Below are 134,188 nucleotides of genomic sequence, written 5' to 3' on the forward strand. Positions count from 1 at the left end.
CTGAATACCTAAAAAATTGCCTGTTTTTATACCTTTTAACAGGTTATTATAATTTTAATCAGAATCTTTTAACAGCATCAACAAACGCAGTATGCAGATTTGTTAGCGCTGTTAAAACTGACACAGAACGGATTTCCGATTTGAAATAAATGCATTTCTGGCTTAATTATGGTGTTTGCAAAACTTTGATTATTCGAAAAAATTGCCAGTTTTTATACCTTTTTGCAGGGTATAATTATTAATCAGAAGCTTATAACACAATGAAGGAATCATTTCCGACCCTATAAATCATATATATTCTAGATCAGAATGAGCAGCTGAATCGATCTAGCCATGTCTAGTGGAAAAATCAATTTTTGCATTTTGTTTCAAAATATCAAAAAACGATAAGGGGTTACATCATTAAAATTGTCAAAATTCGACCAAAAATGTGAGCTTTTTAAATTTAAAAACGCGGTATGCAGATTTGTTAGCGCTATAAAAGTAAGCACAGAACAGCTTTCCGAATTGAAATTAACTAATTTTTGGCTTAAATATGATGTTTGAAAAACACTGATTACTTAAAAAAATTGCCTGTTTTTATACCTTTTAACAGGTTATTATAATTTTAATCAGAATCTTTTAACATCATCAACAAACGCAGTATGCAGATTTGTTAGCGCTGTTAAAATTGACACAGAACAGCTTTCCGATTTGGAATTAATGCATTTCTGGCTTAATTATTAGGTTTGCAAAACTTTGATTATTCGAAAAAATTGCCAGTTTTTATACCTTTTTGCAGGGTATAAGTATTAATCAGAAGCTTATAACACAATGAAGGAATCATTTCCGACCCTATAAATCATATATATTCTAGATCAGAATGAGCAGCTGAATCGATCTAGCCACGTCTAGTGGAAAAATCAATTTTTGCATTTTGTTTCAAAATATCAAAAAACGATAAGGGGTTACATCATTAAAATTGTCAAAATTCGACCAAAAATGGAATTTTTTAAATTAAAAAACGCGGTATGCAGATTTGATAGCGCTATAAAAGTAAGCACAGAACAGCTTTCCGAATTGAAATTAACTCATTTTTGGCTTAAATATGATGTTTGAAAAACACTGATTACTTAAAAAAAATGCCTGTTTTTATACCTTTTAACAGGTTATTATAATTTTAATCAGAATCTTTTAACAGCATCAACAAACGCAGTATGCAGATTTGTTAGCGCTGTTAAAACTGACACAGAACAGCTTTCCGATTTGGAATTAATGCATTTCTGGCTTAATTATTAGGTTTGCAAAGCTTTTATTATTCGAAAAAATTGCCAGTTTTTATACCTTTTTGCAGGGTATAAGTATTAATCAGAAGCTTATACCACAATGAAGGAATAATTTCCGACTCTATAAATCATATATATTCTAGATCAGAATGAGCAGCTGAATCGATCTAGCCACGTCTAGTGGAAAAATCAATTTTTGCATTTTGTTTCAAAATATCAAAAAACGATAAGGGGTTACATCATTAAAATTGTCAAAATTTAACCAAAAATTGAATTTTTTAAATTTAAAAACGCGGTATGCAGATTTGTTAGCGTAATAAAAGTAACATAGAACAGCTTTCCGAATTGAAATTTAATCATTTTTGGCTTTATTACGATGTTTGAAAAACACTGAATACCTAAAAAATTGCGTGTTTTTATACCTTTTAAAGCGTTATTATAATTTTAATCAGAATCTTTTAACAGCATCAACAAACGAGTATGCAGATTTGTTAGCGATGTTAAAACTGACACAGAACGGATTTCCGATTTGAAATAAATGATTTCTGGCTTAATTATGGTGTGTGCAAAACTTTGATTATTCGAAAAATTTGCCAGTTTTTATAACTTTTTTGCAGGGCATTAGTATTAAACAGAAGCTTATAACACTATGAAAGAATCATTTCCGACTCTATAATTGAACTTTTGAATTATTTTAATTAGAAATTGAGTATGTAGATTAAGTATCATAATAAAAACTAACATAGGAAAGCTTTCCGAATTAAATGTAATGCATTTTTGGTTAAGTTATGCGTTTTTTAATCTTGTAATGTGAAAAATTCAAACTTAGTTATGATCGATTTCCGGTATGATCTTATAATCAAATTATTATTAGATTTTGAAATATTTAAATATTAATATCTCAGGGCTTATGTGTATTTGTTAAAAATAGCAAAATTCTATTTGTTTTATTATTTATTCATATATTTATATAATTATTGGATATTTACTATTACAGCTCTATATTTTCTTATGCCAGCTAGAGGTCCAATTTTCAGAAAGTAGAAGCTGATATTTTTAAGTTATTAAAAGTTACTATATATCAAAGTAAAATTTAAATCTTTAAATATTCCGATCGTTCCAATAGCAGTTTTATAATAATTTTATATGACCAGTTCCGTTGGATGTACAAATGAGAATAAAAAGAAGACTATCGATTCAATTTCCCGACAATCTTCAATCAACTTGTCCGTTTCCCGATTTTGTTTGACAGGCAAAAGATTTAGCGAGCAATAAAGATCTATTATAAACTTTTTTTAATTTCTTTATCGCCTTGGCCCAAAACAGTATGCTAAAATTTTACTCATTCCCCATATTATGTGCACCGCGAAAGTATGCTTTAATAAGAACAGTACCACAGAATAGCAGAATTAATGCATCTTTTTGGCTGAATTAATTAGCAACAGGAGGAAGTGTCAAAACATGGCATCCTTTTCCGCTAATTTTAACCGGAAATTCAGGTTGCAATGCAGTTGTTCGCTTATTACCCGCTAGATGTCTTCCGGGATGACTATATTATTGAATTGGGGATGCAGGTTTATTAGCATGTTTAAAACTAACACAGCAACGGCTTACGAATTAAAATTAATTATCATTTGGTTTAGTTATCAGTTTATTCCAATTTTGTTTGTCGAAATAATATGTCATTTAACAATGTCGATAAATATTAATTAAGATAATTCGAATATTATTACGCTTAGTTATGATCGATTTCCTTTAGATCCTATTATTATTTATATTATATTGAATTTTATTGAAACATCGAAAAACATTTCATTTTTCCCACCCCTAATCATATGTTTTCGGCTAGAGTTACCAATGTAGCTATTTTTCCCAAAAATCCATATTGGGCGGGAAAAAAGCTGAAGCGGAAGTCTTGCACCCGACAGCCATCGAGAAACAATTTTCTTAATTTACGCTCTTTCTGTAATGATCTGTAATGAATTTTATTTCCTACATGAGACGTGTAAGATGTAAAATTGTAAATAACAGCAAGTTTTTTAAAACATTGATACCATCATTGATAATATCAAAATAAAATACAGCAACATCGATATTTGACCAATATCATTTTGAGAAAAAATATCGATATATTGATATATTTATATTTCCAACAACTCTAGTTTCTGTGTTATCATAATTTTTATTTATCCCTATCTAATAAAAATATTTGTTGGTGTTGCTTTATCTAAAGCGTGTCCTTGGCGGCGAGGGAGCTTGTGGAGAAGCTCACAAACTATCCCAGACAGCCAGCAAAGAAAGCGTTGCATAATTTTACATAGCCAATGTCTTGGATGAATTGCAACTTTCCGCGGATATGAACTCCGGAACTTTTGGTGCCGTGCTGCAATTCACTAAATAAATTAACTCATCATCAGCGTACCGGGTTGAAAAAAGTGGTTTCCCTCCCGGTGCCAACTGATAATTTCGGTGATTAGTTGCGAAATAACCGCCCCCATATAACAAAGCAATTGTTGTTCGGGCTGTTCCAGTCACAGCTCCACTTTATCGGGCACGTTTCCATCGGAGTTATCAGAGCTTATCGTCGCGCTACACGGACACCACCATGCGCTACTGCCCGCCCAACGTTACCCTCAGCGAGGTGTGGACGCAACATGGCATCTCGCACTGCTTCATGGACACAGTTGGCCCGGCCGTTTACGGCGGGTTCCTGCTGCTCTTCGGCTGCATCCAGCTGCTGATGTACCGGAAGTATGCCACCCGAATCACAGACCCCACGCAGATCTCCCGGTCGAGGTTGTTCGCGCTTCAGCTCTTCCTGCTGCTCCTGCTCCCAATGCTAGCAGCGATACGGTTCCTCCTCAATGCACGTATTTATACTGACAGTACGGTGTACGGGTACATGGTGAGTGTGGAAAAAAAACCGTGAACCGAATGCGCTTTGTAACATTATTCCCATACAGATATTCTCCACCAGCATTGTATGCTTCTGCTACCCGTTCAGCATTTGCCTGATATTGAAGGAGCGTTTCTATCAGCTGCCCTCGACGCCCACACGTGGACACGGGCTTATTCTGCTACTGTTTTGGACTCTGGCCTTCATCAACGAGTCGCTGGCGTTCATCAATTTACGACACGAGGACTGGTGGTTCCATCTAAAAACGTGAGCTGCTGCAAATCATCATTTGTGTGAATGATTAACTTTAGTTTATTTATGTTTACTACAGCAACAAGGATCAAATTGAGATGGGCCTGTTTGTCACCCGCTTCCTCTGCTCGCTGCTGATCTTTGTCCTGGGTCTGAAGGCCCCTGGCATCATGGCGCCGTACAACCCACACCAACGACTCGACAACGACACATCTAATGAATCAGAAGGAAACGTTCCGACGGGATCGGCTTTCAGGAACGGTTGGCGAAAGCTACGGACTCTCTTCCCCTACCTGTGGCCCAAGAAGGATCTGGCCCTGCAACTGGCCGTCATCGTCTGTATTATTCTGCTGATTGCCGGTCGCGTCATAAAGCTGTTTTTGCCGATTTATCGCAAGAAGTTGGGTAGGTCAGGTTTTGTGCGGAAGCATATTACGTTGAATCATGCAATGCTAATCTCTTGCCTTTATAGTGGACAGTCTGACCATTGAGCCGATCATCTTCCGCTGGGACTTTGTGCTGATTTATGTGGCTCTGTCCTTCCTACAAGGCGGCGGCACGGGGGGCATGGGATTGTTTAATAATCTGCGCACTTTCCTATGGATAAGAGTGCAGCAATATACGACCCGTGAGATTGAGATTGAGCTATTTCAGCATCTGCATCAACTCTCGCTGAGATGGCACTTGCAGCGAAAGACGGGCGAAGTGCTGCGAGTCATGGATCGTGGCACGGACTCGATCAACAATTTGCTCAACTACATTGTATTCTCCATTACACCTACAATTTTGGATTTGGTTGTAGCGGTTGCTTTCTTCATATACGCCTTTAATTGGTGGTTCGGACTTATCGTCTTCCTCACCATGTTCCTATATATAGGTAAGGATTCATTGCTGTCCTAATTGGTTTTCTGTATCTTAATGAATCTGGTTATACTTTACAGCCTCAACCATTGCTATAACGGAGTGGCGTACCAAATACCAGAGGAGAATGAACCTGGCGGATAACGAACAGCGTGCTCGCAGCGTAGACTCTCTGCTGAACTTTGAAACAGTCAAATACTATGGAGCGGAGCGTTACGAGGTAGACTGCTATAGGGAGGCCATTCTGAAGTACCAGAAGGAGGAGTTCTTGTCCATGCTGACCCTCAACATGCTGAACACCGCCCAAAACATAATCCTGTGCCTAGGCCTGCTAGCCGGATCCCTGCTCTGCGTTTATCTGGTGGTCCACCACCAGACGCTGACCGTGGGTGACTTCGTTCTCTTCTCCACGTATCTCATGGAGCTCTACATGCCGCTGAATTGGTTCGGCACCTACTACCGGGCCATCCAGAAGAACTTTGTGGATATGGAGAACATGTTTGATTTGCTGCGTGAGGAGGAGGAGATTGTGGACGCGCCGGGCTGCTCGCCATTGCTTACCGCCGGCGGTGGCATCGAGTTCTCCAACGTAACCTTTGGTTATTCTCCAGAAAAGGTGGTGCTGCGAAACGTGAACTTTTCTGTGCCCGCCGGCAAAACAGTGGCGATTGTGGGGCCCTCTGGAGCAGGTAAGAGTACGATCATGCGGTTGCTATTCCGCTTCTACGATGTGCAGACGGGAGCCATTCTGATAGATGGCCAGAATATCAAGCTGGTGCAGCAGCAGAGCCTGCGGAAGGCCATTGGAGTGGTGCCTCAGGATACGGTTCTGTTCAACAATACCATTTTCTACAACATCGAGTACGCGAAATTGGGCGCCTCCGCCGACGCCGTTTACGAAGCTGCTCGCGCCGCCGATATTCACGAGAGGATTCTCGGTTTCCCGGACAGCTACGAAACGAAGGTTGGCGAGAGAGGTCTCCGACTCAGTGGAGGCGAAAAGCAGCGTGTGGCAATTGCCAGAACCCTCTTGAAGGCGCCCATAATTGTGTTGCTAGATGAAGCAACCTCCGCTCTGGATACTCACACAGAGCGCAATATTCAGGCTGCCCTAGCCCGGGTCTGCGCCAATCGCACTACCATTATTGTGGCCCATCGGCTTTCTACGATCATCCATGCTGATGAGATCCTTGTGCTGAAGGAGGGAAGCATTGTGGAACGTGGTAGACACGAAGAGTTAGTCCTTCGCGAGGAAGGCATATATGCGGATATGTGGCAGCAACAGCTAAAGAATCTAGATGCGGAGCAGAGCCGCTCCGACAATGGAGACGCTAGTGAGGAATCGAGCGCAGAGAAACGCAGTGGCGCTGGAGGAGCGGCCAGACCAAGTGGGGCTGGACCAAGTGGTGCTGGAACGGGTGTTGCCCACTTCAGGGCAGGACATGCTCATGGTGGAGCGCGCTAAGGCTAAGAACAAACACAAAATACTTTTTGTTATTCCTGTCTCCATGTGATTTGAGGTAAATTGTTTTGTTACGTATAAGACGTTCGTGCAAGTCCAAGTTCGTCAATAAGTAATCATATACACTACTCTTATACAAATAAATAACATAGATTTTTATAGACAATCTTTTTGGAGCTTTTGAATGCGTTTTTAATCATTACGGTGTCACAACATTTTCTATTTTTAGCTGCTGCTGTCCTGAAATATTCTTTATCGGCTTACGGTTGGCTTATTTACACCAATAGCATTTGAAAGATAAGTACTTTCTGGGAAAGAATATTAAATTATTAGGCCCAGGAAACATATATACTTAGATATTTATTTATCTGCTTCAAGAAGACCGCAGTATTGGAAAAATTTATGCTCTAAATCAAATTAATTTTGTAGGACGTCCCTCGAGAGCAGGTTCCTCAGGTTGTAAGAGAGAGAGTCAAGACGCTCTTGGGAGCGATGATGCTTATCAGCAGAACCTCCAGCAAGGCCAGCACTCCGGCTATTAAATCCGATCGCTGGCAGCCTCAGTCCGAGTTTGGATCGTTGGCAGCCTCAGTCCGAATTGGATCGCGAACGGAGCAGACGTTGAGTTGTGTTTTGGGAACTAGAGACGCGCTGGCGATAAAGGAGGGAAAAGCGGCGGCCTCTTTGAAACATATCTGATAGTATATATACATATATACATATATATACCCGTTTATTGCATTAGTAGCTGTGTACGCGGAGTGGAAACCGTCGGGAAAACTGTGAGAAAAACCGAGAGTGTCGCGACCTCGGAAGGAAGCTGTGCAGGCGGCCATGAGGCGATTCAAGTGTTCGGTGTTCTTGTGTACGTGAGAAGAGAGCCAGAGTAACCTAGTTAATAATCCCAACTATATCAGAAATTAATTCAGGAACATGACGTAATGATTCATTGACGAGCGCGCATCAAAAAAGAAGCCGAGGAGCAACATTGATTAAAGCGTTTTGCGATCATATTCATATATTGTATATATATATATACTCTATACACACACATGCACGTCGAGTATATATTGTATATATAAGAACGAAATTCAATTGATAATTGAAGAGTTTATTGCCCATCCGCGCCAGAATGCGACAGATCGAGGCAGGGGACTGCGGCTGTGGAAGGGAGGAGCATCTATCGAATTGAACTTCAATTTCTCATCTACATCTATCTATCTATCTATCTGACAGATCTTTTCCTGATCTTGGACACCGGTGGCCATGCCTTCAGCATTATTGGCCTCAACAAGCAGATGCTGTACGATTATGAGGGCAATGTCCTGGTGGGTGCGAAGCCCCAGGACGAGGGCCATCCCTCGCCACCCACTTCCGGCTGGATAGTGCGCGGAAAGCTAACGCTTCAGAGGCAAAGCGAGCTGGTCCTGGCAGCGGCGGTAAGTTATTTTAGTTTGAGGAGAGAGCACCAGTTCCTTGGATTATAAGGAAGCGTATAAGAAATGTTTCGGATGATCTCCAACGACCCGGTCGATGATTATTTTAATTCCACTTGGAATATAAAAATATTTTTGTTTATACAAAAATAAAAATGTGATCACTTTTCTACAATTATTTATATATGTACGCATCGGTATGAATATATAGGACACACACTCATATGGAAATCAATTGAAAATCAGTGAAAAATCGAATCAATTTATTGATTTCATTATCAATTTGTACGATTCAATCAGCGCATTCTGGAGCCCGCTCCACAGCTCTCTTCTTCCCAGTGTGGCTTCTTCTCGGACTCCACAGACGCAGAAGAAGAATTCGCAGATGAATTAAAGACAATTTAACCTTTCACAGAGAGTGCCAGAAGGAGGAGGAGGAGCGCAGCCGCGCTCACAATGAACTGAACTCGGCTGTGAACTTCTTCCATTGAGCCCCCACAGATAATGCCAATACACACAGCCGCATCATCGTATATCCCCTTCCTTCCTTTGAGTGCGGCGGCCTCTGTGTGTGGGTAATCGGCTCTGATTGTTTTGACTGAGCAGTGCGACTCTAGGAGTAGCCCTAGCTTATCAGGCATCTCCGGGACCTGGCGGAGATGGCGGCATGTGTGCGCCGATCGCCGATCTGACTAATTTCTGTTTCCCAGATAAACGACTTATCAGCCGGCTCAGTTGGGCTCGACCCTCTCTCTGGTCGATGGGAGATTACAGCATCGCGGGCTTTCCCGGCTAATCGAAGCATTCGCTCTCTTTTCCAGCTGGTCATCGACGATGTTACGCTCAACAACTCCGGCGAGAAGTTCCTGCAAAATAAGGAGATGTATCCGCCCTACAAGCCCTTCAAGATAGTCCTCACCCCGGAGGGCGCCATCTCCCATGTGGTCTTCAAGGAGGCAGATCCCATTTGGAGCATGAACTTCAAGCGGGCCATTGCCTCGGTGCTCCAGTTCCAGATGAAGTCCAGTGGGGCTTTTGTCGTGGATGAGGTAAGCATGGGGTCCTCACTTCCATACTATGTATTAGTATCAATTAAATTACAATCATCCAATCAATTTAATTACATATGCTCTTCCTTCTCTTAACTTTTATTTTTTATACCAATAGCTTGGTATTCATGGCACCTGCCGCACTGAGTATTTTGTGTCCAACAAGACCAGCTACATCTCCATCCGCAAGACGCCGGAGTTGAAGACCTGCAAGCCTTACTCGGAGGCTGTGCACACCACCCGGAGCAATGTGCCACCGAATACATGCGAGTATGACCACCAGAAGAGCGTAATCATCGGCAACGAGGCCGTCTACGGAATGCTGCCGCACAACGAGACCGGATATTTCTTGAGCACGGCCCACGCCAAGGGTACCACCTTGATCCACACATTCGAGTCCACAGGGGAGGCGCAGTTCATCAACTCGGAGCTGCTTCTAAACTTCCAGAACGAGACGCCCATAGATAATCCCATCGATATTGAAACCTCAATGGGGCCAGAGCCCTCCAATCTGGAATTACAGCCGTTGGATCCCAACGATCCGACCGGCGGGAGGAACCCTCAGCAGCAGGAAACGCTGGTTGCCCAGGCGGGATCTCTGCTGGACATTTTGGCGGAGGGTCTCGAGACCACGGAATTCAAGTTCTCGGAACCGTACGATTCAACGCTCTCGGACGTGATCAAGCTACTCAGCGAGATGGACTTTGATTCGCTGACAAAGCTCTACCGCGAGGTGGATATTGGAACTTCTTATCGCCAGGAGACAATCCGAAATATCTTTCACGAAATAATACCACGCATCGGAACCAAAGCTTCGGTCTTTCTCACACACCACCTCGTAGTGAACAAGATGACCAAACCGCAGATTGCAGTGCAGCTACTTATTCCAATGCCCTTTCACATCTTCGAACTGTCCGCGGAGCTGGTGCACAAGTGCGAGGACTTCCTCAAGATTGGGCCGGATCGCTCAGATGTGCGACAAGCAGCCATCCTTAGCTATGCCACCCTCATCCACAATGTGTACGTAGCCAAAGGCATCGACAAGGAAGAGTTTGAGGAGTATGTACAGAAGTATTTCAATGCATACCTAAGTAAGTGGAAAATCTAATCTTTTAATGACCTTTAAATTTTGAATAAATGTTTGAGATGATAATGATTGATCAATCCGTTCACAGGTGATCGCGACTTCGATCAGAAGATGCTGTATCTGCAGGGTCTGAATAACCTTCAGTTGGGCAACGTTGCCGACTACCTGGAGCCCATTGTCCAGGATCCCAATGAGCACGAGGACCTCAAGTTCCAGGCAGCCTGGACGACACTAGCGCTGGCAGACAGTCGGGCAGAGCGCATCTACGAGATATACTGGCCAATCTTTGAGTCGCGCAATGCCAGTCTGGAACTCAGAGTGGCTGCAGTCACTCTGCTGCTAATCTCTAATCCCACTGCTGCTCGTCTGATCAGCATTCATCGGATCATCCAGAGCGAGACGGATCCGCACATGATCAACTATTACCGGACGACGGTGACAAGCATATCGGAGACCACATATCCCTGCTACCAAAAGCTGCAAGTTATCCTCCTTTCCACTTAACCAAAGTACATTTAAGTCTAACAATGATTCATCCAGACGCCGCCTACTGTCCTACATGCACCGCCATCTGCCCAAGAAACCAGAGCCACGCTATTGGGTCACCGGTAACTACATCTTCGACTACCGCGACTCAAAGTTCGGAATTGGAGCAATGCTACAGGTCTTCCTCGTGGGCGATCCGAAGTCGGACATGCCAGTGGTGGCGTTCTTCAAGTTTGATACCGAGGCACTAGGCAAGTTCACGGGACAACTAGCGGTGAGTGAACCTAATGGGACAGAAACCATTCAAGTAAAGAAGTAACCTTAATCCCAATCCATAATTTCTTAGCTATACATCAAGGCACGTGGTCTGCCGGATACGATCCTGAGCAAGATGCAGTCGAGGAATGGCACCGAACCGTTCACCTTTAAGAGCATCAAGACGTTGCTAGCCATGCTCCAAGCACCAATCGTCAACTCCAAGGACCTGCACCTGGAGTTTATCCTGCAAATGGAGGGCAAGACGGTGCTTTCGTACTACCTCAATCAGCGCATGTTCCGCCAACTGACCTACGACAACAGTAAGTAGAGTAACCCGGTATCTTGACTCCCAATTGGATAATCATTTTGTTACACTCTCAGTTTTGGAGCGGATGCAGCAGATTATACGGACAGACAGTCACATCAATATGCAGACGGTTCGCTGGCCGTTTATGAATCGCTACTCCGTACCCACTGTGCTGGGCACTTCCTCCGACGTCCTGCTTCAGACCACGGTGCTGACCTCGCTGCGCGGCAATATAACCGAGCAACGTACTCCGCCGATATCGAAGCACACATTGGAGATCGACGCCCGATACTCATCGTACGCCTCAGTGCGCAGTCGCAGCTATAATCCGTTCCTGAACCTGGACCACGAAATTAACCGGGAGCAAGGCTTCCTCATCTATATCCCCTTTAGCAGCGAACTAAACCTCAATGAGAGCGGCAGTAAGTGCAGGCGCTACTCCTTCTCAAGGCCCCAGAACCTGACCAGCGGCCTGTCCTTTAAATCGCGAGCTGTGACCAAGACCAGGGGTCTGATAACCAAGACAGCGGCGGCACCTTTCGAGGAGATCATGCTGCCTGAGAGCCGAAACGATGTGGTGAGTGTTTAATAATAAAAATTAAGCCAGAGTGATTCGATTTATAATCCCATATCAGGTTCAGCTCTTCAACTACTCAATGCCCGATTTTGGAGTACAGATGGGCATCCACACCAATCTCAATGAACTGATAAAGTACCGAGGGATGCTACTTAAGTCCGAGTTTACAGAAAAGTACTTGTTTTGCATATATTATAATCATTTGCCCTGTAACGTTTGCACCTTCCATTTGCTTGCAGTGGTTTCTCCGGCAACATGGTCGTCAGTATCCTTATGTACGTATTTGGCTTCACCCAACTGAGCTCCATCCACCTTGGACACGATAGGAACTTTACCATGCTATTATACAACGAAAAGGCCACCAAAGTGAGATCCAAAGCCTACCTAATTTAAAATAATAATGATTGATTTAAAATCCCTTTTAGATCGAGGGCAACTTTTGTACGGAGGATGTATTAAAGACCTCTGAGCTTAAGGGCAAGTTGATTGGCCTAACACTGGAGCACACGGATAACCTGCTGGAGACGCATCCCGGTGAGGAGCCAGTCCATATGGATGCTCTACACAGGTGGAACATCACCCTGGACGTCCAGGGCTCAACGAAATCCAACTGGTTTAAGGTGATTGGACAGATACAGCGGAATTCCAAGGACGATGAGGAAGACTGGAAGGTGAGTATAATTGATTCTTTAGACTACGGGACGAATTTATTTAACCAAAGATGAGATGCTCCTCCAGTCGTTTCTGTCTGTGTTTGTAAATATTTGTGGTGGTGGAATCGGTATCGTTTTTGCGGCTGTAAAGTGGTCGGGCATCTAACCCTCCTGTCCGGCTATCTCGAGCTCTTCCTCTGCATTGATCAAGGCGACAACGCCATCCTGGAGCGTCTTGACCAATTCGAATTCTGTATAGCCGAGACGTCGCTTGTTCGATATTTCCAATACGCCATCTTCGTTGGCAAGTTCACCGTCATGTCCGCGTATGTGCAGCTGCAGCTCATCGGCGAGGGCGAGCAGGCGGTCGGGGTCCTTGCACAGCAGCGGCAAGCGGATGTGGACAGAAGCGCGCAGTGTGGTGCCCACATTGGTGGGACAGGCCGTGAGGTTGCCATAACGCGGGTGGCGCACAAAAGTTAGGCTTTTCTCAAGCTCTTGGAGACCGTTGACCAGGCGGTTGTAGACGTCACCAAAGTCACCGCATGGCGCCATTGACATGATGCGCACATGGTCCTCACGGTTAACCCAAATAATAAAAGTTTCGGCTGGATTATGGTAGACACCGCGACCAGTCGGCCAAAAACGATAGCAACCAGCGGTGGTCAGCTGCTCATCGCCGCGCTGGAAGAGTATATGTCGCTTGACCATCTCTGCCTGTGTCTCGGCATCTATGTCCCCTATTTTCAGGTAGGAACCGATGAGCTCACCGTCCATCGTTTCAGTAGCCGCACGCACTCTGTCTTCCACCTCGATAAACTGTTTCTCCGTGAGTTTTGGGAAGAAGGGGAAACCTTCGATGTTTCGCGCGAGACGAATGCGCGCAGAGAAGATGTACTTGCGGTTCGGATCCAAGTTCTCAATCTCATCCACGTTGCCAAAGTCCGCATCCTTCTGAAGCACATCGTTATCGTTCTCCAGCTGGCCGTGGTAGTCCTTGATAATGGGGTCAAAGAGTTTATTGAAGACGTCATAGCTCTCTGCATCCGCTGCGTATAAGCCCACAGGGGTTTCGTGGTGCTCAAATCCAGTCACAGCGCAATCGTATAGGTAGGCGTCCACAGGAGCCGAGGTGGTGACCAGCATGTACTCCTCCAAAAGCTCGGGGGTGAGGTATTTGCGCAGCAGAGAACTGACGTTCTCCTCATCATCCATGAGGGACTTATAGCCGGCAATAGTGAGCTCCTGGTACTCCTCCGGTGACTTTTTGCTGTAAGGTAGAATCATAAGAGGCACATAAGTTCAATCCATATAGGATTAAATCCTCTTAAAGATCAACACTAATGTCGCATCGGAAGTAGGACTAAGCCCAGTCTTAAATACTTACATTTGACCGCGCAAACGCTCTAGTTCCTGCTCCAGCTTTGTTATGTGCACCTTGGCCTCTTCGAGGTCGTTCTTCATGACATCGTACTGGGCATCATCCGGACAGCTTTCGCACATAAACTTACGCACAAAACGGATGGCATCTTCGGGTTTGTTCTGCTCTTCGTATAGTTTGATCAGTGCCTTGCTCAGGGCGTCGATGACCCCAGCACGCTCCAAATACTTGCGGTATTGCACGCGTTTCGATTCAATCTGTTCAAAAATCACGGAATACCTATATAGATGCAATAGCAAAAGCTAGGTATATCTCTCCTCTTACCGAAGTCATTTTGCAAAACGTCCGAGTCTAAGGTAAAGACAAGTAAACAAAAATTTATAACACAACGCAACGGAGAATGCTCAGTCGATAGGCAGGTCCGAAAGTCTGTCGACAACACTTGAGTTTTTTTTTTCGGATTTTTGGCGCGTCCTTACAAAATCAAAAATATATTGAAAATTTTTCCCAAAAGTTTACGACGAGAGAAATTCGTCCGAACGGTATCGTTACTGACTGCCTTCTACGTCTGAGCCCTGCCTCGAAGCCGTATTGATCAAACGAGGCGACGTACGACGCGAGGCCTACCTGCCTGCCTGCTCCACACAGTCCGGTTGCCAGACTCGGTTCAGGACGCATACTTCCCCCGGAAAGTGGGCCACCAATTGCGGCAACTGCTCGAGTGGTTGGGTGGGTGGATGGCTGGATGGGTGCTTGCCTTGTGTAATAAACTGGCACGCAGGACGAAAGGTGGGCGGCTGGCAGTCAGGATGTGTATGGGTCCGCTAATCGTTGCCACAGTTGTTGTGGCCCCATTGTCTGCCGTTTCGTCATGGTAATGAAAGCCTCCCTGATGGACTCCCCAGCATTAAATCCTAACCGTCTTGTCTCTACACTGTTGGACGGCATTGTACCCATCGCAAGAGAAGTACAGGGTGTCAAGCCCGCCGCCTAATGAGAGCACTTGACTTGTGTCGGGACTCAAGTCCATTGTTGACTTACAGCTATGTAGCTTCAAATGCAGGGAAACAACCCACAGTTGGGGGTACAGGGATAGCAGTCTAAAATTATTTAAAATATCTTTAGGAAATGAATAAGTAAATGGGCTTTCGTGCGCCCAAACTATGAAATATAGAAAGCATTATTTCGCAGTTCAATTCAAATTATTTATCACTCCTGTACACTTTTACCTTTCTATCTCCGTAGGCCTGTACCAAGTTGACCTATGAGCCTCTGGTGTTCACCAAACGACCTCACACGCTTAACGGCAATGTTGTGTTCGGCGTGGCCACGGCGGAGGGTGAGTGCCCGGAGAATGGGTCCGCGGTGCAGTTTGCAGCACGTGCTGGGGTAAGCACAATGCTGGAGCAAGGGATGGCCGAATGGGAGTTAATTATATTCATCATTCCAGCCATCGGAGCATGCCCGTGCCTTTCTGAGCTCCGAGAAGAGTTCTCTAACCGACACCGACTTTTGTCCCAAGGAGGTGCTGAAGTTCTCGCCCATTCCCACGTCCAAGTACTGCAAGCGCAGCAATTTCGAGAACTTCACGTCGATCACACAGTATGACATGGACCTGAAGTTCAATAATGTAAGAGATATTAGACCAATATTTAAATACACTTTAAAATAAATCACCTTTATCCATTCCTAATAGATGCCCGCCTGGTTTGAGTTGTGGTCCAACCGTCTGGATCATCTGGTATCCGCCTTATCCGCCGACAAAGTGGATAGCTTGCACATGGGTGAGGAGATCAACATCTCCATGCATACACCCCATGACTACTTCAGGCTGGCGGTAGAGGTAAATGGGGCCAAGTGGCGCTTCCACCAGATCCCCTTCCTGTACAAGCTGGACTCCAAGTTCGACGCCTCCCACGAACTCACCTACGACTCGGGTCTGAAGCGGTCCTGCTCGGTGATTAGCGGAATGGTCAGCACCTTTGATGATTACCTTATAAATCTGAGGGAGATTGAGACGCGCGCACAGTGCCTAACCCTTCTGGTGGCCGATTGTTCGCCCCAACCCCGAATGGCCGTGTTCATCACTCCGTCGCCCGAAAATGGCCTGGCCGGAAACTTCGGATTGCGCGTCCATATCGGTCAGAATTTCTTTGATTTGCAGTCTAGACCCAACAGCAGCCAGCCCATCACGACTGAGCCGGTCTTCATCTATCTCAACCAGGACCAAACACCGCACGATGTGCGCCAGAAGCCCTACCAGTGGCCCCTTGAGGCTAGCGACTACGATTTTCGGTGAGAAATATATACATACATAATATTTGTTCAATATAACTTTAAATATATCCTTTCTCACCCCATTATGCAGCGTGGAGCTGAACGAGCAAAACATCCTGATCGTGGAGTGCACACAGCTAAGTTCCACCATACAGTTCGACCTGTACAACATCCTCAACTTCGAGATCTATGGCGTGTACAAGCACCAAATGTGCGGCCTCTGTAGCAAGCCGGTGAACCGCATGCAGAACTACACGATCTGCGAGCTGGAGCCGAGCAGCAACCCAACGCGTGTCCCGCTGCCAAAGCCCTCCTCCGACGTAGTTGTAGTCGCATCCTAAGCATAATGTGTATGTTTAATCTAAAATAAAAAAGAAGAGGCCCTGCAGAACGGGAGAACATGCAAATCCCAGCAAGGGCTTGGACTATTATTTATGTAACTTCAATAACGAATGTTTGGTATATAATGTTTATTGTTTCTCTATAGTCAAAATTCATATTTGAAAATATATTTTAAGGACTTACATTTGAAAGTTCATTGAAAGAATATATCTTCCGCGAAAAGAATAGAAATAATAGCACTCTTCAAGTGTTTCTTTAAACATAAATATCAAATTAACTTTCAAAGTTATCGTATAGCAAAAAAGCGAAAACAAAATAAGGATATAGTCTGTAGTAAAGTCTTTAAGTGTTTCTTTCAACTTAAATATCAAATTAACTTTCGTAGTTATTGTTAGAAGAGATACTAAGGAAAAAGTAAGGATATAGTCAGTAGTAAAGTTCGAATAAATAAAAACTAGCTTCTTCCATAGATTGTTAGATTTCAGTGCAGTTATCGGTCCTCGCCACGAAAACCAATTTGTTTCTCACGATCGCGATGTAGCTGGGTGAGCAAGTGCATCCGCAGCTGCGGAACTGATTCTAATAGCTGATTGCACAGCTTGCAGGTCATCGAATTCAAGACGCCATCGCTGAAATTGTTGATCTAATAAAAAACTAATAAATTATGAGTTTTGACTGTCTTACAAGGTGCGCCAACTGTGCAACTCTTCGCAGTTTGACAGCAGCATCATCACACTGTCTGTGCGCTCCTCCTGCAACTCCGGAATGGCGTGCATGGGGAATATGGAACGTTTGCCAAACGGCTCCGCCTGTGGCTCCACGTCCTCCAACTTCTCCCATAAGTAGTCCGCGTTGCTCGAGTGCACCTCAATGTAGCTGCGATCTTTGTTGATGAGACTTCAAGGCAGAGGATAGAAGTATTATTAGATAAATGACCTGTATATCGATCTCTTACCGGAAGACTAGCTTGCGCAGCTGGTTGCATATATTAATGCGTTCGTGTACGCCCATAGTGGGAAATTCTTCGCCCTCAAAGTTAAAGAAGACGCTATCAATATTGTAGCGAATTTGGTTTATCTAAAGTTTAAATTTAAATGTGAAACTACAAGATTAATAATAGCGGCCATCTCCCTTACCAGTCGCACATCATCCTCGAGTATTTTCACATCCAAATTGATCACCATGTCGTGCTCCTCAAAGTACGGTTTCAAGGTCTCCGGATTGTAGCCCAGCCCGGCCAATATGGACACATATTTGGTACCATAGCGATTACACTTGATCTGCATGGTTGGACAGAAGAGCATGGCCATCAGTGCTCCAAATCCGTGCACATTCGGCATCAGGGTGGTGCCACGGGCAGTCAAAGTTTGCCCATCGTTACTCTCCACCGTGGCGTGGGAAACTATCATCTGATCGTGCTGATCCTGGGGATTGGCATCTAGAAGCACGGCGTTAACCGAACTATAATCGATTTTCACGGTTTTCCACACGCCCACACGAATGGTAGATTGCATTGTGGTCTCCAGAGGGCTAAAGGGTCCCTTTAGTAGAACCACCGAGTGGCATCTGTCCAGCGGTGGCGGTGTCAGATCAAGATCTTTTGGCAACTGACAGGAGCGCAAGTACTCTTCATTTATCTGCTGACGCTCCGCCGAAGACAAATGCTTGGAGGTATGCTGTTTGCGTGATCGGAAGTCATGATCCATTCGGGACATGTAATCTTCGTCAGCGCGACGAGCCAGCTTCAGCTCAACCATCTTCTCGTTGAGAATACCGTCACGCATGTGAATAAGAACGGCGGCCACATCATCAAGCAGAGAGTATACCTCCACCTCGACCCGTCCGGATCTGCCGAGCGACCCCAGCATTTCGTTGGCTTTTTGGGACCACTGATTGCTGCTGCTGATCACCGATGATGGCTGCACCAGCGCCAGTCGGCACTCAAACATGCGGGGTGGCAGGTCCCCATACTGACGCAGCAGCTCATCCGGCATCAGTCGAAGCTTCTCCATGGGAAGCAACGCAATGTCGCCATAGTCGATGAAGCGAACATAAAACTTTGGCTGGCGATTTGTTTGGTTCTCTGGTCGGATCACCATGGCACGTTGGAAGTTGGAACAGCGTTTTGCTAGTACCATTAGGCCCTTGGTGATGGCACCCGCATTGGTCACCTTTAGACGCAGCTGTTGCGGGTTGTTAAAAACCTCGGTCATGTTGCGAATGCACTCACCGAAGGTCAGCGGTTGGAAGTAGAACTTGCCGCAGCTGTAAATCTGTTACGATCCTGGTTAATTGTGGCTAATAATGATTAGCGGCCTACTTACGTGGGTAATCTGACCAGTAATTTTCTTGTCGTACACGGAAGGAAGGGCAAGAAGCTCCACGTTCACAGCCTTTGAAGGCGGAACCCAACGACCCTCGATCACCTGTCCAATCTGGCGCTGCTGAACATAGTTCATGGCAATAGTTTGTCTAAAATGGAAGAAATAAAACGTGAAAAAATAATAAGGCGAATGTGGTTACATACTATATAAAACATAAAAGAAAATATATGGGAAAAAATGGAAGGAACTTACTCCATTATGCGCAACGGTCGGTTTAGCTGGTTAAGCCTCATCCTAAGCGCTTTGTAGACTTCGGTTTTGACACGGCCAGGCACACGAACCAGCTTGGAACTGTTATCACAGCAGTCGTCGTGCTTGAACGTGACGAACACCTTCTGAGAGCCGGGCTGGAAGGTCACATCCATATTCTCGGGCGGAATGTTTGCCTCTTGAAAGAGTTCCTTAATTCGCCTAGTATACAGCTCGCCCATGTAGCCGGGCTTAAAGTTGGTGAAATAAACAGTACGGCACGGATCGAGGCCTGAAATAACTTGATAAATTTCACGACCCAGTTCGGGATTTCCATTTTTGGAGCGCATAAAATAGTTGGGATAGAAGGCGCCGGCAATGATAATTTGGAAAATGATCTTCTTTTCCATATCGTTCATATTATGGCTGGCGTCAGTAGGAATTGGTCGAAGACCAAATTTATTGCACCGGTGTCGCAGTTCCTGGACCAGAAGGTGCATCTCTTTTAAAGATCGCAAGGAGACATGAAATCGCTTCGCCCACTGATCGGCAGAATCCTGCTGGAGGCTATTTTCGCACATATTTAAATATGTCTACAAGAAATAAAGGCAATTTTAACTATATGACATTTTTAGACAGCTAGTTTTTGAATATTACCATATAGATGCGCCAGATAGCTATCAAGTCCGAGCCAGAATCATCGGCGAAAATGTAATGCATCCAAAATGACTCGAGCTGACGATTACGTCCTGGGTCAATATACAAGCCTCGCACCGAGAGGCCAGCAGCTGGAAAAGTTTGTGTAATGTGCAATTAGATTTTTAATTGGATGTATTTCACACTAACCTATGATAATCGCTTCGTCGAATAAATTAAACACAAAACCCAACATGATAAGCCGGCTCAGACGAGTGTCCACTGGTAGACGCGACATGATAGTGCCCCAGAAGGTGATGTCGCCGTCCATCTCGTTGTAAACACCATCGACGGTGGGAAACAAAGCGCCCACTTCCTTGAGCAGCAGTATTGTGTTTTGTATGTCGGAGAGATTTGGTGGAGACAAAGCCAGAGCCAACATCTCAACAGGGGAACCCATTTCCAGCTGCTTGGCCTTCAGCACAGAGTTCTGAAGGGGTTGGCGCAGCATCTCCGGGATACCAAACTCCAGCATTTCATGCTGGTAAAATGCCTTGGTAACCATGCGGTAGACTCGACCACTTCGAAGACGACCCACGCGACCGGCGCGCTGGCGACAATTGGCCCTGGAGGCCCAGGTTAGACGGAGACAGCTGAAGTTGGTGGCCGTATCGGTGACCAGCACCTTGGTAAGACAAAAATCGATGACGTACGATACATCCGGGACCGTTATGGAGCTCTCAGCAATGTTGGTGGCGAGAATGACCTTCCGGTAGCCGGACGGCGGTGGCTCAAACACATACCGCTGAGCGTCTGCGGTCATCAGGGAATAGCAGCGTACAACACTAATCATCATGGAGTCACTGTTAGGGAAAAATAAGAAAATTATATGAAACATACTGGACAAATTAAGGAAGTTCGCTTACTCTTCCTTGAGCATATTGGAAATACAGTCCGCCATGCAATCGATCTCATGGATACCGGGCAAAAAAATGAGCACGGCGCCATTACGCATGGCTTCGGTGTAGCTTATGCCTGAATGCTTTTCCGCTTGCCGTTCCATATTGTCAATAACCAGAATAATCTTCACCGCCGCCTTGTAGCCGTCTTCATGGATTCGCGGTTCGAACTCTCCTTCCCTATCGTCTTTCCACCTGATACCGCGCAGCTGATCGCGGTAGAACTTCTCGATCGAGTATTTACGGCCATGACTGGTGCTGATCACTGGTGGAATTGAGTTCCTAGTGGCAAAGTACTCGGCAAAGCCGCTAGGATCGATCGTAGCCGACATCAGGATGACCTTTACATGGCGCGAGTTAGTTGCCAGAAGGCGGCGGACCACAATGAGCAGGAAATCCATATCCTGATCACGTTCGTGCACCTCATCGAGCACGATATGGGTATAGTGGGTCAATGTCTTATTGTTTATCAATATGTTCAGCAGGATTCCGGTGGTGCAGTAGAGCAGCCGAGTGTCCTCTCCTACCTCACGGTGCAGGCCGACCTGATAGCTGCACACGGTGCTCGGTTCCCATTGGCGTTCCTCGCAAACCCTGTTCGCAATAGATATGGCAGCAATCCGACGCGGCTGCGTCACCACAATGTTGCAGTACTGACCGGTCTTGAAGCCCTCATCAAGAATGTATTGAGGGACCTGAAGAAAAATTCATACTTTGAAATAACCGCCTTAAAAATAAGCTTTTCAACACTGAAGTGTTATCAATAATTGGTATATCGGTATACAGTGTTATCAATAATTGGTAATCGGTATTCAGTGTTGTGAAACGTTTTTTGCCGGTAGCCTGGATTGTTTACATTTTCGGAATGATCAAAAATGCGCTTATAAAGATAAAGAATATTGGATAAATGGAGTTGAACACCTACGACGACTGCTGGGAGCTGGTACAGCGCTTCCAGCGATTGGTAAACGATGGAGAAAACTTGGAGTTCGAGGTATTTTGCCGCTGCTGGCGCGAACTGCAGCTGCAGCACCTCTTTACCTGCCAGTCGAACCACACGGAGGTGATAGCCACCACTCTGGCGGCCCTGCATGTGGCCAAGCGGTTGGCCTGCTCCCGGCGCAGCTGCGGGGATACCTTCAAAGCCTCCCGCCCTCAGCGGATTGCAGGATTCTTTTTGCTCTACGTGATCTACCACAAGCAGCCGACACATAAGTTCATCAAGATTGACGTTTCCCTTCGCACTTGGCAGGAGTTGTCGGACTATGTACTGCTGCTGCGCAGGGAGAGCCCAGAGCGTAAGGACACACAGCAGGTGGCTCACATGTTTTGGCGTCTCGTGCAAGACCAGGCCTTCCGCTACACAGCATTGGACTACAGCCAGGGCTTGGATAACCTGGTGGACTACGACAGGCTGGAGAGTATAGTGGGGGCCAGGAAACCAAAGCCATCAGTGAAGCAACAGCGACCCAATAACGTAAGCCTAGCCTACGAGTTGGAAGCCGCTCGGGAACTGGACATGACAAGTCAACCATTCTGCGATCTCGAGTCAGCCTACAATGCCCAGAAGGAGCTCCTGCCCGGCCAACAGCTAGCGCTGCCTCCCACCAAGATTTTCGGTCAGCTGCAGGAGGTCTTTGGCGATATTCAGAAGCTGTTGGCAGGCAACAAAAATCAGCCTGCAGATCAGGTTGAGACGGATCAGAGTCCTTCCAGCTCAAGCAAAAATCAGCTGGAGGTGCGACAGCAGGTGCGATTAAAGGCCATGTACGGCGAGGGGAAACCACTTAAGTCGGAGGGACTGGAGGTTCAGTTTGAGATAAACGAAGCACACCAGCGGAGAATGTCTTCGGCCACCGTGTTCCAGAGGGCACTGCCCGAGGATGTGCAGCGCGAGTACGAACTTTATGAATTCAGTGACAATGACGACGACGGGGACGAGAATGAAATTGTGGGCGAGGAGAGCGAAGTCACAGAGGAAGAGGTTCAGGAACTTCTCGGTTGCTAAATATACAGAATCTCGTGTATGGAAAAGAATTCTCATACTTAATGTAAATAAATAAAATAAAAAATAACTTCATACCCTTGCAGTTTGCAATTGAGTTATTGGATCGTATCGAAAATTAATAAATAGCTAAGTTTGAATTATTCGCATTCTTTAAATCGATATTTTTATATGACAACTTTTTCAACAATTTAAAATTTAAAAAACTCATATCTAAGCCAAAAACATAATATTTTTTAATTCGGAAAGCTAATAGATCTGCTTACTCAATTTAAAATTTTTGCAAATTTTTGAAAATTGTAAAGAATTATAAAATCTTGAAAAAAATATAAAAAATTAAATTTTTGCCGGAACTAGCTAGATTGACTCGGCTGTTGATGCTGGTCAAGAATATATATGCTTTATGGGGTCGGAAATGACTCCATCGACTACAAAATTAATTGAACGGTATAATAAATTTGAAGAATTACGGAAAATGTATTATGGTAAAGTGGGAAGTAATTATTAAAATATATTACAAAACCCAAATGATTCTATCAATGTAGTTGAATTGTTTTATAAAAACAATCAATGAAAAATCTTAAAAGAAATCTGCCAACATATCACAAAACTGCTCCTATAGCCCCAATAATATCTAAAAATAGGAAGACATGCCTAGAAAAGGCGTTGCAAAACCTGCCTGCATATCACTAAAAGTCAAATTTAATTCAAATGTAGTTCCATACTATAGACAATACTAAAATATCAAGACAGTACATCTGCCTTACCCCGATTTAGAGCGATCGGCATTAAAATGTGGAGCCAAGGGCTGGTAGAAAAAGGCAGAGTTGTCAAATACACACATTAATGTGTTCACATTAAACTTTCGGTTACAAATATGCTAACATTGAGCAAGACTTACCTGTGTGGTCTTGCCGCAACCTGTCTCGCCCTTCAGAATGACGACGGGATTAGCATTGATGGCCGTTATGATCTCCTCGCGCTTGGCGTAGATCGGCAAGTTTTTGTCACGGTTGAGATTGAACCTGTACTTCTTGTAATACTCCTCATCCGTGCGGATCTTAATATCCTCGTCGACGTCACACTCATCATCGGTGTCTATGTCTTCCAGGGTGCGACGGCGAGAGCCGTTCGTGTCGCAGCAGCTGATCAAGTGTCGAGTAAAGTGTTTATTGTTACGCTTACAAAAATAGCAAACTCGGCGATTTCCTTACCCCGTCCAAACGCTGCTTCTCCTTGGCCACGATTTCTTCAGCGTATTCGACGCCAACTATCTCGCGTTTCGGGACCTTGGATTCATTGGTTTCCGTGGTCATACTGTGCACGTCAGAACTTACAACCCCATTGTAGGGAGTCAGTTCTCGCTTGCACTCCTTCGAAAAATCGAAGAAATCCATTATATCCTGATCCATAATGTTTTTCTTATTCAATGCAATTTTCTATGAAAAAGTTCTGTCGCCGCGTCCAAAGTTAAAACGGTAAATGGCACAGATGTGATCGCGGAATTATCGATAAGTTATACCATATGGCTCTAAAACTTTATTTTTTATACTAATTCCATTTTTTCATATATATCAAAAGTATGCCTTTAAATTAATGAAGTCATTTTATTTTTCAACAAAAATATGGTAATTATTATATCTTATAGCTTAGCTTTGAAATATATTTTTGAAAATAAGGTGGATAAAACATCGATTTTCCTAATCAATCGCGATGTTACAGAACGACCAATCGATAGTATCGAAGTTTCGCAGGTTGGCAGTACTTATTTCGATTTCGGGGAAATTCAATAGCAAAACAATTTTTTGGCAATTTTAGTTTAATTGGGCCGCAAACATGTCGCTAACTATGCGAATTTTCAGCGCATCGCGCAATGGTTAGTGGGATTCCTAAAGCTTTGCTCCCACTCTCGGCGCGATTTGTGGAAACGTTCAAAATTCGCGTCGAGTGAGGTTATGTAAGCTTATGTCATAGCAAAACAAAGGACTAAAATCAACATATAAAGCTTCCCGGCAATGCATTGAGATGCGGTTTAATGGCAAAATGACTCGCCCACAGGTCAGCGCATGTTTGGTAGCCAAGGGGCCCGGCTGCTGGCCGCACGGACGGAGCCAAAAGACATCGTCGAGGTGCCCAAGGGATATGTGTATGTAAACAACAAGGAGCTGAGCATGGAGTTCGCGGACATCACGGACCGTGCGGCGACCACCATGTTCTTTGGTGAGCTCTTCCGAGGCTTCGCCGTCACCCTGGCACACATCTTCAAGGAGCCGGCCACCATCAACTACCCGTTCGAGAAGGGACCTCTGAGCCCGCGCTTCCGTGGCGAACACGCCCTGCGTCGCTATCCCAGCGGTGAGGAGCGCTGCATCGCCTGCAAGCTATGCGAAGCCATCTGTCCCGCCCAGGCAATTACCATTGAGGCAGAGGAGCGTGCCGACGGCAGCAGGCGTACCACTCGCTATGATATCGACATGACCAAGTGCATCTACTGTGGATTCTGTCAGGTGAGTGGTTTATTTACTCTCATCACTAAGCAAGGACTGGTTTCAAACTTCTTATTTTTAACGCCCTCAGGAAGCCTGCCCCGTGGACGCCATCGTAGAGGGACCCAACTTCGAATTCTCCACGGAGACGCATGAGGAGCTGCTCTACAACAAGGAGAAGCTGCTCTGCAACGGCGACAAGTGGGAGTCTGAGATAGCCTCCAACTTGCAGGCCGATCATCTCTACCGTTAAAGTTGATTGTAACATTTAGAATTCCTTGTTTAGAACGATTTTCCAATTAAAGATCGTTGCCCTGGCTGCGTCTTAACCGATTGTGTTGTTGTACAGTAATATGCAAAATATCACGCAGACTAAAATGAAATTATTTATATTATGGCAAACGGTGTAATACGAACGATTAATATGAATTTAAATTATTTATTTATGTTAAATGCCTTCTGGGGCTACAAACAAAATCTAACATCTAGAAAGAACACATTGAATGGTTTATTGCCCAGGTCCCGCCAAGCTCTTCTCCATGAACTTCTTCTTGGCGAAGCATGTCCACCACTTATTGGGCTTGCCATCCTCAGTGCTAAAGACCTTTTCAACCACCCGGTTGCCGGTTTCGTGACGCAACTGCAGGAGGTACTGCCGCATTAGATCCGCATCCTGTGCGGATTGTGGTTTGGCATAGACAGCGTTCAGCGGGAAACCGGCGTCGCCAGGTATGTCGAACTTGGAGATGGCCAGGCTGTACATGTCTTGCTGACCCTGAGCCTTGTTGGTGCAGCGATTCAGTCTCTTCAGGCACTCGGTTATGTAGAGCGTCACGTAGATGAGCACACGATCCACATCGGACTGAAAAAGGTCTTATTAGTTGACCGAAGCCTACTGAGTTTAAAAGCCCGGCTTCACCTTGATCTCGTATGTGCGAAAGAATACATTGGCTTTGAAAAAGTACAGTGACTCATCGATGATGTCGCTCTCCACATTGGCACTGGGCGCTGGTCCCCGCACCTGAGTCCTCAGCGGCAGGATGGCCATGTTACCCACCTGATGGCGGGACTCTGTTATTTTCGAGTGGTAAGCCTGTAAGCATGGAAAGTGGTAAGAGAAAAGCTTTTTCCGAAAAAATGCTAGCCTGGCAGGGGGCACAACAGCACTGAGAGAACCAAGTAAACTCCTTCTCCTGCCTTTCTGCAACAATCAATAGGGGCGAGCTACTCACCGGCATCCTAAAATATGTAAAAATCTTCGTTTAAACAAATGTTTTTAATGATTTTTTGATTTTGTTGTAGTTTTTCGAGAAAAACAGATTTGTTGTCGTCCCACCTGCTTTTCAGTGTGGCTGCCTTCGCTTATTTAACAAATCCCGAATAAATTACCGGAGATAGGAATTTTTTCACTAATGTCAATAGGTCACACTTATTTTGGCACACAATTTAAAAATTTTTTGGAAAGTTTTTTTTTAAATAACACTAGAATGGCAGCCAAAAATTTGCCTTAACTGTCAATTAATATGCTGGATATCTCGAACTGACAACTAAATTTTCGATGTATGCCACGCACCCAAAAGGATTGGCTTTTGAATTCCCCACACTCTTGGGATTAGAATAAAAATTGCTTGCAGAACGAGGCCAATATTGCCGGTCAACTAACTTTTAGTCAAGTGAAACGGAAATGGCATATAAAAACGTGTGTCTAGAATTGGAAACGCCAAGCCCTCCGGAGACTCCAGCTGTGGCGCTTCCTCCGCCGACATCTGTCGCCACTCTGCGGGCCAGTGCCACGGAGTTCGTTCCACAGGTGCCACTAGCCAGCGACCGAGTGCCAACCGAGTCTGAGGATGAACGAGAAGATTTCTCGGACGAGGACAGATATAGCGTGGAGCGGACTACATTGACTGCTGTGAGTCTTTAATCCATATTCACTATATTTCAATTGTAATGTAATTTAAAACTGTAGCCCAAGCCCGTGAGCTATGGACTCCGCTTTTATAATAGCCATTACGAGCCCGAGAACGGAAGTGACAGTCACTCTGTGGAGGCAGAGAAGAAGAGAAAGTTCAGCTATCGCACTCCCAAATTCCGACCGAATTTGGCATCATCCGGTCGTGTTCCGAAGGTCGAAACAACGTTTTTGCCCTCAACAAAGCCTCCCAAGGAGCTCACGAGCGGACAGCCGCACTTCAAGGGCCCATACATGCCTCTCCTCCAGCACCGCATCGCCAATGCCGATGCATACGGCCTCATCCGGGGTCCCAACGAGCGGAGCAGTATGTTGCTCGACGACATGGTCAAGCAGTTGGCCCGCCTAGACCACTGTCCCTTCAATCTGAATTCCTTATTCCGAAGCAGAGGCCCACAAAATCCATCATCATAGATGCCGGAGCGCAGGTGTCAATTTATAAAATTGTAAGCGTTTTACTGATCAAAGGTGACGCTGACTTTGCAGTCGTTCCTTCAATCAGATTCATTCAGTTGTTGAAAACGGTTGATAGCGATTGAAATATTTAATAAAGCCTGAAATAAAAATGGGTAAGAAGTATAAAACAAAGTCGGTGGCAAACCAAAAGAAGAAGGTGAGTGTTGGCAAATGGGGGCGTTTTTCCAAAATTAGCAAGAACTCGATTTCCATGCTAGGCTGTCCCGAAGGAAGCCCCTGAGACTACAAAGACTAAGGAATTGGAAGTCGTCGATACAACATCCACTGGACCGAAGGATACAGCTTCTATTGTCCTTCCTTCTACGGAGGTGGACAATAAGCACTTGGAGCAAGTGGCGGCCATTGCTATAATGCCGCTACGCTTGGACCAGCAAATTCAGGGTATCAAGGCCATCCAGAAGCAGCTTTTGGATCTTCACCTGCAGCAGGTGATGAAGCTCGACGAGTGCACCAATCTACTACAGGAACTGAATGCCCTTAAGCCGCGCAATGATGTGGAGTTGAAGTTGGTTCTTGATACTTTTGTCCAGGTCAAGGACAAGCTATCAGATGTATTTGGGCACTTTCTGCCTGCTCAGTTGGATATTTTAAAGCAGGTGCTGGGAAATACCAAGGAAACTAAGACAAACTAAATTGTTATTCATAACAATAAAGGAAAATGCCATAACCATACATCTCCTTGGCAAACTTTAAGCGTTTTTTAATTTGAATACCGACTATTTTCATTAGGAAATCGATTAGTTTAAGTTCCGATGGGTTTTTTGGTTATCGTCAGCTGACCATCTTTTTGCAGAAGCGCGAACTTTTGGAAAACATTGTAAAGTTAAAATGAATCCTCCGCCTACCCGGGGCCGGGCTCCTTCGCGGTTTGTGCGTGGGCGTGGTCGTGGCGGCGGCGCCTACCGCCCATACTTCTACTTTCGACGCAACGGCCGCGTGATTCCTGCGCGCGGCAACCGAGAACCAAATCAGGAGCAACCTGACCCAGGTGCAGCCGAAACTGCTAACCGGCAACCGAGAGGCTGGAACCGTCCATCCAGCAGGCGGGGTCGCGATGCCAATCTGGACTGCAGCTTCCTGCGGCCCGAAAACTATGCCGCTCCGGAGGACGGACTCCAGGTGCAGAGCATTGCGGTGGACAATCCGCGGGCGTATCCCGGCTGGAGGCTGTACTTCCTGCGTGAGAATTACGAGGAGGGCAATGAGCATGCCCGGAGGATTATGGCCGTGGAAGCGCATTTCCAACGCCATCCACACGACTACGATTTTGTGCGGGCCCGGGAGAGAGGCTTCTTCATCCTACCCGCCGACGGTATCCTTCAGGATGCCCAACTGATGGAAATGTGGCCTGGACTTGCCGACGATCTGCGAGAGCATCCACTGCGCACCCTATCCACTCTGTCGCTGGCCATGCACACGGTGGTGACGAACCACCTTTTGGACGCCAACGAAACCACAGTGAGTGTTGTCTCCACGGCAGAGCAATACATTCCGCCACTACAGACACAAGTGCGCAAGATCTACGTGCGACCAGAGAACTTTGTGCCCGTGGAACCGATGAGCGAGATCAGCCACAACCGTGTCGACTCACTGTTCGCCGTGCGCGGCACCGTCAGCAACGTGGGTGAGCCGGGCTACAACCTCTCCTGGCAGGCCTTCCGTTGCACCCGCTGCCAGATGGTGATGGCGATGCGTCAGCGCGGCACCTTTCAGCCCCGTCCCTACCTGTGCAAGCGCCAAGAGTGTGTGGCACGCGAAGGGTTTCTAGCGCTACGTAGCTCCCCGTACACGCGGCTAGCCGTTAGACAGATTATTCGCCTGGAGGAGTCCAGCCTGGCACAGATCCACGACTACGAGAGCAGCCTGCCAGGAGAGATCGACGTGGAGCTGCGACACGATCTGGTGGATGCGGTTCGAGTGGGCCAGGAGGTCGTCGTAACCGGAGTGCTCAAGCTGCAAGAACTGGGCGAGGATGCAGCAGATTCTTCTAACCAGATGCGGCCGTATCTCAAGGCGGTGAGTGTCAAGGATGCGGCGTGTATCCAGCAGGAGTTCAGCGAGCGCGATCTGGAAGCCATTGCAGTGATCAATGCAGAGCCCAATAGCTTCAAGCTCCTGGTTCAATCGATTGCCCCGGAGGTCTATGGACATGAACTGCCCAAGGCCGCCTGTTTGCTCTCTCTTCTCGGAGGGAGTGGTGGGAAACAAGCCCAGCCCATTAACGTTCTTCTTGTGGGAGATCCCGGCATCGGCAAAACCAAGATTCTGCAGAGCTGCTCACAGATCACGGAGCGTGGTGCCCACGTAAGTGGAAAACGTGGAGCCCAGTCTGCCCAGCGGTTAGGTGTGACCTTTGCTGGGCGAAACAAGCGCGTTCTGCAGGCCGGTGCCTTGATGGCGGCCAGTGGTGGCGGACATTGTACCCTCGACGATGTGGACAAACTGGCCTCCAAGCAGGCGGTACTGCTTCAGTGTATGCAATCGGGGGAAGTTAACCTACCGCTGGCTGGAGCCTTTGCCTGCTTTCCGGCAAAACCCTCGGTTATCGCCTGCGCGAATCCGCAGAGGGGACAGTACGACGAAGGACGTTACTTGCTGCAGAACATTCACATAGCGCCAGCCTTGCTGCGGGAGTTTCACCTCGTCTACGTACTACTGGACAAGCCATCGGCCGACAGGGACATGTCTCTTACCGCCCACGTGAGGGCACTCCATGCTGGTGCCAAAAAGCGTGCGAGGATCGCAGCTCGTTACGCACTAAAACCTAAGATGAGTGAGTCCATGTGCCAGGCCACCTTCCATGTGACAGGAGCGGATGAAAATTCGATTAAGTATGAGGATGACAATGATAGCATCATGCAGCAGGACTACGATCTGGACAGGCGCCTGGAGCTGCTACCCGACGAAGAGGAATTGGACTTGCTGCCACCCATTCTGATCAAGAAGTTCCTTTCCTATGCCCGCCAACAAGTGAGTCCTCTGCTGAAAGAGGAGGCTTGCCATGACATCCTGCGATTCTTTTTGGAGCTTCAAGGTGGCGGTGCCTTGGAGGATGGTGATTCCAGCCAAATTGGAGCGGGGTGAGTGCACTCTTTTGGACATTGGTAGATTTATTTAAGTTATGTTATCTTATTCTAACTAAAAGTAATCTATAAGTTAGGCTATTTGGGGACTATCGCATTAGCTTGAGGAAGGAGGAGACGGGCAACTCGAGGAAGATGGCCAGCAGGAAGGAGCACAGATAGGACACGGTAACCGTGAACAAGATAAAAGCGAACTGAGGAGATAAAGTAATATGAAAGTTAGATATATTTGCTTGTTATATCTTTGGTAGCCCTGGTTATACTCACCATCATGCCAGTGCCAAAGTAAAGTGGCTCCCTCACCGTGGCCAAGACAATTCGTGCCACCAAAAGGTGGATAATAAATGCTCCATATGTAAGCCGACCCAGGATACGGAATATCGGCAGACAGGAGAACTTGCGGAAGATCCCTGGGAAGATGTAAATATCAATAAGATGGATCCCCAAAGAAACCTTTTAATCAATACTCACATCCCACCTTGCCCGCCATGCCCACTATAAAAACGGCCAGACCGAAGCCCCAGATATTACGCTGGAGACCGGCATACAAGGCTCCCCAAATGGCGGACGGAGCCACATAATAATGCTGGAAGATGGGGTGGGCACTGAACATCCACAAGACCCCCACCGGGATAAGAGTGAACCAGAGTAGCTGGAAGCATTTTAGCTCCCGCAGCTTATACTGCTTTAAGGATAACTGATCATAGACCAAGGCGGCCAGGACTCCACAGAAATAGCAACCGAAGTTCATCAATGAAGAAGTGTAGAACTCGGTAAACTGACGATCTCCGATAAAGGAGTCCTTTTGGGTTCTGTTCAAGTTGGACAGATGAGTGAGTTATGCGGATTATGGATATTTAATCCCGATTACTTACTGTGGCGTAGGTATAAATATGGGATAGTAGTCCATAACATAGGTGAGAACTGCTGGAAGGACCACAAAGAAAGCCAACACACCAGCATAGAGCTGCTTGCTCCATTTGGCGAAGCGATGGCCCAGCATCAGCACCACCAAGCTCAGCATAAAAGAGTGTGTGTCCGCTGCCAAATACCAACACTGGAGCAGGCACTGTAGGAAGGGATTAAATGATTTACAATCCTCATAACCTTGAACATAGCAATCCTTACCCGCTCGTCCGTTCGCACAAAGTTGTTGATGTACAGGAGATTTGTCCACCAGTTGCGCCGGCAGGACAGTTGCTCCCGCTCAAAGATGTGTCGCCACATTGGGCCACCAGCGTTATCAAAGTAAACGCCGCTCATCAGTAGGACAAAGCCATAGGGAATGGTCAGTCGGATGTATCGGAAGACGTTGAATTTCACAAAGAGCAAGGAATACTGGCCAAAGCTCCAGGTATCTCTCTTAGTTTGCATTGTTCGAGTGGCCGCCAACCAGTTGATGGTCAAGAGCAGACCGCTGATAACGAAGAAAGTGACTGTGATTAGGGATCCAGAGACAAGCAGCGTTCCCGCTGCCGAGTGAAGCATCCGCTCCGGATCTTGAGGATTACTAATCGCACTCTCGTAAATCACCCAATTTGTGTGCGCAAAGATCACCATGAACATGGCAAAGAACTTGAAGCAGTCAAGGAAGCGCAACTCGCGGCCAATCTTGCCACATGGCTCCTGGTTGAGGCGATACCAATTCCGGGCTACTGAAAAGGTGAGCAGCACCTGCTGGGTGGTGCTCTTTGGCGGCGTCTTGTAGTGGTCCCGTTCCTTGAGCATCTTGTCGTGACGCCCCCGCTTCAGGTGGAGATCAACCAAGCTGCTCAGGCAGGCCAGAACCATAAGGGCACCAAGAATTGCATAGAAAGAAAGGTTCCAGGCATCTGCGGATGAACCAACATTGTTTGTTATCTTAAATTCAGTTAAAATTCAATCTTTAATCCTTTAAAATGCATTAAGTGATTTCAGGTTGCTTTAATGATAGTATGATAATTGAAAGAGTTGTTTCAGATAATAGAAGCGAGTAATTTTCCACGCTGCTTAGCTCTAAAATAGAATCAACCAGAATGAATGAAATTATGGGAGAATCAATTTATTCTTAAGTAATTGTTAAAGCAGCTCAATTCTTAAGTCCATAAGTTGTACGACCTTTCACTGCACCCTGAAAAGCTATGGCAATCAAGGTATTAAATTTATAATACCTGTTATTGTTATTTGCAATCAATTAAATCTTTGCTGACTGGGACATTGCCATGAAAGTTAATTTAACACATTTAAAGCTTATTAAAATTATTGATATAATTCTTATAACTGTGGCTTACTTACCATCTTCGACCTGGCGTCCCGCCTCGTAGCAGTACTCCACCACGCTCTTGGCCATCAAGCCGAATCCCTGACGCTGCAGCCGCCAATTAAGGCAGGCATTCGTTAGGCGCTGATGCCGCTGGCGGCTTTCTGCTTCCATCGAGAACAAGTCCAGATACACGTTCACCTGTCCAAAGAGATTTAGCCATGAGGGGATCATAAAAATAAAAATACCAAAGCCCTTGGCCTTGAAAGAAATGCGTGTGATTTGATCGAATTGGATCGGATTTCGCTGCCCATTTCCATTTGGCCAACGCCTAAGTCAACTCAACGACACAAGCCCTTTGTGTAATCAGCCATCGTAAATGCATTTTGATGGCGACTGCATCAATGGCAGTGGCCACACGATGCCCAATCTCTCATCTCCAGCCAGCAGCCATTACCCCAGCTATCCCATGTTTAATCAGCGGATTTTCCTGCTGTAATTTATGCAATATTTATAGGTAATGAAGATGAAGATCAAGCGTTCAAACATAGGCGTCTACAATGGGGGCTGAAGACCCATTTAAAACAAATGTGTTAAATACATTTTGAAAATCAGTCTTGCCCTTGAAATTATCCATTAAATTGAAACAGAAACAAAAAGTCATAATAATAATTAAGTGATAGATTGTTGAGTAAAATCTCAACTTAATAGGCAAAATAAAATCCAAAGAAGGCCCCTTTTAAACTAAGCCACTGATCCGTTAATCTGTAGCTCACGTTGTGAGTTCAAGTTGAATAAACTTTGGCTCTGTTATCACAGCTTCTGTGCCATTACAAGCGACGCCTTAGTTTTGAAATATATATATATATCTTTGCCCATCAGAGTGTTTGCCGATTGAATTAAATCGATCGTTAGCTTGGGCTGAATCGATTCCAATGAGGTGACACCTCTGTGTGGCCTTACCTTTGCATTTCCCGTCAGCAGGCCGGCCTCCAGGGCCGCCAGTTCACTTTTATCCAAATCGGCCAGTGATGCCTCACACTCCCGCAGGCAGAGGCCGAAGTAGAGCTGGGTATGATCGAGGTGATGGCGATCGTACTGCGAAATCTCGGCAATGGCCCGCCAGGCGGCCACTGACTCATCCGGCTGCACTTCCGCCCGGACGAAGCAGTAAGTGGAGGCCTGTCCATCGTACTCCTGAAGGCAGCGATCGTAGTCATCGAAATCATACAGCGGAGGCATCTCGTAGAACTGCGTCACTGCAAGGAGAAGGGTAAAAGACGGATCGAGAAACATCATAAGGAATCAGCAGATGAATCAGCTCATTAAGTGGGAAAACTAGTTTCCACTGGGCAGATCCTTTTTCTACAGAAGAACCACCAGTTGCCGGGTTCAATGGCAGTTAATTCGAGTGAAAGGAAACACGTTTCTTCAACCCGAACTCGAACTTGTTTTGCATTTATTTGTGGGCAGCATCTTCCTCTATTCTGAGTCGGGGGGAAAAAACCAAACGAACAAATGTAAACAATGTAATTGTTTTGCCATTTTTTCGCTGGCCAAGTGCTTGGCAGGCAGCCTCAATCTCTTGTCAAATACCAGACACTTTGGCTTATTTAATTTCATTGTCAAAATAAATGCTCCGTCATTGGTGTTGTCTGGAGATGTTTTGTGTGCCTCCAATTTCGGAAGGGGAACTTTTGGCGTGGATCACGCGAATGGGAGGAGCAGGTGCAGACAGATGAACGGGTTAAACTATTTGCCAAGCCCAACTGATCTTTAGTTTATATCGATTGACAAGCATAGCATGTAATCTAAGCACGTTATATTTGCATAACGTAATATTTGTTCAATTTTTTTTTAAGTGTTCAATTTCCGTATTTGCATTAGACAATACGTAATTTAACCTCCAGCGCTTAAAGACGGTAATTGAGTGGTTTTCAATTCAAAATTTATAGCCCACATTCCTACCTCAACAGGTGAGAATTCAAAGATTACATTAAATTATTCTTTCCACATTGTTCTATGAATAGATCTTAAGGTCAAAATGTTTGATGTAAAAATGTATTTAAAAAAGGATTAAATGGAATTGAGGGAAATTTTATTCTAGAAGTGTTTTCCTCTCAGTTCTCTGAAAATCCCACATGGGACTCACTCAATGTTATATCATTTAACCATAAAATAAATCCTACCCTACAATTAATAGAATCTTTTTTATGGCCCATAAATGGTTTTTACACGAAACATTAATCCTGTCTACAATAGTTTATTATTGCAACTTACTGTTTAATTGAAAGCATTGCGCAGCCGTTAAAATCGACGCCAAAAGCACGATGTGTAGCATCATCGTGGGATGATGATGATGATGATGGCGATAATGATGGATCCAATCGACAACCGTAATGCACTCTCTAATTGATTGACTTTGAAAGACTCTTGGCACTTTCGTCACCCAACAACAGCAGAAATTGCCGTGGGCTTAATATACCAACCAATCAAATGCAACACTAACAATAAGAAGTCAGAGTTTCATCAACAGCACATCAACCGACGCGACACGAAATAAATGAAGTGAAACAAAAAGCAGATGCAGATGCACGATGCACGACGGATGCTCCGGTGACCAGACCCAGGGGCTGCTCTCCGGCCAATGCCAACGATGTTAGGAAATGCACTTGACTCCCGGTAGATAGAGATAGCTTTCGATGGCTGAACACCAAACCGAACCGATCCGCTTGCGACAACGGGCGAGGCGAGAATGAAGCCCGAGCGGGGCAGATGTGTGTGGTTAAAGCCTCTGGAGCTCTGGATTTTCGCTGCTGCCGCCGCCGCCGACGTCGATGCAGTTGTTTGGACAGCGGCAAAAGGTTTCAAAACTCAACCGGAGATGCGTTGGTTTCCGAAAAATAAAGCAAAACAACGCAAAAGCCCCCAAATGCGTTGGAACATGTTCGATGCTGGTGGTTTAGGTAGTCGCCCACATCCAACTGATTTATGTTTCCATGTTGTTTATCAGTTATTGGGCATAAACTTAGGGCCATCTGGGCCCTACAATATTCTCTTTACTGGCAAAACACGTTTCTAATCCACCTGGCCAATATGGGATGAATATTCTCATTTTTGGACATCGAATTCTAACTGAACAGCGTAAAATATGACGAAAACAAAATGCGAAATTAATTGGAGGTCACGTAGACCACATCATGTTGAACCCTAGGGCCCTTAATAATAGCTTTTAAGCTTGTAATACGAAAGAATTTTAGGAAAGACTTGTTAAGTTCTTTTGTAAAGGGGAAAACATCAAAAGACTTAGGCAACAAACCTGGTTTCCACTTACGGTAGTAAGCCAGACATGGATTAATTAGACGAGAACTACGTTGTAAATAGTTTGTTGAATCGAAAGAGCAAATAGTTTTGAATGAAATTAGTTAGCATACTTGTATTTGAATAATAAGATATATTACTAAATAAGATTTATCGCAAAGCATTTCTTAAATTACCATACAACCTATGTGGGATTGACGCAATAATTAAAACAAAACTGACCAGGTTCAATATTCTCACTATTTAATTACCATGTTTGCTTCTATAATAAGTGACATTTTCAACACAACAATTTTATGCACATTATTTAAACAAATATTGCGGAGTCACTATGAAATGGGTAGATACCAAATCCTTGCAATAGTAAATAGAAAGTACTAGAAAACAAACTAGTTTTCGTATAAATTGATTTTAATTTAAACATTTGTACAAGTTTATGTGCATTAACTAAGTTATTAGCTAGTCACTATTAAAGTGCAAAAATAATAAACAGTAGAATCTGTAATAATTGTCACACCAGCAATAGGATTTATTAATATGAATACATGATGAATGTGTTAATTCAAAACTAAACTGACCAGGGACAATACTGAACGGCGAATCGGAACATATATGACTTTTGACACAATCAAAAAGATTTAAAATATTCGCATTCTTTAGTCTAGTCTTTATTAATATTATTAGATAATATTAATATAAAATAAATTAAAAAAAAAGCCATTCTAAGTCCAAAAGGCTTTATTATCAATTCGGATAGGTTTTCATGCTGAATTGAAATTTAAATTTTTTTAAATTTAATTAAAACTTACCGAAGTAGAGGACACACGGTTATCCTTTTTTGTCATTGTCTGATTCCTTCCAGTGCATATTTATAATCTTGGTGACCTCAATTAGGCTTATCATCGAAGTGTGCTTCTTCGTGGTTATCCAGATGTATTGCATTGGTCAGGTGATATTTTTAGGGTCGGAGGGCAATCACTATCACTTGCATATTACTATAGATGTTAACACTCGGGAGGCCGCGCATAGAATGAAGTCGGCGCAACGGTAGTGCCTGTATTTATACTCTCCAAGCAAAGAGAGCAGAGAAAATGAGAGCTAGGGAGAAAGAGATATCTCTTGAGATAGGCAGAGAGAGACATTGAGTTGTCTCAGAGATACTAAGAGAGAGATACCCATACCGAAAAATATTTAGATAAGGAGTAAGAGAGGCAGAGAGAAAGAGAGATAGAAATAGAGATACGGATAGAGATAGAGGCGGAGAGTCAGATAAACTTGGTTGGATCGACTTAATTTTTAATGCTTATATATAAGAGTATATACTTAATATGATCTTTCACTGCCTTGCATACTTGTGACTAAAGTTATAATACCCTGCAAGGGTATAATTACTACAACCTTATGCACATACATATATTTTACCTTTTGTTATTGGTATAGGTATAAATTCCAAATATACTTAAAACTAAAAGCTAATGGGAGACACTTTCTTATCTGGTATCGGAATTTATTAAATTAGCTAATGCACATTAATTTGCATTTTTGCAGAATCATACAAAGACAGCCATTCTATAAAAGCATTCAATTAAATTGCAATTTTATTAGCTTTATATCAGTATTTAAAAGTTTATAATATATCACATGAATGTTGTTTGATTTAAGATTATACTTTTATCGGGCAGTTAAGAAAAATATTTATAGCCGACAAATATATTTATTATATATGTCAAACCTTCTTTTATAGTGTTCTTCCACCTTAAGAAAATGTTTTAAATTTAATTCAATAGAAATAATCAAATAAATATTTAATATTAACTAATTTAATTTACTTACTTCCACTTGCAGACAACTTCTGGGCCTGATTCACCTTTCCCAGGCACGTGCCCGCCTGGATCTGTCGCACATGGTAAATTCACAGCATGTGCGTGATGTGATCGCCCTGCTTACGGAGAGTATCACCCAGACCAGCCTCAAGCCAGATGGCGACCTAAGGCGCGGATCTGGAGCTAGAGGAGGCGGCGGCGGCGGAGGAGGTGGTAGAGGCGCTCAACTGCGCAATTTTGTGCAAATGTTGCAACGACGATCGGCGGCGCTGGGACGGCGAATCTTTGAGTTCGATGAGCTAAGGGAGATCGGAGCGCGGGCTGGCATCTTGACGGGCATAAGTCAGTTGGTAGAGACGGCCAACATGGGCGGCTATTTGCTCATGAAGGGCGCAAACATGTACGAAGTGGTTCCGGACTGAGCGAAAATCTATACAAATGCCCAAGTAAATATTTGACTCGTCTGCGATTGTTATTTTGTTGTTAACTATTAGTTAAGTGGCCCATCAAGTACATTGCTCTAATGAGGCAATATTTCCAGCTCTAGTTTCTATTTCCTATTACTATTAAAGATTGTAAACTTAACAATCTAATTGTTAAATCAATAATTAAGAGTAATTAAGGTGCTTCCCAGCTGTCATTAGTCATTTCCTTTTCCGGTTCAATGGGGTTCTTTGCAAAATAAAGCATACTTTCAGGAGCTTAAGTATTAACGTAGTTACACTAACCAAAAATGTTTATACCTCCCAGTTTCCCAGATCAGTACATAAATCTATATAGCTAACTAGCAGACTATATTCTTTATGACCTTTCAAAAAATATATTAATCTATTTTAATATTATTCTGACACTTGATATATATATATTATATATATATATATATTGTATAATTTAACGTTAAATGCTATAGTTTTCCTTATTTAACAATTTCAAATATGAAACTTGGTAGATATACCATGTCCTCCTCGATATACATATGTCTTCTATACTAAAGCTTTAAGGGCTTAAAAATAAAATGGTGTGTAAAAATACGAAAAAAGAACACCCATCTTATCAACAGATAGAAAGCGCACTTTGATTGGTTTCCATTTAATACTTTATTTTCTTGTATTCATAAAATTTAAATGTAATACGATTCTTTATAAATAAATACACAAATCCGTTCTATCCATTGCTGCTTTCTTTTCCTACTTTACGGGTTTACTAAAGTGTTTGTCTTGCTCGCTTTGAATGTTTATGTCTGATTCTGTAAGTAGTCATCAGTAGTAACTATTTGACCCTCGTATACAAGGTTATACCAGAGAGTTGAGATGGGGACTTATGTCTAGGTGGAGCTATTTAATATATTTCTATATATACCGTGCCTGGAAATCCTATTCGACTATGTACAATATTGCTAGTGAATGTAATGTAATATTTGGCTTATATTTTTCCTACCCCACTGCTACGTCTGCTCATTTAAAACTTATAGCCTATTTAAGGGTTTACAATCGCTATATACTTGGTTTTGGGTTAGTTTCAGATAAGGGTTAGGATCAGTGTTAGAACGAATGAGATTTATAATATGTACGAGCCAATTTTGCAATAGCTTTTAGGCTAATCAGTCTAAAAAAATCGATGCGAACGCATAACGCGCAAACGAGAACGCAAAATTTGTCTAGTTTGCTGTCTAAATATTTCAATCTAAAATAATCAAGCTAATCCTTAGGCTAATAGCTGCATCATCATTTCCATTGTTTCAAGTGTAGTTCAAGATCATTATATTATTGCACAAGTTAAGGTAAATATAATATGAAGCTTGGTTAGATTGGCCCTCAGCAGTCAAGTGGTTGTGTCTTTGGGCATTGATTGCATGGAGTCGGGCTGCCATTTGGGCTTGTCTTTCTGTATGCTTGGGTGGGTGGGTATGAAAGATTTCAGAAATAAAATTATAATGGAAGGAAGCTTATCAGCATTTCACCTCTATCTCTATCCTCTATCCTTATCCTTCCAGATTAATTAAACAAACAAACAAAAATATACAAAATCTACCCACCCTATTCTATGTATACGTCGTGTGCTTTGTACTTTCAAAACTGTTGCAGACAGACAGTAGTAGACGTGACGAGAACTAAATAAAGCTAAGAACTTTGCACTTGGCGCTTAACACTAATAAATTAGAGCTAAGCAACAAATAAATACAATAAATATTTCAGCTAAATATGCCATCGTAATTGCCTCCTCACACTTCTGCCCGGAATGTGAGGTTGAAGGTGCGCAGCTCCATCGGCTCCAAACTGACCTCAGCCAGCGAGCGTAAGCGTAGGCTATCCGTGGACGGCTTCTTTTCCATCCCCGTCAGGCTGGTGGCTTCGATAGTGATCAAGCTCAGCTGACCTAGCTGCACGTTGCCCAAACCCTTGCTGGATAGCGGGCATACAGCCTGTATACCTAATTCCTTGCCAGCGCTCACGCCGCAATCAAACCCTTGCCGGTGCAGCACCAGCAAGGCCGAGGCGGACGGAAACAGCTGCAGCTCTGGATCGGAGAGGGTGCGAAGGGTGGTCAAGTGCACGTCACAGGGCAACGCTCCCTTCGGTAGAAGCCTGACCAGAGGCAGCAGCGCCGGAGCCAGTTCCGGTTGGTCAAGGTTACTTAAAAAGTAAAGATTTGGCGGGTAGCGTAAGGCGTTGGCCAGATGCTGGGCCTGTTGGCTGAGAACCTTGTAGCTGGGTGGCTGGATAGGTTGCTGACCACCCGGCAGATCCTCCACCAGAAGCCAGAACTTGTGCCGCGTCAACCGGCTGTCCACAACGCCTTCGCCCATGCCACGATAGTCGTCGTACAACGTGCGCCGGTCTAGCATCACCTCCAGCTGGCCGGGCTCGTAGCTGGCTGCGCCCTGAGCGTGAGTGGTAAGCAGGGTTAGACGGAGACGTGTATCCTGGATGAAGGCGCCCGAGGTTATGGGGAAGTAGTTGCCCTCGATGCCAATGGCGGGCACTTTGATGCGTCTAAACGAAGAGGGAAATAAGGATTAGTTTGGATTCCATCTCCATCAGCAAATTGCTTTACTTACTCATGATACTGAAAACCGTTCTGATCGCTGTAGAAGATCGGCAGCTCCGGCATGGGTCCCGTCTCCGCCGGCTCCTTAAGTGGATCACGCTGCATGGGCGCTTGAGCAATATTGTCTATGTTGGTGATCAGTCGCATAAACAGCTCCGTCTCCCGGTTCTTTGGTGGTGGCTCGAAGTCAATATCGTTTTCGACATATATAGCAGCATCCAGGTGGGTTCGTGTGTTAAAAATGCGCACCGTATGGGCCAGGAAGGGACCATAGATGACAGTGACGTCGCTGGCAATCGGTCCCGAGGTGATAATAATGCGCACGTCCGTGTAGCCCTCAAGCACTTCCTTCTCGGCCTCACTCTGCTCGGGATCCGTCTTGAAGAGATATGCACCCGAATGGAACTGGGCACTGCGATAGGCAGCGAACTTGATATTGCACTGCATCGGCTTCAGAAGCTCCTTCTTCTGGTTCTTGCGCGTGATGGTCTTGAGGAAGCCGCTCTTCTCGTCGAATAGCAGGCGCATGTGCGGATTCTCCAGTTGGATGTCGCCTGGAGAGCAGAAAATATATCAGTAACATATAATCGAAAAAATAAAGATATCAACATACCCGCAGGCTTGGCACGCGCCTCAAACACTGGAGTTGGGGGGGTTTCAATTTCTCCCGGCGGACTAGAGCCTGGCGCTGCCGCAGCCGCCGGCTCCGTGCACTCATCACAATAAATGGTCGCAATGTTCCGCTTGTAGTTGACCTCATCAACATGGACGCGATACGTGGTAAGAGATAACGGCTCCAACTCGGCTACAAACATCACCTCGAATTGACGGGTTGAGGTGCGAATGCGTCCCATCGTTCCGGAGACGGATGTGCCCACTTCCTGCTCGTAGGACTCGGTAATGTTCCACACCGGATTGATCTGGATGTGAATTAGCTCCACACCCTTATCATTGAGGATCTTAACATTGGGATGCTGCACCCGCAGTGTGACAATCTCGATGCGCTTCTGGGCCAGGGAGTTGTAGAGCACAAAGCTTCCCACAGATCCGGTAGAAGCTGCACCACCCGCTCCAGTTCCTCTTGCCGAAGCTGTAGGAGTGGAATCATCTCCGTTGACCATCTGAATGGGCATCTTTCGTGGCAGCTTATTAAAGTTATCGCGTTCGAATTCACTAAGCACGAAGCCATGGTGGCGAGGCTGACCCTTTTGGAGCAGCAGCTCCAGGCAGGATTCCTGCATCTTGACCATGTTCTGGGTGCTCTCGAACAGACGCATGGCATAGTCGCGCATAACCGCAGCCTTAGAGGTTCCAGTGATGGCATCGTGGTGCTGGAAGAGTCCCAAGTTACGCCTGGCATTAATGATGAGCTCGTAGTTCTTCTCGTAGATCTTAATCGCATTCTCATGCTTCGCCTGACGAGCAGTGTTGTAGGCCAGCGTGAAGAGAATCTCGGCAGAACGCAGGTGGTGCTCCAGCTCAGAGCTCAATAGCTTGTAAAAGGGACGGGTGGTGAAGTATCCCGACCAATATGCCGGCCTGCCTTCCGAGAATATGTCCGAGTAAACGAAGAAGTCGCCCTTGAAGCTCGGGAAACCAGGACTGTGATCCTTCATGCGCTCCTTGATGGCCTCGAAGTAATCACTGGGCGTGCCAAAGCGGATATCAGCGTTGTACAGCCGCCGATTGGCCATGATGTGATCAATCAGCTTCTTGTAGTTCTGATACTGCTGGTCCACTTCACGCTCTTTGTTGTAGCGGAAATCATCGCCCACCGGAATAAGAGCCACATTGTGCGGAAAGAGCGAGGCAGTCCGGGCGTACTGCTCCAGGAGGAGTTGTGCCTTGGCTTCCAGATTGTCATCGGTTATGAACTGCGCCTTCACAGAGTACTCGGTGTACTCGCCAGGGATCTTGCGAAAGTCAAAGTTCAGACAGATGAATGGATGGGGTCCGCATGATCCCTTGATCGAGTAAATATCGAAGGGCATGTTGTGGGTGAGCAGGGAACCAGTTTCACTAGGCTTGCCGCTTTTACTCCTCCAATATGGCTTCCAGACGAAGTCACCCGACTGCTGCCGGGCGAACCACTGCTTCCAAGCATAATGAATCCTCTGGATAATGGCTCCCTCGAAGTTCGCTCCAGAAAGCAGATACGGCACCGTGCTGCCATGCCCGAAGGGGTCAATGGACCAGCCCACCTTCGGGGTAACATTCAGGTTGTTCTTCAGCCACTGATGGCCCTCGATCAACTGATCCAACATGGGATAAACATGGACATTTGCCTCATCAGTCATTACCCAGCCGCCGGTGGTAATTTCGATGCGTCCCGAATCGATTAGCCGCTTCAGAGCTCGCTGCTTGGTGGGATGTGCCTGGTCCCACCACAACTGCAGGAAACTGATCTCCGACCAGATGAATGTCATGTCCGTGTACTCCTGCATTTTGGTCACCAGGAGGTTCAGGATCTGCCGCGAATCCGACTGGAAGTAGTTGGTGAAGGTCTTCAGCCAGCCAGGATCATTGTGGGAGTGTGGCACCACGATTATCTTCAGCGGAGGCCGCTGCTTGTCCTTCTTCTGAGCATCAAAACGCTCCTCGAAGCCACGATCCCAGTACTCCTTCGAGCGCATCCACTCCGGCTGGAAATCGAACTTGCTGTGCTCCTGGTTCGCCGTGATGTTTGTATTACTTTCGATCAGCTCGTAGCACTTGTCGCCCCACTGGCTGTTGGAGTACTGCGGCTCCTCGGACGGCAACTCCCTGGTTACGTCCGCTTGCTCCGGTAATCTCTTCTGGTTTGAGACAACGGCCGCATGCAGTTTCTGTAGCTGCTGTTGGTGGATGATCGAGGGCGAGCCACCGCCCACATTGAAGCCGATGAGGCCATTCAAAGGCGATCCCCGTAACGCAGCCGTGGGTACTCCGGTTTCGGAAACGGGCGCCGGATTGGGCTGACCAATGGAGATGTAGTAGAGGCAGAGTAGGATTGTCACAAACGCCGACAGCAGGCCAATGCAGCGAGCTGAGCCGCGGCGAAAGAGCTTAAACGACATCCTGAAGAGTTGGGTTCAAATCTTTGTCCCTCACTGGGATTCCAAGGAAAGATCTCGCTGCTGAGCTTCCGTGGCCTGGCCTTGAGTGTGTTCTACATCTGTAAAATGGAATTCATTTATATTATATTAGTCAAAACCCTAGTAAATGTGCTTTAAAAATATAGTTTAAGCTTCAGTTAGCAAGAAGCAACCAAAAAATCATAGTTAGCAAAGCGGATCAGCTTCCCCTGCTCCATGCCCAGCTTAATCCTCCCTCTGATTCTATTTTCCCCCAGCACTAATCCTGTCTGGGCTGTCCTTACCGCAAAAGTGTTTGAATATTTCATGTGGACGAAAGGACAGGAAGTTTTGTGGAGAATTTAATTAAACCATAACAGGGACGAGGGAGAGTCAAGTGCCTGGGGCCTGGTGTAAGGAATGCATAAATGCTGGCGAGACGTTATCAAGAACAAGGCAGTGTTTAGGTGCTGTGCAAGTCTCTTTAAACGGCTGCTCTTCGAAGGAATTAAACAATTACATATTGAACCCTATTTCTCTATTCTTCAGATATGCTAAAGTCCAAAGTTCAGATCTCCAACTACGTCAGCACATCAGAAGCCAGCAGCAGCAAGTCAAACTAACTTAACCGAACTCTGCAAACTGAAAACTCAATCAAAAACTCTTCACATGTTCACAAAACTTTTTGCAATGATGAAATTATTGCATAGTTTGGCATAAACTTTTACCCCCAATGATGGTGTTTTATACCCTCCCCCCTTCTGCGGACAAATAAATTAATAGTTCACAACAGAAACAACAAAATGTGTGGAATATGCACAAGCAAAAACAAACAAACAAAACAAAAGAGAAAAACTACAGCAAACCAAGTTAAGAGAATTGTAAAAACAAAAATGAACCATTTCCATTGCAGCACATGATGATTTATTCACCTCTGTCATAATTTAGGTTTTTATTTCTATTCGACACGCAGAGCAAACACCATCTCTGGCAGCTACATACATATACGCTGCTGCTGCATTAAATTTAATTAAGATTTAAAAGGCATTTAAGCTCCGACGAGCAGCATCGTCATTCAGCGGGCATTCAGCTCGATTCAAATGTTTCAATTAGCCAAAGGGGTTGCACCCGAGCGGAGGGAGCTGCTCCACAGCTTAGCTCGTATGCTAATCAGCGGACATTAAGTGATGTTGCCACAAGCCACCGCCACCGCCACAGCCATAGCCATCGCCATCGCCACCACCTGTCACCGGACGGAACAGAACCAGCAGGAAAATGCAAAACACTTGACGCTATCCCATTCCCATGCTCCTATGGTAATTTAAACGTTTCCCTCTGTCCCAAGAGACCCATTTATTTCTCTTTTTTTTTCTTTCTTTGCTTTGCTCCACAGAGAAATGTGCAGGGCGTGCGGAAAAACTGAGAAAACTAAGGAACTAAGGCAGGGCTCAAACTGGGACAGCTAATGAAAAAAAATATGAAGGGGGAGACCACAAGGCATTCAGAGATCTCTGATACTAACAAAGTTCTCTGCTCTTGAGCAAAGTTTCCTTCAATTATTTCAATTAGCCCAATATTTTCACTTCCTTCCGACCACCAAATGGGACCTGATAACTTCCTGCAAAAAAAAAAAGAAAACCAAGGAAGTCGAATGTCAACTGCTGTGGGCATCTTGTCGATGAGTTATCTAAAGCGTTTTGCTAGCCAATAAGTAACTTCAAAATAAACAGAAAAAAAGCAAGATGAAAAAAGCAGAATGTTTTAGAACACTTAATACAATATAGTATACAAATATGGTTTAGTTTCCTAAATCACAAATATCAAATCATGTTACATGTTCCCAATTGTTTTAATAATATTAAATACATTCCCACTTGTTATGACTTTATATTATTTATGACTTCATACGCTTCCCTTATTTGTTGATTTCATGGAAATGATTTGAATTTTCCCCTGTGTATTTAGTTAGAAGATAGATTGAGATAGCCCAAGCGATTCGTGCTGCTGTCATCACGAATGTTGGCAAGGCAAGAGTTTTCTGGCAAATTTGATTCCATTGCAAATTGCACTCTGTCAACCTTTTTGTATGGCCCTGAATAGACGACAACCTTCATCTGGGAGTCAACACGTAGCATCCTTCGGTTCCTTTTGACATGTTATCCTTTTGCATTCACTTTCCTGCTTTTCTGCACAATATAACTTTGCGTTGGAAATTGTTTTTTATTCTTGTTTTTCCTTCCCATTCTCATTTAGCTGCTAGCTTCCTGTGCTGTTTGTGAGTGTGCGTGTTTGTCTGCTTTCCTTTTTTGTGAATCCCCCTACACATCAGCATCGGGAGAGAAAAACCCAACTCAAAAAGTCAGTTTTTCCGCCACCTTGTCCCAAACTGCTCCGCTCTGGGTCCTTCATCACAGACTTTGCCTTTTGCTCTGCCGATTTCCTTGCTCCTTTGTGCCTCTTAGCCCCCCCCCAGACGCCTCTTAACCCCTTGACGCCTCCTGTGAGGAAGCTTAATTTCGTTCAGAGTTGCAACACGAAGCGCCATGTGAGTGTGCTCAATGCAAATGGATATCTTTGCTACCGTTTTGTGTAAGGATTCATGGGTGTTATGGGTATTTTGATTGATATAAAAGGCTTATTTTGCAACTAATGATTTAGAATATAAGCAAAACAGTAGATATTTTAGTAGTTTAGTTTTAGTACATTTCAACATACATTTTTATCACAAAGCCATCTCTTACAATCTCAAAGATCTTTTGGTTCAAACAGACATTTAGTTAAACTTTCTTATTTTGAATTCTGTTTAATTAAGCAAGGCTCTCTTTTTGTTATACAAATATATATATTTATAATAATAGAGAAAGGTATTTATTTAATAGGTATTCAATAGTCTACAATCTTTTTAAACCATCTCAAAATTGGTTTCTCTGATGTATTGATTGGTTTGGTTGCTTTTCTTTGTGGCCCCGTCGTACCGACCAAATTTGTAGTTTTGTATATGAAAAACTTTTTTGAAAGCACTCTCCCGGTAAATCAATTGTATACTTTGTTGTTTGCCGTTCCTGTTTTATTTTTATTTTTGGGCGCACCCCAAAGTTTTGTATCGCTGTTATTCAATTTCATAATACTTTTCCAATGCAATTTTAGTTTAGAAACTTTTGAACAATCTCAAAAGAAGGGAAACAAATTTAGCACTTTATTGTTTGCCATTGTATTTACATAAGAATTACAATGGTCGTAATTGCAACACCTTAAAATTCCAGCAAAAAGAAATGTAATTTCCCTTAATTAAAAGTTTCTAGCGAAACGTTAATTGAAAGTCATTCCAGTCACCTAAGAAGGCCGAAAAGGCGGCTTAAACGAAGGCAACGAAAGGCAGAAGGCAAAATTGTGAACATAAATTCAGTTCAAAACTGGTAAGTGTAAAAAAAACAAGAGCCAGAACAATAGTTTTCATAAATGGCACGGAAATTGCAGCTGCAGCTGAAGGCGAACTGAAAAACCCTTTACTCTACTTCGCAACCCCTTGCCAAACTGAAAACTAAAAACGGTTAAAAAACTGTTTTCTTAGCGGCAAGCACAGAAAGTTGTTAAACAAAAAAATTGCAGACAAAAAATACACAAAAATTTCAACTCTGACTTTGGACTTTTGGGAGTGGCAAGGCAGCTGGAGTTTACTGGCCGAAAAAGGGAACTCTGTCGGGGGCAGAGGGTGTAGCTTAGGTCCCGGAACTTGACAAAGACTTCATGCATTTTTAATTAAAGAAACTAGCGTTGCACCAAAGATCCCATGAATGAGGGGAAATGGCGGGTGAAAGGGACAGGGAAGAACCAGTTATGGCAATTTTCCGGGGCAGATGAGCATGAGTAATGCGGCGGTTAAGCCGCCAGTGGAGCGTGTGGGTTTGGCATGTGCCCACCATGTATAATCGCAGCAGACACAAAACAAAAAAAAAAAAAAAAAAAAAAAAAAAAAATCGCTTTTAGCCCATCTAAGAGCTATGCTAGTGGGCCATTAGCATAGTCAGCGGAGCAACAACAACCAAGCCAAGAACAGGCCTAGGAATTATGGCAGTCTTGGGGGCGAGGGCGTATGGCAATTACCAAAGGAAGTTGTCAAGATCTGGCCAAAGATGTGCCAGAATTCTGATTATAATAATCTAGGTTGCTCCACTTTTTATACCCTTGCAGGGTATTATAATTTCAGGCAAAAGTTTGCAACGCAGTGAAGGAGTCATATCTGACCATACAAAGTATATATATTCTGGATCAGCATCAATAGCTGAGTCGATCTAGCCATGTCCGTCTGTCCCTCCGTCTAAGCAGTAAGTAACTATGAGCAGTAATTAACTATAACCAGTAAGTAACTCTGAACAGTAAGTATCTATGATCTTTTACTACCTTTGAACACTAATAAACAATGACTTGCAACTTTTGAAACAAAACACATTTCTAAGACTCGGCCGGCAGAAGTCACTTCGTTCCGGGGATGTTTGAACCAGTTGGGAATCATATGCACATATGTGCGAGATGTGATTTTGGATCAGTGAGTAACTATGCCCAGTAAATAACTATGATCAGCAATTAACAATGAGCACTAAGTAACTATGAGCCTTAAGTAACTATGAGCAATAAGTAACTCTGAACAGTAAGTATCTATAGCCACTAATTTTCTATGGCCAGTAAGTATCTATGACCAGTAAGTATCTGTGATCTGATACTACCTTTGAACACTAATAAACAATGACTTGCAACTTTTGTAACACAACACATTTCTAAGACTCGGCCGGCAGAAGTCACTTCGTTCTGGGGATGTTTGAACCAGTTGGGAATCATATGCACATATGTGCGAGATGTGATTTTGGATCAGTGAGTAACTATGCCCAGTAAATAACTATGATCAGCAATTAACAATGAGCACTAAGTAACTATGAGCCTTAAGTAACTATGAGCAATAAGTAACTCTGAACAGTAAGTATCTATAGCCACTAATTTTCTATGGCTAGTAAGTATCTATGACCAGTAAGTATCTGTGATCTGTTACTACCTTTGAACACTAATAAACAATGACTTGCAACTTTTGTAACACAACACATATCTGTGACTTGGCCGGCAGAAGTCACTTCGTTCCGGGGATGTTTAAACCAGTTGGGAATCATTTGCACATATGTGCGAGATGTGATTTTGGATCAGTGAGTAACTATGCCCAGTAAGTAACTATGATCAGCAATTAACAATGAGCACTAAGTAACTATGAGCATTAAGTAACTATGAGCAATAAGTAACTCTGAACAGTAAGTATCTATAGCCACTAATTATCTATGGCCAGTAAGTATCTATGACCAGTAAGTATCTATGATCTGTTACTACCTTTGAACACTAATAAACAATGACTTGCAACTTTTGTAACACAACACATTTCTAAGACTTGGCCGGCAGAAGTCACTTCGTTCCGGGGATGTTTGAACCAGTTGGGAATCATATGCACATATGTGCGAGATGTGATTTTGGATCAGTGAGTAACTATGGCCAATAAATAACTATGATCAGCAATTAACAATGAGCACTAAGTAACTATGAGCAATAAGTAACTCTGAACAGTAAGTATCTATAGCCACTAATTATCTATGGCCAGTAAGTATCTATGACCAGTAAGTATCTATGATCTGTTACTACCTTTGAACACTAATAAACAATGACTTGCAACTTTTGTAACACAACACATATCTGTGACTTGGCCGGCAGAAGTCACTTCGTTCCGGGGATGTTTAAACCAGTTGGGAATCATATGCACATACGTGCGAGACGTGATTTTGGATCAGTGATTAACTATGCCCAGCAATAAACTATGATCAGCAATTAACTATGAGCACTAAGTAACTATGAGCAATAAGTAACTCTGAACAGTAAGTATCTATAGCCACTAATTATCTATGGCCAGTAAGTATCTATGACCAGTAAGTATCTATGATCTGTTACTACCTTTGAACACTTATAAACAATGACTTGCAACTTTTGTAACACAACACATATCTGTGACTTGGCCGGCAGAAGTCACTTCGTTCCGGGGATGTTTAAACCAGTTGGGAATCATATGCACATATGTGCGAGATGTGATTTTGGATCAGTGAGTAACTATGCCCAGTAAGTAACTATGACCAGCAATTAACAATGAGCACTAAGTAACTATGAGCAATAAGTAACTCTGAACAGTAAGTATCTATAGCCACTAATTATCTATGGCCAGTAAGTATCTATGACCAGTAAGTATCTATGATCTGTTACTACCTTTGAACACTAATAAACAATGACTTGCAACTTTTGTAACACAACACATATCTGTGACTTGGCCGGCAGAAGTCACTTCGTTCCGGGGATGTTTGAACCAGTTGGGAATCATATGCCCACATGTGGGAGATTTGTTTTGGAACAAATTTAAGAGCAAGCTATTTGAATGAAACTATGGAGTTAGTCTTTTTTATAATTTTACTATTATTTAAGTCGGAACATGGCGAATCGGTGGACCATATATATCATACGTTATATATATATATATATATATATATATATATATATATATATATATATATATATATATATATATATACATATGTATATATACATATATACATAAAAATGATCGAATAATTTTAAGAAAAAAAATTATAACTTTTAATCAAATTTGATATATAGCCAAACTGCAAGGGTATATCATTTTCGTAGTGTGGAAGTAATAACTTTTCAAGCTATGTATATATATAGCTATAAGAATTCAACTATGGAAATGTCTAATTACTGATGCTACCTAAAATAGCAGTAATAATTGTTTATAATAATCACTTAAACAAACTAGTTTGAAATGAAATTATAAAGAGAGAGTATATACTTTATTTTTTTATATTATTTTATTATTACACCTCAATTACCTTCCCTAAGCATTAGCACCTGAAATAGTACCTCATTAAAAACACATCGTTGCTTTCCTTACAAGATTTATGGCTTTTCACTTGCTGTTTTTTACAATGTCTATAGAACAAAAGTAACTCCTCCCATCACACCTTTCCTTGTGACTCACTCACTTAAACCACCCAACCCACCCACTCGACCTAGCCGCAATTGGGTAAATGGAGCCAAAAACAAAACCCTCTAAAAAAAAAGAACTGCTCCGGGGCTGCAGTAAGCTCCCCATGTCAATGGCAGAGCAACGAAGCGAACTGGCTGCGGGGAATACCCCTGGAAAGCCGAAAGCCGTTAGACAAGAGGAACTTTCCAGCTAACCCGGCGAATTCACAGTTACTCACTTATGCAGCGACGCCAAACGTGACATATGGACAAACAAACAACAAAAAAAAAGGAAAAGGGTTCAGGGATCGAATCGGGAAATACCCTACAAATGGCAAAATATGGAATCTCTGATTAAAAGATTTTTCAAATAATTATTTGGGAAATTTTAAGTTAAGAAACTATTTATTAAAGCATTAAAAACTCAAGTACATTTTAAGGTGTGTTAACTCCAACATTCAGTTTTCAAGTACAGTTGTAAATACTTTAAAAATTTATATGTGCACTTGGCAAGTGTTTCCTCACAAATATAATACCTCCCTGAAAGGGTATACTAACAGCAAAGGCAACAGCAAGCTCAACATTAAAGTCTGGGCCCATAAACTTGGCCAAATGCACGGACCAGTCAGACCATAAAGGGATTGAGAAGGAGGAGAAGGTGGCGGCGGGAGTAGCGCCAACGTTGATTAAATGTCATTGAAATTACAAAAGAAACATTTGGCGAGCGGAGAAATGTACGATTCACGATTGCCATATCTGGATTTTCCATAATTCCCTCAGGAACTGTGACTTACCGATCACCTTGAGAAAGTAGCTGGTTTCCTCCACAAACTCTAACAACATCGATCATATCGGTTTTCACTATAGCGGTTGCGGTTATCAAGCAATCATAACTCATTTTCCAATATCTGCAATTTATTACGGAAAATTGGCGCACCAAGAGTACTTCCGTTCCACGCACTTGAACAACTAATCGAATTATCTATGGTATATGGGTTCGTATATATTTTTCCAATTAGGTGATTCCAATTGATTTGCCACTAATTAATGGAATTCCTCTCCACGCTGTGCAAATTGTTTCAAGGTAGTTGTTCTTTTATTTTTTCAACAGCAAATCAGTCGAGTCAGCAATTTATGAATGATTTAATAACCAAATATTTAAGAGAATATGGTATACCTACTTAATATACTCCTTCGTTGAAAATATAAGAAGTTAATTATCCTTTCTATTTTCTGCTACACTTTATATCCTCTTGTTCCTTTATTTAAGCTTCCATTTCTAACAATTTAAGATTCTGCACGTCCACTGGCACCGTATTAACTTATTGATATGGCTTGGTCTAAGACCTTAACGCCGAAAGCTATAAAATGTCATAAATGCTGACAAAGCACTGGGCACAAGTCGCCTCATAAAATGTGCGGAACGTGAGACTTTATTTTTTGCATTATATGGAAGGTTTTTCGCCGCAGAGTTTGCTGTTTCTGTGTTGAACCTTTGTGTGTGTACGCAAAGGAAAATGAAATGAAAATTAATTCTTGTTTTTGTTTTTTCGTTATTACACGCTGGGCTTAGACAAAGAAAAGATGGCATCCGGGTGGGGGTCTTTATGAGCGTTGGAAACAATAGCAACGTTTATGGCTTTGATTATGAAATTTTCCGTTTCAATTTCATGGAGTTAAGTGGTGGGAAAACACTCACTCACTCACTCAGTTGCGGTATATGTAACAGGTTTACAGTTACCAATCGTTGCCATATATGAACGTAAGTAAATATGGTGTAGAATACCCGCCTCATAATACGCGTGGCATTGTGGGAACGCAGAGCGAGCTGGAGCCTCAAACAGTTTGACACCATTCACTCCACCGAGATCCAGATACAGATACAGATACGGGGCTGGTGTGAAGTAGGTCCCGGGGTCCCCTCATATTGTCTCTATTTGTTTAACCAAAGAAATAAAACCTCCGACTCACTGTTGATTTTAAAGTGTAAACTAATTGAGGGCTTGGTTGGGTTTAATGAGGCCAACAAAGCGGATTTCCTCTAAATTACTGGAGAAATTAAAGGTATGTATCTGCTGTTGGTAATCCTTTGAAAAGGGTTCTATAATTTAAGGAAAAGCAATCAAAGTAAATACCTAAGATTCTGATTTAATCCTACTCAAATAACATATCTCAGCATATCAATTTCTACATAGACATGCTTTTTAAGCCAATTCACGTATTTACTCACATATTAATTGTTGCCTTTTATTTACAGTTTTCCAAACAAACTCAACAGCTCAGCTCATTAGCAATTGGGTCACAAATCACTGACTAAACAAACACCGAATTCGATGACCAATAACAACCGTTGAGCACCGCGGCAAGTTCTGCACTATTTAGCAAAAAAAAAAAAAGAAGTGAAATGCGAGCTTCTAACCAAGTGTGACTGTGGCCAAAACCAAAGCCAAATGACACAATCTGTGACTAACTTCAATTATAATGGAGCCAGGGGGAACATCTAACCCATACGTGTCCCATACGCTTTTGGCCAATTCATGGCGCGTTCCCTCCACTGCCACATTGGCAGCCTTTGTCACGCATCATTAGCAGCCGTCGGATAATGCGGTGTGTGCCATTGAGATCTCTCTCTGCCTGTGGAGGGAACTGGGCGAAACGAGGATCGAATGATTATTATTTTGTGCGAGGCGATGTATGTGGTAAAGCAATATGATTGCATGATGACATGACATCGCTGTTTCCCCCGAAAACCTGCCACCGGAAAATTGACAGCACGCCATCCGCGAGCGGTGGGGGAAATTTGAGTATGAACTAATGAAAATAAATAATAACCTCACGGAGTTGGAGTCCGATTCGGAGTCGAACCTGGGAGCATTACCCGACAGCTGCCTTGGCTGGGGGTCGTGTCGTTCGACCAGGCTAATTTTAGTGGCCCGGCACGAAACCAGGGGGAAAGACACTTATCGAAGTAATCGATATACGGGGCTGTCTTAAGTGACAAGAGGAATTGGAAAGGGGGGAATGATCCAAGGCGTGTGGCATTAAATATAAAGGAAACCGGATACCCAAAGGCCATATTTAGTTCCTGTATTAAATACAGTATGGAAATGTTTGATGAAATAAGATCAGAATAAGTTAGTTTGGAAAGAAAGACTTTTATAAAAACAGGAAATATTTTCCAAATAGATTTCATGATTAAATGTTTGTCTTAAATAAAAAAACTTTCTGAAAGATGAACTGTTTCTGAAATATCCCAAATAAATACCCAAAGAAATTCTAATATTTAGGCCATTTTCTTGTTTTAAATGATTTCTTTGTATTCTGATGACTTCAACTCCCTTGTCTTAACATGTTTAATGTTTCGTTTCGTTAAATATATTTTTCCAAGTCTTATTTTCAAAACACAAACGCCAAATCAAATCTATAAAGCAAAAAACCCTTCGGGAACCCAACTTTAAACTATGTCCTTCCATTACTCATTGTTCTCCCTTAAAATAAACTGCAATTTACATGTCTATTACATAAACTTACATTACCAACTTACACACAAAACGGGATGGCAAAAAGTCCTTTCGTCCTGGCGCGGAACAAGGACAAAACACATAAATCAGCGCCCGCCGCACACAGACACACACAGAGACACACTCGCCCAGCGGTGAGCTAAAAGTTTTTCCTGGTTTTACACAATGTAAAAGAACTGGTAAATGAAAAGTTTCCACCTTTTTTATCCTTAATTTAAATGAATGCACAGCGGATTGAATCCTTTATTGGCCATGAATGGGACACTCGTAATTAGAGACAAAGCAATTGTTGTTGACCTTTCACTCCGATTTGCTCTAGCTAGTTGTCCACCCCCTCCACGTTCTTGATTTTGTTGTATTTTTCCACTCGCGTTGTCCTTGCCGGCGAATAAAAAGGAAAATTGGAAAAAACCGGAAGCCTGGAGGAGCTAGCGAAGCGCCCTCTGCCTGCGACAAAACGTAACTGAGCCGCCCGGAGGAAGTCGTCGGACCCTCGGCTCTCGCTCGGCTGCGATTCGGTTTGCATCGGCTCGTTAGCAGCCGGCAATTGCAGCAGCGCAGCATGATAAAGCCACCTTACCACCCAATCTCCCCCACTCAACAGTGGGGGTCACATGGCCAGTGCTGCCCTCTCTTTAAATCATTTAAGGTCATTAAAAAAAAAATAATTAAATCATAAAAATCATGGGGCTTTGAAATCTATTAAAAAGATGTTCGAAAGTAATGAATTAAATCAAAATTCTTTTGATAGATTATCCTTCAGGCCTCATAGTGGAATACTTCCTACTAAAAACTAACTTCGGGATGCATCAAATTGAAAATCGATTATAACTAAGCTTAAAATAATAGCACAATATTTATCTATATTTTTATACGACAATTCGTCGGAAATAATTCCTTCACAGCATTTCAAGATTCGAACTAAATTTAAAATACCCTGTAAGGGTATAATAAATTAAAATTGTGGCTAAGCTTTTCAGTATATTATGTAGCTTCACTAGTCTTTCAGCTACTCCAAAAGCATCCCCAGTTTCGCCCATCTGCTGCTGAGATCTGTTTGGGTTACGTTGTTCCTGGCTGTGTTTTCATTCTGTTGGCCAGGTTTGGCTTTGTATTTGCTTTGTCGGCGCCGTCAACAGCAGAGTCCCAGCCATCCCAGCCTCTCCACCTGCCCCCGTCGAATTCCCCCTTGGCCATCGCTCTCCATGGGACGCCTCGGAATGTGGAGGTGTTTGAGAATTCTCCCCCCTATATTCCCCTCTCGGGTTGGAGAGGAGCAGCTGGAATTACTTTTGTTTTACAACTGAGGCTGCTGAGGTGGGAAGCATCAACTGGGATTCCAGATGGTTCCTTGTTTGTCAAGAGCAAAATTGGTTAAGGTTGTAGTAATTTTTTGCCAAATGTTTACAGCTGGACTTATTAATTATTATTATTAAATATTATTTTTAGTGTTTCTTACAACAGCAGCCGGAACTAAGATTATTTTCGATTTTTATAAATATTCCCTTAAGGTTCCTACAAGCACAGGCTTCCTGAAACTACTGTTAATAATAAATAAACATAATAATTTTTGTTATTTCCAGTACTTTAAATAGTCTTCAAACTTAAAATTCAACTTTTCTTAATGCAAATGGACTCTTAAAAGTTTATTGCATCTATTGCAATATTCCCAATTTCCTTTTGAATATTAACTTTTCAACCGTAATTATACAACTTTGAAAAAAAGTTTTTCGCAATTCTTTTTCACTTCTTTTAGAATGTTTAATGCTTCCTTTTATAAGCTTTTCCTTTCCTTTCATCCTTTTTGCTACTTTTTTTCTCTTTATCAAGCAATTTAGCTTTTACACTATTTTTTTATAGCCTCTTAACATCCTTTTTCTGGCTTGTTGTAAAGTTCTTGAACATCGCTGGCCATTGGCAAACCACTTTTGGTTTATTTTTCAACCGCAATGTGGAAATCTTTACCTCAGCATTAATCTGCGAACTTGTTTCAGGCGCTAACTTCTATTTAAGATTAATGACAGAAATTAGCACCATGTTCGCCATATTTCTAAGGAAATAAAATCTTTAAAACTTGTCGAATCGAAAAGTATTGTTATAGAAGGAAGAAGGAATATATGACTTATTTTAAGGACTCTCCAAAGTACTCTCCCTACATAACAGCCTAAAGTATGCAATACTTTTTACTAGAAAACTACTTCAAATTCTTTTTAAGGGATTTTGAATTGAATAACCATAAATGTAATAACAGTTTCTGTGAAAAATAAATCTACGGGAATTTTTTGAACTCTGCCTACAACATTGCATTCTGCATTTTTCCCAACCGATTGCCAGCGAGCAATTAACTTTGAAAAATGCCTCGAAATCAAGTGGCTGAAGGAGCTGGAGGAGCGTTGGTGGGGCAGGTGGTGCGGAGAGTGCATCTCAAGTGGCTGACTGGGATGGCTTGGATGACGGGCGGATGGCGGCTTCAAGTGGCGAATAAGCTCTCCTAAACGGGACGAGAAAAAGGAACCCGGCCACGGAGCACTGAAGCATGCTTTGCTGGCTCCTCCTCCAAGTAATCCAAGTAACTTTTAGCCCATTCGCTCGAGAGAAGAGGAAGAAGAAGGTCGTTGTTTATTGATTGCCAAGTAAAAGCAGCCATAAAAGACGGCAAAAGCTGAAAAGAGACCAGGGAACAAAACAGAGACAGAAAGAGAGCAGTCGAGAATTGGCACAGGCCCTTGAAAAAATCTGGTTTTTCTATTTCTTTCTTGCTTTTTTTTGTATTCCTAAGCCCACGCAAATGAGACGATGGCGACGACCGACAAACGACGACGAAGAGGCCAACAAAAGACGATGATGATAATTATGATTATGGCCAAGATGAGCAGAGCAAGTGCAAGTGAAGGAATTAGCAGGCAGGCACGATTTTCGCGGACTCCAGCAGACACTGCAATCTCAAGTTGTGATCAAAGTCTGCAAGCTGATCGGGTAAAATATTGAGATATATATACTTTATGTTAGTTTTTAACATTTTTAGTTATCTGATTTTGTATACGCCATTACGAATTTGTAGAGGATTTACGCCTTTTTTAAGTTAGATCCAAAGGTTTATCCATAGCGATATTTTAAAAACATCTAAGAATAACCAACACAAAAATTCTTTACAAAGTGAAATTAATATATTTTTGACTCAATTACGATCGATTTCTAGTTTCGTCTTGGAATCAAATTACAAACTGCAAGGGTATACAAAACTTCGGCTTTTCCAATTTAGCTTCCTTCCTTTTTAGTAGAGAATTCAACTTCAGACAGATGTCTGTAAAGTTTTAATTCATTATTTATTGATAACTTTTTTAAACCCTCTTATAAAAGTTGAAGTTTCAATGGATCTGAACATCTGCTTAACTCTCCCCTCGGATCCTTGATTCTACGATGCCCTCGGTAGCTGGTGGAATAATATCATCCATCTCCTGGTCTTTCCCTTCTTTTTTTTGCATTTACGGCCTGCCAAATGGCATCTGTTGGCCAACCGATTTGAGGGCAGAGATTTGGAAATAAAAGAAAGGGGCAGTGCGCCAAGAGAAAGGCAGAACGGTGTCAGGCATCGAAAATCCAGACCGGACTGCGGACAGTGACTCATTGAACCACAAGATGAATACAAAGATGCCAAATCAACTCGAACGAGTTTTTGCGGCCTGCTGCAGTTGCCCGTACCAATACCGATTCCGATGCCTTTTCCGCACTTTGTTTTCAGGTCAATTGCATCCCAGTTTGTTGGCAGCACTCGAAGCCAAAGCGACATTTGAGTTTTGCACTCGGCCTAAACGTGCAACCGTTGCAACGGTGGAAAAGTCTGTCTCTGCCGGGGCCAAGTGCGTGCAGCGTTTGTCAAATTGCCAGTTGAGAGCGCTCCATTTGGAGTCTCCTCCCCCTGCTTCTGGTGCCGTTTTGGCCGCAATCTCGGGCCACATCCCATTCCCATTCCCAATCCCCAAGCTCAGCCCATCCTACCCAACGGCAGTTGACAAAAGCCATCAGCCAACCCAGGCTAACAACCGCAACATTTGTAATGGAAATTCCTGCATTGAAATCTTGTTTCGTTTCGTTTAGCTGCCGTTTGCGTATTGTTTTGGCTTATACCCTCTCCCCAAAGGTACAATGTTTTTCCATGTCAAAGTACTTTTTAAAATCGTGTATTTATTTTTAATCAGCATCAACAGTGCAGATGACGGAGAAAAACGGAACGTATGGGAACAAGTTTAGAGCGAAAAACAGGTTTGTTGCGTCGAATTATATAATAACATGTGTCAGTGCAATGTAAGTTTAATAATGATCAAATATAATAACAAGTCTAAAGTATTTTCCCATACGATTGATCTCTAAAATAAGACGTACAATAACGTATTGTATTTACATTTAGTAACTCTTCTCATTTATTAACAAGAATTTTAGTGGTATTTAATATATGCAACATGAAGTTATCATTTTTAATGTACCTAAATACAGGCCATTAACTCAAGTCTAAGTATTTCAACCCAATAATTTAAGAATTTGTAAAATAGGCTCCCTTTTCAAGATACATAATTCACTTTCTATACCTGTAAGGGTATTACAGAGTTTGCAAAACACCTTGTAATTTCTTTTTCCTCCTCTTTTTGTTGTTGGTTTAATTTTTTGTGGTTTGTTTTTGTTTGTTTTATGTTTTTGTTGTTGCCAGCTGTTGACTGCAAGTGGCAGTGCTTTTGTTGCTGTTATTGGTGTGGATGGGGCATTTGTTGGAGCCTGTAACTGTTGCGGTTCCGTCAACGTCATCGTCATCGTCATCGTCATCACCAACATCCCCGGACGCCTGCCACCCCGAAAAAAGTCAATGAACCGGCCAAGACCCTCCCTATGCCAGACGACGAAAAGTTTTTCAGCTCCATTGGCCACTTGACCGCCACCGCTAGGGAGGAGCGATTTGAGGCCATTACATTTGTTGATCGATCGATTGTTATGATTATTCAAGTATTCCAGGCCGTTGCAGCTATATACTACATACATACATTTTCCCTGTCAACCAAATGGGATGCCCATGCAAATGAGACGAGTGATTCGAAATTCGAAGCTTGTATGTTATTGGCTTATGCGATTAACATAGCTAATGTTTATAAATTGCAAATTACCGTAGAGAAGTAGAATAGAGGAGTCACCAGCATGTGAACCTATTGCCCGGGGTTGCGGAATCCCGTGTTTATGTTCGTGCTAACTCTGATCTTTATCCGGCTAGTGCGAATAGCTCGACACGCGAAGAAATAAAAACTCACTTAGCGGGCATAGATTTAGTGCCTGTTCTTACTGGGTTGAGAGACGGAAAGTAAACAAAGCAAGAAATAAGCGCTGTCAGTTTCAATTCAAGTTCAAAAGAGACGATGACTTGGTCGGTACATTGAGAAAAAATAAATAAAATAGAAAATACCTTGGAAAGTTAACTGGGTTAAAGAAATTGATGATTCAGAAATATTGTATCTTAAAATAACATTCAGAAGCAAGTCAGTATTTTAACGTATATTATTCCCTTTTCATAAATGTAATAAAAAGGAATTAAATATTTAAAGATAGTATTATCCTACATTGCTATTTGCAGACAGAAAGTGTGCCGTAAATTATAACAACATATGTACGTATGGACATGCTATATTTAAGTTTGATTTATTTACATTTCGAATTACTCAATGTTGTTCAAACATTCCAATCTGAATATTTAATTAAAAAGGTGCCAAGTGGGGTCTCGTTCGGATGGATACACTCAAAAACCCATGGCTTTCAATTAGCGCTCGGCTTTGTTGTAAAAATAACCAATGTGCGAAAATCCAATAGGGGGAAACAAAAAAAAGCGACAATACCTAAATCTACAATAGTTAGATTTAAAAAAAATGCCCGTTGGGGTTCGTTAAAAAAAAAAAGAGGACGCGAGAGAAAAGTGAAACAAACACCACAACAACAACAGAAACAAACAAGAGAGATGCATAGCACACAATGAGAAAATCAATTTAAATTGAATTACACAACCCCAACAACAACAACAATAGGAAAGGGAACTAACTTGGGAAAACCGAAGTTTATATGCCCTTGTAGTTTGTTAGTTAGTTTCGATTAGCTTTGATTACGTTAGTTTCGATTTCGTTAATAAATCTGCATACTAAATTTAATTTAATTAAGCCAATTTTTGACAAATTTTTGACAATTTTAACGATGTTAACCCTTATAAAATTTAAAAAAAAATGTTTACAATTTTTTTGCTTCCCAACATCGCTAGATCGATTCGGCTGATGATGCTGATGAATAATATATACAATTTATAGGATCGGAAATGACTTCCTTAATGCGTTTAAAGCTTCTGATTAAAATTAAAATACTCTACAAGGGTATAGCAAGACGAAAAGAACTCAAATAAAAGCGAATTGCATGGCACCACAAACAGAAAGAAAGAAATACAAATAAAAGCACAAAAACAAAGCCAAAACGAGCTGCGAGCTGAGCAGATGAGACCAAACGGGTTTCACACGCTCCTCGGAAAGGAGAGATGAAACGATTCTTGGATTCTCAATGAATGGGCATCGAGCATACAAAGCGTACAATAAAAAATATCAGGCTAAATAAAGATGAGCTGCATAAATTAAAGACGCGGCTCTCCCCCTCCCTTCTATCTATCATCCCGCCACCTGTGTGGTGTTCCTCTTGCCCTTCTCTCTTGCTCACGCTCTCTCTCCTTTTGCTTCTCCTTTTCATCTGCTTCTTCTGGTGGTTGCAATTTTGTAACAATTTGTCTGCTCCAAATTTTGTTGTTGCATTTTTTGGCAATCCCTCGACATCGAGTGCAAAATCCGTCTAGACAGATAATACATATCGGCAGGTGGTGGGGGGGGAGCTAATTCGATTAGATATATCTACATATGTACATACATACATACATACAAATATATATAAAACCCAACGAAAAAGAATTTTCTTTGTTTTGTAACTCAAGTAAGCGGGGGTTGAGGAATCCGGTTTCAGACACCGTAAATAGACGCTTTGTAGGGGGTTGCTTCTCTGTTGAATGTTACAAATTCACTGTCTCTTAAATAATGTTAAACTTAGAAAAAATCTTTTACTCACCTTTTTCTTCCCGCGAAAATTAACTTTTTTTCTTCTTTTTACCGCTCACCTACACACACATGCATGGTTCCACAGGACACAGTTACAATGTCAGTTTGCGTATTTTCCGAACTCCGTAATCGCACACACACCCTTCAGAAACAGAACTGCACTTGCAATATTAACTAAATATTAGCTAGTCTCTTTATTTATTTAGACCGAGTGTTTTTGATTTGCATTATGACGAGGACTCTCGCTGCCGACGAATCAATAAAAAAAATACGCGATGCGTTTACGAGCGGCACTAATTCCAGCCCGTCGTGTCGTAAAATGATGTACTAGCCGTTGATGTTGTGATGGTAGTTAAATAAATCAATAGTATATTTTTCAATATTTTAATATCAATATTAGTTTTTTATACTTCGGAATAAAACAACTCTCGCGTTTCGCGTTTTGATTTGTTATGATTTTTTAAAACGCTACTCTAGAGGTGGCAAAACATCGATGCCAACATCGATAACATCGATGATTTCGAAACATCGCTAGTGCGCTTTCGAAAATAGAAACATATAAAATGCATATATAATATAATATAATTCGTCCGAAATTGATTAACGGTATTTTTATATTTTAGAATATTTCCTAAGATCGCTGTTTTTGAATCTCTGATTTATAAAATTCTATAAGCGGTCACGCCGAAAGCCATTTTTCACGCGCTTACAGGGTGGTCACGCTTGCAAAACTTAAACCTTTCAATATATTACAGTATTATTTAATTTATAGAAATCGATTTAATATACCATTGTCAAGTCCCTTAATCGAGAATTTAGTAAAATTACCAAAATTAGGGAATTTTTTAACTTTCCCCAGATTAATTTGACGGATTTATACAATTAAACTATTTTTGCATCTGTCCAGGTAGTATCTTCATTATCCATTGGTATTGCAAAAACAAATGTTATCGTTATTTTTCATTAAATTCTAACATTTTTTAAGATTTATTAAATTAAAATTGAAATTTTAAGTTTAAATTCCCATTTTACACGCTTACATGAAATATATGTAAAAACGGCCAAATTCCGATTGGGTGTCAAGTTCTTTTAAAAATTTTTAACCCATTTGAAGATGGGTTTTTATTTATGTTTATATTTATTTTTACATATTATCTATTTTTATTATAAATTTTTAGCTTATATTCCACTTTAGCAGCTCACCAAATTTAACAAAAAATAAACCTTTTGAAAATTACCGATAAACCAAACGATGTATCGTTAGAGGCTAGTGATGTGGAATCAAAAAGTCTTCAAATTTAAAGTGCATATATATATAAAGCATTTAATAAAATATTCAGTAAATAAGGATATAAAATATATAGGAAAACGCCTTGATGGATTTTCATTTTAATACGATAACTATCGGTAACGTCCACTGGCAGGGCCACCTATCGGTAACGTTCAAGCAACATTTGATGATTGCTATTTAAATTTCGAAGTTCGTCGCCGCTTAATTCTCGTAACTATTCACCGGATCACCGCCAGAGTCGAAATTTACGGGCCGTATCATCATGCGTGAGGTTTTCGGAGTGTCCGATCCATTCCCCCAATACGACCAGAGGATGGCCGGACCTGTTCTCTGGTTTCCGTGCTCGCCATTCAAGTTGGACCTGGTGCAACGATCGAGCCACCAACCGCCGCCGTAATGCTCGGCACAGGAGGAATCTCCGGCGGATTGGCCATCGCTCCTGCGATCATAGGTGCTAAAGTCCAGGTGAATGTGCGGCTCCAGGGCGTCGGGCAGCGAACCCCGAAAGACACCGTCCACCGCTAGCTGATAGCTGTAGCCCTCGCTGTCCAGCCGGAACAGAGAGTACTCCGCCCAGTCCGGGAACTCCTCCCCATGATTATAGCCCAACTCCACGCGTAACTCGTGATCGTCGCGATAGAGAATTTGGTGCGTGAACTCGTTGCCGAACCAGAAATCCCTGGACAGATTGCCAAAGCCCGCACGATACTCATCCCAGCTGCGATTGAAGTTCTCCGCAGGATCGAAGACGCCTCTGTTCTGGATCACCGTCCAGGCGGGTCCGTCGGTGGCGAATGCACAGTACCGCTCATAAAAGTCCCGCTGTAGTTCATTTCTTTCTGGAACCAAAAACCTATAAACGCCATCCACTCGATCTACCAATTCGAAGCAATCCGATTTGTCAGGCTGGTCAAACTCTGGGCAGGATTTGCAGGTGAGTTTCTTTTAGTTTATGTCCTTGTAATTAAGACTTACCAACTTTTGGGAGTTCCTTAACTTGAGGAACATTCATGGCAATAGTGTCGTTTAGGGAACCTTCTTGAATTTGCTTGCACTCACTAAACCTGCTCAAAGAGTCCATTTGGTTTTCTATCCTCTGAAGCACTTCCTTAGTGCTAGCCTCCTGTTCCAGTCGCTGCATTAAATAATTCAGTCGTTCCGATAACTCCAGCAAAGGATCAGCTTTGGTGGAGAATGTGCGAGCCGCATGGATGTCCGTATCTGCTAGGAAGACCACCTTGCTCAAGACATGGTGCAGATTGATCTCTAGGCTTTTCAGCCTTTGGGCCTGTCTGGCTAGTGTCTTTCTTATAAGGACAAGTTCCTTTAGGGATTCTGGGGCAATCTCAGAAATGGGAGTGGTCACAGTTTCAGCTTGGTTAAGAAAAACCGAGCTCCAGGCCAGCAGGAAAGTCAAAGAAAGCTGTTGGAAAAGAAGACCCAGATTCGGAGGAATACTGTCGGAGCTATTCTGTAAATCCATTTCTCTTGGCTTACCATCATCTCTGCTCCCAGTTCTGTGACTAACTAAACTGATGTCACCATAGAAAGGGCACACATGTCGCGAAATGTCCACCATCTGGTGACGAATCCCCTCCAAGAGAGCCAGGCCACTTGATCATGGGACTGGCATGTGTGTGTTTGTACGAATATAAATTTTTATATTTTCGCGGTCCTTAGTTAATCTTCACATTTCGGTTGTATTTTTTGTTTTTTTTTTTTTTAAGTGTTAACGAATGAATATTGTTTCTAGCTTTGCGATGAAACATACATACGAAGTAGGTAGTAAAAAAACGTAAATAAGAATAAACATTTCTGCGGGCATAGCCGCACTAGGTTTTGCTTCCGTTTTGTTTTTTTTTTATGTTTTTAATTTCTACAATTAGCCACTAACTTTTAAGGTATAAATGAAAACGCCTAAGCAACTAAAGTACATTTACATACATATCGATCTTTCTTTCACATTCCGAACCTCTCTTCCTCTAAATTTCTCTCTCCATCTCTCTATACAGTTGACAAACTTTTCAAAAATAAGAATTAAGGGGCCTACAGCCATCTTTGTTACATGTTAGAAGTAGGGTTTAAGCGGATCAATTTACATTTATCGTGGTTTTGTTTTTAGTTCTTATATCTTTTGCGTGCAGGTGCGAATACATTTCAAATCTTCAGCTAACTCTGCTCTATTGGCATTCTCACGTATGTATTTGTATGTCTGTTATGCATATATAATATATATTTAAATGGGTGTTTTTATATTTATATATATATAGATAGATTACTATTTTTAATTCTTAGCTCACTTTGGCTTGAAGCCCAAGTGGGTTGGTTTGTTTCTTCTGATTCTGATTAACCGTCACACGACCATCCTTCGAACCGAACACACCCACCACACCACAACACAACACAGCAACGTGGAGTCGTGGTGAGAGCGTTCGATGATCTCAAACACGGTTCGAGTGGTTACAGATTAATTAGATTACATTTATCAATAACTTGCTTACCTCTAAGTGTTTAGCTTGTATTTACATTGAATATTTCAAGAGTTTTTTGTTTTGTGTTTTTGTTTTTCTTAGATTGTTTGTTTTTTCGTTTCCTTTGTGTGGTGTGTTTGCTTTTCTCTGCGGGATCGTAGAACTAAATAACTTAGATGATTGCTTTCAGTAGGCAATGCTTTTGTTGTGAGTGCAAACAAATCCGTTTAAAACAAGTTAAAATTGTTGCTCTGCGCAGGCTGATTTCTGTGTTGTGTGTTTGTGTTCTAAAAATTGACGAATCGTTTAAAAAAACTTAAATAACGAAAACGAGTTATCTCCTTTGGGCTTTGTTGTTTTTTTGTTAGGTGCGTCTGCTGCGAGAACCATCGGTCCGATTTTTCCACTCCGGATCGTTGGGGTCGTCGTCCTCGAAGGGATCCTCGGCCATGTCCTCCTCGAGAGCCTCCTGATCTCCCAGATACGCATCGATGGCCGAATCGTATAGATTCAGCTCGGCATCTGGTGTCGATTCTTGCTCATCGTCCAGCGGCGCCAAATGATGCTTCGGATAGTCATCGTCCTCCTCCTCTAGCAATACATCCTCCTCTTCCGGCTCTGAAATTCCACCACCTCCTTCCACCACAACCCTTTCACCATCATCCTCGGTGCCGTCTATCTTCGCCGCCATAGGGTGCCCATTGATCTGGCCATTAAGCTGTCCATTATTCAGCTTGGTCTTGGACTTGCTGCTGCGCCGACTACTGCTGCTACCTCCGGCTCCTGTGAAGCTGCTTCCGTCGCAGTTAGATGACACGGATTTGGTTTTGGCCCGTTTCGTGCTGGGTGTAGATGTTGACATTGCGTAGGTCTCGGCTAATAAGCGCTGATAGACCTCCTCGGAGAGTGGAAAGACCAGAGGCTCAAAGAGTGAAGGCTGTTGCATCAGCGCATGGCCCTGATCACAAAAAATGAAAGTAGATTGTTAGAAAATATTCTGGAGTTTTGATTAAGAGCACAAATCCCCTAGCTCACCTCTCGAAGATCTGGCGTGGTGCTGCGTCGCTCCGTTTGATCCTTGAGCTTGCTGGACGTTGTGCGACGGCGGGCTTGACGTGACTGTCCGCCCGATATCAGCTCCCCGCTCTCGTTGAAACCTTCCAGCGGATGGGCCAGCGGCGAGGGGATGCTTTCGTTGTCTAGCCCAGCTCCACCGTGATGCGGAGCTGGTGAGGCCGGATCCGGAGTGTTGGCCCCGCTCGATTCAGCGCGACTATCTGCACGGCGATTCGCGCGTGATCTGGTGCTCCATGGAAACTTTAGGAACGTCTCGAAACGACGACGCTCCTCGAGCAGGGCGCGTTGATGTCTTGCAATGAAAGCCTCATCGGAGAGATCTTCCTCAATGAACTCCTCCTCCTCCATTTCCACGAGGGACGCTGGCGCCTGACCATTGGCCTTAGGCTTGGTTACCTCATCTACGGACTTTTCCAACTTGGGTCGCTTCGGCAGTGGTGGCTCTATCTCAGCAGTTGATTCTGTCAGCTTCTCGGCAGTTTTATCATTTTGATTTTTTCCAATGTTGCCATTAAGCTTGGGCTTCTTTCCCTTCTCCTCCTTTTTATCCACTTTGTGCTGCTTCGCTGTCTTGGGATCAGCCTTCTTGGCATTGCCATTTACCAGTCCATTCTTATTATTGTTATTATTGTTAATAATATTATTGTTATTGTGCTTAACGACTGCCTCCTTCTGCCTTAACCCGTTGACCTTTGGAGGCTGCTCATCCGGCAGCTGTTGTTCTTGTTTAGGGGTTTGGGCTTCGGTTTGTTTGTTGGAAAGCTGCTCGTCTGACGTCGCTGTTACTGGGACACTGCCGTTGCTGAGTTTACACTCAGCTGACTCATCCGCCGACTGCTTCGCCTTATCACTGTCGCTGTCAACAATGCGCCACCTGTAGATGTGAGGGAACACAAATGGTTCATGATTAGAATAGTAATAAATGGGAGCCGAAACCAATTGCCACAAGATGGCAGTGTAAAAGTACTCACTTGGGCGTTGGAATCTCCTTGTAGGGGAGAATCTCTACCCTCGTCTGGGCGGCCATGCTGTAGGGTATAACGATGTTGTCGATGTCGTAGATGGGACGAATGCGGCGTTCCGAGGTTCTGAACGAAAGAAAGTCAATATATGTAAAAGCCATCTATTAGTATGTCCAACTGCATGCCAAGCTTACCTCTCGTTTCGATGACTGTGGGTGGGCGAGGAGCTGCGACGACTCTTGCTACTGCTCTGCTCTGCTCCCCACTGATCCCCGTAGCCGTTGAGGTGATGATTGTTGATGTTGCTGCCGGATGTATGCTGCTGCTGTATGGAATTGCAACTGCTGCTGTTGTTATTGGTGGATTTGCGTGACTTCTTAGCGCCGCTGTGTGCCGAGATCGAGGTTGAGGAGGGACTGTGGTGGCGTTGTTGTTGGCGTTGGCGAGAGTCTGGCCACTGCGATCTGGAATTGTTCACTCCAGTTGGGTGTTGTTGTGGCTGCTTCCTGCCCGTTGCCGCCGCTGCTGCATTAAATCCGTAAATTGAATGCGGAAACGGGACGAGACGGAGACAAGAAACGGAATGGCAAAATAAAGCAATTGGTAGTTGTTGTTGTTGTGGTTGTAGTTGTTGGTGGTTGGTGGGATTGGTTGGAATATTCGTGTTTTTGGTTGATTTTCGATGCAAAGAAAAAGAAAGAAGAAGAGATGCAAAAGATTGTTGTTGTTTTATGTTAATAAATTATCGAATTTTGTCATGTTTACAATAATTTACTGTTGGCCACAAGTGGCGTTGTAGTAGGCGTAGTAGAAGAAGTAGTAGTAGCAGTACCAGTACCGTTTCCGCTATCCCCTCCGCCGACGCCACTGCCACCGCCTCCTCCTGCTGCTGATGCTCCACTGCCCGCCTCCTTATTTGAGTTATTGTTGCGCTCCTTGCGGCGTATATATCGCCGCTTTACCGCATCACCCGACCGGCGGCTGCCCGCATGTCCGCCGCTACCGCCGGAGGCTAACGTCTCGCGCTCCGCCTTCCACATGGCTTTTACAATGGCCTTGGCCTGGGAGCGCATGACGCGATACTGCCAGTCCGGCTGGCGGGCAACGGCCTCCAAGTGCACAGATTGGGTAACATCTGAAAGAAGCAATTAAAATGTAATTTTTTGTTAAAAGGTTTTCGGCAAGCAATCTCAAATTAAAATCAATTTCAGGGCGCTATTTCCGGTTTTCACAGTAACCGAATTAATGGCATTCTTTAATTTAAAATGCAATCAATCCGGTTCCTACTTTAATATAATTTATTTAAGGTTCTAAACAAGAATTTTAAGTATTCCCAGATTTAATGAATTATTCTAAACCATTGGTTGCATTTTAATTCATTTGTCTACGTAGGAAAAAGTATTCGAAAAGAGAGGTTTATCAGAGGTCTCTCCTATGCCTGCGAGATATGGAAGTTCCAAGGACGTATAATCCATATTTATATCAACTTATAGGGGTTTCTGTACAAGTGTGTTTCAAGCTAAATAATTTAAACATATTTGTCCATGATTACATAATCACACAATTATCGACTTAACCCTTTAGAAAATGCTTATTTATTGCTTGAAATTACTTTCAAATCTAGATCGCTCACTCATAATTAATACATCTCTAAGTATCAAATCCAGAAATGGCAATTCAATGAAATTTTCCACTCACCGCTGGCAAAACTGAGAACCGGATGAAAGCCAGCATCGACCAGGGCCACCCGGTTGGCGGGCATCATCGTTTCGATCAGCTCCCGGGGCGCCGTGGGATCTGCTCGACCCGTGCACAGGGTGCAAGGCACCTGGGGCCACTGGCAGCCGCATTTGATGTTGCTGGGTCGCGCCGCCTTCTTTGAAATTGTGTGCATGTTGGTGGTCTGGAAGAGTTTGCGCTTTCGAAACTCGGACAGCACCAGAGGCCTGGCCCGGCTGCAGAGCCAATCGGATGGCGGCTCCTCCTTTAGGCCATTCGCAGGCGACGTCAACGGTGTCTGGCTGGCAGTTACCTCAAGCTGAACTTCCCCTTTAGACTGGGATAGCTCCGTATAGAGGTCACCGTACTGGCGAATTTTCATCTCCAGGTCGCCCAGTTGAGAGCAGAGCCACGACCATCGCAGAGCTATGGCGGCCCGATCTTTTGAGTAGCGCCAAACAGCGCGTCGCGTTCTGAAACGAATCGAATGGAAGAAAACACAAATAGTTAATGATTTGTATCCGGGATGAGATTCTTGGAACTATGGCGCATAATATACGATAAAAATGGTAAATATATAATGCTGTAAAACACTTTATATTATTATGAGAGTACTTGCTATAGCACAAACTAACAACAACAAACGTTCCAATGAAGTTGATAAAATCCCTGGAAAAGTGGTGTCGGGTAAATACGCAGTTGTAAGCAAAATGATTTGATCTAAATCTGATTGACTTAAATCTTAAAAGCTATGAACAATTTGTGGCATCTGCTTAGGGCTATCTAAAATACCGAATATAAAGAATCTACTTTAAAGGGCTGTCAAAAAATAACGCCCAACAAAGACTAAATAAGCCAACAACAACAAATTGACAAAATACCCTCGATGTTATCGGACATGAGAGCCACAAATCGATCTAAAAATGTGACAGAAACGAACGGCTAAAAAAGCTGGATACCCAAAGTAAACATTCGGAAGCCTAGCAGTTTAGTTGAAAAATCCCCCAGAGCATCAACAAATAAAATCAAGAAGAATGGACGGCCTGATGCACTTACATGGGTAACGATAGCTGCTGGGTATTGTTGTAGGTGACCATTTCATCGGCGGACTCGCCGCCGGAACTGGATTCTGTTGCATCAGAATCAATGGCGTTCTGAACCTCTCGCAACTCTGTGTGCAGCAGTCCTGCCACGTGGGTGAGTTCGCTGGTCACATAACTATCGTAGCCGGGCACGATATCGTCCGCCCGCGGCGTATTAGGATCCGTACTGGACCCCGTTGTGCCTGATGTTGCTGCTGCTGCTCCAGATCCCGATAAACTCGCAGCCGCTGCCGTTGTTGCTGCTGCTCCTGCTCCGGTCGTGGGATCCAACTGATTCTTACGCGGACGCTTGCTCGGCACCGTTGTGGAGTTGGCGCTGTTGAACCAGCTGGAAGATGGAGCCAAGGTGGCCGAGGTACCGGTGGCCGCGTGGGAAATCTGCTGATGCCGGGCCGCTGTACCAATATGCCGAATTACACTGCTCATCTGGCTGGCAGGCAGTGGATGCTTTTTCTGCTCCTCCCAGAATGCAGTGTCCGGTCGTCCGGAGACAATCGACAGAACAGTTGCCTCCCGCTCGGAGAGAGTGGCACTCCTGGCCGGATTGGGAGCCTTGTGGGAACTGCGGGCGGACCATTCCAGAATGCCGGCCACCTCTCCGCTGGCATGGCGACACATTTGCCGCGCCTGGAACTTGCGCATTCGGCGCAACAGAAATTCGATCCGGCGCGAAATCAAGTGTTGCTGCTGCTCCAGCTCAGCGTGCCTCTCCTGCCAAGGTCGATCCGGCTTAACACTCACGTTCGCAGTGGAAAGACTGCTGTTGCTGGGAAGGATGCTGGAGCCGCTGAAGCTGGGCTTAATGTCTGGCAACTCGGGGACACTGCTTACAGGCGCCGCCGTAGTGTTTATGGACGGAGCGGGTGCCGTCTCTTCCCACACATCGTCGAAAAAATCACAGATGGCATCTGGATTGACATGGGCACCGTCGAATGTCTTCAGCGCCTTGAGCACCTCCTCAATGTCCTGATCCTCCAGCACAGCGCCAGCTGCCCCGTCTTTGAGGAAATTAATCGATCCGGCGTTGCTCTGCGGCGTTAGTTGTTGCTGTTGTTGTTGCGTCGCTTGCAGTCGCGGGGAATCATGCTGCTGATTGACTGGCGTCTGCTGCTGCCTGCTGGGTGTTGTTGGTGGCTCTGGCTCAGGCGGAGGAGGCGGCAGCTCCTCTGGCATGGCAACGGCATTGCCATCCAACTGACTGAGGCGCTCTAGAAAAGTAAGCCAGGAGAACAGGTAAGCATTTGATTTTCACTTGAAGTTTGTCACCTAACTTACCCTCAATGTTATCTGTTTCGATCTTGGGCAGCTCCTCCTCAACTGGAATTGACTGATCTTCAGCTGCTGCGTCGCTGCCGCCTACACCAGGGGATTCAGTGGTGGAGCTGGAGCTCGTGGCAGCTGCCGGCGTTGTGGCCGGTTCCTTACCAAGGCTCACCTCCGGCAGCGTTTTTCTCAGACAAATCTCCGCCGAGATGGCCTCCTCGAAGTTGATCGTCAGATCCGCCAGTAGCTGAGCCGTGGAATTATCCTTAGGCGAGCTGCTGTGGGGGTGTGTGGTGCTGCTATTGTTGTTTTGCTCCACCACCGCTGGTGTGGCGCTTGTGGAGGCCGTAGCGGCATCCGGCGTGGAAGAACCAGCGCTGGCGCTACTACTTGAGCTGTGTGGAGTCGGGGCTGTGCTCAGCCCCATTGCTGGTTCATTGCTGGGTTTATTGCCGCCCGACTTTCGTTTATTGTTCGGTTGCGAGGATCGAAGCTGCGGAATAGTGGCTGCCGGCGATAATGGCGAAGCGCCAGCCGCCGCTGCTGCTGCCGCTGCGGCTGCTACGGCCGCCGCTTCCCGGGAGCGGGTGACTCGAGTAGTGGCCGTTGCCGGCGTAGGCGTCGATGGCTTCTTGGCCACTAAGCCCGGACCTGCTCCTCCTGTGCCGCCACCGGCAACTGATCCGCTGTCCAAAGAGGATCTGCGGGCCGAGGGCGAGGCGGTACTTGTGAGCTTCTCCTTGGGACTTAATGGCTCGGCTGTGAGCGCTGGTGCCATCGTTGGGTCGCTCGCATTTGGGTCGCGATTCTCGGGCTAATCCTGGTCAGGTCGCTTTAGACGTAAACAAAACCAAAACAATAATTTATTTTAGTAAAAACGATTGGCGTACCGACGATTGGAATGAAAACGGAAGGCAAACTTTTTGTTTTACAAACTGCTCTCACACGCACATACACAGCACACACATATGTGTCGGCTTACTTCGTTATCTCAGTTTTACTCTTTCCCAAAATCGAACAAAAAAAGCCGCTAATATTTGTGTATTTATTTTATCGCGCTCTTCCGCCCGCCTCCCAAAGAAATCTCGTTGTGTCTTTTCCGGCGTGTTATGTACAAAATACACGCACTAAAACAGTCGCAGCCGCGCTCGGCTCTAAACGAACAGGCGAGAGCGAGAGAGAGGTCAGAAAGCGCGCTATTGCACACAATGATGCGCAATAAAAAAAACTGTATAGAACAAACACACACACACACACACACACACACACTCAGGCTCGGGCTCGGGCTGGCAGAGATGGGAAAAGCGGACAGACTTCTTACATACTGACGAAATCATCGTTGCTGCTCTTCATAGGAAAAACACAAATTTCTGATATTTTGCATCATCTGCTAACGGAAAATTGGCGCGCAGGCCTCATATTATACGTGGTGGTTTCCATGTTTTTATGTAATTCCATTTATTGAATTTTTCGACTACAATTAGCAGTAGCAAACAGCACCTCGCGCCTTTACAGCACTAATACACATACACTTTCACAGCACACACACACACAGTCGCAATGAGACCAGCGTGCAATTGTGTGATCCACTATTTTCAGTTATTTACACAATCTCATTTTTTGTTTCCACATGTCTTTATTAAATTCTGAGTAAAGTTAATTTAGTTGTGTGCGTTTTTTATACTGTATTTGCCCGATTCAGACGAAAAGGGAACAGCAAAACGTTTTCAGCGCGAAAGTATTGTGTCCAGTACTCACTAACACAAAGGCACATGCACATGCCCACATTCACACCGACAGGCAAGCGAAGGCAGGCAGCACGCAAGAATTTGTAAATTGCTTAAAAATTAAGTAGTATATTTGTTATACGCACAATTCGGCCGTTTCGCACAATACTCGCACAATTGCCAACTATTTGCTTACACAATGGCGTGACTCGCGTTGGGGAATTGTACGGTTCTCGCTTCACGAATTTTTTTCCTCATTTATTTTTTTCATTGCTGCCCTGCTACGCTTTTGGCAAAACGACGTGTATCGAATCGTATCGAAGCTGTACTCGTTTCTGTTGCCTGGCTGCCAGACCAAAGTACGCATGCTGTCCAGCCGGTCGTCTCGCTCGCACTCGCGCATCACCTATGGCGGTGGCGCGGCGCAGGGTTGCGTGTGTGAGCGGGACGAGCCGAGGGTTGCGTTACTTTTCCGCATATGGCAACACTGGGCGCGGGCTCCTACCATGGAATGCAACCGTGCGATAGGTGTTTCGATATATTTGTTTTTGTTTTGGGATTTTATGGCTAAATTATAAGAATGTGTTTTATGGAAGCAATTTACAGAGTTGGATCTGAATAACACTTTGTGCAATCTATGCACGCCCAAAGAGGAATTCTCTAATAACTGAACTAAAAAAATATATTGAGCCTCGAGTGGAGTTCCTTCGCAGGATTTATGTTAACGCCTTATTTCGAAGCTACTGAACGTGTAGGCATCGATCTCCTTTGCCGGCGAGAACTCTGCCTTTGTGATGCTGGACTGGGGACTGCCCTTGGTCTGGAGCCAATGTTTCCTGCAAAATTGTGGGGCAATGGGTAAATTCTTTAGACCAGCTACTAATTTCCAGGTATTACATTTCGTTCAGCTGCTGCAGAGGTCCCTCCAGTTGTCCCTTGACAGTTCCATCCTTAGTGTTCATGCACCAGCCCTTGATGCCCAGCGTATTGGCCGCTTGTGCCGTGAACTACATCGAAAGATTTACATCCATCCAGCTAATCAGACAACGAAATGTTCACTTACCTTGCGGAAGAACACTCCTGCAATAAATGGGACAGATTAGTTAAGTCAGATCTGGTACATGGCTTTTTGAAGTACCTTGCACACGTCCAAACACCTCGAAGTTGCACGCGAAGAGTTGCGCGGATTTAGATGCTGCCATAGTGCCACCGAAATCGGATGTTCGAAGATCCTTAGAGCTATACCCGCCTGGATATCCAAATAGAGACAGCAAAACAAAAGTTCGAACAACCAAAATAGAATTACATCGATTTGCCATAGTGACCGCTAGCGATGTGACCGTATTCATACCATTGAAAAATCATTAAAATTTTTTACGAGGACTTCGAAAATATTAATATATGTTGATTTTAAAGTTTAAACTAATTTAAAGCTGGAATCTACATTAGTTATATTATATTAATATTCAAATGATTTGAATAACTTTCTCATTAACATTTATTTTGCAGATCTGATCGAGTTACGGAAACCTCTTCTGGGATTAAACCCCTGCAATGGCACTAAACAGATTTGGAAACGATACCAAAAGTACAAACACGTAATAACAAACAATCACAAACAAACTAAGTTACGATGGTCTTAATCAGCTTATCCACGTTTGTAGCTTCCACCACGGCGTTCACCTGCAGCCCCGCGTCCTCCATGGCTTTCCTGGTAGCGTCTCCGACAGCGATAAGCTTGCGATCCTTGACGGAAACCTTGTAACTTTCGAAAAACTCCTGAGAACTGCGAACGCTGGAGGGCCCGAAGAAAACAATTGTCTCCATTCGCTTAAGCTTGAGGGCATGACGCATCTGATTGTTGAACTCTGGATGGGACTGATTCTCGTAGACCTCGCAGACGTCCACCCGGAATCCCTGGGCCACCAGCCGCAGTCGAAGCGTATGTCCGACTCCATTGCCACAGGGTATTAGCAGCGGAAGCTCCCGTTTGGGTCCGAAAGTTTCTACGATCAGGTCACACAAGTTATGGGCATTTACTGTATAATCACCCATAGTGGACAGTCTCTGCAAGGTATTCCAAACCAAGCTGTGTGTGCTTTTGCCCAGGGAGTAATTGTTGAGAGAGCGCCAGCAATTGGGTAGTGGAGCCTTCTCTAGAGCCTCGTTAACCGCCTGAACACATCGGGGGGAGGCAAAGATAATCCCTGCGTACTTGTGCGGTTCCTGGAGCTTCATTTGCAGTTGCTTTAAATTCTTAAACACAAATTGCGAGGGAGCTATGTAAATTGGATCTAGGTTATGGCGGCGCATGGCCGATCCATATAAATCATCAGAGGATGGAACCTTTAGTAGGATTACCGGCCGATTACTATGCGCAGACGACATGGCATGAAATTAGGTTTATTCGAAATAAAACTTTATAATATGCTAAATTTGATCTTATTTTTGGAAGCGATCGGATTGGATGTGCGTTGAAGTCGTTAAGAAACTGAACTGATCTAGTTTGATAACTATCTCCGCGCCTTTTCTATCGGTTATAGTTCAAAACAAAAGCTACAGGTTGCTTGAAAAACAAAAATATTCAGTCCTGAACCTATAAATTAACAATTAAAATCAACTTTAATCCCATAAAAAAGCCCTATTTTTTACTGGAATGTTATCACAATAATTTGCATACTATTCAATAATATTTTGTTTACATTTATATATGGAAAACAAGAGTAGAGGACATTAATCGTAAAAATAGCAAGGACAACAAATAGATTTTGATCTGTTTAGACAGCTCCCATCTGCAGGATGGGCGTAAAAAGTTTGTAAGCCTTCTCTATAAACTGCACCCCCGATAGCATTTCGGAGAAGAATGTGCTAACTCGGGCCTTGGCCTCCTCTGGTTCCGGCTTGCTGCTCAAAATGGCGGCGAACCTGTGGCTGAGACCCTGGAGGTGTCCGTTAAATTGTTTGCAGAGATTGACTACGCCGTCCACCTCGTTGGCAGTGCTGTGATGTGGTTTCACCAGCAGCAGTTCGGCGATTTTGTGCAGCTTGCACATCTCCAGGGCGCAGGCTTCGCTCAGAGCGTGGATGCTCTTGGCATAGGCCTGCTCTAGATCGGCAGAGGTGGCCTCATCCGATGACAGCCACTCCAGGCACAGCGACCAGTGTCTGTTAAGCGTTCAAAGATATTAATTAAATAATATACTATGTGAAAAAAGAGAAACTACTCACTTGGCCACATCATCAAACTGAATCCCCAGCTCGGCATCAGCAATGGTACCCGCCAGTCGCTCGCTCAGCTCCTGAGAGTCGTAGTCGCCCTCGCTTTCGCACTCCAAATCCTCCAGTTCGAGCAGCTCCTTCACTTCGCTGATTGTTTCCTGCAGCTCGGACAGAGCGTTGCCACTAACCGCATCCCGGAGGGTGTCCAGCTTGAGGCACGACTCCTTCGATAGGATCTCCAGTGCCTCGTAGTGCACCAGGCCGCAGTAGTGCTCGAAGAGAATCTCAAAGCGAAGCTGCGCCTTTTGCTTCTCTAGCCGCAACTGTTGGAGTGACTCCTCCATTTGGTCTGCATCCTTCTTCGCCTCCAGCAGCAGAGCACTGAGATTGGGTTTGTTGGCCTCCAGTCCCAGGAGCTTCCGCTTGTTCATCAACTTGGGATCGTTGTCTTGCAGTATCGTCATGGTCTTTTTGCCAATGCCTTCGAGGGTGTCCAGCCCTGTGTTTAGTACCTTGGAGCCTAGATTTGTAACGAAGCCAAGGCCGAAGGCGGGGGACGCCTCGCCTTCTGTTTCTGTGGTTTCTTCAGGCGTTCCTGCTGGGGATTTCTCCCTTTCGGTGTTGTCAACTGGCAGCTCCTTGGCAGCTGCCTGTTCAGCTGCATTGATGCGAGCGAGTTCTTCGGGATCGGGCACGCCTATGATCTGACTCAAGCCCTGGTTCACCTGAGTGGTTATGGTACCTAATCCCTCGGTGGCTGTGCTTAGCACGGAGCTCAGTTTCCCGCCCCACAGGCCCCACGAGGATGATGTGTTTGAAATCGATGGGGGCGGAGCAGCAGCTGGCGGCTGCTGCTTCTGTGTCACCACCACATCCTCTCTGGCTTTTGCGTTGTTGTTGCTTCCATCTTTCTGCTGCTGGGGTTGTGGCTGCGTCTCGTTCTCCACATGCACAAACTTATCCTCGTCGTCTCCCCAGTCGTCCCAGTTGTCATCCTCGTCGCTCTGATTCCAATCGTTGCCGCTGTCTTCCTCTTTTTTCGGTTTGTTTGCCATTATTTGAGTTTGGACTTTTTGCCTCCACGTAGATTTAGCTTTCTTCACCCCCAGGGCTGCCAACTGTTTGAGAATAGAATAGCTGTGCTGTGTTTTCTTCAAGAGGGGGCTGCCAACTTGTTGATAATGAAATTCGATTGGTGCGATAAGCGATAGTTTTGGCGCAATAAATTTGAAAGATTTTTGAAGTGTATAATTAAATTCAAAACGCAGAGTAATGAAAACATAATTTATGAAATAAAATAATACACAAATTCTTATTATGCTAAAAAGCTTTGTATAATAAATTCGATATTAATGAGCTATTAGATATATTATGCATTTATTTAAGTTAAATTAAAGAGAAGGAATAGGAGATTATTAGAAGATTCATTCAACGTATGAGTTTAAAACTAAGGTTTAAAACATACCATACCTTGTTTTAATAAAAACATTATTTAATGTTGATTGTTTACACTCTCCTGTGTGCCATGCAAATGAGCATACAAATATAACCATAACATCGCTGGCCTTTTGCTCTTATCAGGAAACCATAAATAATTTGTATTGACTAAATTCCTTCACCTGTGCGCATACATACACCTTCTGGCAGAGGACACCACCTCCAAACCTCCAAACACACACTTGCTCTGTTGTCAATGCATACAAATTGAATTGATATTAGTTTGTGAAATATTTAAGCTGCCAAAATACGAAATAAATGTACTGACGTGTGCGTGTGCGAAGCTTTTTCTGTTTTCCATGTAATTTCTACCTTTTCATGTGCCTTCGTTTCATTCTTATTGAGATGAGAGGGACCAAGAATGTTTTCTAATTTGGAATAAAACCCAAACATTATTGTTTCGCCAGGTTTTGTTTTGTGCTTTTCTGGATCATTTGAGCTTTGTTCTGTTACATGTTCGAGTTTATTTGTTTGGACAAAGAATATTGTAACTTACACTGGTTACTTCAATATTGGATTCGTATTTAAGCTAGTTTTCTCTTAAACAATTGATTGTTTTTAGTTTTGCATTGTGTTGTAGTATGCGCAAATATATATACATTATATATTGTACAATTAATTAGAGTGTCGAAAACAGAAACATTGTGTAGATAAGAATGAAAGAAATATTGAATTAAAACAAGAAAGAAAACGGGAAGCCGAACCTTATATACACTTGCAATTGAATTATAGGATCGATTTGATAATAAATAAGCTTCAAATATTCGCATTCTTTGAATCGATATTTATTGATATGCTTGTATAACAATGTTTTCAAGAAATCGAGATTTCTGATGCGATTAGCTTGACTCGGCTGTTGATGCTGATCTAGAAAATATGTTATTTAATAAAATGGCGCATTGCAAACTTTTGACTTATTTTCCAGTCTAATTTTCAAAATATTTGAGAGACATTGTCCCACATTTAACTGGGCTCATAAATTAGAAAATCACACAGACGAGTGTGCAGACAAATGTGCGTTCATCAGTCGAAACCCGAAAAGTTTTCCTAGCTGAGCTAACCAGCATATAAATTTGACAGCAACGGTGAGGCAGCGCAAAATTAACAAACCAACAGAATTTCCACACACGCACACAACACACACACAGCTTGACGCACACCTTGGCATAAACAAAGAATTTTCATAAACTTGCTGCACAGTTTTCCTCTTTCAGCCGAGAACCACATGAATATTTCGTCAAGCCAGGAAATTTATCTTTCCCCACTGAGGGAGGAGTGGAGTACCACTATATACCACTATATTCAACCCGCCAGCGATATGAGTAATTTTTTAATTAAAAACTTTGAGAAAAAGACGCTGCTATTGCTGCCGACCAACAAAACCGCTAAAATGTGTGTTGAGTAATGAAATACCTTTAAATAAGCTAACGTCCCTTGCATTCTCCACTTGAGTGAGTGTATCCTGTTACTATAAAATGGCCTGAATGTGACACTCTCAAGGCATCACTATCCTTGAAGTTAGTAATTGCATGTTCAGTGTCTTGTCAGGGCCAAATATTAAATGTGTATGGAAAGGAGTACACCGTACACGTATTAGATATTGGCTCTCGTCTTTGGAAGTTTAAGAAAGGGAATGACAGCTTTTATCAGTATTTCAGGTGTTAACTTAGTTTGTCTATGGGAATAAGCGAATTAATAGGAAAACAAATGCATAGCTAGGTCAGCTGATTCTAAACCTAGGCTTGTTCCCTCCAATACCAAATATATTAATACAAATGATATACTTGTAATGGTAAAGCAATACTGCATTATTAGGTGACTTCAATTAAGCTTCTTCCTCGATATCCATCTGTATTGCATTGGTCAGTCGACAATTTTGGAGTCGAAGGGCAATCACTAACACTATCACCAGAGATGTTAACACTGGGTACCCCAGGGACAGACTGAGGCCAGTGGGACGGCAGCACCTGCATTTATAGAGTCCGAGTAAAGAGAAGAGCAGAGAAAGCGAATTCGAGAGCGCTAGAGAAAGTGCTATCTTAGAGATACACAGAGAGAGAGGGAGAGATACAATACCAAATTTTCAGAGACTGAGGGAGAGAGGGCGGGAGGCCGACAGAGACGGACATGGCTAGTTCTGCTGTTGATGAATATACATACAAACATACATACATACATACATACCTACATACATACATACATATATACATATATACATACATATATACATATACATACATACATATACATACATACATATATATATGATCGAGAATATATGTATGTACATACATATATACTTTTTATGATCGGAAATGACTTTCTCAATGCGTTGCAAACTTGTCACTAAAATTAAAATAATAAAAATAAATTCTACATAAAATTATAATTATGCATACAAGGCAAAAGAAATTTACCTATTATACATAAATATTAAAGCCCTGATTTATATTACCAACAAACCAGACATTGTACAATCACAAACATGAAATAAAACTTGAAAATAGGTTTTAACTATGGGCAAACATGAAAAGTGGTCCCAGAGATGGCGCCCCTCAATGATGGGGCATCATCCTTACAAACACGCACACACACACAGACACACACCACATCCTTCATGGCTGCCAACCGGCATCTTTGTCAAGCAACTAATATAAGTGGAGAGGAGCCACGTTGTTCTGGTTGCAGCTTCCCTCCCACAGCCACACCCACTCCCGCTCTCACTCCCACACCCACTCCCACTCCTCTCACTTTTTCCCAGGACAACAATGTTATTGATACCTCAGCAAAACCCCGGACAAACAAGAGAACCCTTTTGGCAAGCTCCCTCGAGCATATTGTCTCAAATATTTTGGTGCGTGTGCGGGTGTCTGTATAAATCTTATTCCCATCGACTTGATGTTTCTTTCTGAAGAGTTTTCCTGATGACAATAAACCAAACTTCCAGCTGTTTATTAACATGTTTCTCTGTCAATATATATATATACATACATATATATATTCTCCTATCTATAAATACACGCACGTCTGGGAGGGAGGGTCGGTTGGGTAAATGGGACTGGATCCTGAACCCGGAACGCATATTCTCTGTCCTATAAGTATCGCTTTACAAGTGGAAAAATTCCTTTAGGCCAAAGTGTGCATTAAGAAGATTGTTTTACTATTGTTGTAAGACACCAAAATGTACACATTTATCTATACGTATAAATACCGAAATATATATCCCTTAACTACATGAATATTGAAGGTACTGCAAGAAATAGTTGAGGAAGATATTTAAGCAATTTTAAAATAAATCTCTATGGGATATAGTTTTATATCTAATGTGAAAATTATATGTTTTAAACCTAGAAAGTGTTGTTAAATTCATTTTAAATTAGCAATTTTATAAACTTCAGCAGGCTTGGATAAACAACTGGTTCAGAAAAGATCAACCCAGTTAATCTCCAATATAGTAATATGATTTTTTTAAAGCTCAAAAACCTATAATATCGAAAATTATATGAAAAACTATTATGCTTCGTAAGACCTTTATTAAAATATCGATTTATTTACTTTCCCTTTAAGTATAGATATATCAACATCAGTTTTATAAGTAGGGCAATATATTTAGTAATTTAATTTAAAATCAAAGTCGAACCAAACATTTCGCTCAGTGTGGCCACACGAAACTTGCCCAAAGGCGAATGCTTCTTGTTCTTCCCCTTCCTGCGTCCTGCTTCCTGCCACTTTTCCCCATCTTCTCCATCGGCGTCTACAACAGCTTCCTTGCTGTTGTCATTCCACTCAACAAAAGGATTCAAATTTCATTAAATCTCATACAAAAGTATCAAAATGCCATTGTTGTCATGGAACTCCCACGCACACACACACACACACACATACACACTGCATTTGCCAGAAGGACCTTGCCTCATTCCTTGGCTCACACATTTAAGAATCAGGGAATGGAAGGCTTGACGTCTTTAGCTATTGGTAACTGCTTTTACTTTGGGCCTTTTATTCGATTTACGTTTGAAGTTACCCCATATGTTGGCATGCCTTGTGTGTGTGAGTGTGAGTCTATGGGTGGGTGTGAGTCTATGTTTGCGAAGCAGGCGTGTCCTGATCGGTATCTGATGTAATGGAAAACTTAATAGACTGGTAGAGTTTTGTGTCTACCACCCGCTCCCTTCAATACATTAATCGCAGCAATTGCAATCGTTTGATTGTCCTTACTCTCCCTTCTAGATAATCCCCACAAAATCAGATACATATTATTGCCAATAGTGCGATATGTGATCTGGCTTAAATTGGGTTGTGGGAAATCACACCTGTCGGCGGCATTAATATTTACAGAGGGTTTGGTAAGCTGAGATTACTTTACGCCAACAACTACACTTATATATAAATTTTCATCTGCAATCGCACTAGAAACCTAGCTTTTACTATATGTTCAGTGTATTTAGAAAATTTAACTTACATATCTAATAGTTACTTTATAGCAGTTGGAAATTAGATGCAAATTAGTTAAGTATTTTGATATATGAAATTTCCATTTTACCTATCAGTAAAAAACCTTTGCAGCGTTGTTAAATTTAAGACAAAAATGTAAAAATTGTTATAGGATTATTGAGTCATTGAAAAAAGGAAAACTCCTGCTCCTTCTCAAATAATGTCCTTAGTATCGTAAGAACTGCTTTGTTTTTTATGCTGGGCAACTTTTCAAATTGCTTTCGCATTAAGAATCACTAAAATGCGTTTTTCGCTTCACTGCAGCCTGGTCGTTATGTCGCATTATTATAGAATCAACATAAACAAGTATATAACATATATATTTATGTGTGACTCAGAGTCAAGCTTATTTCAAGTGTCATTAAGTTTGTGGTGATCAGCCACGATGTCTCGTTTCTTTCTATTTTCGTCAACTCATCAAAGTTTGCTCTCCCACAAAAGTTGTACAGCCTGACTCTTGCGAGGATATACAGCCGGGATTGGATTATACATTTATATGTGCCTGCATGTGAACTTAGGCCAGAAACCACAAAATGATAGACGAAACTTGGCCACAATAAAATTGCTGTAAACAATGTGGGCCAAACCGAACAAATTTTCATAAGCTTTTCCCCTCACACAGCCCTCGGGTCTGTCCAATAAAACCGCAAATCATTGGATAATTCTGCTGGAGAGCTGAGGCCAGAAAACTGACCAAAAATATTACACATACGCCATGTGAGCCGGAAGAGACGAAGGCAATTTGTTTGCATTTTGTTTGTATTGCTCAAAACACATTGGAAGTTCATAATTTTCGGAAATTTAGTTAACTCTAATGGTGTTTTAACTTAATTTGAAATCAAATAAGATTAGTTTGGGAAAGAAATTTAATTCTTTTTGAGCTGAGTGACTGAGTGAAAAGTGAGAAGGATTTAAATTGAAATATTAAATTGGTTTTGATTGAATTTTAGCTTTTCGACACGTTCTTGATTAGCTGAAGCACTTTTAAATAACAAATTAAATTCTGACATTTGAAGTTTGAGAGAAGGAAGTAAGTTTGGAAGATTTTCCAAAAATATTACACATACGCCATGTGAGCCGGAAGAGACCAAGGCAATTTTCACGTTTTTGACTACTTGAAACACTTTGAAATAACGATTTAAATTCTGACATATTTAAGGTTTAAGATAACGAGATAATTTTTAAAGATGTTTTATAACGTCCCGCAGTTTCCAAAAATATTACACATACGCCATGTGAGCTGAAAAGGACTGAGGCAATTTTAGGCACGTTGTTGGACTACGTTGAACACTTTGCAATAACGATTTAAATTCCGACATATTTAAAGTTTTGAGATAACGATATAATTTCGAAAGATGTACCATAAGTTCCCGCAGTTTCCTGCTTTCAATTGGTCTGCAATCTTTCGCCGCTTGGCGGCAATCATTACAGCACTGAATCCCAGAAGAAATCACGTTCCCGGCAGTTTCCACATGTCAACGCGGGGGCACCGAATGATGCCGCCAACGCCACGCATGCCACTAATGAGGCTCGTTAGCGTGGTCATCCAGCGGCTGACTCTCCCCGATCCGATCCAACCCGTCCATCCATCCATCCCCCTGCCATTCCAGCCATTCGGCGGCGGGTAATGTATGCAACAAGCCGCACTGTACAAATGTACCAGGCAAATCGATAAAGTAATTTGGCCAAAGCCCTCCGATCACCCCACCTTACGCGAACATTTTGGCCACATAATTTTGTTTGGCAGAGCGGCACGTAGTCACCGATGGTGACTGAGTGACTGGGCCAGGGACCAGGAAATACCACTGGGAAATGGTAGAAGTAGGAGTATCCCCTCCTACTCTGGATGGCTCCGCCTAATTGCAGCACCATCTTGCGGTTATGTGCGCTACGTGCGTTTGTCGCACGTCTGGCTAATTAAAATTGCATTTTTCGTACGCAGCCCCCCCACACAGGTTATTGATATGCCATGGATATGTTTATATATATGTACATTTGTATATATATAGGAGAACAATTGAGTATATTGCAGAAATGCGAACATCAGTTAATCGTGGCACCAGTTGGAGGTTGTTTATGTTGGCCATATAACATATTTGAGTGCTTTCTGGGCGGCGCTGTGAGCTTAGCTTATTCAAAGCTAAATCAAGCTTAGTTGAAGTTGAAAGAGCTTAACAATGAATGCAAAATGTTAGGTAGAAATCTCCAAGGTAAAAAAAGTTTAGAAATAAGGCCACATCTGTATTCTCTCTCTTATCTCTAATTCTCTCTGTGAATAGATGTGTAATGTGCTGATAATCTTTCTCATCTTTCTGTTTCATTAAAAGTGTTAATATTGATCATCAAGTGCAATTAAGTGTTAATCAAATACTCTCAGTGTGTGTTTTGCTCTTTTAGTTTTCAAGAATAAAACGAATAAAGTACTTGGAAATAAAAAAAATGCAGTTGTACCATATGAGTCTTCAGTTCACCTGAGTTTCTTGCTTTTTTTCGTGGTGTGTTTTTGCTGATAAGAAAATATACATATATGATATGTATGTATGTATGTAATACTATATATATATTTATGTGTGCATGTTCGCATGTTATCAAGAAGCAAAAATAAAAAGCTTGGCTTGGTGACCGCCCATTACAGTTACGCCAATGGGATCCCGTTTCTTTTAACCCAAAGATAACAATATAAATTATTGATATGCACATACAGACATTCATACATATGTTTATATATATATTTCAATATGAAATGACCGTGAAAAGGTTTGCCAAGTAAAGTGAAGTGCCGCGAGTTTTAAAGTGCAGTGTTTTTCATTTTCTTTGGTTTCTTTTTTTTGTTTTTGTTTTTTTTTTTGGTGTCAATAATTGTGTGTATTTATTGAAATAAAAAAATTAAATGTGTGTGTTTTTTTTTGTTTTTTTTTTGTGTTATTATGAAACCAAAGAAAGTAAAGGTAAAATTTAAAATGTTCGCAAAGTGTTAAGTGTTAGTGTCAAAATCAAAAAGCAAAATCGAACTAGCAATTTTAAGACAATTTAAAACATCCAAAGAGAAAGAGAAATAGAAGGTGAGTGAAGGAAAATAAAAGCACACATATTTATATTCTGGTATTTGGGTTTGTTTGGCTTGTTTTTCAGAATTTCTTTTTTATATTTAGCTTATTTCTGCTCAGAATCTAACTTATCATATACAGGTGGCCATAACTCGGCAACACTGCTTCGTTAATGAAGTCGGAAAGGTAAGTAATGTTAAAGAAGAGGAGAATGAATTAGAAATGTAGGAAAAATACGGGATAGATAAATTGGTTTACCTGAAACAAAATTATATACCATCACGTTTCTGAAATTTAAATATCGCTAGAAATTTATTGCTGATAATTATGAGACACTAAAAAATGTTCTTAATATTCAGTATAACAAATCTGCATTCTATTCATAAAGTACGATTTTTTTGCGAAAGTTTTGTTTTTAAAATGAGGAAAGGGTTCTTAAATAAATATTTATATTACTTTGGGGTGAAATATTAAAGAAATGCAAACATTTTTCACTCCTTCAGATCAATTTACATTTTATTTTTGCTTTAGAAATATATCTAAAAAATACAAAACCTTTTATTAATTACTATTTTAATTAATAATCTTAACTAACTTGCCCCATTTTATTCCCTGTGCATTGACTGATAGCCAGATTTAACTTGGCCAATCAAAACCCCACAGAAATCACATGAGTTTCCACTCGTTTGACATGTCAAGCACAATGCCAATTCACACACACCTAAAATCAATATCAGTTTTCAGCATTCAGTTAAACCCAGCTATCTCATTGATTGGAAGGCTGTCCGGTCTCCAAGGACCCTAGGCTGTTCGCACATCCTTTCACCATCATCTGCATAAAATCAATCAAATTTACGGAAATGCTTGAAAGGGTCAGAGACCCGCTACCCTCCCTCAACAGACCCCCAAATAGGCCTAATTAATTGATTGAAGACGTCGTGGAGGTTGTTGTTTTCCATGTCCTTGGTGTGGTCGCGCACTCCAGCTCCAGCTCCTTTGTTGTGCCAAGGGTCGCAGTTGCAACTGTCATAATATTGACTCATTGCCGTTGTAATTAATGGTGTTAAGACTCGCACGCCGTTTTAATGCAATCCAATTGACAGGCGGTATCCGGTGCACTTACCCTCCCGCATTGAACCATCTGGGGGATATTGATTTCAATTATAACGATGTAGCACACAATGGACGCTGTCAGGACCCACAAAACGACTTCGATTTCTGGTGCGAGGGGAACCTGTCGATGCCCCCAAAGGGCATGTTAACTAATTGTTAACCTTTTGGTTTGTGTTTCGCATATTAAATAGGAGACCAATGAACTTCTGACAGAGGATATTTCAGCAGAAGGGCAAGTAAATCCTTACAAGCTATACGTATCAACGGGAAATAGGATAATTAAATGAGCGGCAGCTATGAGTTTGTTAAAAAAGGCTTTATTTTTACTTGAAAAAGATTGTTTTGAGTGCAATAAATTTATCCATTGACTAGAAATTTACTAGGAATCTTCACTTTAGTAAGGAGGATATCACCCGAAGACCTCGTCGTCGCTGAAATCTTCACTGTCAAAACTGACTCCCATAATGTGAGTTTCGGGTTCGTCAGCCAAGGTGGGTCTGATTTTAGGTACAACTTTAGGTTTCTTTTTGCTGGCCTTCTCCTGCTTGGCATTGCTAGAGGACTTTTTCCCGGATTCTAAGCCTTCGAAAACATTTGATTCTGTTTTTTCACATTTCTTTCCCTTCGCTGTCTGTGGTTTCTGGGATAAAATTGGTTTGTCTCCGGTTGTGAGTTCCCTCTGATATTGCTGAATAAGACACTCAACCAGATTTTGTTGTACATCGTGGGTTGCACCCTCTTCGCCATGGCCAGAAATGTACTTTCCCTCCGGCGGCAAGTCATCCACAAAGACATGTCTATCGGGTATATCAGCATAGGCATCACTGTCCTCCGACTCCACGCTGAAGTCAGTCTCGAGAAGATCAGACTCGGAGCTTTCCACGCTTATTTTTCGATCCACTTTTTTGGTTATTGGCGGAGGCTGGTGTGGTGGCCGTGGGGCCTTTGGGTGTTTAATTGTGATGACTTTCCGCACTGGGTCACTAGCAATGAGCTTTTTGTTATTTTGAATTAATTTCTTGACTTTCACATCTCTTTTGATTGGCTGAACTTCAATCTGCTCCTTGGGTTGGGGATTCTGTGGAACTGGGCGCTGAGTTTTCTTAGGCAGACTTGACTTCCAGTCTCGTATCACAAGTTGAGCCAAAAGAGGAAGGTCCTTCGAGTCGGGAATAATGAAAAGCCTTTCCTCTAGGTCACTTCGAAAGGCAAGATCATCACCAGTCTCCATGCGAAACGTCTCCAGGGTGTGTCTGTAGCCAAACCAATTGAAGAATTCCATAATTAGTTGATTAATTAGCTTGATCAAGCTCTGATCCCTGGGAGTTTTGTTTAATTTAGTGACTTCGCCAGTCAGAAGTTTTGGCTTGAGCATATTCTGCTGACCCCGCAGCAACTGAAGGACCTTCAAATGCATTTCACTTCGAAGAGCCGCCATAGTTCCATTCTTCTCGAACTGACTCTTGATGCTCTCCTCCACCATCTGCTCGTAGGCAGCTTCCCGATTCTGCTCATCAGAGTTCATCCTGCTTCTACTTCTTTTGCGAGAAATTTTAATAAATCAAATAATTTACTTTATAAATTTTAGTTCTAAGTTTTTCTCGTGAGCGATTTGTGTGCTATGAATTTGACTTTCGATACAGTTGTGTGGCTAGAAATGTGGTCTGAAATGTGAGTTTGGCTTTCCTATGCACAGCCTTCTTTATATATTTGAGCTCAATTCGAAGTCATTGGCTTGTGGCCAGGCTTTTTTGAAATGTCTGGAAAGTTTGTTTCACATTTTTTTATTCGCCTGGAAAACCACCTCAACTCGTTAATCATGCAGATAAACTTGAGGTTTATACGGTCTGTGCATATATTAGCCATTAGTTGAGGTTACTGAACAAGGTTTTTGGCTTTGGAATTATGATTTCTTTTTGTACTTGCTGAATTACTGGAGGGTTGTATTATTTATATAATTTAAACTAGATTGGTTTGGTTTTTACATGGTAAATAACTAACTATTTCAAGAATCGAAATGTAAGTAGTATTAAGAATAAATTTCTAAAACTTTAGTATAAGTATTTAATTATTAACATTCCCCCAAATACCTGTGGTCCCATTAGGCCAACTTATTTACTTTTCTCACTTTTTCTCCGATTCCCAAACTATCTGCAGATCTTTCTCATAACTGCGACTTAAAGCTTCCTTCTTATTTCCGCCAAGACCCGCTTAATTAGCTGCAGCGCCTAATTAAACTCACCGTCGCAAAACACACCTGAAGCAATATGGCTATAGCTTTAAGTCGGTCGGAAGAGGGGCGCCGCGTCGTCCGGCTGGCTATATCAGCTACAAAATTTATTGCACTTAATGGAATTTAAAAGTTTGTTTGCTGGAGCAACTTGCGAGGATGGAAAATGGTGGAGTCGCCTTGAGGAGCTCTGTGTGCGAGTGTGTCTCTGAGGGTGAACTTGCTAGGGTCGGGTTGATATAATAAATTTAAATGCTCAAACGATAATCAGGCAAATTAATAGTTAAAAAAAGGGGAATGGAAAAAGCTGCGTAAAAAGTATGCACAAAAGAAAATGTATATACAGAAACTTTATCAGGATCAACTTCTGGGTGTCTTTTTTTGGCCGGTGGATTTCCTTGCCTTTCATTTATTTCCGTAGGTGCTGGAAGAAGTTTGTTGAGCAATTGAGCCAAAGAAATATTTAATAACTATTTTCTTGGCATTTTTTTCCGGCCTTGTTGAAGGAAAATGTTCTCTTTGGATTTGCTTTTAATTTTTGTAATGGAATTGCCAAGAGCGAAGAGAGAGCGAGGACGGGCACTTGATTTATAGCCAGTTCAAAGTTTTTTGTGAAAAGAAATATATATACATTGGCCGCATTCACTTTAAAGTTTTCCCGGCTCTTGTTTAAATATTGCTTCAACTAATTAGGAAAAGTGTTACCAAAAACAATTGCAAAAGCTGTGAAATCTGTAGATATACATATCTACATATATATTTAGCTCAATGCTGCGCCATTTCCGGTTTATCTCTCAAATAATTTTTGTTGGTCTAGCAGAGAGGCAAAGCCAATTAGGCAAAATGGCTGCGACACATTTCCGCTGGTTTGCTGAGCCATCTCCAGGCCGTTAAGTGATGCCGGGCTAAGACCTGACCTGCCCTGACCTGACCCCAAATGAGAATAGTCCATGGTACAGAAAAGAATCCAAAGGGACATTGGGTTTTCTTGAATATAAAGCTAATTTCAATATATTATATAGATTATAAAAAGTAGAAATAACATTTAAAGTATTATTTTTTATTCAAAACTAATTTAGAAAAACTTTGGTAATCCAAATCTCTAAGTAGTTTAAAGTTTCTAATATGTAGTGTCATCTATAGTTTATCAATAAATAAATATATTTTTCAACTACAAATATGTTGAAACCCATTTCTCTTAAAAAATGTCCCCAAATTTACTAGAAATAACAAGAGAAGAGTATTCAAAGTTTGTAAAATCCTTTTTTGATGTTGCTTCCTTGTTGCTATTATCATTGTCCTTATTGTTGTTATTTGTGTCACACTTTCGCATTTCGCTAATCGCATTAATTATGCGTTTCTCATTTGCTGCTGGGCCTCCGTTTCCGTTTCAGACTATGAATCTGATTCTGGTCCTGGATCCTTTGCCCGCCTGCAGGCAAAATGGCCAGAAAATTGAACAAAAGCAAACTGCAGGCAAAAAAAGAGAGAGCAACTCCAAGGGATAGCCCCTATCCCATCATTTCAGGCATAATTGCCTCTCAAGGGAATTAAATTGAGCAAGAGAATTTTGTTGGACGCGACAACAAAAGATGAAGATGGGATTTTATTTCATTAATTATCAATTAGTTTTTGAAAGTTGTAGCGTCAGATTTATTAAGTGGACCATGGACAAGTATGGCCGGCATAACTTTTCCCGACGAAATTTCTATTAAATTAATTAGCCAAAGTGTTTTGTGGATACAAATTGATGGGCGTGTGTGCCGCAAATTAATCACTAATGAAGCGAAAAGTGCTGTCAGGCAAATTGTAAATAAATTAGTATTATTTTTCAACTCTCAAAGCTTTCAATAATTTAGAAATGTTTTCTTTAAATCACTTTGGTTCAGCTTGAGTTGCGGTTACCCAAGACAGCTGTAATTATGCAAATTGGCTTAAAGATTTAAATTGATTTGATTGATTCAATCAAATTTGTTATGGTATATAAATAAATATATTTAATATTTAAAGATTAAAGTCTCTTCATTAAATTTATTTAAAGCTATTAATGTGTTTGCGAATGGTTTTGATCATGGCCTCTGCCTGTGAGTTGGATGAGTCTCGCAGGAGTCCAATAACTTCAGAGATGCCACCACCAGGACGACCACGCTGAGCCTTGGTGGAAAGGGCGAATAGAACTCCGGCACAGGCTCCTCTCTTGCCCTCCCAGTTCTCCGGACTGGGATCAAGTCTAGGGGTTGGATATTATGTTAATAAATTTCTTATAAATGTATAACTTTTAAACTCACTTTTCAAGCATATCGAACGCCTTGGCTGCCACCCAGAACTCGGTGCACCTGTAGCACTCATTGGCAATCAATTGCAGCAGGATGAATGCCTCTGCATTTGTATCCCGGGTAATGAAAACATTCCAGGCCAATTCTGGGTGACCACAGTGTATGTGACATTTGGCTAGGATCATGCAATAAGCATGCTGATTCTTTATATCCATGTCCGTGATCTGCATTAACAACTCCTCTGCCTCCTTGTAATATCCCGTGGCACACTTGGCCTGAGCAAAGTTGTAATTAAATACATCGTCGTTTACAAAGTAACTACGTATGGAGTTCATGTAGACCAGGACTTCCTCAAACTGTTCGTAGAGGAAGAAGGCCGAGGCCATGCTCTGGCGACCAGGAATGGTATCACATTCTGTGGCCGAGCTGCCCACCAAATGGAGATTCTGCTGGGCTGTTTTGATGTGCTCTTTCTGGAAAAATAAAAAGTTTATATGTATTTAAACATATATATTTAATTCCTTACCGATCCCAATTGTTGCCCGAGAGCAGCATGTACCACTCCCTTTAGGATATACTCGTGTGGTGAGGTGGGTTGCAGTTCCTTCATGAGAGCATGTGCCTCCTGGACATCACCCTGCTTAAGGTAATAAATGGCCAAGTTCAGGCGAGCTTCGGGTATAATGTTGAGTAGTCCTGGCAGGACTCGAAGGGCTCCTTCGCCATTCCGAAATACGACCAGATTGTGACGCAGAAGATCCGCTCCGAACGTGCCATTATCCGCTATATTCTTGATCTCCTGCTCGGCAACTCGACCATTGAATAAACGGAATCTATTACAGGCCTTAAGGTTAAGGGCTATGGTACTATCGCCATGTTGACCAAGATACACATCCAGCACCTCCTGAGACATGTCATAGTAGTCCAGTTTGTAAAAACACAGAGCCAAGTAGACATTGATGGCCTGGTAGTCCTTATTATCCACCAGGACACGCTTGTAGACATCGATGGCCTCCTGGTAATGGGCACGCATATAGTGCATCGAGGCCAGGCTGAGCTGTTGCTCCAAGCTGGAGGAGTTCTGGATCTCCTCCTGCAGCTGAATCCACTCCTCCTCGTTACCCAATTTATGGGCCAAATGGAACAGCAGACGCTGCTTCAGTGGATTGTCCGCCGCTTTGGCCATCAGCTGTTGGGCCTCCTCGTATAAGCCCAGGTAAAACATGCACACGGCCAGGTTAAGATCCAATTTGCCATCAGCGCCTGTGGATTTCTGTTGCATGGACTTGTATTGACCAAGTGCCTGTTGGTAGTCACCCAGGTGGAAATTGCAGAAGGCAATCCATTGGTCCACTTGATGCTGCTTGACTCCGCGAGCACTCTCCTCCTCATCCTCGTCGTCATTGGCGTACTATGAATGGATATCAATATAAGATTTTATTATTAAAAATAAGAAATTATTATTATTTGATATTAACTTGGTGTATAATATGTATGGGCTTAGGTTGCTCTGAATTTAATATATTTAAATCTCTTTTTAGCTCTCAATACAGCAGCGTAATTTCTGCTAGCAAGAATTTAAATTTAAACATTTTTCTGCAATATTCTGCAAAGAAAAACTAATCTATAGTTACCTCCAGGAATGCCCTGGCACCTGTGTAGTCCCGCTTGATGATGAAATCCTCTAGGGAGGTCGGTGCCGGGGTCTTCCTTGCCTGCCGTCCAACGCCGAGTCCACTGCCAGGACCTCCGCTGGCCGCGTTTCTTGAGCTTGCCGAGTCGGTTTTTCCACGTGAAAGTATCTGTGGAAGCGACCAAGGTATTTCCGGTGTATATGACAACATTTCTCGGCACATTTCTTACCATTTTTCCACTTTCTTTCTTTTTTTCCAAGGGATTTTTACTCCTTACGCCTTGCTGGTTGTACACGGTTTGAGCCTTGTGTTTTGGTTTTATTTTATGTTTTTAGCATGCAACGCTTGGTTACGGTCGCTTGGCAACCTATATAGCGTCGATAAAGCAGTTCAATAAGCGTCCTCCAGGATCTGTAGCTACAGCTGTGCCTGTAATTGTGATTGTATCCTTAACGGAAACCAACTTGTTGATCCTTGAATATGGTACACCCTTAATTCTTGGCATATTCTTGCCACTTGTCTTGGCTGATGTCAGCAAATGTGTGCAGCTTTAGATTCTTGGTATTTAGTACTTTGGTGGCGTTGTGTTGATGTTGAATGTTGATTGTTTTAGAGATCTTAAAATATATTGATTTAAGTGTTTAAATTTTCTTTGAGTTAGCTCTGATTAAGGAGTAAAGTGTGGTTCCTGAATTAAAATTAATTACTCAAGTATATTTGTCCTCATTTATTCAATTAAAAAGTGTTTAATATTCCTTAAAAATTGATCTAAAAGTCTGAAATAAACTGTTTAAGGGACTCAATTTAGTTGGTACTTTTCTTATTGAAAAGAAAGGGTATTCACTGAATGTTTTTACTTTAAAAATGTCCATTAATACATCCATATGAATCTTTTCCGCGTGACTTGCCTAGGTCAGCTTGTGGCTCACATCCATGGAAACCAAGGTATTCAGAGATGTATAGCAGTCGCCTTATGGCACGCATTGTTGACACACTTTCGCTATCCTGATGCTGGAGATGATGCTGTTCTTGCATTTGCATTTTGCCATTTTCTTTATTTATAAGACGCACACAAATCATAAATATGCAGGCAGTCAGCCTCTGGGGGAAAAATGCATGCGTCAATCCGGACGCCTCTCGGTGTGTGCAATACTTTAGGAATTCTCATGTATTTCTTTTTTCTCTCATTTCTCGACACTGTATAATGGCTAACACGCACACACACCAATACGTGATAGACGTGGCTGAAGAATTTTGTTATTCCAGAGCAAAATTCGTATGCCATCAAGTGGAAAAATAAGTGGAAAAATAACAAGAATCGAAGTTAAATCTTTGGAAGTTTAAATAGTGACGGAAAATGGTTTGTTCGAGTCTTTTTTTTTATAAGTAAAGGAATATACTAAGGAATTTATATGATAAATCATGATATACTTAATTTAGAATGTACATTACAACCGCAAGAAGAGAGCATGAACAGAAAAAGGTTCACCGAAACCAATTGAAAATAAAAATGGAGATAAGAGAGACGAACAACAATCTGTTTTTGGTGCCTACAATAAAACCAGATAAAGCATAATGCCAAATGCCAACAACATGGCAAACAAATTTACTTTCAAGTTGAAACATTCCCCTCCTGATCTCTCCTGCCCTGTCTCCTGTCCTATATACATATCCATTGCCATCTGCCTGCTACTAGTCTCATTCGGTGCGCGCGCCTTTGTTTATGCTACACTTTATTGCGCTTTTGCAATTTCGCGTTTCCGTTTCCCGTCAAATCAGCCATAAAAAACGTAACGAAAGCACAGCAAATCTGAGAGTCACGACCCCGCCCAGCTGGATGCTGCAGAGTTCTGGTCTCGGTCCTGCTCCTTGAAGGCGCCTATTACATTTCGCAGTCGAATAAACAATGCCAACATCATTTGCACCTCCTTCATTATGGGCTTTGCCTCGTTATTTGTCAAACAAATAAACAGCAGGCAATGGCTGCTGGGATCTTTGGGCGGCCGGGTTGCCAGTCACTGTTACGTGCAATTGTCTCTGGCTTGGGCCCATGATTTTCCATCATTATCATGGGAGAGCTGTTCGTGTTTACAATTTTTCCTTTTGCTCCCTTTTTTTTCTTTGCCCTTCGTGACAATTTATTGTCATCTTCTCCTTGATGCTGAGTGTCGCCCACTCTTCGCAGGCTCCTTTCTTCCTTTTTATTTTGTTTTGTTTATACACTTTCGTATTTGCATTGCCTTCTGTTTTCTGCTTTATACCAAGTAATGGTAGTTTTTAAGGGTATATGTGCTAAATTTTTCAATCAGAAGAGTTATTTAATTATAAATTAAAATATATTGAGTTTGGGTAAAGAACTTAAAGACTTAAATAAGATTCCGATATTTTAATTAGATGCCCAGCTATGCCTTTAAAGTTTATTTGTAGTCTTAAATAAATACAACCATAATAGTTAAATATGTTCAAAGCCAAGAAATCCCCAATGAATTTATTTTAGATTTATTGATAATAGATATCAATAAGTAAGAGGTATATTATGGTCGACTAATCCACACATTTTTCTCTGTCTTCAGTTTGTATTTTTTCTGAAGAAAATTGCGAACTTGCGAAATGAAGTGCAAAATTCAAACGGAAATTGAAATGGCAATGACAGAGTCGACTTGAGTTGAGTTTGTTTCTTCTCTTCGCTACTTCGATTCCTTTTTTTACTAGCAGATATTTTTTGTTGTATTTTGTTTGAAAGGCCTGGACATTGGGCTTTATCCTTGGCTCCATCCTTGGGCACATGTTGCCTGCAGTTGCATATACCCGATACGTTCATATATAAATATATATCCTCGAAATGAAGTTGGGGAAAATGGCGATTTCCTCAAGCGTAAACTAAACACTTGAAATGCGAAAATAAATAAAAAATGGACATCTTGGCGAATTTATTGGTCATGATGATGGCTGCTCCTAGAGTTCCCTGGGCTTAGCACAAATGTTGAATATCACTGAAGCGTGCATAATAATGGGGCACTGAACTTTTGTGATTCCAAATTGGGTTCTGGTCAAGGGTGAATAAAATGAACTTTAACTTTTCCGATTTGACGGACTTGCACCGGATTGTTTTCGATTTGAGTGGGTGGAATTATATGGATTTTCCCATCAAACCACTAACGGAAAATGCCTGATTTTTAGCCTTGAATGCACAGGCCGAAAATATCAAAACACAGAGAGAACCACTTTCGCTGACCAAATGAAATTAGTTGGTCCGAGTGAGAGGGAAAATGCAAATAGCAAGGATCACAGAGCACATATATGTATGTATATGTATATGGAAAGAAATCAGGAAACTGTTGTTTGCAATTAGAAGCAAATAAACTAAATTGTTTCGCGGTCCGTAGTTTTTGGCCAAGCGCAACACATTTTCAAATTTTTGGTTTTCGCGCACATCGAACGCCGTTGTGGCAATTGCATTATTGGTAAATGTGTGAAATGTTTTTGGCTCGCTCTCTCCATCTCTCTCTTGACGGGAAATTCAACGCGATTTTGGCGCATTTACATATTTTAATTAAAACATAAATTTTGCGTTTTAGTCAGCCGGCTGAATATCGGTGGTGTGTGAAGAGCCAGAGAGGATTTTCGAGAGCTGTGGCCCCGAATGATTAGTAGTGATGCCGCAGAGTGGTTGCTGTGATTTGATTTGGAATTGTTTAGTTGTACAACGATTTGTAGTGGATTTTTGAGTTTAATTAATATATTTGGGATGTATTTAATACAATTCTACAATTTAGAAATTTGTTAGCAGCTTCTGTTATGAAATTTATCAAAACTTCTTAAAACACTTGTATCATTTATTGTTGTTAAAAATCCTCTTTAAAGTCATAGATTCCCATCTCTGTTGAACTTCAATCACTGGTTATCCTGCTGGCTCATCTCTTTGAGTCGTTCGATATTTTTGCATGCCTTTGGTTATTTTTATACCCTTTCAGGGTATTGTAATTTTCTTCAGAAGTCTGGAACGCAATCATTTTCGGTAATTTCCGAGCATATATGTGTATATTCTTGATCACCATTAACAGCCGAATCTGCGCAACTTAGTTCCTTAGTTTTGAAGCGATCTCTATATCTCTGTTTCGCTGTTGCTGCGTCTTTCTCTCCCAATATCTATTTTTCTATCTCATTATCTCTATAATGTTTGGTCTAAACAGATACCTTTTTCTCTCTCTGACAATCTCTAGAGATATCTCTTTCTCTATCGCTCTCTCGCTCTCATTTTCTCTGTTCTCTTTACTCGGGGAGTATAAATACAGGCATTATTTTGTCCGTGGCCTCCACAGTGTTTAACTGATTATGGCAAAATATCTTATGATTAATTGAACATTCTGATTCATGATTCTATGGAGTATACACACTTCGGCTTCTCGAAGTTAGCTTCCTTTCTTGTTTATAAATATTTCAATAGCCGCACGCACATCACTACACCGCCTCCCACACTCGCTGAGGGAGCGGCACATGGATAGCGCATAGTTTACTATCTACTAAATATTTAAGCGCAGCGTCAGATCGTAAAAGCAAAATGTATGCAAAGTGCATGTCGAGCAGCAATCGAGGTGAGTTGTAAAAAAAACCGAGGCGAGTAACGGCAAGTATGAAGGCAAACACGAAAGAAATTTAAAGTTCCGACTACAGAATACCTGGTCTTTAAGTAATACAATACTTTTTATATTATTACATACCGATTTGATTAATATTACGTTATAAAATAATTTTTATAAGACTAAAGATCCGAAAATAAAGAATCAATATATTACATTTTACTAAAGACCCTTCTACTTTTAATCTGTAAGCTAGATATATTCTGCTGTTGAGGCAATCACCAAATAATACTTCATATTCTTTTTAAAGTAGGATTTGCTTCACCTACATTATATGTACAATATACCCCTTTGATAAATAAGTAAGAGGTATACCAGCCGTTAGAAAAAGGGTAAAAGTTCAAATAAATAAAAGCAGACAGGGCAAGGAGCCATGGCGAAATGCTACAATATTGAATAAAGTTAGTACCTGGGGGTATGTTGCGGCTCATATGGCATATAGTGTATAACATATACTATGCTCAATTTTTAACTTCTTGCCCAAAGCTAGCAAACCGTCAACACATTTCAACCACACTGATAGAGATATGTACATGAATCTTATATGATAGCAAATCATTTACAAATATATCTATGTTATATTTAATTTATGCAAATTTAAAGTCACCGTAATTATATTTATATTCATTCAAAATAACATTCAACATCTTTTAAATTATCTACCTTATATCACATCTGATTTCTGATTCTTTTAAATAAGCATACTGACTACTTATAAACCTATGTGAAAATAGTTAACAATACTTATTTAATAGCGGAGTTATAATTAGAAGCATATTGTGGAATTAGCCTTATCAATGTATAATTTATTAAATTTTCATTCAGTTTCCCTTATAAACTGTCGAGTTGTTTCCTTGAATATTTCCCCATCTCCCTGGGAGTAACGTAGTCCGTAGTTTTCATTGCAACTTTCAAATTAATGCTTATCGGAACGACAGTCTTGCAGCGCCAAGTTACGCATCGATGCCAATGCAAACACGGCACATGGCAGAGGGACAAAATTTCTTAATTTCAGCCAGGGAATACCCAATGCTCCTTCTCCTCGTACTGCCACCAGTTCCATGTCCTCATCCGATGCCTGTGCGTTGGCAAATAAAAGCAGGAAAGTGCCAAAGCCGCAATGTGTCTGGCTCTGGGTCTCTGGCCCATGTTCCTGGCATCCTCCAACATACATATATCTATGTATGGCCAACATGTCTTGTGCCTCTTCGCTCTATGCGGCCACGCCCACACAATCAGGCGCCCATTTATGCACTAATTAAAATTTTATCGTTAAATCTTGTTTGCATGCATTGCTACAAGCGGGCAGATTGCACCATTGGCTCCTTGCTGGCACATCCCCCGCCGAATGCAAGCAATGTGAACATTTTTCGTTGAAAATGTTTGGCAACAGTTATTTGCACTTTCCCGATTCCCCCGGCATCCAGCCAGCCACGCCCATTTTTTGGAGGGAGGCAGAGGATGGGAAAGCTGCTAGGCCATAGGATTTTCATAGCGCTTAATGCCCGGCACAAGCATTTTCATATTTTATTTGTGCACTAGTCGATGCCAAAAACCGAGGGGCTCTCGATAAGTGGTCCTACACAAGGAGATTTTTCCGTTCTAAAATGTTTTAAAATACTTATCACATTGTAATTTGCAGGATTTATGGGGTTATGAAACTTAAAAAGTGTTACCATGCCATCTTTATCAAAAATTGTTAAGTAAACCGGAAATAAAAGCATCAATAAATCAAATCTATTGATTCTATTGATATTGATAAATCTGAAACATTTTATTATATTTAAAATTTTTTCCGAGTGCATTTCAAGTGTTTGCAAATAGAGATTCTATTTGACCTTCGATGGGAAATGTGAAATATCCTTTCGAAATCACTGCCACTGTCATTTTGTCAACCATTTTTCAATTACACCTTATCTCGCGCTCACTCACCAAAATCGACTATAAAACCGAAATTCAATTTCAAAATGTTGAAACCAAAATCCAAAAAAAAAGTCGTACAACTTTTTCGTTTGCCGCTCCACTCGCTGTGTCAACTTTTTTAATTTAATATATACAGTGCGTATGCGTAATTTTTGTGGCTTTAAGCGGCAGCTGCTGCCTCCGTGTGACACTGTGTGCGTATATTTTTTGGGAGCATGAGTGTGGTTAGGTTTTGGGGAAAAAGAAGCAAAAAATTTAATTAAAACGTTGCATAAATGAAATTCAAATTCGAAATTGCAAGCAAAATGAATAATTGAATGGACCATGGCAGTTGACTAGCTGCGACTGATGTTTTTAGTTAATTTTTGTCAGCGCGCGGTCTCCCGTTCAGTTTGACACGCCTCGATTGGTTTGATGACAGTGGTTATTCCGAAAATTGGATAAATATACTGTATATATAAATAAATTTTATTATGTATATACATTTTATGAAATCTCTATATGTTTAATATAAGGAAGGATCATACATTATTTGGGTCATCAGTTTGGGACAAAAAATAAATGAGAGTGATACTTCAGCTTGTAATTTGAATACTTTATTTTATAGTTTAAGAATTTTTGGTACTAATTTCATTTATTAATTATGTGAAAATTGTATTTTTTTTTATTTATAGAGCACTGTATCTGTAACTGTGTCCTGTTACTGTTTATTTTCTAGTCAGTAAACAAATCAACCGCAAAACAAATTACTAATTTAATTTTCATTGCATTCAAATAAATATTAAAGCTTTACTTGTTTCGCTTTTATTTTTTTTCGTGGGGGAAAAAAATCGGAAAAATAAATTGTCGCTGCCATGTGGTTATTTTGTTTGCTTTTGTTTGATTTTAGAAATCTACTTTATGGCTGGTCGCAAATGTCCCAGAGATGATTTTTTTTTGACTTTATGTGCTTTAGAGCTAAGGATTGTCACGCCCACACTTAGGACCAAAAGTGAAACAAGTTAAGAAAAGTATTAAGTATTAAAGAATATGAAATTCTCTTTGTCGATTGATGATCCAATAAAACCTAAATTAAATTGTATTAAGTGTGGGAAAGATCTTTCTTAAAAAAGTATTTCTAGTTCTGATTTCAAATTATATTTTTTCTGGGTGTGGAAAGACTCAAATTGTTAATATATATATCTAAAATGCCTAAAATGGTACTTCAATGTACTAGAAATTATCTAAAATATATCTTAAATGTTTACTTTTCAATTTGAAATATATTTCCTGGCATAAATCCGTGCAACGTTTATCAAAATGTTTATGAAAATAAAATGCCCCATTGTAAGCGTACACAAAATGAGAACAAACTTATTTATTACCTTTGTTTAGACTTTATATGACACGACGTTGCCTCTGTTGAAGGCACTTGAGCAAATGGCATTAGCATTGTCCTTGCTGCCTTCGTGCCTTGCAGACTCCTTGCCATCCTTCGGCTCTCTTGTCTTCTTGAAAGTCTGAACAAGTTTCTTATCGCGGCAAAATGTTATTTTTTCTCGGTTGGGTTTACTTTGCGCTTGATTTGTTTTCGTTAGTTTGTGTTGCGGGTGTGTGTCTGGGGTTTGCGAAAATTCTGCTTTATTCTATGGAAATTTCGCCTTTCCTTGGTTCCATTAGCCTTTCGGCATAAGTGAGTGTGTGGAAAGGGACTTGCCTCAGTGCGAAGCGTAAAGTGTGGAAACTCCCAGGCTGGGGAGTTAATTTCCCAGAACTTTTGATTGCTCAATTTGGGAGGCTTCAAAGATTTTACATATTAAAGTGGAGGATCCAAATCGGATTTTTATATTCAGTGATTTTGGTTAAGTCAAAGAGGGGAATCATATATAAGTATCTATAATAATATAGCCTTGGTAAAAATCCAAATCAATGGAATATTTGAACGTGTCAAATCTATATGTAAATTATAACCCTTTCCCTACCCTTCAATCTGGTTATTTGAGTATCAAAAATCAAATTTATTGTAAGAATTACTAGTGAACTTTATTAGTGAACATGTGCGAGATAAAGAAGAATTTTGTATCGCATGATTTGGTGCACAATCTGAAGTGCGCTTCACGTGCCCCCAGAGTTGTAAGCACTGACATAACCACATATCCTTGAATCTACAATATGTACTATTGATTACCTCCTCTCCCAATTAGAGACACAGTATGAAGGCGACCAAGACATGGCCCGGAGCCCGTTTCATGTGCGTTGGCAAGAATGGAGATTTGAACACCGCGGCCTATTGTTTGGCGGAACTAATGCACGAACCCTTTCAGCCCTTTCCCATGGCCACGGTGGCAGTACATTATTCAATTAAAGATGATTTTATCGAGAGGTTAAGGAGTCGCTTCCGGCAGGTGAAACCGCATGTGGCCAATCATCCCAACTATGAGCGATCTCTGGCCGAATTGCAATACGGCTTGCGGCCATATAAATATGTTCTGGCCGATGTGGCCGATGCTCCGGCCTGTGCCAGTCCAATTTTGGTCACGGGCAACGATACTCACTTGATCTTTCCCAGCGGTGCCAGTGGGGCCACTACTCTGCACACCTTTCGGTCCATTCGGGATGTGGCTCAGATCTTTTCTAAGGAGACACCGCCTTTCGATGCGGTGTACTATTTTGACGAGAGCGTTGTGGACATCTATGTCCTGGCGCCGCTCGTCAAGTGTGTGCAGTTCTTTGTGAACTGCATGGATGCCTGCCTGGTGGAGATTATGCCTCACTATATGGATCACAATCCCATGGCGATCTATAAACGGGGCTATCACTATGAGACGCTCGAGATGCGTAACGAGTGGAAGATCATTGTTTTTCCGTACAGTTCGGCCATCCTGCGGCAATGCTGCTGCCCCACCGGCCATTGTCGTTGCTATGCCACACATTCAGCCTGCTGTGAGGACCACTTGAATACTTAGGAGCTGTGAAGATTCCTCTCTCACTCTCAGGAATATGTCGTAACTCCATCTTGGCACAGGAAAACTCGACTTCCTTCGTCGGCGGGAAATCCTTCGACTGTCTGCGTCGCCCCAGAAATCCGCAGTTCCAATGAGTAGTTTGCGACTGGCAACACATGTGAGCCATAATTTTCGCGCTAGTTACTTCTTGGATTGCTAGTAAAGTGGTTATTGGCTAAGTGAGAAATTGTGGTTATTATTGTGTACCTTCTTCTCGAGTATTACCATATTTAGTTGTACGGAGATCTTGACCTAATTTATAAAGTAAAAGGGAATCACGTTTTAAAGTACATTATTTAAGATATGAAATAATAGTTATATTTCCTTGCCTTCGAATCCCCTCTGTACCTGCAGCAAAAATAATTTTGGCTGTATTTATCAAGCCAAGTCCCCCCCACCGCCTTTTGGCCAACCGCTAGCAGGATGTCGCCGACTGTTGGCTTTTAATAAAACTTGCACACAGCCGCCAAGTAAGTATTTGCCTTGGCCTTGCCGAAAAAGAACTTGGAGAGGAACTGAAAGTCGTGAGGAGGAGGAGGACCAAACTCCTAAACCGACACAAGTCTGGCAGCCATTAGTTGCGGCTGCTGATGCGGCAGCTTGTCGCCGAGGCATTGACTTCTCTCGGTTTGCCGTCGAGTAGTTGGTGGGCTTTTATGTGCCAACTTGTTAATGAGTTTGCCAGGATGCGAGAAGGACTCCCTGATTCCCCTCCCCCAGAGCATCCGATCTGATCCGCCAAGGGTCGGCCTATATGCTGCACTTACTTACTTACCTTCTGGAATTTGGCATTGAAAAGCCAAAACTACTGCAATCACCGGCATCTGTCTGGAATATGTATCTCCATCTGCTGCACTCGTTTTGTCTGACTGGCTGAGTGACTGTTTATTTGTCAGAGCTGTCTGCCATTTTGATTTGCAGTCTGACATATTTTGGCCGCACTTCACCATTTTTGACGGTCTTCGTTGGCAATGAAAAATTGCAATGGGAAAATGATGTTGTACATTAATATTTTACCCAATGGAAGTGACTTTGTTTGTTACTGTTGGCTGCTACGAGTTTGCAAGAAAAACATCAAAGTATTATAATAAATGTGTTCAATAAAGAATATCTCTTTACAATCTTTATACAAATTTTATCTTTTCTTTAATTTCTCCTCTGTAAATAAAGCAATGGTTTTGTTGAAGTATTTCCTGAGGGTAACCAGGTGGTCGGTGGTCGTACTTGTCTACAAATTTTACAACCCAAATAACAAAGTAACCATAATGTTCATAAAATGGCACAAACAATCATCTAAAACCGCTGCCTGCATACAATGCAAGGCAAAACAGAGCAATTTCGACCAAATGTCTCTCAAAATGACCGCAACAATTTGAAAAACATTACCCATACGCCGCGTATGACACGAAAATGCAAGGCAGATGGGGTAACCGAAAAAGGGAGGTGGCAGTGGTTGAAATACACTCACCCCCCCACAAGAACCAACTCAACCATGTAGCGCAGTGTATTTTCAACACCTGCTGGTCAAACAAATCGTGTTCATTTCGGTACAAACACTAATTTCGACAAGGTGCAAACAAGCTGGCGACTGGCAGCCATGGGCTGGGCTTGGGACACTGGCCCGAACAGGAACAAGCCCGAAATACAAACACAATGGAGGAAATTCCGTCCAGGGATAGGGAGCAGACACATGGATGTCACGTGCACTGACTACTGCCACGCTCTGGTCTACCTTTGGCAAAAGTACATCAAGAGAAATAAAAACCAGAGACTCCATAACTAAACAGAATGGAATGTAGCATTTATTAAAGCATTGATTGAATAGCTTGGAAGTTAAAGCTTTTCTTCTCCCTTTAAATAAGAGAAATGAAAAGAAAGTGATAGAGATTTTCAAATATTTCTCATTCAATTTTCTATGAAAATACAATATAAAACAAGACTGCCTAGAATTTTGTTCAAAGTGTCTCAAACTCTGGAGTTTGCAGTCCCGGAGTTTTTGGAGTCTGCGTTTTAAGCCCGGGCCTGGCGTCGACAGATAAAATGCTTTTTGTGAAAAATGTAAAATTGCATTTGTAACCGCATTTCATTAGAGGAAGAAAGTCAACCGTCAGGTAGCAGACAACACGCACGTTTCCATAGATGGAGCTAGGATCGGGATGGAGCAACAAAAGGGTTGAATGGAGGGAGGACAGTCGGTAAAAATGGCAACAAAGTTCGCATCCGCGCCGGTGAAACGAGCGTCACGGTCAATGGTGGTAACAACGAGACAAAACTTGGCCCACACACAGTCCATCCTACATCCATCCTACACACCAAAGGAAGCATGGAAAGCAAACTATTCCGGGCAGAGTGTCGAGTGTCGGGCTGCATTTTGCCATTTTTGTGTGTCCCGGCGAGGACATAAACAGGGATTCTGTCTGTGATGCAACTTCGGTACCGTATCTGTCTACATCTGTTCCTGCCCCACTCATTGTCTGCTTGTTTAGGCCTTTAAATGTCCTGACAGGATTGTTGATGGCAAACTGGGCTATCGATATGTGAACAACGTCAAGGCTATAAATGAATAATGGTTGAGTGTTGAGGGAATGCAATGATGTTGGAATATTTAAGGGATTGTAGCTAGTATATATTCCGAATAGTCTTAAGTACTTTTTTGGGAAAAAGAACATTTGCAAATATATAGATACATCTTATTAGTCTAAATTTAATTAATCGTTTCTGCTAGACATTACTACGTATACTTCAAATCAATGTGTATCCCATTTGATTAGGCAAATTATACAATAATATCCTTTATTTACTGCAACATCGTTGCTTTTAAATAAATAGGTCCAATATCTTAGAAAAAGCACACAACCATACAAAGGCTCGCCTTATGAAATTTGCCTTTCGTATGAAGTCTACTATGGAATTAAGAAAAGAAACCAGCATATAAGGCAGCTCCTTGATACCTTCTACCACTTCGGAGATGCTGACACAACGGTAGATCACAAGAAGACCCATAATGACCAAGACAGGAAGGGTAAGAGAAGCCACAATGCGAGCCACAAAGAGTATGATATAGCATATGACTATTATGGCTAAAACAGCGGCAATAATCCTTCCCGTTTCACCTGGCTTAACTTCCTTCGCTTTGCTCCACTCGTCCAGACGTATAATAAGTGAAATGGCAGTCTCCTCTATGGTGTAGTCCATTATTTTTATTTTGAATTTTTAAGATACTTTCAAATATTTATAATTTAGATTTCTTGAGTTTGAGAAAGTATGTGACAGTTTTTGGGAAGTATTTGACATGTTGAAAGAGATATAAATGCCCCTAATCTTATAGGGATTACATATCTATCTAACATGAACTTTGAACCAATGATTTCTGATAGATCTTAGCTTAAATTCCTCTAGATACCCAATAGCCATTACCTTTCAGTTCCCTATTGTCTTGTTGATAATATTTTTCTCAGTGCTGGCTAAGGAAAAACAACAAACTTAAAGCTATAAACTGGTGTAGCTGTGAAATCTAAATGGTGCACTTGATGTCAACGGCAGCATTTTTGGCTGCCGAACCGTATCCTGACAACTTGACAAATGAATGATCGGGCCGCAGTCTCGGCACCGCAGAGCGGCCAACCTCAGGCAGCAGACATTGGGACAGCGGACTGGGGATGATACCCGAGAACAGAACGGACCAGGGACAGGAGCCACAGGACGTAGCTGACGCGTCGACAAACCGCAAAAAGCGAAACGGCAATCGACCGACAACAGCACCAACAAAGGGCAAAAATGAACCCGACAATTTCTCTGCCACCAGCAAAACCGCCATTGCAACAATCAGGGAAAGCACCGATTACCAATCCGGGAGGAGAAACTCCTCCAGCAGGAGGAACAGGAGAAGCACCAGCAGGAGGAGTAGGTGCCATTCCAGCACGGTCGGTGTCTGTGCATAAATTCCATCATATGATATCAATTAGTGATAGTGCGGTGCGACTGAAATGTCATTTGCAAAAATGCGCATATTTTAAATGTGACATACACAGGGCCAGGACCTTCTACTGATATCTCGCTAACGGAGCGAGAGTTATTTTGATGCTCTTCATTTGGAACAGGTAGGATCGGTATCAGCCTAGATTTAATAAAACGTTTAGTTTTCTTATTATTTAAACAATACATTCTTGATAAATAGAAGCATCCGTTGCCTTAGAAAATATATATTTTTAGAAGATAATAATTTATATTTTAGTTAGATCATTTTTAATTCAGATTTAAATTAGTTGTTAAAAGTCTATAGAAAATCGAATTCAAAATTTAATTATCTTGGCAAAGGCTCGTAAAATGTAGTTAAAGATTATCAAAATACTTAGGATTGTAAGTCACATATGTAGCTTAATTATATTATCAAGATGTTTAACTTACGAAAATTATTTAAATTTCTTTACAAGTGTATAAATTCATGAATCACTTTTCAGCATTATTATTCTAAAACCTTGAGTTAATTCCACATATTCAAGGATTGGTAATTCCTTTGATTAGTTGAAATATCTTGTAAAGTTTACTGTCCAGATTAAATGATAAAATCCAAAAGGGCATCCATTTGTCGTCCACTCTTGGCCATAATTGACCGGCTTGATTTCGGTTTTTTTCGCATTGCTCCGGGAGACCATAAAAACCAAACAGAAAATGGCCAAAACGGACCAGGCCGGCCTGCTGCTTGGTCAGCCACATAAAAATCAGCTCGCCCGCATCAACTGCATGGCGATGGCAACAATGGGGGCCAGGCTGAGGGTGGTGGCATCGGTGGCGTATGAATATGCAACGAAGCCACCGATGATGACCACAGTGATGGGGGTAGAACATCAGTCCGGGAAAAAGGGGAAATGTCCAAATGGATTCGGGATCGGGAAACGGGAAACGGGAGCGGGGGAGAGCCAGGAAGAGGCCTGAAACGGATATGCATGCAGGTGCAATCTCAAACAGAACTTACCGCAAAAACAGGGAAACAGGAGGGGAACTGGAGAAGACATGTCAACGTAACCAGAAAACGGATGGCCAAGGCCAGGCCAATAAAATTGCAGCCAAGTGCAGCTGATGCAAAACGACGATTTGGTGACTCCCACTATTCACGAAATATAAATTGCATTTTCAGTTTTTTATCTCAGCTGAGAAACTTTTCAGGGAAATTTAATTTGATTTTTTCTCGACACATACACACACACATACGAACACCATCAGCCATCAGCATTTCATTTGCTGGCTTATTGGCACTGCGAAATGCGATATTAATGCCAGCGTAAATGTGAAAATTTGCCAAATCGTTGATTTGCCCTTTGACATTTTTGCGGCTGCCTGGAAATGTTTGACGGCGCGCAAGTGAAGTCTCTGACTGAGCTGGAAATTGCTTTTACTGGATTTTTGTGGCTTTTGTTTACAGGATTTCGAGTAAATTAAATTATAACAACACTTAACAAGGCCAATAATCCTTTTGAAAATTTGATTTCCTTACAATTTGCTTATTATTTTGTGTGTTTACCTTTAAGTGAAAGCTCAAGCGTTAAATGGTTCTCCTGGTTGACCTTTAACTCTCTCTGGATGCATTTCTTAACTTTTTTTTATTACGAATTCTGTAATATTTTTCTTGTTTTTTCTTTTTTTACAGTTAAAGGTTAATTTTTTTTGGTATAAGGGAGAAAATAAGCTTCAGGGCATTTTTATTGGCCTGCTCAACCTTGAGTGCCTGCTTTTTATTTTCACCATTTTATGGTTATTCAGTAAGAAGCTTATTTTACAAGGACGAAACTGAAATAAAACAGTATCGTTAACTTTTTTGTGTTGGTAGTTTTCAGTATAAATATTTATAATTGCTGAAATTAGGTTTTTCTTGATTATGAAAGTTGAAATTGAGTATTATAACGAAATACTCATTAGTGTAAATAATCAAAATACTAAATAGTGGAAATGGGACATAAATGACCACACAATGTATTTGCTATCGATATCGCTATCGAAATTATGGTCTGCCCACGCGCAATCGCAGAAAGCTTGTTCTTGGAAGAAACAAATAAAACCCGGATTATAATAGAATTTTCGCCCTTTTAAGTTGCGGAACAACTTCTAAAAGTGAGATTAATCTTTATGAATTACGTTGAGTTCCTCTTTGATGTAATTCCGCTTCAAAACCTGAAAATTTGTATTAAAGCTTAATTCTTTTTGGCGGCCAAGCTCCGCAGCTGTGACATTATGGAGGATCTCGAGAATAAGGGCAAGTAAAGCATTTTGTTTTAAAGACTTGAAGGTCTAATCTACTGACTTCGTACAAAAGATTCGAAAGAAATTCAAGAGATCCTCGAGGAGCGTTTGATCAACGAGGAATACAAGATATGGAAGAAGAACACACCCTTCCTCTACGATCTGATCATGACGCACGCCCTGGAGTGGCCCTCACTGACCGCTCAGTGGTTTCCGGATGTGACCAAGCAGGATGATTCGGAGTACTCAGTGCATCGCCTTCTCCTGGGCACTCATGCATTGGAATCACACAATTATCTGTTTATTGCCAACATGCAGCTACCCAATGAGGACGCCCAATTCGGGGATTTGCAATATGACGACCAGATGGGTGAATATGGTGGATTTGGATGTATGGCTTGCAAGTTTGAAACTGAAATTGAGATCCACCTGGAGGGCGAGGTGAATCGTGCACGTTACATGCCCCAGAATAATTGCCTGATTGCCACCAAGTCGCCGATTAGCGATGTTTTGGTGTTTGATTATTCGAAGCATCCTAGCAAGCCGGAGTTAAATGAAAAAAGCATGCCGGATTTGCGATTGCGCGGCCATCAGAAGGAGGGTTTTGGTCTCTCCTGGAGTTCCAATCGCAGTGGTAAGCTTATTTTCTTTGCGTTTGAGATCTATTACACATTTGCTCCTTTCTTTGCAGGCCATTTGCTTTCCGCTTCGAATGATCAAAGCATTTGTTTCTGGGACATCAATGCCAAAACCAAGGAGCATCGGGTCATTGATGCTCTGAGCATCTTCACCGGGCACACTGCTGCTGTCGAGGATGTGGCCTGGCATGCGTTTCACGTCTCACTCTTTGGCTCAGTGGGTAGCGATAAGAAACTGATGATCTGGGATACTCGCAACAAAGACACCTATAAGCCATGTTTCACCGTGGAAGCCCACACGGCCGAGGTAAACTGTTTGAGCTTCAATCCCTATTCCCAGTTCGTAATGTTGACCGGTTCTGCCGATAAAACTGTTGCACTTTGGGATTTGCGTAATCTAACCAAAAAACTGCATTCCTTTGAGTCGCATAAGGACGAGATCTGCCAGGTGCAGTGGTCTCCCCACAATGAGGCTCTCTTCGCCTCCTCTGGCATTGACAGACGCCTTCATGTCTGGGATCTGGCAAAAATCGGAGAGAAACAGAATGCAAGGGATGCTGAAGATGGACCTCCCGAATTGCTTTTCATTCATGGTGGCCATACGTCAAAAATCAGTGACTTTTCGTGGAATGCCAACGAACCATGGGTTATCTCCTCGGTGGCTGAGGATAACGTTCTGCAAGTTTGGGCAATGAGCGAAAGTATCTATAATGATGATGACTCTGATAATGATGATTAAGGAAAATACTTTCCGGATGCAAAACTCTACAACAACGCATTCAAAGAATTTTAAGTTGAAGAGATATTCGAAGTTGATTTCAATTTGAAGTTGAAGAGAATAATACAATGAAGAATATGGGAACTTATTTTTGAACTAATACTTGTGGTTTTGAGATGCTTTTGGTTGAAACAAAAGTATCAGAAATATTAAAAAACAAACTCGTAAAGTAGTCCCATAGCTTCCAATATAATAACAAATCTGTATTTATTTTAAGTTAATCCTTCCTTAGGAAAGTATTTAAAGTTTTTAATCTAAATCAGATTTAAGGTTGCCTTTCAGTTTATCGTTTTTCGCGTTTCCATTGCAACGCTATAGACAGCTCGACTTTTATTCGCAATCAGGAGAGTGGAAATACAAAGAGCGGGAACATTTGTAAATTGTATTTTGCTGTTGACATTTGTATGGTCGAGTTTTCAATTGAAATGCGAGAAATTAATAAGCCATGGCTTAGGGCCAATGCCATTTGCCAATAGCTTATTGGCGACACATAGCCAATGCCGTCGAGGTTTCCATTCCCATTTAAATCCCAATCAATTGGCAATAAAATTGAAATTAACTTGCCACAAAGGCATAAATGCTTCTGCTCCTGTTACTCTCCCCCGTACCACACTCTCCCCCCTTTGACATAAACTTAATTTGCAGCAAAATACAAATAAAAAAAGGTACAAAAAAGTGCAAAATAAAATTGAAAGAGGAAAAAATTCTTGTAGAGAAAAAATGCTGGCTGATTGCTCAAGGGAGTTGGCGGGTGGTTGAGTTTACCGATTGTGGTGTTGGCTGGAAGACTTTAAGCCACAGGTAGAAGCAAAACAGTTGATGAAGTTTTCGTTCAAAGAAGCAGCAGCAGCAGCACAAAAATAGAAAAAATGTACGAAAGAAAATCCAGGGAAAAAAATGAAAACTACCACCTCCCACAAACACACTCCCCAAACGAAATAAATTGAAAATCGAGTGAGTAGCGACAACAAACACACTTGCCAGGATTGTCAACTGCATGGAAAGAAAGAAAAATATCCAAACTCTTGGCCATGTGGTTGCTGGTTTGGGAAAAAAAGAAGAAACAAAGAAAAATGAAAAACAAAAAATATAAAAGACAAATCTAAGCTTTGGCATTCCTCGTGCTTAACAGCAAAAGTTTTTCCATTATTTGAAGATTATAGACTCTAAACATTCGTCCCCTTCCTCAAAAAAACTTGACAAGGTATGAGGGTGAGCATGGCGAGGCTTAAAAAAGAGAGAATTTTCCATCCCAACTTCCCCCTTTTTCCGCATCATTGTTGCTGCTGATGATGACGTAGCTGAAAATGCTCCACACTTTTATGACAGCCACCGATAAGAAGTGAGGCGAGGAAAACTCGGAAGTAAAAGATAGATGTTAAACTTTTCCAGCAATGCATTGGCAGGGCTTTGTTTTTAGACCAATCCCACCCTCTCTCTCCGGTACGGTGTCCTTTTATCCTTCTGTCAAACGTCAATTGCTGTTCGGAGCAGCATATGCTGATTATTATTGTCTTTTCTGTAGTTGCTGCTGAATTTTGCACAGCAAATGATTCAATGAGCTTTATTCCATTGGCATGTGGCAACACGGTAAACAATTGTGGTTTCTCTAGTTCAAGAACAGGGTGAGAACAGTTTATATATTTTAAATATATTCCTTAATAGTGTCCCTTGATAAGGAAGAAATGTTTACCTATGTATAAATTGTATTGCTATGTGAATTATTTTTATTATTAAAGGTTGTTTCCCTCTCAACTTGTTTGCTTTCTTTAAATGAATCAGCATGAAGCTAAGCGCCTTCCTCCTCGATTCTCATTGCTCGCAGCTAAGCGCCCTTTTCGTCGATTTTCCTAGTATGCAGCTAAGCGCCTTCCTCCTCGATTCTCATTGCTTGCACGTAAGCGCCGTCTTCCTCGATCGTCATGACATGCAGCTGCAGGGCCTTCCTCCGCGATTCTCATTGTTTGGAGCTAAACGCCTTCCTCGTCTATTATCGTGGCATGCAGCTTAACATTACTTGCACTTAAGGTCTTATCTCCGCGTTTCGCACTGGATGCAGCTGATGGCCTTTCTCTTCGATACTCATTGGATGCAGTAAAAGGCCTAAAAAAAAAAGCAAAGGCTAAATCCTGATATATCAAATTTGATTCCAATCAATGATTATTAACTTATTTTGCCAGTGTAATCTGCATTCAATATTTATGATTTCATCTTGTTTTCAGTTACCATACAGTCCATGTTGTGCTCTTTTCCGTATTTTCACTTTGCCAACCTCAATCAATAAATTCATAGAAATACTGCAAAATAATTCTATAGACACTCCGTCACTCAGTGGCTGTTAGCATGAAGTGAAGGAGTGGCAAAAAGTATTGTAAAATACATTTAGATGCATGACTGAGGTGGATGCAACAACACCTTTTGCCACCAGACACACCACAACAATATGGCAACGGAAAAAGTCAGTCAGTCAGTCTCTTCTACGTTGTACATTCTCAAACAATTGGAAATGCAAAACGACAGTGGCAACTGTCAGATATCAAATGCCGGTTTGAAGGAAAGGGTTTTAAAAATATGAAAGGAACTTTTCCGGCTACTGAAATATGCAAATTTCAAAAGTTTTTAGGCCAAATCAAGCGAGCAAAGGGACCTGGAGTAGCAGTAGCACTATTCCAAATGACAGACAGGTGTCGTTTCAAATGTCTGTGGCCATGATTTTTGATTATTGTGTTTTGTATTTTTATCAGGATAGACTCTTCTTGTGGTCGAAATGAAAGCATCAGCCAGAAGTGCGAAAATAACCTAGGAAAAATAAGCAAATGACACTAACAACCAACAGAAGGATGTAGTAAAGGGACGAGAAGTGTATACAAACTTTTACAATTCTCCTCTTTTTTATTTTTGTTACTATTGCAAAAGTTTTTATTTGCGAGTACCAACTTTGAACATAATATTAACCAAATTGACAGAAATTTAAATTTTTTAAGGATTTTAATATTATTATTTAGTAAAGTAATTCAAAGCTGATTGAATGGGAGATGAAAATAAATGTCTTGTAATTAAAATAGAATATAATTTTAGTGCATTCTTATAATGTAATTCAAGTCAAGAGTTATTAGTTAATTCGTACTTTTGGTATAAGTAATTTAAAAGTAAGCAAATAAATAGTTATAATCCTAACTTAATTAAAAGAAATCCGGATTGTAATCATTATTCACTTATATACATTTATTAATTATTGTTCTTTGCACAATTTTGTGAACTTTTCTTTTGTCTTTCATCAGCTTTTCTTCAACTTTTGAATGGCTAAAACAACCGAAGGAATATCTTATGCATAGAATGAAGAAAAATCTCTGCATTGCCTCTCTGTATCGGGGGAAACCCCTTCGTCATCCCGTTCCCTAAAAGAAAAGCCCGCTTTTCGTTGCTTGTTGGCGTTGCCAAAACAAGTGAAGCGCATTAAAATGCAAATTTTTTTGCCTTTCTTTTTGTTGCTCTCTGCTTTCTGTTGTGATTTGTGTGGATTGCTGTCTGCCGTTTTCACAGTTTAGTTGTGGGCGTGGCCGGGAAATTGGGTGGTGGGCGGCGGAAAAGGGGAAGGCCGACGACTGCTGCAACCTTCAACAAAAAAAAAAGAAAAAAATCGGATTTTTCCGCCATGCATAATCAGTTTGAATTTTTATTTATTTATTTTACGCGCTTTTCATTTGCCATTCCGTGTGCTTGTCTTATTTTCCCTCTCATTGTTTCTTATTTCATTTTGTTTGTGATTTCGCTTTGTGGGGATTCCCATTTTATTTTTCTGCTTCCGCTTTTGCCGCTGCTTTTGAATTTTTTTTTTTGCAGCGATTTTTTGTGTTGGCAGCACATAAAGTAATTTATTTCACTTGAACACATTTTTGTTTCCGTTTGTTGTTTTTTGCCAGCGACTTAACAGCCGAAGAGATTCAAATAAAATGTAAAAAAAAAACGAGAAAAACTAACAAACGATTTTTGACTGCGTGAAAGCATTTCGTTTTTGTTGCTCTTGTATTTTTTTATAAGTTTTGTGTTTCATGTTCATTGAGTTATACATTTTTAAGCATTCATTTCAAATTTTTTGGGTTTGTTTCCCCCAAACGATTTTATGAAATTTAAAAAAGGATTCCACCAGGGAAGTAGTCATGTGTGAGATTTGTTTGTTGGCAACCAAAAATTTGTTTTAGTAATCTAATTCCATTGCTGGTCAGTGAACAACGGCTCACTGTGGAAAATTCTATCCGGCTTTTTCGAAACAAGAATTGTCTAGTCATCACTTAGCACCTAATTTATTGATCAACCAATGCCCGATGCCAATCAATTATTTCATTATGGGGCTGCCAGCAGTCGGCAACTATCAATAAATGCCAAACTCAAATAGCCATAAGCCGAAACTAATCAGCAAACAGCAGCAAGGAAACCGAGGCTCTTGACGGAACTCTGTACCAACTTTGGTCTGTGTCTCTACGTCAGTGTCAACGCCATACGGAGTTTCGCCGAGGCAAAGACAGAGATATTTTGGAAGTCAGAGATGCCAGCATAAGTAACTTCTAGGCAGAACTCTACTTTGTATATAAAAGTTTATAGTTTAAATAATAATATGCTAAAAGCAATTATTAAATATATTATTTAAATATCTCTTTGGCCATAAGCATCACTTTCGGAAGTATATATAGATGCCAAGATTGGTAAAAGACTGAGCCTGGTTTGTTTTGCTTTCTAACTTCCCATCATCCCTTTCCATCAACACTCACAAACTTTCGATAGATCTCTTATGCCATATCAAGGCATGTGTGTGTGTATGGCGAAAGTCCTTTCCGCAAAACTTCAATATGCAAAACTAATGCAAAACGTAGAATTTGTGTGTGGCTTTTGGCAAATTCCCATCTCGCCAAATTGTTGGCAAAATAATTGTGTACGCGTTGCGGTGGTTGTCTTCAGACAAAAACATACATTTTTGGCAAATATTTAAATAAACGTGGGGAAAATAGAATTGACCCAATTACAATTTGGGCTTAACTGATGGCAAATTTCGCAATTTGGCTGGCATGAAAATTCGCGACACCTTTGGCTGGAGGCCAACGAATAGGAAAATTTCTACATTTCCACAAACTGCACGGAGACAAAAAAGTTTCGAAGGGAAAACATCTAGTCTTGGGTTTCTTCAAGAATGGAATTTTCTTCTTTTTTGTTTACAAAATAATTATATTCTTCAAGTCTTTAAAAAAAGGATTGTTTAAATAAAATACAAATGAGGTCACAATATAATTTTAATAGGAGAAAGACTGACGCTTACTTTTCAAGTATTAGTTACTTACAATATTTGCCACAAACTAATTTGTGAGCAACATATTAATGTCAATAATTTACTCTGGTAGTACAAATATTAAATCTTAACATTAATTAACAATATACTAATAACAACACTTTTAATTCACTCTTAACCCCTTTGCCGTTTTAAGAATTATCTCCAGATATATTCTCATAGCATACTTTTGCGAGTCTTTTATGGTCATTTAACTTGATATTCCTTAGCTGACTGGGGTGAAATAGAAAACAACCGAATCCGTTAAGTCCCCATCTTGGTAAGGGATTCGCAGCTAAGACATTGCCTCCTCCTGACCCGGAGACACATCTCCCTCCTTCACATCTCCCGCTCGCCCAGTCATTTTTCGCCCAGTGTCGTGTCTCAAGCTCACTGGGAGACTGGCAAGTAAAGTGTTTGTTAGCGCATTATGCTGACTTAGGATGCTGGGATTCACACCAGCCAGTCAGCCAGTCAGCCAGTCAGGCAGCCGGGCGGACCGGCAGAGAACCACTTTTACTTACCACTGTCCTCCGCAAGGATACTCCTCTGGCTCCTCTGGCTGCGCTCCTTGTTTGCCAAGTGGCGTGCTGACAGCCAAAAAGGATTTTCGCTTGGCGCTGCCAAAAAGCTTAAGCCTTAAAGCCAAAAGCTAATTTTCCTTTAAGATTTCTGGTCCACAGCAGGGAGGCAGTGGCAGAAGTCCTTGGGCCCCGGCGAAGAGAATGCATTTGAAAGCGGATGGGACATTATCCGTTTGTGATTAGGTGTCCTGACATGCAAATGTATGTTGGGATTGAGTTGCAAGAGGCAAGTTTACCGGGGCTATCAGTGGCGCATAAAACCCAAAACTGGGCCAAGGGAGTTTGGCAATTTATGCACTGAACATTTTGCGCTTTACTCAATTGCCAAAAATGTTTGGGCAACTTTGTAGCTGGCCCACCTGCTCCTCCAGTCGAGTCGAGTCGAGACGAAGTTGTAATGAAAACTTTTGCTCAAAATAATAAGTATCATAATTTTCCAAGGGTTGTCAAAAAACTCTTTTAATTTATGCTCGCCATTTCCGACCGAAGTCCAGGTCCAAGTCTGGCTGTAAAATCAACATAAATAAGCAAAAGTTGTTCAGGCCACGCCAGCCGCTCCTCTGAAGCCTCTTTTACCCACTCCAAGGACCAAGTTTCCTTTTTTGTCACTGTATTTTGTCCTGGCTCTGTGAGAGTGTGTGTGTGTGCTTGTGAGTCATTGCCGTTGTGTTTATGGCAAGTTGGCAACTCTGTTACAATTGCGCCTAATTTCATGCCTTACTTTGGCTGGCAAACAAATGTTGTTGCATACTTTCAGGTAAATAACTTTATTAAAATAATGACAAGCCAGCGATGGCTGCCATCCAGCGCACACACACACACTTTTGGGAAGTTGTCGGAAGGATGCTCGGTCGGTTTTTGAAGGGTTCCTTGGTTTTGGCTCGGTTTGTCCTGGGTTCGTCCTGGCTTGCCTTTGTTCCGGTTGGCATTCGGTTAGGTGATCTGGCCTGACATTATATTCAAAAGGGACAAAAGCGCAGAGCACAGGGGATATATAGGGAATGAATAATTCATAAATTAAATATATATATATAAAGATGGTGTAAATTAAAATACTAAAATATTATTAAGAATAAAGGAAGCTATATTTGGAAAGCATTTATTCCCTCACTTCTTTGCAAACTTCTGACTAAGCAAAGTAAGTTTAAAATAATTAATACATTTAATTAAATTTTATTATTAAATATTCAATTATTATAACACTTGAACTGAGACTACGCCTCTGGTAAAAGTTACTCGCAGCTTTTCAACAGCCTCAGCCCGATGCATTCTATATGAAGGGCAACAACGACGAACCAACTTTAACTGATGCTGTTGGCCAAACACCACTGTTCGCTACTCCCGGAGCCTGGTGCGGCTTGAGGCAACTTGGCCAGGTTCATCTGGGCCCGGCTGATGCCATTTTTGGGGGCCATAATGCACAACGAGCTTCGGCACAAGAGTGCGAGAGGGCGCGCGCCCCGAAAATGTGACGCTTCTAATTATGAAACTAAGCAGCTTGTGATTTGTTCAAGCGTGAAAATGGCTGTCTACAACAGACAGCGTCGGGGAAAATGGTGGAAAATTCTGGGGGTAGCGGGGATAGCGGACTCCGTCTCGGCACGCAAAATATTACGGCAACTTGTAAATAAGCCGCAGCTGGCGACGAGGAACCAGAAACGAGGAACAAGCGAGCGAGCAGGTCAGGCCACGGACTGGATGGCTGGAAAAACCGAGAAAGCCAAAAGCAAATTTTGCCACCCGAAAATTTATGCAAAATTATTTCGTAAAGTTTGCGTTGCGCCATCGCCCATTTTTTGATGGCAAACTGCGACTGCGACTGATGCTGCTTAAGCCTTTTGATGATGGCACCTCAACCCCTTTGCTCAGCTCCCATTTCCCGAATCTTTTAACCCTTAAGGATTTTGAAATATTTTTAAATAAATACCAAGAAAGTAAAGTAACTTTCGGATACCAAAATTCCCTTGCAGTTTGCGATTGAAATATATGATTGACTTAGAAATCGATCACACCTGAGATTTGAAAATTCGCATTCCTTGAATCGATATTTATCAATAATTTTTTATATGACAATTTTATCAACAAATCAAAGTTTAAATAACTCATAACTAAGTCAAAAAAGCATTAGTTTTAATTCGGTAAAATGTCCTATGCAAACTTTTTTTAGATTAATAAATCTGTATACTTAATAAAAAATTTTAATTTTTGGGTAATTTTTGGAAAATTTTAACGATGTAACCCGTTATAAAATGTAAAAAAAAATTGATCAAATTTTTATTTTTATCAAACCCGGCTAGATCGATTCGGCTGTTTGTGCTGATCAAGAATATATATGATTTATAGGGTCGTAAATGACTCCTTCCAGGGTTACAAGCTTTTAACTTAAATTATAGTGCCCTGAAACTTTAAACTAAATAAAAAATACTTTCATTTTTAATGTATTAATAAGTATTACTTAGTTTATAAACCGCAAACTGAACTTCCTTTGTTTAACTTTGTTGATTTAATATTTTGTCTAATTGCTTTCTATTACTATTTTAATTATTAATGTTATATTCTTAATAATTATTTTGGCAGTAGAGGGTTAATATCTCCACTCCTCATTTGTTGGTGGGGAGTTCATCGCCATCGTCGACAAAGTTTAGCATTTTGCGCGACAAAGTGGCAAACAGTTTAGCAGAGTTTACGACAACAGGGGCCACCGTAGCTGCTCTTCGCGCTTGTCGCCCAACGTTGCGTATACGCCACGTCGTCCTCAGCCTCAGCCAGCTCTCTCTCTCTCTCTCTCTCTCGCTCTCTCTCTGTCCCCACCATGGAGCTTTGAGTGTGGACAATTTAATAGCAGCTGCCATGCGGCCATGATGCTAATTACAGTTGCCATTTAAGTGGTTGCACCAAAATGACGGCATATTATTTTTTTTTTTGTTTCCTTTGAAGGTGGCCGCCTGGATGGTGGTTCAGGTGGTGCGGAAAATGCTGGAAAGGTTAAAGGCTGGCCAACTTTCGTGGCTACAGAGTTAACTGAGTGTTTGGGTTGGACTAAAATGGTATGACACCTTGTTATAACAGTGGAAAATCGTTGAAATTCATATGAGAGGTGGTTTTATTTTTTAGGAACTGATATGTATGAATCCAAAAATGTTAAATAAATCCCATAAACTCTTTGACAAGACTTAGAATTCACGTGTATCTCCGTATATCTCACATTTTTCTACAATTTCAATTACCAGAAACTCGTTTTGCTGCCATGAGATTCATTCAAATTCGAATGTTTATTTGTTGGCCTAATCGAAATGGGTTCGATTCGCTTTGCCAGCTCAATACATCAAACATACCGAAGCATCGTCGTGTTTCGTTTCGTATTCTACCAAATTTCAGTTACAATTTCTTAACGTCACCAATCCGACAGCATTCCGGAGCTAAATCGCAGGTCTTGAACACGCTCAGCCCGTGTAATGCGCGTTTAAAAAGTTTACAAACTTTTGGCCAAGTTTGCTCCGTACTTTTCTTCGGCTTTGCTTCTTTGCCAGACTTCTGCAAATACATTTTTATTTTCTATTTTGTTTTTTTTTTTTTCATCCCGCCGCCTTCTGCAACTTTGTGGCCAACGTAAAGTCGGTGCAAGGGCGGGGCTACACGCGCCTGTTTACACTTTTCGCGCCGCTTTGATGTATTTCGGTGCCACGGCGTGGCGCTTAAACTGCAAAACGTGACCATTTAAAAATGCGCCACGTTTGCCAAACCAAAAAAAAAAATGAAAGAAAATGAAAAAAGGAAAAACAGTGGAGCTGAAAAACTTTTGGCAATGCCTCGAACTTTTTGGTGGAAAGTCGAAAGCCGGCAGAGAGAAATTCGTGACAAAGGTGAAAGGAGCAGCATGCTTCTCTGGGTGTGGCAGTCATATGCAACTGCCGCACGGCTGTAAAATTTATGAAAATTGATTTTCTCCGAAAAGGCCAAACCGAAACCGAAACCGGACAACTTAATGCCAACATTGGACACGTTGAAAAACTCCTTTTAATGACATTTTGACTTGAAACGTGCCAGACCGTTTTAATAGAACCATCAACTTTGGCTTCTAATATTTTTGTGTGTGAGTTCTCATTGCTTGGTTACGTGAGTGTCACGCACGCGTGTTGCACCCGGTGAATGAGGATTAAAATGATGATGATGATGATGATTGGTAGTGAAAGGCGAGAGCTGACTGATTTTTGAAGATGTTTTTAAATGTTTTCACAATGGGAAAGAACTCATTTTTTAAAGTTCCAATTCATAGAAGCGTTCAGGAAAACTGTAGAACAGATAAAAAGCAAAAGAACCTGCATTCGTATTTATAGCTTCATTAAAACAAGAATTTTCTTTTATTTCAGTTTAAGATTCCTAATACAGAAAAATGCCCGAATAGCGCGGTATTTCCAATAAAACTGTTTGCATCTAGTACGTGCCAAAAAAATGAAGAGAGAAGAAAATTAAGCCTGATGGTGCAGCAGGTTCCTGTCGGAACCTGCTCCGTTCTCTGGTCAAGTTAATTTTCTATGGCACGTTGTTGTCATTCAGCGCTTTTATTGGACATTCGACTCCTTTTGAACTGCTCTTTTGCACCGCCCACTCCTCCGATCCTTGGGGCACGCTTTAATTGAAAGGAAAACATTAGGGGGGAAAAGCGTTGAGGTGAACGCCGGCTAATTCGGTAATTTGCACGCAATTGCATGTGTTGTTGACCATATCTATAGAATGAGTGGACCGGCTCCTGCCCAAATATATGTTCATATATATGTGTGTATGTATATATGCTCACATGGACATGTGTTGTCGTCTGCGTTCGGGTTTGTTGACTGCTGGCAATTGACTTAAATGACAGGCCTTTGTTGTGTGTCGCCTGTATTATCCACGAGCATGACAACACGGCGTATGCGTAATGTTCATTTGATGTGCGTGCTCGGAGGTGAAGGCAAACTGATGAGGCGTTTATTGAAGCTTCACAGTCCATCCGTCCGGTCACACAGAGTGCTATGAATAAATATTTTATGTTTCGCAAACCACAAACTGAATTTTATTTTGGATATTGGAAGATATAGCTAAGCTTAAAGGTTCCAATAGAATTATTTTCATAGCTGAAATACTCTTCCCAACCAAATGCTTAATACTTCTTAATGTAATTAAATCTTTTTTGTGTGTTTCAATATTTGTTTTCTGCTCTAAGATATTTCGTTGATCTAGTAAAACTCTTTATATTAATTCAGCTTGCAAATGGAACTGTAATCAAAGTTGAATGTGATGAGCAAGCAACTTGAAAAGAAGTTTCAACTTAAAGTTATATGCTTTCTAAATCCCAAACAAACGTTGAAATGCTCTTAAAAAAAAGTATAGAAAACAGGGAGTTGGAGGCAGAGGTCCCCGGGAAGCATCCTTCTGTTTTTTTTTAGATGTCTGTGTGCCGGTGTGCCACGCTGCGTTTAACACAAATGAATATGAATGCGGGCAGGATGGAGGAACCGTGCCAAGGATGGGGACGAACGTCTGGGAGAGTGCTAAATAAAATTTAATGTAGTGCGAAACGTTTATGAGCTGCAACCACAGCTGATGAGGGCTCCTGCCTGCCACGGGGAGCTGCTGCTGGGCAGCAACGAGGCGGAGCGGTAAATAAACAACTAGCAAAGTGCGCAAAAAGTCGACCAAAACCCGATCACAGTATTCAAAACTCACTTTAAAATCTAAACTTTGCATCAGCATTTTCATTTGGCAATCGGAAAGTTTGAAACTTTTCTGCTATTAAGCTACTATAACGCATAAACAGAAATAAATATTATTTTATACTTTTCTGAGATCGAATCCTGAGCAAATCTCGCTCAAATATTAACCAAAACCTTGTTCAAGTCCCGTTTTAATACGGATAAAAAATGTATGTTTTGATATAATTCTTGCAACAGCTGGAGTATTATTAAGACTTTGATAAGAAAGATTATAATTCCTATACGTAAATGTTACGATTAAGTATGCTTGGAAATTGAACCGAAGGACAAATTTGAATTAAATTGTGTTATGACACTGTCGGTTGCATAACTTTATATCCTCTATTGATTGAATTTAATTTAAATTCAACTTTACCCTGCAGAATTCTATGCAGCTTGCACTTCAAATGCAGAACAGGCCCTGTTCAGCAACGTCCCCTCATCCGCATATTCGACAGCTGAAGCGCCGTTTGATTTTCAATTTAAATATGGAAGAACAAATTTGTATTCCAACTGCAATTGGCGTTTTCCTCGCAAAATGTATATGAACTATTTTCCTTTCTTTTTTTTTTGTATGGCGTTGCGCCTTTCGGCTGAAAATCGCAGGGGGAAAACTGCTTGTAATTGACAGCAACGGGACTACTGACAGTTTAATTAATTTTCCAACCGCCAATCTCTTTTCTGCGGTTGCTCAAAAATTGAATTGAAATAGATTTTTGTTTTGGCAATTATGAAATTACAATTCGTTGAACAATATTATTTCTCTTCACTTTTTTTTAATGACAAAATGTCTGCCGAATTTCGCAACTTTATTTTCCTATTAAAAGCGGAAATGCTTCTTATTTACTCAACCTACTTATAGAAAATACGCCTCTGCTTGGAAAATATTTGTAGCAGGAAGCCAACGAGAAGGGGAAGTCCGTTTAAATAAACTCTGCCCCCCTATTTGCTTTAGCCCTACGGACATAACCAATAACAAGTGGTAACAACCTATACAGACGTCACTTAAACTGTCCAACTGTGAAGCGCCATCCCGCTTTTCCATTTCCCTCAAGTGTTGCTCCCCCTTCGGGTCAGCATCAATATTGGAAAACAAAACGAGAACAAGAACGAAAGAAAGTTAAGCTTTAGTCTAGGCTTACATTCACTCGTAGGCGAGAACCTAAGGCTGGCGGAACCCATGGACAATTTCCGTTTCCTGTTGCAAGATGAACAGCTGCTGTCTTCTGTTGCTTTTGTTGTTCGAAAAGGCGTTGGGAAAATAAAGCCAATAAAAATGGCCGCCAATTGCGGTGAAAGTGCGGACCTAAAGGGCACTTTCCTAGGAATGGAAGAGGTTTGTAGTCGGGGTTGGAAAAGGTGTTCAATGATTAGTTTAATATTTTATATCCGGCTAAGAATCAAGAAAGGTATCTTTCCATTTTATTTTTAGCCAAGATTACTCACCTGATTGGAACCATGTCAGTCGCTCATCCTTACTTAAATATCTCCTGACTTGCGCACATATCATGAGGCAGAGCCAAGGCTAAGCATCACATTAGCCTGGCCACTTACCGAGGGCATTAGCCTGCTCAGGTGCTGTCCCTTCTCAGCCACTTTCTTGGGCTGGTCAAAACGCTTTGCTGGCTTTTAATGCGTTTAAGCGCACTTACTTTGCCCTATTCGTTCGCTCCTCACTTGGCATTCAGTTGGGGGAAATTTTCAGTCAACCACTTGTTGCCATCCTTGAGGTCCTGTCTTGGCCTTCCCGCCCTCATGTGAGCTGATTATGTTAATGCGAGGGCCCATTTAATGCGTTGCCAAGTCAAACAGCATTTGCGGTGCTTGGAAATAAAATTAAAAGCAAAAAGAAAAAATAAAGTTGTGACTATAACGAATGGAATGTCCATGAAATACAAAAGTTCAGTGTTAAAAGTGCGCAATTAAATTAAAAGTTGGCCGATTTTATTACGATTTTATGACTTTCACTCAAGAGGTGAAATTACCAACAGGTCAAGCGGGAAATGGTCGAGTATGTATGTATATTCTTTGGCTGTGAGAGCTCATTACAGGGGATTTTCATTCAAGGCTTTTCCAGTGGAGCTTAATAACGTTGAAGGAACAGGCTGAAAGGATTCTTTTGTCTTTGGATTTACTGGTAGGGATTTTAATATATTAAATATCAGAGCATGTTAAAAATACATGTGTACAAAGTCTTTTAAAATTTAAAAGAGAGATGATAGCAATTATTGTTAAAAAAAATCACTAATTTACAATACATATTAATATTCCATTTATTAATTTGGGCAATGCCTTAATATATTTTTTCTTTAAAGCTCTTTACTACTTTTTCAAAGTTCTCAATCACAAGAGTATTAACGCTTCGCCTTAAGTATTATTATTATATTTTTGCCTCCTTTCGCTTTTCGGCCATTTCTTGGTTTCCATCTTACCTTTCCCTTTGTTTGCTTTAATTTCCACTTTTGGCCTTCTTATCGAGAAGGAAAAGCTTCGGCTGACCCGCATTTTAAAGCTGCTTAAATGCTTGCCGGACCCCCATCGTTCTGCTGCAGGGTTTGTGCTGTTTTTCGGGGGCCAAATGGAGGGCAATTTGCGGGCGGGCAGCAAACAAAAATTCATTAAAATTTTGCATATTTATAAAACTTGAGTGACCCCCATGTTGGCGCCTTGGGGCACTTTTGTTTTTAAAGCCTTGCCACCCCCATTCCAGAATTTCCTTGTTTATGCTTCGTAATGTGGCAAGCTTAAGTTTCCTAGCCAAAAAGTATGCACAGCTAGAAAAAATAAAAAAAGAGAACAGAAAACACTCAAGCCGAGTGTAAAATATAAGGACTGAAGGGCACGGGACAGGGAGGGCAGCAAAAGAAAAAGTTTTTAATATGCGGATAGCTTTAATTAAATATGTTTTCCACTCGGCGAACCCAAAACGCAAAGAAAAACAAAAACAAGCAAAACATTATGTGTTTTTTTTTGGGGGTATGTGTGTTTGTTTTTGGTGCTTTCTATTTTTTTTTTTTCACTTGAAACATAAACATAAATGTTGGTCGGTGTGGCAAGCAAACAAGTTTTTCCCTTCACTTTTCTTTTGCCTGTTTTCTCTTTTCCAGAGTTTTGTTGTTTTCCTATTTAAGCGAAAAAAAAACTTTTGGAACGAGAAAAATTTGTGTAATTTTTTTGCTCTGTTTACTTTGGTATTTTATGTTAGTGGGTTCTAATTTTTTTGTGCTTAGTTCTTGCCTTTGGCATTCATTTCGCTTTTAGGGGTTTTGAATTACTTAAATTCTTTAATTTGTAGTGAGGAATGAATATATTTAGAACAAAAGCCATCATACACTAGAAAATATTAAGAGTATTTAATTAATGATTATATTTATAATTATTCAAGTGAAATTTAAATTATAAGAACTAGATTTAAAGACTTAAATTCATGGAAAAGCATCTCAAGTAGGTGTCTGTAATTAATTTTCCATGCAAGAATCTCTCTGCCTTGTTCCAATCAGACAACACATCGTACGGGTGTAATCTTTATTTATTGATTTCATTATGGAGTTAATATTTTACTTTATTAAAGAACGAATGAAATACGCCTCTCAGCGCATTCACTGAAAATTTATTTGTAATGAATTTCATGATTTTATTTTCTCTTCGCTCTTCCTGCAGCCATTGTTATGGAGTATGTATGATTTCTGCGTTTTCTTTTTACACATTTCTCCATTTCGCCGCCTACGAGGGAAGTTTAAATAAACATAAAATGGGCGACACTCCTGTGGATATGTCCTTTTCCTACCTCCCACACTCGCTTACCATATTATTCCTGCCCACGTATGTACATATACATATCTGGGCGAGGAAAAAACAACAAATTGACATATCGAGGCCGAAAAATTGCAAAAGCAGGAGACAGAAATATTGTGTATTTTTTTTGTTGCTTAAATTTGTTGTAAAATTCATCGGATATGAAAATCTAATGATTTGTAAAGGCGTCGATAAGCGGAAAATGTGTAAAAGGGATAGGCAACTCGCCGCCGGGATTGTTGGGTAAAAGTTTACACTGCCTTACCCCCTTACAGATGAGAGGGGAGAAAGGATTTACAGCATTTATTGAAATATTAATATTTGCTCATATGAGTGAATGTGTTTGGGTGGCTCGGCTGAAAACTTTTCACAACCATGGAAATTAAAGCCAACCAATGTTTGCCCAAGAAAATTCAGTTGGCTGAAAAGTTTTCCCCGGTCCAGCCCCAAACCAAAAATCAATTCAAAGTTTTGCCTCAGGCGAACTCCCTTTATCCCTTCTTATTATATATATATATATTTATCTTTTTTTTTTGGTTTATGGGTCAGAGGCAGTGAACCATCTGGGGATATTTCTGAGCTCTATATCGGATTAAGAGCCATTATCTTTTTTGGAGGCTAAATTATGCTCAACTCAAGTCAACTCGGCTGAGTGTGCAGTGGAAATTTATTGTGTAAATTGTATTTATTCTAGATTTATAGATACACATGTCCATGTATAAGTACATATAAATTTCTTAGCTCCCTCTTGAGCCGAGATTTCTGGTCTTTCGTGCTGGCATTAAAAAATATTTACAGTGTCTAGACTTGCCGGAGCATAAATCAAATGCATGCGAGTTTTCTTCTTTCGGTGCAAAGAGGGAAAACTCTCTGAGACTGTGACTATGTGTTTGGTTCTTTTAATGTGCAACGTGCAATATTTATCTTTTTCTGTTTTTGTACAAAACTCTTGTGATTCAGCTGCATTTAAAAGCCAAGTCAAACCAGTAAATTAGTAGAAGGCTTGTTTACATCTTCGATGAAATAAAAGCTTTCCAAACAGTAGATTTGTAATTAGTACAACTCTGGACTAAGACTGAGATGCAATGGATAATTTGGTAATATTATACAATAAATGTAATTGAAGTTAATATTATACTCCGCGCCTTAATCCGCTCGGATCGAGCAGAAAACGCATGCCAAAGGCAAATCGATCTGTGGGCAGGCTCATGACCACACTGAAGCCCATCTGCAGAGGCAGATTTGTGAGATATTTCGTCCACATAAAGCCCACGGAGGCATCCGAATCAAACATTCCATGGACTGTGGAATTCCAAAAGTTCCATCGATAACATATGGTGGCTATAGTCTTGCGAGTACTACGATTCCAGGCCAGGAGATTGGCCATCTCGATTTGTGGGTGGATACGCTGCCAATAGCTAATGTCCAGACCCTGTCGCGATGCGGAAGCAGCCAAGGAATAATTGTAGTGCGAGTAACTGAAAAGGGTTAAATGTAAATTGGAAAACAATAAATAGAATCAAGAAATATCTCCCGCTTACCGAGCTGCAATGGCCACACCTGTATCCAGTTTGCTGGGATCATTCCACTCGAGAAGCACCTCTCCACCGAGAGCCCAATGAGCGGATATCGACCGCATCATGGACAATGTACAGCGACCAGTGTCACTTCGAACATTATAGAAATTGGCCGACCAAGTGTCACACTGTCGCGTCCATTCGATCGTGTATTGGCTCTCCACCGGAGTATCCTTGTTGGCCTTTTGCATGACAGCCTCCATGCGCAGCGATTGGAAGGGATAGTAAAGGATATTCAAGTTGGATGCCAGCGATGAGGGATGAATGTCCCCGGTGATAGTTGGTGTATACTGAAGACGAAAGTTAAGTTAAAGAATAATAAATTGATTACAAGAAATTGGACTTACCATTGTGTCACCAACAACGCGAAATGTGTATTGACCGCCAAATCGAAAACCAGATGGTCTCACATGGCTAAGAACCCAGGCGGCTGTTAGGTACTTGTTCGGTGCCAGTCGATGCAAATAGTCTAGTTCGATGCCATCATAGAACTTGGGCATCACCGAATGGGCCAAAAGGTGTAGGTTCTGGACATTTCCGGGGTTCTTCTTGTTGCTATGACCTCCAACACGTTCCAGGCACTCGGGGAAGAAGACGCCAAACTCGTTGGCCTTGTAGGGGGGGCAACTCTTGCAAGACGACATATCGATAATGTTATGGTCATCCAATGAGGATGCAGCAATACCGATCCTTGTGGCTTATCCTAATGAAACAGTCTGGTGTTCGAACCGTAACTGGAATTGTGTGTTTTTTATTTATATTTGATTCAGCCTTCACCTGGCAACGAGAAACGAAAATGTTACATAGACCCGATGGCTGGCTGGCTGTTCGATCAAATATTTATGATATACACGGATGGTTGAGGACGGTTACATTACAGACGACGCGCATTCAAGCAAAAATATCATCAGCTGTCAATTGTCATTTTATGCGCCATTTCATGGGCTCCTTTTCGTCCCGCCAGTTACGTTCACGGGCTTGGCACACCATTAGGCGCATTTCACACTTTTTACATTATTTATATGCCATCGTCTTTTGCCTTTTGGTTTTTATACTCCTCGTCTGTCCTTTGCCATCGCTGCTCCTTGCTCTCCGTCTCTGGCAGGCCATGAAATATTTAAGCACCGAGTCCAAGCCAGCTTTTAAAGGATAATGGTCGCAGCGGCCAAGATGCGGATGAGAGATGATGATGATGATGTATGGAGCGGAGACTCGCGTGTGACTGTCCTCATGAATGTTTGGGTTTTCGGTTGGGCAGCTGATTCACCGAATGGAATTATAGATGCGATAGCCTCAGGCGACAAATCAGTGAACCCAGGCTGCATAATTTCTTTATTAAATTCAAAGAATCGAAGAGCTCTGTAAGAATACCAAAGGGCACAAAAAAAATTCGCAGTACTTTCATTGGGGATATATATATATATTCTAATTTATTCACACATTCTATGTATCTTAAGTCGAAGTATTATTATAAAATTACTTTGCTTATTCCTCTGTTATTACTTCCGCTGAGTAAAAGCTCTTATGATTGTTATATTTCTCTCCTATGGCGCACAAATTTTTGTAATATTTATCACGCCTGTGGCACTTGATACCTGGCTTTAGGCCCCATTTGTAAACCGGCATGCCAACGATATTGGCCGTGGCAAAGGCACAGCTAAATATGAAGTGATCATTGTTTTTAAAGTAAATTGTTGCGCAACCGAAATGCGAGTTGCGCTCATTAATCAGCAGGGATGCCCTGAAGGTGGATCTGAAAGGATAGATTACCAAAAGAAGGTTAGCTACAATACCAATAAATATATAAATTCCATTGATTACGCACGCCTTATCAAATGCTTGAGGGAGATGGAGAGTGTATTTTCTATCGATCATTCCGATACCGCTTTTCCAGTATTCGATCACCTCGTTCATGATGTCCAAATTCGTTGCGGTGTCTTCGCCATAATTTTTGAATACCTCTTCGGTTAGTACGCCGATATAGTAAAAGTACGGCGAAGTGTGACAATGGTGGGTGGTCTTGCGGCACAGAACCACATCGAGATGTGCGAACCAGGCCAACTCATCCGACCAGGACATTTTCGCCATTCGAGCGGCCTGGGGCAGGTTCCTATAGTGGCCACCGGCCACCTCGTTCCGCACGTTGTTGAACATTTTGCTGAGGGGATCTCTGTAACTGGTCATATTCAGCATCATGGGACCTTTCAGATTACAATAGACGAGGGTCTGGAAAAAAGAATGCACTAAATGATAACTTATCTTGAAGTTAACTTCTAATAAAATCTTACCCCATTGTTCATACAGGCCGTATTACTAGATCCACATAATTTCGATGTGCAATAACGCTTGTCCACTGACCGATCTATGGCTACAACTTGGCTTATTAGGCAGGCCAGAAAAATAATTGTTGTCCTCATTCTGGCAAAGGTAATTTCCAAACTGATGTGCACAATACAGAAAGGCAGTAACTTTTATAAGAAGTATCACAATGATCGATCATCAAATGTTTTTGCAAAAATATTGTGCTGAATGGAAAACAGCTGCTTCTGTTGATAACCAAACAGAAGGAACAACTGGTCGTCAAAAGATAATGAGCGGGAAATTTATATTAAATATAAACTTGTAGTAACTTTTTCCTGTCTCCAACTTTCTTAAAATGTAATCAAATTTACTTAACCAAGCCGCAATGCTAATACGCTCATTGGAAAGAGCATAAATGACAATGGCAATGACGTTTGCCAGATGTCGTCTAAGCCGATTTCCATTTGGAGTTCATGAAAGCAAATGCAAAAGTTGTTTATTCAGCAGCTCAGCCGCCGCTCAGCGTTCCTTCTGTACATTGCCCCAACTCCGCCGAAAGCTAAGCCCTCTCCAAACCCGGTAGTGGAAACATCACTTATTTAGACGGCAGCACTTAAATTTATCACTCAGCCAGCAGCTGGCGGCCTGGCAATGCCGTCTGGTTTGTTCTACCCAACCATTTGCTTTAATTTAATATGCTAAAATATATGTATATATATATAGAGGGAGAGACCCACCACCCGCATTCTCAGTTTAGCAAATCAAAGCCCATCGCGACCGCAGAACTTTTGCGGGAAAACCGCAGGAAAGCTCAAAGGGAAAACCGAAATGGTTCCCTCAGTTCAGGATGGGCGTAGCGGCGATTCAACATGATAATCATAAGTAAATAAGACAAGTAGTAAGGATGGAACTCGTTGTCGCCCTAATTGGGGGATTTTTCTCATAGTTTTGAGTTAAAGATCATAATATTATTGCTATTCAACTTGAATTTGGACAAAACACCAAATTGATAAGATAAAAGTTGGTTGATTGTGTCGCAAAAATTCCATATTTTTTTAAATTATGAGATTTTGCATTCGTATAAAATTATTTAATCTTTACAATCTCACAGAAATCAACTGCACTTTGACCTTAACCTACAACCTTTCATCTGTCAAAACAATTATGCATTTACAATTATTATATTAAATACACTTTTTTATGACAAAAAAAGGACTCACCGTTGCTCACCTGTCGTTTTGAAAACAAAAATAATGACCGAGTTCAAAAGTTAAACAGTTTTAAAATTCTTTCTCGCATTCAAAGGGGGGAAAATGTTGTTTCAGCAATCGGATTTCCATTAAAAAGTTAAAACCAAACAACATATAGTTTCAAGTGATGTTCGTGGTCGAGGGCAATTGAGTTTTCCGCTCCCTTCCTTTGCATCTTTGGACCTCGACCGCTATTAACTTATGAGCTTTTCCACGATAAAGCGCCCGAAAAAGTAGGCAACAAAAAAACGGTGAGCCAGCCTCGGGCAAATATTCAAATGAATATAAATTAAAATTGAAATATAAATGATACACTACAAATGAAAAACACTGCGAATAAAATAGCGCAAAAAGGATGTGTGTAAAAAAATGACAACATTTAAAATATTTACTGTCCAGCATTGTGGATACTGAAAAACATCGATGAAAAACAATAAACGAAAAAAAAACAATTCAATCGCATTTCGATGCACAAAAATTTATTTATTTATCTTCTGTTTTACAGTTTTGTTTTTTATTGCATGCTTTTTGTTTGCATGTGTGTGTAAAATGCTTACTTTCGTGTTTATTTTTTTAATTGCTCACCGTTTTTTATGCATTTTGCATATAATTTAATTTTATTTATTGCTTCTTACAAAAAAAAGCGGCATGCTACAAAAAAAGGTAAACAAAAACCAACAGCAAAAAGGAGTTGAGGCTGCAATAAATTTTTAATATTTTAAGCAATTTCCATTTTTGGTATGTGGGAAGGCTGCACTTTTGTAAATTCGTTATCAATAAATGTTGTTTGTGTTCATTTAAACTTGTTTGAGTGTATGTTGGCCACCTCAGGGAAATTGAAATGGGATTGTTGCTCTTACAACAACTACAATAGAAGCGAGAAATGAAGTTTATAATATATATAGTTTTTTGTGGCACAATAAATATTTGAAATCCAGAATGAACAACTGGCAGAATGTAAATAAAATAATATCAACTAATAACGTGGGAATTTAGTAATACCTTTTGCAAATATTCGAATAAATATTTAAGAAGAAATGCCAGAACGTCATGAAAAATAAATTAACATTGATGTATTCAAAAATAAATATTAATAAATAATAATATTAATATCAATATGGAAAATGTACACTGACGTATTTGAGAAACCTTATACTAAAACCCAAGAAATACTCTTCTACTCAAAACCTTAAGACTCGTGTCAAAGAAATCGAAAGTGCTTGGGAAATATTTGAAAATTGAATAAAATAGACCTTATCTCGCATGCCACGAGCTCTCAACTCCTTTGCTCTTATTTCAGCTCCATTAAATATTTACAATGAGGCAAACAAATCAAAGTGACAACAAACAGAGGCAGGCCTCTCATCCTCGCAGCTTTTACTGACTGATTTTCGCTTCACCAAATATTTGCATACCTCGCTGGCTTTTTCCTCCAGAGAACGACCCGACTATTTCCCTTTGACTTGGCGTGAAAGAGTTTGGCGAAACCGAGTCGTCGACACTTGGGCACGATTTGCATTAAGTCCCCTCTCGCCCCGTGCCATCCAAGTGGCTAAAAAGTGTCTCCGACACTCTGCTATTGGCATCTATTATTTTGTAATTATTTAAGTGCCTCCAATGAGGCACCTTATTGATGATGACAGGGGTTCCTGGACCTTCCATTTCCTCCCATTTCGCACACTCAATCCGCCTCGGGAGCGGCGCAGGCAATAAGTGAAAAAAATCAAAAAGCCATAAAAACTTTACACAATCGAAACGTGCAAAAGTTGATTTTTGCCAACGCTAGCAGCCAAAGCTGAAAAGAAGTGGCCTCTCGTTCCATTCAGAGAATAAAAAAAGGCAGACAACAAAATCAAAGTGCGGCCGGCATGTGAAAGTAAACTTTCTTTTTCTTTCTCTCCTTCATTTTGCTGTTGCCCAAGGATGGGAGGCTAATACGAGGACAGCACAGGACATAAGAGTCCTGGCCGGCAAAAGAGGCGGGAACTGAAGAGCAGAGGCCAGTGATGGCCAAATCGACCCATAAAAAACGAGGACGAATAAAAAGCGCAAGAAAATTACTTTCCGCTCTACAAATTCCAGCAAGGGGGAAAAGTATTCAAGGCCACAGTGCTATTTAAAGATATTTAAATTTAATAATATATAACCTTAATAAATAATATTTTTGTGCAATTTATTTTTAAAAATACCTGCTTTTTAATAAAAACAATTATAGAATTATTAAAGTAAATAAGTAGTAGCATTAGTTTTATTTTTGCTTGCTTACTTCTGTTTGCAAATGCTTTCCTAAATAGATTGTATACATTTTTTAAATTTATAAAATGCACATATATTTTATTAACAATACAAATTCAATAAAACAATCATATATTTCGCACACTGTGCCACATCGAAGTCAGCAATCGAAGGGGCCATCCACAAAGTCAAGCGTGTAAAGTAAGTAAAGTTGCGAGTAAAAACCTTTTCCGTCTCTTCGTCTTTTGCCATCGGCTCTTTTGAGGCATTATGTACTGACAATTTTCATGATTATGCGCTTACGGATTTCGAGAGTGTCCAGCCAGGATTCCCCCCCTTTCTTCCCTTCCGCCCTCGTGCCCCTCGGCCACAGCTCTCTCAGTGTCCGGGTGAGCGCAGCTGTTAAGCCTTTTCCGTTTCCGCCAGCGTTTACTTTTTTTATTTTTCTGGCAGCTTCTTTTCCTAGTTGATGGCTTGACTTTGGCGCCTAGCTGAGTATTGATAGTATTGAGATACCATTGAGAGCAGAGGAGAGGATCCTGGTTATGGCCATCAAAGCGGAAATGAACATGGGGGATTCCATTCAATTGGCTTTCAAGGATATGAAGTCCTAGTGTGTGTGTGTCAGTGTGATGTGAAAGGCGTTGGCGGACATTTTACGGGTAATTATCGAAAATGTTCTGCCGGATTGCAGGAATGGCCGATGATTGAATATCAATTTGGGAAAAGGAAAAAAAGGGGAGTTCTGGCAAAGTAAAGTGAATGGAAGATTAAAGATAAATATGAGGGTTAGGCCGTTGTTTGGGTCAGACAATAAGTGAGGGAAAAACGATGGTTAAATACGATTTCTGCTATTCTTTAAGGATTTAGCTTAAAATGAATTAGTAGCATAGTATAGGAAAAGGTCCAAGAGAAGATTATAAAAGTCCATCATTATATAATAAGGGATAAGTAAGGTTTTTGTATAAAATACATTTCCAAATGTATCTGTACATGCTCCTAAATTTCATTAACCAAAACCGAATTTATATCCCTACCGAAAATTCAATTACTGCCAAGCATTTTGATTACCTCTACCCCAAAATCGGTATGAAATCCGCGTTCGA

At 41.7% G+C, this 134,188-nt stretch overlaps 24 protein-coding genes and 2 long non-coding RNA genes across 45 annotated transcripts; 11 read left to right on the forward strand and 15 right to left on the reverse strand.

The window, feature by feature from the left end:
• Window positions 1–3,182: 3,182 nt before the first annotated feature.
• Hmt-1 (ABC transporter ATP-binding protein/permease Hmt-1) lies at window positions 3,183–6,902 on the forward strand. The gene is made up of 5 exons (XM_020962633.2): window positions 3,183–4,170; window positions 4,229–4,428; window positions 4,493–4,818; window positions 4,886–5,290; window positions 5,355–6,902. The coding sequence occupies exons 1-5, from the start codon at window positions 3,871–3,873 to the stop codon at window positions 6,737–6,739; spliced, it is 2,616 nt and encodes an 871-aa protein (XP_020818292.2). The 5' UTR covers window positions 3,183–3,870; the 3' UTR covers window positions 6,740–6,902.
• A 396-nt stretch (window positions 6,903–7,298) lies between these two features.
• On the forward strand, window positions 7,299–16,693 carry cv-d (vitellogenin-like lipoprotein). The gene is made up of 15 exons (XM_020962841.2): window positions 7,299–7,601; window positions 7,973–8,175; window positions 8,994–9,221; window positions 9,340–10,312; window positions 10,397–10,787; window positions 10,849–11,068; window positions 11,141–11,372; window positions 11,434–11,936; window positions 11,995–12,110; window positions 12,176–12,302; window positions 12,362–12,607; window positions 15,216–15,359; window positions 15,421–15,600; window positions 15,667–16,265; window positions 16,339–16,693. Exons 1-15 carry the CDS (start codon window positions 7,571–7,573, stop codon window positions 16,586–16,588), a joined length of 4,443 nt encoding a protein of 1,480 aa, XP_020818500.2. The 5' UTR covers window positions 7,299–7,570; the 3' UTR covers window positions 16,589–16,693.
• Window positions 12,618–14,634, reverse strand: LOC110191864 (arginine kinase). The gene is made up of 3 exons (XM_020962843.2): window positions 14,295–14,634; window positions 13,977–14,227; window positions 12,618–13,859 (listed from the first exon to the last, which is right to left on the reverse strand). Exons 1-3 carry the CDS (start codon window positions 14,301–14,303, stop codon window positions 12,752–12,754), a joined length of 1,368 nt encoding a protein of 455 aa, XP_020818502.1. The 5' UTR covers window positions 14,304–14,634; the 3' UTR covers window positions 12,618–12,751.
• Window positions 16,694–16,698: 5 nt separating the features above from the next.
• On the reverse strand, window positions 16,699–24,249 carry spn-E (tudor domain containing 9 protein spindle E). Its single transcript, XM_086838867.1, has 11 exons — window positions 23,948–24,249; window positions 23,664–23,907; window positions 20,725–21,452; window positions 20,009–20,661; window positions 19,820–19,950; window positions 19,166–19,755; window positions 18,914–19,061; window positions 17,726–18,862; window positions 17,545–17,666; window positions 17,274–17,486; window positions 16,699–17,218 (listed from the first exon to the last, which is right to left on the reverse strand). The coding sequence occupies exons 1-11, from the start codon at window positions 24,172–24,174 to the stop codon at window positions 17,080–17,082; spliced, it is 4,332 nt and encodes a 1,443-aa protein (XP_086694993.1). The 5' UTR covers window positions 24,175–24,249; the 3' UTR covers window positions 16,699–17,079.
• Pbp45 (proximal sequence element A Pbp45) lies at window positions 21,549–22,847 on the forward strand. Its single transcript, XM_020962844.2, has one exon. The coding sequence runs from the start codon at window positions 21,665–21,667 to the stop codon at window positions 22,763–22,765; it is 1,101 nt and encodes a 366-aa protein (XP_020818503.2). The 5' UTR covers window positions 21,549–21,664; the 3' UTR covers window positions 22,766–22,847.
• A 263-nt stretch (window positions 24,250–24,512) lies between the features above and the next one.
• ND-23 (NADH dehydrogenase (ubiquinone) 23 kDa subunit) lies at window positions 24,513–25,577 on the forward strand. Of its 2 annotated transcripts, none has more exons than XM_086838870.1 (3): window positions 24,513–24,719; window positions 24,821–25,269; window positions 25,340–25,577. In XM_086838870.1, exons 2-3 carry the CDS (start codon window positions 24,829–24,831, stop codon window positions 25,499–25,501), a joined length of 603 nt encoding a protein of 200 aa, XP_086694996.1. In that variant the 5' UTR covers window positions 24,513–24,719; window positions 24,821–24,828; the 3' UTR covers window positions 25,502–25,577. The 2 variants fall into 2 exon arrangements, with proteins under 2 accessions (XP_086694996.1, XP_020818455.1); XM_020962796.2 differs by having other exon boundaries at window positions 24,513–24,638.
• A 96-nt stretch (window positions 25,578–25,673) lies between these two features.
• On the reverse strand, window positions 25,674–26,619 carry Arpc3A (Actin-related protein 2/3 complex, subunit 3A). The gene is made up of 3 exons (XM_020962798.2): window positions 26,481–26,619; window positions 26,168–26,341; window positions 25,674–26,110 (listed from the first exon to the last, which is right to left on the reverse strand). Exons 1-3 carry the CDS (start codon window positions 26,484–26,486, stop codon window positions 25,757–25,759), a joined length of 534 nt encoding a protein of 177 aa, XP_020818457.1. The 5' UTR covers window positions 26,487–26,619; the 3' UTR covers window positions 25,674–25,756.
• On the forward strand, window positions 26,606–27,786 carry LOC110191831 (uncharacterized). Of its 2 annotated transcripts, XM_086838871.1 has the most exons (3): window positions 26,714–27,160; window positions 27,218–27,666; window positions 27,723–27,786. In XM_086838871.1, exons 1-2 carry the CDS (start codon window positions 26,933–26,935, stop codon window positions 27,632–27,634), a joined length of 645 nt encoding a protein of 214 aa, XP_086694997.1. In that variant the 5' UTR covers window positions 26,714–26,932; the 3' UTR covers window positions 27,635–27,666; window positions 27,723–27,786. The 2 variants fall into 2 exon arrangements, with proteins under 2 accessions (XP_020818456.1, XP_086694997.1); XM_020962797.2 differs by having other exon boundaries at window positions 26,606–27,160; window positions 27,218–27,786.
• LOC110191834 (uncharacterized) lies at window positions 27,723–28,384 on the forward strand. Its single transcript, XM_020962799.2, has 2 exons — window positions 27,723–27,833; window positions 27,895–28,384. The coding sequence occupies exons 1-2, from the start codon at window positions 27,786–27,788 to the stop codon at window positions 28,327–28,329; spliced, it is 483 nt and encodes a 160-aa protein (XP_020818458.2). The 5' UTR covers window positions 27,723–27,785; the 3' UTR covers window positions 28,330–28,384.
• A 110-nt stretch (window positions 28,385–28,494) lies between these two features.
• On the forward strand, window positions 28,495–39,329 carry rec (minichromosome maintenance 8 factor recombination-defective). The gene is made up of 2 exons (XM_020962970.2): window positions 28,495–30,777; window positions 38,186–39,329. Exons 1-2 carry the CDS (start codon window positions 28,526–28,528, stop codon window positions 38,583–38,585), a joined length of 2,652 nt encoding a protein of 883 aa, XP_020818629.2. The 5' UTR covers window positions 28,495–28,525; the 3' UTR covers window positions 38,586–39,329.
• On the reverse strand, window positions 30,790–35,802 carry LOC110191950 (nose resistant to fluoxetine protein 6). Its single transcript, XM_020962971.2, has 8 exons — window positions 35,300–35,802; window positions 33,983–34,278; window positions 33,055–33,220; window positions 31,909–32,612; window positions 31,656–31,849; window positions 31,252–31,592; window positions 31,048–31,190; window positions 30,790–30,974 (listed from the first exon to the last, which is right to left on the reverse strand). The coding sequence occupies exons 1-8, from the start codon at window positions 35,361–35,363 to the stop codon at window positions 30,870–30,872; spliced, it is 2,013 nt and encodes a 670-aa protein (XP_020818630.2). The 5' UTR covers window positions 35,364–35,802; the 3' UTR covers window positions 30,790–30,869.
• Window positions 39,242–62,466, reverse strand: alpha-Man-IIb (alpha-Mannosidase class II b). 4 transcript variants are annotated; one of them, XM_086838869.1, is made up of 5 exons: window positions 55,046–55,312; window positions 54,871–54,986; window positions 41,825–44,365; window positions 41,222–41,765; window positions 39,242–41,156 (listed from the first exon to the last, which is right to left on the reverse strand). In XM_086838869.1, the coding sequence occupies exons 3-5, from the start codon at window positions 44,265–44,267 to the stop codon at window positions 40,385–40,387; spliced, it is 3,759 nt and encodes a 1,252-aa protein (XP_086694995.1). In that variant the 5' UTR covers window positions 44,268–44,365; window positions 54,871–54,986; window positions 55,046–55,312; the 3' UTR covers window positions 39,242–40,384. The 4 variants fall into 4 exon arrangements, with proteins under 4 accessions (XP_086694995.1, XP_020818627.2, XP_086694994.1 ...); XM_020962968.2 differs by lacking the exons at window positions 54,871–54,986; window positions 55,046–55,312 and adding an exon at window positions 61,976–62,466; XM_086838868.1 differs by having other exon boundaries at window positions 54,871–55,312.
• LOC147642761 (uncharacterized) lies at window positions 45,215–46,157 on the forward strand. The gene is made up of 2 exons (XR_015273032.1): window positions 45,215–45,580; window positions 45,658–46,157. It is a non-coding gene; the product is annotated as an uncharacterized LOC147642761 (long non-coding RNA).
• Window positions 62,467–63,262: 796 nt separating the features above from the next.
• On the reverse strand, window positions 63,263–65,005 carry LOC110191847 (fibrinogen-like protein A). Its single transcript, XM_020962822.2, has 3 exons — window positions 64,754–65,005; window positions 64,232–64,679; window positions 63,263–64,173 (listed from the first exon to the last, which is right to left on the reverse strand). The coding sequence occupies exons 1-3, from the start codon at window positions 64,757–64,759 to the stop codon at window positions 63,458–63,460; spliced, it is 1,170 nt and encodes a 389-aa protein (XP_020818481.2). The 5' UTR covers window positions 64,760–65,005; the 3' UTR covers window positions 63,263–63,457.
• Window positions 63,745–70,083, forward strand: LOC147642762 (uncharacterized). Its single transcript, XR_015273037.1, has 2 exons — window positions 63,745–64,190; window positions 69,422–70,083. It is a non-coding gene; the product is annotated as an uncharacterized LOC147642762 (long non-coding RNA).
• nsl1 (non-specific lethal 1) lies at window positions 65,094–73,988 on the reverse strand. Of its 14 annotated transcripts, none has more exons than XR_015273035.1 (10): window positions 73,775–73,909; window positions 73,610–73,690; window positions 71,864–72,683; window positions 70,542–71,796; window positions 69,465–69,958; window positions 68,532–68,901; window positions 67,961–68,291; window positions 67,776–67,892; window positions 66,763–67,678; window positions 65,094–66,685 (listed from the first exon to the last, which is right to left on the reverse strand). XR_015273035.1 is itself a non-coding variant. In XM_086838872.1 (10 exons), the coding sequence occupies exons 3-10, from the start codon at window positions 72,627–72,629 to the stop codon at window positions 66,092–66,094; spliced, it is 4,833 nt and encodes a 1,610-aa protein (XP_086694998.1). In that variant the 5' UTR covers window positions 72,630–72,683; window positions 73,610–73,690; window positions 73,775–73,909; the 3' UTR covers window positions 65,094–66,091. The 14 variants fall into 14 exon arrangements, 10 of the variants coding, with proteins under 10 accessions (XP_086694998.1, XP_086694999.1, XP_020818472.2 ...); XM_086838872.1 differs by having other exon boundaries at window positions 68,542–68,901; XM_086838873.1 differs by having other exon boundaries at window positions 68,542–68,901; window positions 73,177–73,690; window positions 73,775–73,897.
• A 115-nt stretch (window positions 73,989–74,103) lies between these two features.
• Acyp2 (Acylphosphatase 2) lies at window positions 74,104–74,930 on the reverse strand. The gene is made up of 4 exons (XM_020962825.2): window positions 74,717–74,930; window positions 74,642–74,658; window positions 74,476–74,585; window positions 74,104–74,414 (listed from the first exon to the last, which is right to left on the reverse strand). The coding sequence occupies exons 1-4, from the start codon at window positions 74,925–74,927 to the stop codon at window positions 74,300–74,302; spliced, it is 453 nt and encodes a 150-aa protein (XP_020818484.2). The 5' UTR covers window positions 74,928–74,930; the 3' UTR covers window positions 74,104–74,299.
• Window positions 74,931–75,052: 122 nt separating this feature from the next.
• On the reverse strand, window positions 75,053–76,732 carry Uros2 (Uroporphyrinogen III synthase 2). Its single transcript, XM_020962824.2, has one exon. It carries the CDS (start codon window positions 75,964–75,966, stop codon window positions 75,202–75,204), a length of 765 nt encoding a protein of 254 aa, XP_020818483.1. The 5' UTR covers window positions 75,967–76,732; the 3' UTR covers window positions 75,053–75,201.
• LOC110191846 (protein FAM114A2) lies at window positions 76,318–77,951 on the reverse strand. The gene is made up of 2 exons (XM_020962821.2): window positions 76,807–77,951; window positions 76,318–76,743 (listed from the first exon to the last, which is right to left on the reverse strand). Exons 1-2 carry the CDS (start codon window positions 77,850–77,852, stop codon window positions 76,356–76,358), a joined length of 1,434 nt encoding a protein of 477 aa, XP_020818480.2. The 5' UTR covers window positions 77,853–77,951; the 3' UTR covers window positions 76,318–76,355.
• Window positions 77,952–87,245: 9,294 nt separating this feature from the next.
• Window positions 87,246–88,641, reverse strand: LOC110191805 (uncharacterized). Its single transcript, XM_020962757.2, has one exon. The coding sequence runs from the start codon at window positions 88,471–88,473 to the stop codon at window positions 87,358–87,360; it is 1,116 nt and encodes a 371-aa protein (XP_020818416.2). The 5' UTR covers window positions 88,474–88,641; the 3' UTR covers window positions 87,246–87,357.
• Window positions 88,642–91,148: 2,507 nt separating this feature from the next.
• On the reverse strand, window positions 91,149–93,396 carry Ttc26 (tetratricopeptide repeat domain 26). The gene is made up of 5 exons (XM_086838801.1): window positions 93,318–93,396; window positions 93,089–93,256; window positions 91,981–92,865; window positions 91,467–91,927; window positions 91,149–91,408 (listed from the first exon to the last, which is right to left on the reverse strand). The coding sequence occupies exons 1-5, from the start codon at window positions 93,318–93,320 to the stop codon at window positions 91,210–91,212; spliced, it is 1,716 nt and encodes a 571-aa protein (XP_086694927.1). The 5' UTR covers window positions 93,321–93,396; the 3' UTR covers window positions 91,149–91,209.
• Window positions 93,397–101,560: 8,164 nt separating this feature from the next.
• LOC110191827 (uncharacterized) lies at window positions 101,561–102,939 on the forward strand. Its single transcript, XM_020962792.2, has 2 exons — window positions 101,561–101,763; window positions 101,835–102,939. The coding sequence occupies exons 1-2, from the start codon at window positions 101,686–101,688 to the stop codon at window positions 102,594–102,596; spliced, it is 840 nt and encodes a 279-aa protein (XP_020818451.2). The 5' UTR covers window positions 101,561–101,685; the 3' UTR covers window positions 102,597–102,939.
• A 2,463-nt stretch (window positions 102,940–105,402) lies between these two features.
• LOC110191866 (uncharacterized) lies at window positions 105,403–105,943 on the reverse strand. The gene has a single exon (XM_020962846.2). It carries the CDS (start codon window positions 105,828–105,830, stop codon window positions 105,453–105,455), a length of 378 nt encoding a protein of 125 aa, XP_020818505.1. The 5' UTR covers window positions 105,831–105,943; the 3' UTR covers window positions 105,403–105,452.
• Window positions 105,944–108,623: 2,680 nt separating this feature from the next.
• Window positions 108,624–110,372, forward strand: LOC110191803 (chromatin assembly factor 1 p55 subunit-like). Of its 2 annotated transcripts, XM_086838800.1 has the most exons (4): window positions 108,654–108,743; window positions 108,823–108,885; window positions 108,946–109,506; window positions 109,564–110,372. In XM_086838800.1, exons 2-4 carry the CDS (start codon window positions 108,864–108,866, stop codon window positions 110,247–110,249), a joined length of 1,269 nt encoding a protein of 422 aa, XP_086694926.1. In that variant the 5' UTR covers window positions 108,654–108,743; window positions 108,823–108,863; the 3' UTR covers window positions 110,250–110,372. The 2 variants fall into 2 exon arrangements, with proteins under 2 accessions (XP_020818413.1, XP_086694926.1); XM_020962754.2 differs by having other exon boundaries at window positions 108,624–108,885.
• A 16,353-nt stretch (window positions 110,373–126,725) lies between these two features.
• Window positions 126,726–128,203, reverse strand: LOC110191816 (mitochondrial import receptor subunit TOM40 homolog 1). Its single transcript, XM_020962781.2, has 3 exons — window positions 127,644–128,203; window positions 127,261–127,586; window positions 126,726–127,197 (listed from the first exon to the last, which is right to left on the reverse strand). The coding sequence occupies exons 1-3, from the start codon at window positions 127,938–127,940 to the stop codon at window positions 126,852–126,854; spliced, it is 969 nt and encodes a 322-aa protein (XP_020818440.1). The 5' UTR covers window positions 127,941–128,203; the 3' UTR covers window positions 126,726–126,851.
• A 492-nt stretch (window positions 128,204–128,695) lies between these two features.
• On the reverse strand, window positions 128,696–129,744 carry LOC110191843 (tabinhibitin 1-like). Its single transcript, XM_020962811.2, has 3 exons — window positions 129,585–129,744; window positions 129,122–129,522; window positions 128,696–129,049 (listed from the first exon to the last, which is right to left on the reverse strand). The coding sequence occupies exons 1-3, from the start codon at window positions 129,711–129,713 to the stop codon at window positions 128,782–128,784; spliced, it is 798 nt and encodes a 265-aa protein (XP_020818470.1). The 5' UTR covers window positions 129,714–129,744; the 3' UTR covers window positions 128,696–128,781.
• Between the last annotated feature and the right edge of the window lie 4,444 nt (window positions 129,745–134,188).

Source organism: Drosophila serrata, unplaced genomic scaffold, assembly GCF_035046125.1.
Source record: "Drosophila serrata isolate PLE 108 unplaced genomic scaffold, ASM3504612v1 contig_360, whole genome shotgun sequence".
NCBI lineage: Eukaryota > Metazoa > Arthropoda > Insecta > Diptera > Drosophilidae > Drosophila > Drosophila serrata.

What these genes read in the sequence shown, in the direction of transcription:
- Hmt-1 (XM_020962633.2), top strand. Translation starts at nt 3,871, where the DNA reads ATGCGCTACTGCCCGCCCAACGTTACCCTCAGCGAGGTGTGGACGCAA. An exon ending in GTACGGTGTACGGGTACATG is followed by an intron (nt 4,171 to 4,228) that starts GTGAGTGTGGAA and finishes ATTCCCATACAG; the next exon opens with ATATTCTCCACCAGCATTGT. An exon ending in TGGTGGTTCCATCTAAAAAC is followed by an intron (nt 4,429 to 4,492) that starts GTGAGCTGCTGC and finishes TGTTTACTACAG; the next exon opens with CAACAAGGATCAAATTGAGA.
- cv-d (XM_020962841.2), top strand. Translation starts at nt 7,571, where the DNA reads ATGAGGCGATTCAAGTGTTCGGTGTTCTTGT. An exon ending in CTGAGAGCCGAAACGATGTG is followed by an intron (nt 11,937 to 11,994) that starts GTGAGTGTTTAA and finishes ATCCCATATCAG; the next exon opens with GTTCAGCTCTTCAACTACTC. An exon ending in AGTTTGCAGCACGTGCTGGG is followed by an intron (nt 15,360 to 15,420) that starts GTAAGCACAATG and finishes TCATCATTCCAG; the next exon opens with CCATCGGAGCATGCCCGTGC.
- LOC110191864 (XM_020962843.2), bottom strand. An exon ending in GAGCGTTTGCGCGGTCAAAT is followed by an intron (nt 13,860 to 13,976) that starts GTAAGTATTTAA and finishes TCTACCTTACAG; the next exon opens with CAAAAAGTCACCGGAGGAGT.
- Pbp45 (XM_020962844.2), top strand. Translation starts at nt 21,665, where the DNA reads ATGGAGTTGAACACCTACGACGACTGCTGGGAGCTGGTACAGCGCTTC.
- spn-E (XM_086838867.1), bottom strand. Translation starts at nt 24,174, where the DNA reads ATGGATCAGGATATAATGGATTTCTTCGATTTTTCGAAGGAGTGCAAG. An exon ending in GTTGCGGCAAGACCACACAG is followed by an intron (nt 21,453 to 23,663) that starts GTAAGTCTTGCT and finishes ATTTTTCTTCAG; the next exon opens with GTCCCTCAATACATTCTTGA. An exon ending in TCGAGGATGATGTGCGACTG is followed by an intron (nt 17,667 to 17,725) that starts GTAAGGGAGATG and finishes TTTAAACTTTAG; the next exon opens with ATAAACCAAATTCGCTACAA.
- ND-23 (XM_020962796.2), top strand. Translation starts at nt 24,599, where the DNA reads ATGTCGCTAACTATGCGAATTTTCAGCGCATCGCGCAATG. An exon ending in TTTCAGCGCATCGCGCAATG is followed by an intron (nt 24,639 to 24,820) that starts GTTAGTGGGATT and finishes ACTCGCCCACAG; the next exon opens with GTCAGCGCATGTTTGGTAGC. An exon ending in TCTACTGTGGATTCTGTCAG is followed by an intron (nt 25,270 to 25,339) that starts GTGAGTGGTTTA and finishes TAACGCCCTCAG; the next exon opens with GAAGCCTGCCCCGTGGACGC.
- Arpc3A (XM_020962798.2), bottom strand. An exon ending in TTCGCACATACGAGATCAAG is followed by an intron (nt 26,111 to 26,167) that starts GTGAAGCCGGGC and finishes GACCTTTTTCAG; the next exon opens with TCCGATGTGGATCGTGTGCT.
- LOC110191831 (XM_020962797.2), top strand. Translation starts at nt 26,933, where the DNA reads ATGGCATATAAAAACGTGTGTCTAGAATTGGAAACGCCAAGCCCTCCG. An exon ending in AGCGGACTACATTGACTGCT is followed by an intron (nt 27,161 to 27,217) that starts GTGAGTCTTTAA and finishes TTAAAACTGTAG; the next exon opens with CCCAAGCCCGTGAGCTATGG.
- LOC110191834 (XM_020962799.2), top strand. Translation starts at nt 27,786, where the DNA reads ATGGGTAAGAAGTATAAAACAAAGTCGGTGGCAAACCAAAAGAAGAAG. An exon ending in TGGCAAACCAAAAGAAGAAG is followed by an intron (nt 27,834 to 27,894) that starts GTGAGTGTTGGC and finishes TTTCCATGCTAG; the next exon opens with GCTGTCCCGAAGGAAGCCCC.
- rec (XM_020962970.2), top strand. Translation starts at nt 28,526, where the DNA reads ATGAATCCTCCGCCTACCCGGGGCCGGGCTCCTTCGCGGTTTGTGCGT. An exon ending in TCCAGCCAAATTGGAGCGGG is followed by an intron (nt 30,778 to 38,185) that starts GTGAGTGCACTC and finishes TTCCACTTGCAG; the next exon opens with ACAACTTCTGGGCCTGATTC.
- LOC110191950 (XM_020962971.2), bottom strand. Translation starts at nt 35,363, where the DNA reads ATGATGCTACACATCGTGCTTTTGGCGTCGATTTTAACGGCTGCGCAA. An exon ending in GCAATGCTTTCAATTAAACA is followed by an intron (nt 34,279 to 35,299) that starts GTAAGTTGCAAT and finishes TTCTCCTTGCAG; the next exon opens with TGACGCAGTTCTACGAGATG. An exon ending in ATATTTATACCTACGCCACA is followed by an intron (nt 31,593 to 31,655) that starts GTAAGTAATCGG and finishes CAACTTGAACAG; the next exon opens with AACCCAAAAGGACTCCTTTA.
- alpha-Man-IIb (XM_020962968.2), bottom strand. Translation starts at nt 44,267, where the DNA reads ATGTCGTTTAAGCTCTTTCGCCGCGGCTCAGCTCGCTGCATTGGCCTG. An exon ending in GGCGCGTGCCAAGCCTGCGG is followed by an intron (nt 41,766 to 41,824) that starts GTATGTTGATAT and finishes TCTGCTCTCCAG; the next exon opens with GCGACATCCAACTGGAGAAT. An exon ending in AACGGTTTTCAGTATCATGA is followed by an intron (nt 41,157 to 41,221) that starts GTAAGTAAAGCA and finishes CTCTTCGTTTAG; the next exon opens with ACGCATCAAAGTGCCCGCCA.
- LOC110191847 (XM_020962822.2), bottom strand. An exon ending in TAAGGAACTCCCAAAAGTTG is followed by an intron (nt 64,174 to 64,231) that starts GTAAGTCTTAAT and finishes AATCCTGCCCAG; the next exon opens with AGTTTGACCAGCCTGACAAA.
- nsl1 (XM_020962813.2), bottom strand. Translation starts at nt 72,629, where the DNA reads ATGGCACCAGCGCTCACAGCCGAGCCATTAAGTCCCAAGGAGAAGCTC. An exon ending in CGAAACAGATAACATTGAGG is followed by an intron (nt 71,797 to 71,863) that starts GTAAGTTAGGTG and finishes TTACTTTTCTAG; the next exon opens with AGCGCCTCAGTCAGTTGGAT. An exon ending in CACAGTCATCGAAACGAGAG is followed by an intron (nt 67,893 to 67,960) that starts GTAAGCTTGGCA and finishes TCTTTCGTTCAG; the next exon opens with AACCTCGGAACGCCGCATTC.
- Acyp2 (XM_020962825.2), bottom strand. Translation starts at nt 74,927, where the DNA reads ATGAATACGGTCACATCGCTAGCGGTCACTATGGCAAATCGATGTAAT. An exon ending in CTGCAGCAGCTGAACGAAAT is followed by an intron (nt 74,415 to 74,475) that starts GTAATACCTGGA and finishes ACAATTTTGCAG; the next exon opens with GAAACATTGGCTCCAGACCA.
- Uros2 (XM_020962824.2), bottom strand. Translation starts at nt 75,966, where the DNA reads ATGTCGTCTGCGCATAGTAATCGGCCGGTAATCCTACTAAAGGTTCCA.
- LOC110191846 (XM_020962821.2), bottom strand. Translation starts at nt 77,852, where the DNA reads ATGGCAAACAAACCGAAAAAAGAGGAAGACAGCGGCAACGATTGGAAT. An exon ending in CAGTTTGATGATGTGGCCAA is followed by an intron (nt 76,744 to 76,806) that starts GTGAGTAGTTTC and finishes AACGCTTAACAG; the next exon opens with ACACTGGTCGCTGTGCCTGG.
- LOC110191805 (XM_020962757.2), bottom strand. Translation starts at nt 88,473, where the DNA reads ATGAACTCTGATGAGCAGAATCGGGAAGCTGCCTACGAGCAGATGGTG.
- Ttc26 (XM_086838801.1), bottom strand. An exon ending in TCGGGCAACAATTGGGATCG is followed by an intron (nt 91,928 to 91,980) that starts GTAAGGAATTAA and finishes TTATTTTTCCAG; the next exon opens with AAAGAGCACATCAAAACAGC. An exon ending in GCGTTCGATATGCTTGAAAA is followed by an intron (nt 91,409 to 91,466) that starts GTGAGTTTAAAA and finishes TCCAACCCCTAG; the next exon opens with ACTTGATCCCAGTCCGGAGA.
- LOC110191827 (XM_020962792.2), top strand. Translation starts at nt 101,686, where the DNA reads ATGTGCGAGATAAAGAAGAATTTTGTATCGCATGATTTGGTGCACAAT. An exon ending in CTTCACGTGCCCCCAGAGTT is followed by an intron (nt 101,764 to 101,834) that starts GTAAGCACTGAC and finishes TCTCCCAATTAG; the next exon opens with AGACACAGTATGAAGGCGAC.
- LOC110191866 (XM_020962846.2), bottom strand. Translation starts at nt 105,830, where the DNA reads ATGGACTACACCATAGAGGAGACTGCCATTTCACTTATTATACGTCTG.
- LOC110191803 (XM_020962754.2), top strand. Translation starts at nt 108,864, where the DNA reads ATGGAGGATCTCGAGAATAAGG. An exon ending in GGAGGATCTCGAGAATAAGG is followed by an intron (nt 108,886 to 108,945) that starts GCAAGTAAAGCA and finishes TTCGTACAAAAG; the next exon opens with ATTCGAAAGAAATTCAAGAG. An exon ending in CTGGAGTTCCAATCGCAGTG is followed by an intron (nt 109,507 to 109,563) that starts GTAAGCTTATTT and finishes CTTTCTTTGCAG; the next exon opens with GCCATTTGCTTTCCGCTTCG.
- LOC110191816 (XM_020962781.2), bottom strand. Translation starts at nt 127,940, where the DNA reads ATGTCGTCTTGCAAGAGTTGCCCCCCCTACAAGGCCAACGAGTTTGGC. An exon ending in GCGTTGTTGGTGACACAATG is followed by an intron (nt 127,587 to 127,643) that starts GTAAGTCCAATT and finishes TTTCGTCTTCAG; the next exon opens with TATACACCAACTATCACCGG. An exon ending in GGTGTGGCCATTGCAGCTCG is followed by an intron (nt 127,198 to 127,260) that starts GTAAGCGGGAGA and finishes AACCCTTTTCAG; the next exon opens with TTACTCGCACTACAATTATT.
- LOC110191843 (XM_020962811.2), bottom strand. Translation starts at nt 129,713, where the DNA reads ATGAGGACAACAATTATTTTTCTGGCCTGCCTAATAAGCCAAGTTGTA. An exon ending in CGGCCTGTATGAACAATGGG is followed by an intron (nt 129,523 to 129,584) that starts GTAAGATTTTAT and finishes TCTTTTTTCCAG; the next exon opens with ACCCTCGTCTATTGTAATCT. An exon ending in CCTCAAGCATTTGATAAGGC is followed by an intron (nt 129,050 to 129,121) that starts GTGCGTAATCAA and finishes CTATCCTTTCAG; the next exon opens with ATCCACCTTCAGGGCATCCC.